This window comes from Hordeum vulgare, chromosome 7H (assembly GCF_904849725.1).
Source record: "Hordeum vulgare subsp. vulgare chromosome 7H, MorexV3_pseudomolecules_assembly, whole genome shotgun sequence".
Classification (NCBI taxonomy): Eukaryota; Viridiplantae; Streptophyta; class Magnoliopsida; order Poales; family Poaceae; genus Hordeum; species Hordeum vulgare.
Genome location: NC_058524.1, coordinates 200,052,124 through 200,196,302, shown reverse-complemented (window position 1 = coordinate 200,196,302; position 144,179 = coordinate 200,052,124).

The following is a 144,179-nucleotide window of genomic DNA, read 5'->3' as shown; positions in this document are numbered from 1 at the left end:
AGTTTTGTTTCTTGGATGACCAAGACACAAGAGATCTCCCAAGAAATTGACATGTACCCGAGGTGGATTTTCTATCAAGCTTGTCTCTGGCATAGTCTGAGTCAGAATAGCCAACAAGATTAAAAGAAGATCCCTTGGGATACCATATGCCAAAGTTTGGTGTATGTATCACGTATATCAATATTATTTTCACAGCCAAAAGATGACACTCTTTAGATGCCCCTTGATATTGGGCACACATGAAAACACTCAACATGATGTGAGGACGAGAGGCACATATATATAGCAATGAACCAATCATTTATCGATAAACCTTTTGATCAACTAGTTTGTCCTCCTTAGTGAGGTCAATGTGTCCACTAGTAGGCATGGGGGTTCTCATACCTTTGCACTCTTGCATGTTGAACTTCTTGATTAAGTCCTTGGTGTACTTGGTTTGAGATATAAACGTACGCTCTCTCGATTGTTTGATTTGCAAATCAAGGAAGAATTTCAGCTCACACATCATAGACATCTGATGCTTCTGTGACATCAACCTTCCAAATTTCTCACTAAAATGTGGGTTAGTAGAACCAAAGATAATATTATCCACATAAATTTGGCACACAAATAGTTCTACATTAACTCTTTTGGTGAATAAGGTTGCGTCAATTTTACCAATCTCAAAACCATTTTCAATGAGAAACTTCGTTAGGCATTTGTACCAAGCTCTAGGGGCTTGGTTAAGACCATATAAATATTTACGAAATTTGTAAACATGATTAGGTTTCTTAGGGTTCACAAAGCCTAGAGGTTGTTTGACATAAACTTCCTCCTCAATATTACCTTTTTGAAAAGCACTTTTGATATACATTTGCTAAAGAGTGATATCATGGTGATTGGAATAAGAGAGAAGAATGTGAATAGCTTCAAGTCTAGCAACGGGGGCATAGGTCTCACCATAGTCCATACCTTCGACTTGCATGTATCCTTGGGCTATGAGACGCGCTTTGTTGCGTATGACTTGACCATCTTCTTCTTGCTTGTTCTGAAACATCCATCTTGTAACGATAATGTTGTGCTCTTCCTTGGGCTTCTAAACAAGTGTCCACACTTCGTTCCTCTGGATGTTGTGTAGCTCTTTGTGCATGGCATTCACCCAATCCGGGTCTTAATGTGCTTCTTCAACCTTCATAGGCTCAATTCTAGATATGAAAGAATAATTCTCACAAAAGTTAGCTAAACGAGATTTAGAGCGAGTGATTCTCCCGGTTTTTATGTCACTGTAGATTTGATTCAGCGGATGATCTATGTCCACTCTTGCTCGAACTCGTGGTAGCTTCTTCTTGTTGGATAGTGGAGCTTCTTCATCATCATCTTCTTGCTTGTTGTTGTTGACGGTGTCATCTCCTTGAGGTGGTGGTGAGCAAGGTTGAGGTGGATCATCACGATGCACTTCTTCCTCTTCTTCATCATGTCATGTACCGCTTGTGGATGCCTACATGTCGTTTGGTGGTTCGCCTTGACGCGAAGTAGGGGCTTCTACCTGAGTTGATGAAGTACTTTCCTTCACCTCCATGGGATGAATCTTGCCAATAGATAAATCTTAGATGGCTTCCCTGTTGGAAATATGCCCTAGAGGAAATAATAAAGTGGTTGTTATTATATTTCCTAGTTCATGATAATTGTCTATTATTTGTTCTATAGTTGTATTAACCGGAACCGGTAGTACATGTGTGAATATATAGACCACAACATGTCCCTAGCGAGCCTCTAGTTGGCTAGCTCGTTGTTTAATAGATGGTCATGGTTTCCATATCATGCACATTGGATGTCATTGATAACGGGATCACATCATTAGTAGAATGATGTGATGGACACGACCCAATCCTAAGCATAGCACTAGATCCTATTGTTCGTCTGCTCAAGCTTTTCTAATGTCAAGTATCGTTTCCTTAGACCATGAGATTGCACAACTCCCAGATACCGTAGGAGTGCTTTTGGTGTATCAAAGGTCACAACGTAACTGGGTGACTATAAAGGTGCACTACAGGTATCTCCGAAAGTACTTGTTGGGTTGGTACGAATCGAGACTCGGATTTGTCACTCCGTGTGACGGAGAGGTATCTCTGGGCCCACTCCGTAATCCATCATCGTAATGAGCTCAATGTGACTAAGGAGTTAGCCACGTGATGATGATTTACGGAATGAGCAAAGAGATTTGCTGGTAACCAGATTGAACAAGGTATAGGGATATCGACGATCGAATCTCGGGCAAGTATCATACCTGTAGACAAAGGGAATTGCATACATGATTGATTGAATCCCCGACATCGTGGTTCATCCGATGAGATCACCGTGGAACATGTGGGAGGCAATATGGATATCCAGACCGCGCTATTGGTTATTGGTCGGAGAGATGTCTCGGTCATCTCAGCATGGTTCCCGAACCCGTAGGGTCTACACACTTCAGGTTCGATGATGCTAGAGTTGTAATGGGAATAGTATGTGGTTACCGAATGATGTTCGGAGTCCCGGACATCACGAGGAGCTCCAGAATGGTCCAGAGATAAAGATTCATATAAACAAAGTGGAGATTTGATTGCCGGAAAAGTTTCGGGGATCGCTGGTATTGTTCCGGGACCACCGGAAGGGTTTCGGGGGTCCACCGGGAAGGGCCACTGATACGTCTCTGTCGTATCTACTTTTTCGAACTCTTTTGCCCTTGTTTTGGACTCTAATTTGCATGATTTGAATGGAACTAACCCGGAATGACGTTGTTTTCAATAGAATTGCCATGGTGTTGTTTTTGTGCAGAAATAAAAGTTCTCGGAATGTCCTGAAAATTTACGGAGATTTTTTCTGGAATAAAAGAAAAATACCTGCGCAAATATCCACGAGAGGGGGCGTGCCAGTGGGCCACAAGCCCAGAGGCCGCGGCCACCCCCCTAGGTCGCGCCGTGATGGCTTCTGGGGCCCACCCCCTAGGTCTCGCCCGGAAAAAATCAGAGAGAAGGTTTCATCGCGTTTTACGATACGGAGGCGCCGCCACATCCTGTTCTTCATCTGGAAGGCAGATCTGGAGTCCGTTTCGGGCTCCGGAGAGGGGAAATCGTCGCCATCGTCATCATCAACCTTCCTCCTTCGACAATTCCATGATGCTCTTCATCGTTCGTGAGTAATCTCATCGTAGGCTTGCTGGACGGTGATGAGTTGGATGAGATCTATCATGTAATCGAGTTAGTTTTTGACTTGGATTGATCCCTAGTATCCACTATGTTCTAGATTGATGTTGCTACTACTTGGCTATGCTTAATGCTTGTCAATAGGGCCCGAGTGCCATGATTTCAGATCTGAACCTATTATGTTGTCGCCGCTATATATGTGTTTTAGATCCTATCTTGCAAGTTGTAGTCACCTACTATGTGTTATGACCCGGCAACCCCGGAGTGACAATAGCCGGAACCACTCCCGGAGATGACCATAGTATGAGGAGTTCATGTATTCACCGCGTGTTAATGCGTTGTTCCGGTTCTTTATTAAAAGGAGAACCTTAATATCCCGTAGTTTCCATTAGGACCCCGCTGCCACGGGAGGGATGGACAATAGATGTCATGCAAGTTCTTTTCCCTAAGCACGTATGACTACATACGGAATACATGCCTACATTAGATTAACGAAGGGGAGCTAGTTACTTATCTCTGCGTGTTATGGCTGTTACATTATGAATCACATCCGTCATACTCATCCATCACCGATCCACTACCTACGAGTCTTTTACTACTGGTCCTTGCTACGTTACTTTGTCCAGGCTTGTCCCTTGCTACAAAAGGGATTGGGCCACTTTGCTGCTATTGTTGCTACTGCTGTTACTTTGCTGCTACTGTTGCTACTGTTCTTACTCTGTTGCTGCTGCTACTGCTGTTCCTTGCTACTTCGCTGTTACTTGTTGCAAGATCTTTTCCGACACTATTGTCGGGGAAGAATAGTTACTCGTCCACGTGCAACTTACTGGCGCCATTGATACAACAGTTAAGAATAGTCTGCCATCAACAGATCGTTTCTGGCACCGTTGCTATCATACTACTGTGCTACTGATACTTTGCTTGCAGACTAATCTTTCAGGTGTGGTTGAATCTGACAACTCAGCTGCTAATACCTGAGAATATTCTTTCGCTTCCCCTTGGCGAACCAACAAATTTGGGTTGAATACTCTACTCTCGAAAACTGTTGCGATCCCCTATACTTGTGGGTTATCAGCCACCAGCCCCGAAGGGCCACGTGGGCCAAAAGTGGATGGGAACCAGACCCTAGATGGGCTGGTGTGCCACCCACCTTGGCCGAAGGCGCATAGGGCCGCAAACCCTAGGGCGTGGTGGCTGCCTTGGGTAGCAAGCCACCCCTAGGGAGCCACCCCTCCTCCTCTTGGCCCATTGCCCCTCCAACTAGGGTGCGCCGCACTACCTAGGGGAAACCCTAGGGTGGCCGGCCAGCCCTCCCCCTCCTCCTATATATACCCAAGGGTTTTTGGGGCTGAGACACACAAGTTCATCTCTCCCTCGGCGCAGCCCTACCTCTCCTCGTCCTCGTCCTCCGTAGCTCTTGGCGAAGCCCGACTGGAGTACCACATAGCTCCACCGTCACCACGCCATCGTGCTGCCAAAGCTCTCCCTCAACTAATCCTTTCACCTTGCTGGATCAAGGTGAAGGAGACGTCACTGGGTTGCACGTGTGTTGAACGCGGAGGCGGCGTTGTTCGGCGCTTAGATCGGAATCTTCCGCGATCTGAATCGCTACGAGTACGACTCCATCAACCGCTTTGGTAGTAACGCTTCCACTTAGCGATCTTCAAAGGTACGAAGATGCTCTACAACCTCTCTCGTTGCTGCTTTCTCATAGACAGACCGCTTGACATGCACTAGTTCCACCGCTTGACATGCACTAGTTGCATAAGGTGGCTAGTGATGCGTCTCCAACGTATCTACAATTTTTGATGGTTTCATGCTATTATCTTGTCAAACTTTGGATGTTTTGCATGCCTTATATATATTTTTTAGGACTAACTTATTAACTCAGTGCCAAGTGCCAGTTCCTGTTTTTTCCATGTTTTTGACCCCTTTCAGAGGAGATGTTGAAACGGAGTCCAAACGGAAGAAAATCCCCGAAATTATTCTTTCTGTAACGGAAGAAGATCGGGAAGCTTGAGGGCCAAGGCAGGGGATCCTTAGGGGCCCCACAAGCCCCCACCCCGCGGCCAGGGGGGTAGGCCGCGACCCACAGGCTTGTGGGCCCCCTCGGCGCCCTCTGCCCTAGGGGTTGCGCCTATATATTCCCTAAAAATCCCAAAAAAATCAGGAGATCATCAAAATTACTTTTCCGCTACCGCAAGCTTCTGTCTCCGCAAGATCCCATCTCGGGCACGATCTGCTGCCCTGCCGGAGGGGGGATTCGGATACGGAGGGCTTCTTCATCAACACCATGACCTCTCCGATGATGCGTGAGTAGTTCACCATAGACCTACGGGTCCATAGCTAGTAACTAGATGGCTTCTTCTCTCTCTTGGATCTTCAATACAAAGTTCTCCATGATCTTCATGTAGATCTATCCGATGTAATCTTCTCTTGCGGTGTGTTTGTCGAGATCCGATGAATTGTGGATTTATGATCAGATTATCTATGAATCTTATTTGAGTTTCTTCTGATTTCTCTTATGCATGATTTCATATCCTTGTAATTCTCTCCGAGTTGCGTGTTTTGTCTGGCCAACTAGATCTATGATTCTTGCAATGGGAGAAGTGCTTGGTTTTGGGTTCATACCATGCGGTGACCTCACCCAGTGACAGAAGGGGTAGCGAGGCACACATCATGTTGTTGCCATCAAGGGTAAGAAGATGGGGTTTTCATCATTGGTTTGAGATTATCCCTCTACATCATGTCATCTTGCTTAAGGCGTTACTCTGTTCGTCATGAACTCAATACACTAGATGCATGCGGGTTAGCGTTCGATGTGTGGAGTAATAGTAGTAGATGCAGAAAGTATCGGTCTACTTGTCTTGGACGTGATGCCTATATGTATGATCATTGCCTTAGATATCGTCATGACTTTGCGCAGTTCTATCAATTGCTCGACAGTAATTTGTTCACCCACCGTGATATTTGCTATTTTGAGAGAAGCCTCTAGTGAACACTATGGCCCCCGGGTCTATGCCACACCATATTTTCAGCCTTACTCTTTTTACTTTGTTGCACTTTTCGCCTTCAGTTCTCAACTTGCAAACAATCTTGAAGGGATTGACAACCCCTTTGAAGCGTTGGGTGCAAGCTCGTTTGTGTTTGCGCAGGTACTCTGGAGTTGACGAGGCCCTCCTTCTGGATTGATACCTTGGTTCTCAAACTGAGGGAAATACTTACTGCTCCTGTGCTGCATCACCCTTTCCTCTTCAAGGGAAAAACCGACGCGAACAAGAGAAGTAACAAGAAGAATTCCTAGCGCCAAGGAAGGACTTTTGTTACCGTAGCAGCTAGCAGGTGTCTGTCTCTCCCACATTAGTTGAATTGGATTCGATGAAAAGGGTCCTTATGAAGGGTAAATAGCATTAGCATATCATCGTCGTGGCTGTGACGTAGGTAAGAAACGTTCTTGCGAGAAACCCATAGCATCCACGTAAAACTTGCAACAACAATTAGAGGTCGTCTAACTTGTTTTTGCAGGGCATGCTATGTGATGTGATATGGCCAAAAGGATGTGATGATATATATGTGATGTATGATATTGATCATGTTCTTGTAATAGGGTTGACGACTTGCATGTCGATGAGTATGACAACCGACAGGAGCCATAGGAGTTGTCTTAATTTATTGTATGAGATGCAATGCCGTGTGATTACTTTACTTTATTGCTAACCGTTAGCGGTAGTAGTAGAAGTAATAGTTGGTGAGACGACTTCATGGAGACACAATGATGGAGATCATGATGATGGATATCATGGTGTCATGCCAGTGACAATGATGATCATGCCGCACCCGAAGATGGAGATCAAAGGCGCAAGATGATAATGGCCATATCATATCACTATATGATTGCATGTGATGTTGATCATGTTTATGTATCTTATTTGCTTAGAACGGCGGTAGTAAATAAGATGATCCCTTCACTCAAGTTTCGAGATAAGTATTCCCATAAGTGTGCACCGTTGCGAAGGATCATTGTCTCGAAGCACCATGGGATGATCGGGTTTGATAGATTCTAACGTTCGCATACAACGGGTGTAAGCCAAATTTACACACGCAAAACACTTAGGTTGACTCGACGAGCCTAGCATGTACATACATGGCCTCGGAATACGAGAGACCGAAAGGTCGAACATGAGTCGTATGGATGATACGATCAACATGGAGATGCTCACCATTGATGACTAGTCCGTCTCACGTGATGATCGGATACGGGCTAGTCGATGTGGATCATGTATCACTTAGATGACTGGAGGGATGTCGATCTAAGTGGGAGTTCATTACATAATTTGATTAGATGAACTTAATTATCATGAACTTAGTCTAAAATGTCTTTACAAATATTGTAGATCCAATGGCCAACGCCAATGCCAACTTCAATTTCGACGCGTTCCTAGAGAAAACCAAGCTGAAAGACGATGGTAGCAACTATGCGGACGGGGCTCGTAATATAAAGCTCATCCTCACTGCTTCCAAGAAGGCATATGTCCTTGATGCACCGCTAGGTGACCCTCCCGTTCCCGCGGCAGCCCTGGAAGGTAGCAATCGTGTAGATGACTACTCTCTAGTTCAGTGCGGCATGCTTTACAGTTTAGAACCAGGGCTTCAAAGGCGTTTTGAGCAACATGGAGCATATGAGATGTTCCAAGAGCTGAAACTGGTTTTCCAAGGTCATGCCCGGGTCGAGAGATATGAGGTCCCCGACAAGTTCTTCAACTTTAAGATGGAGGAAAATAGTTCTATCAGTGAGCACATACTCAGAATGTCTGGGTTACATAACCGCTTGACTCAGCTGGGAGTTGAACTTCTAGATGATGCGGTTATTGACAGAATCCTCCAGTCGTTCCACCTAGCTATAAGGTCTTTGTGATGAACTACAACATGCAAGGGATGGAGAAGACCATTCCCGAGTTGTATTCAATGCTGAAATCAACGGAAGTAGAAATCAAGAAAGAACATCAAGTGTTGATGGTGAATAAGACCACAAGTTTCAAGAAAGGCAAGGGTAAATAGAACTTCAAGAAGGACGGCAAAGCAATTGTCGCGCCCGGTAAACCAGCTGCCACAAGGAAGACAAAGAAAGGACCCAAGCCTGAGACTGAGTGCTATTACTGCGAGGGAACCGGTCACTGGAAGCGGAATTGCCCCAAGTACTCGTCAAAGGTATATATGATATACATGTTATTGATGTGTACCTTACCAGTGCTCATAGTAGCTCCTGGGTATTTGATACCGGTGCCGTTTCTCACATTTGTAACTCAAAACAGGAACTACGGAATAAGCGAAGATCGGCAAAGGACGAGGTGCGATGCGCGTTGGGAATGGTTCCAAGGTCGATGTGATCGCCGTCGGCACACTAACTCTACATCTACCTTCAGTATTAGTTTTAAACCTCTATAATTGTTATTTAGTACCAGCTTTGAGCATGAACATTGTGTCTCGATCTCATTTAATGCGAGATGGCTACTCATTCAAATCTAGGAATAATGGTTGTTCCATGTATATGAGTGATATGTTTGATGGTCATGCCCCGCTGGTCAATGGTTTATTCTTGATGAATCTCGAACGTGATGTTACACATGTTCATAGTGTGTGTACCAAAAGATGTAAGGTTGATAATTATAGTCCCACATACTTGTGGAAATGCCGCCCTGGTCATATCGATGTTAAACACATGAAGAAACTCCATATAGATGGACTTTTGGAGTCTCTTGATTTTGAATCATTTGGCACATGCGAACCGTGCCTCATGGACAAGATGACCAAGACTCCGTTATTTGGAACAATGGAGCGAGCAACCAACTTGTTCGAAATAATACATACCGATGTATGTTGTCCAATGAGCATTGAGGCTCGCGGTGGCTATCATTATGTTCTCACCCTCACTGATGACTTAAGCAGATATGGGTATGTCTACTTAATGAAACACAAGTCTGGAACCTTTGAAAGGTTCAAGGAATTTCATAGTGAGGTGGAGAATCAACGTGACAAGAAAACTAAGTTCTTACGATCTGATCGTGGAGGAGAATATTTGAGTCATGAGTTTGGCACGCACTTAAGAAAATGTGGAATTGTTTCACAAGTCACACCGCCTGGCACACCTCAGCGTAATGGTGTGTCCGAACGTTGTAATCGCACTCTATTGGATATGGTGCGATCCATGCTGTCTCTAATAGATTTACCGCTATCATTTTGGGGATATGCATTGGAAAATGCTACATTCACGTTAAGTAGGGCACCGTCTAAATCTCTTGAGAGACGACACCGTATGAATTATGGTTAAGAAAGAAACCTAAGATGTCATTTCTGAAAGTTTGGGGCTGCGATGCTTATGTGAAGAAACTTCAACCAGAGATGCTCGAACCCAAAGCCGAAAAATGAGTTTTCATAGGATACCCTAAGGAAACTATTGGGTATACCTTCTATCTTAGATCCGAAGGCAAAATCTTTGTTGCCAAGAAGGGATCCTTTCTAGAGAAAGAGTTTCTACCGAAAGAAGTAAGTGGGAGGAAAGTAGAACTTGATGAGGTAATTGTACCCCCTCTCGAACCAGAGAGTAGCGTAGCACAAGAAAATGTTTCTGAGGTGCCTGCACCGGCTAGAGAAGAAGTTAATGATGATGATCATGAAACTTCAGATCAAGTTGCTACTAAACCTCGAAGGTCCACAAGGACACGTTCCGCACCAGAGTGGTACGGCAATCCTGTCATGGAAATCATGTTGTTGGCCAACAATGAACCTTTGAACTATGACGAAGCGATGGCGGGCCCGGATTCCAACAAATGGCTTGAAGCCAAGAAATCCGAGATAGGATCCATGTATGAGAACAAAGTATGGACTTTGGTGGACTTGCCGATGATCGGCGAGCCATAGAGAATAAATGGATCTTTAAGAAGAAGACTAACACGGATGGTAATGTGATCATTGCTACCTCTCGAGCTTGCGTTGTTTTTTCCCTTGAAGAGGAAAGGGTGATGCAACAGAGTAGCAGTAAGTATTTCCCTCAGCTTGAACAACCAAGGTATCAATCCAGTAGGAGTATCAAGACAAGTCAACAATGTACCTACGCAAAAACAAACAAACTTGCACCCAACGCTATAAAGGGGTTGTCAATCCCTTCACGATTAATTGCAAGGTGAGATGTGAAGTTGGAAAGTGCAACAAAGTAAAAGTGTAGAGCTGAAAATATGATGTGAAGTAGACCCGGGGGCCATAGTGTTTACTAGAGGCTTCTCTCGTGAAAGCAAGTATTACGGTGGGTGAACGAATTACTCTCGAGCAATTGATAGAAACGTCCGAGACAAGTAGACCGATACTTTCTCCATCTACTACTATTACTCCACACATCGACCGCTATCCAGCATGCATCTAGTGTATTAAGTTCATAACAAACAGAGTAACGCCTTAAGCAAGATGACATGGTGTAGAGGGATAAATTCATGCAATAGATATAAACCCCATCTTTTTACCCTTGATGGCAACAACACGATGCGTGCCTCGCTACCCCTTCTGTCACTAGGTGAGGACACCGCACGGTATGAACCCAAAACCAAGCACTTCTCGCATTGCAAGAATTATAGATCAAGTTGGCCAAACGAAACCCAAGACTCAGAAAGACTTACAAGGATATCAAATCATGCATATAAGAGATCAGAGGAGACTCAAATAATATTCATAGATAATTTGATCATAAATCCACAATTCATCGGATCTCGACAAACACACCGCAAAAGAAGATTACATCGGATAGATCTCCATGAGGATCATGGAGAACTTTGTATTGAAGATCCAAGAGAGAAAAGAAGCCATCTAGCTACTAGCTATGGACCCGAAGGTCTGTGGTGAACTACTCATGCATCATCGGAGAGGAAATGGTGTTGATGAAGAAGCCCTCCGTGTCCGAATCCCCCTCCGACATGGCACCAGAAGGTGCCCTAGATGGGATCTTGCAGAGACAGAAGCTTGCGGCGGCGGAAATGTATTTCCGTGGCTCTCTCTGACAGTTTCAGATTTTTGGAGAATTTATAGGCGGAAGAAGTAGGGCAAAGAAGCCACAGGGGGCCCACAAGCCTGGTAGGCGTGCGCCTCCAGTCCGCGGCTAGGGGGCTTGTGGCCTCCCCCGGGGTCCTTTGCCTTGGTTCTCAAGTTCCCTGCGTATCTTCTGTCACGGAAAAAATTATTCCGCATGTTTTATTCCGTTTGGACTCCGTTTAATATTCTTCTCTGAGAAGGGTCAAAAACACGGAAAAATAGGAATTGGCACTTGGCACTGAGTTAATAGGTTAGTCCAAAAAAGATATAAAAAAGGATAACTATGCATACAAAACATCCAAAGTTGTCAAGTTAATAGCATGGAACCATAAAAAATTATAGATACGTTGGAGACGTATCAAGCATCCCCAAGCTTAACTCCTGCTCGTCCTCGAGTAGGGAAGTGATAAAGACCGAGTTTTTAATGTGGAATGCTACCTAACATATTTGTCCTTTGTAACTTCTTTCTTGTGACATTAATGTTCAGATCCGTAAGAATCAAAACAATAGTTTACTATTGACATGAAAACAATAATACTTCAAGCAAACTAGCAAGGCAATCATGAACTTTTGAAATAACAAGGCCAAAGAAAGTTATCCCTAGAAAATCATATAGTCTGGCTATGCTCCATCATCCCCACACAATGAATGTAAATCATGCACAACCCCGGTATTGGCCAAGTAATTGTTTTCACACTCTTACTTTCTCAACTTTTTCAACTCTAACGCAATACATGAGCGTGAGCCATGTATATAGCACTATAGGTGGAATAGAGTGTGGTGGAGGTTGTGAGGCAAAAAGGAGGAGATGGTCACATCGACTCGGCGTATCAACGGGCTATGGAGATGCCCATCAATAGATATCAATGTGAATGAGTAGGGATTACCATGCAACGGATGCACTTAGAGCTATAAGTGTGTGAAAGCTCAAAAGGAGAAGTAGTGGGTGTGCACCCAACTTGCTTGCTCACGAAGACCTAGGGAAATTTTTAGGAATCCCATCATTGGAATATACAAGCCAAGTTATATAATGAAAATTCCCACTAGTATGTGGAGTGTCAAAACGAGAGACTCTCTATCATGAATGACATGGTGCTATTGTGAAGCACAAGTGTGGAAAAAGATAGTAGCATTGTCCCTTCTCTCTTTTTCTCTCTCTCTTTTTGTTTGGGATCTTTGGCCTTTTTTTTATTTCCTCACATGGGACAATGCTCTAATAATGATAGTCATCACACTTCTATTTACTCACAACTCGATACTTAGACCAATGATGACTCTATAGAAAATGCCTCCAGCTGTGTACCAGGATGTGCAGCGATCTAGCTTAGCGTATGACGTTGGAACATCTTGCTAGCTATCTTACGATCATGCAATGGCAATATGTAAGTGACAGCACAAGTCATGAGACAGAACGGTGGGAGTTGCACGGCAATATATCTTGGAATGGCTATGAAAATGACATAATAGGTAGGTATGGTGGCTGTTTTGAGAAAGGTATATGGTTGGTTTGTGCACCGGCGAAAGTTGTGTGGCACTAGAGAGGCTAGCAATGGTGGAAGGTGAAAGTGCATCTATACCATGGGCTCACATTAGTCATGAAGAACTCATATACTTATTGCGAAAGTTTTATTAGTAATCGAAACAAAGTGCTAAATGCATAATCCTAGGGGAAGGGTTGGTAGGTGTTAACCATCGCGTGATCCCGACCGCCACAGAAAGGATGACAATCAATAAATCAATTATGCTCCGACTTCCTAACATAGGGGTTCACCATACGTGCATGATATGGGAATCACTAACTTCAACGCAAGTATTTCTAGATTCACAACACCCTACTAACATAACTCTAATATTACCAAAACCATATCTCAAAACTTAATTGTTAGGAATCAAACTTCTCTTACTAATCAATGCACTTGATTATGGAAGTTTTTATTATATTCTCTTTGGATGCTTATCATCTTTAGGACTACTTTCATAAAACAAGCCAATTACCAAGTTACTGAGAGAGAGCACTCTCAAAAATATATAAGTGAAGATCGAGAGTTTCTATTTCTTCAAAATATGACACCGCCGTGCTCTAAAAAGATCTAAGTGAAGCACAAGAGCAAAGTTATCTAGCTCAAAAGATATAAGTGAAGCTCCATGAGTATTCTAGCAAATTCACGATGATTGCATGTATCTCTCAAAAAGGTGTGCAGCAAGGATGATTGTAACACAACAAAAAGAAAAGACTGCTATAATACACGACGCTCCAAGCAAAACAAATATCATGTGGTGAATAAAAATATAGCTCCAAGTAACGTTATCGATGGATTGAAGACGAAAGAGGGGATGCCTTCCCGGGGAATCCCCAAGCTTAGGATTTTTGGTGTCCTTGAATTTGGCTTGGGATGCCTTGGGCACCCCCAAGCTTGAGATCTTTCCACTCTTTATCCCAATGTCCATGAGAACATCACCCAAAACTTGAAAACTTCACAACACAAAACTTAAACAGAAACTCGTGAAATCATTAGCATAAGAAAACAAACTACCAACTCTTTAGGTACTATAGTAAACTTGATTTCTATTTAGATTGATGTTACATTACTATATTCTCACTTTTCCATGGCTAGTACCCCCCTGATACTATCCATAGTTTCATCAAAATAAGCAATCAACACAATAAAAACAGAATCTGTCAAAACCGGACCAGTCTGTAGCAATCTGTATACTTCGTATACTTCTGCTATCTCACAAATTCTGAAAACTTATGAAAATTAGGGACATTGTCATATCAACCAGTAGAAAAAATAATCAACTCAAAATCTCTTTCTGGATAGGAATTAAAAATAATTTCATGACCGCAAAGTTTCTGTCTTTTTCAGCAAGATCAAACAACCATCACCAAAACTAGTCATAAAGGTTTTACTTGGGTAAAACACAAAAGGAAACACAAAAAACACAATCATAACAGAATTATGATGGTGTGGACACAACAAAATAGAAAGCAAAAAAGCAAAGATAAATTCATTGGGTTGCCTCCCAACAAGCGCTATCATTTAACGCCCATAGCTAGGCATTGATAATTCAAAGATGCTCACATAAAAGATAGCAATCAGACACGAAGAGAGCATCATGAAACATGTGACAAACGTATCTAAGTCTAACATACTTCCTATGCATAGGCATTTTATAGGAAAACAGCTTATCAAGACAAGCAATAACTACCAAATGCAAGGAAGAAGAAAGCGACAATATCAATCTCAACATAACGAGAGGTAAATTAGTAACATGAAAGTTTCTACCACAATAGTTTCCTCTCTCATAACAATTACATGTGGGATCATATTCAAATTCAACAATATAGCTATCACATAGGATACTCTTTTCATGATCCACATGCATGCAAAGTTGACGCTCTTCAAAAATAGTGGGATTATCATCAACTAAAGTCATGACTTCTCCAAACCCACTTTCAATATTATTGCAAATATCATATTCATCACGATTTTCAGATTCATGCATCTCAAGCAAAACTTCATAAAGATAATCTAGTGCACAAAACTCACTAGCAATTGGATCAACATAATTGGATCTCTTAAAGAGATTAGCAAGTGGATGAGGATCCATATCAATAGATTTTCAGCCATTGAAGATGCAAGCATATTGAAGGCACATAGCACACAAGCAAAGGAAAGGCAAACGAAAAAGGCAAATATTTTTGTAAATTTTGTTTTTTCAGAAGTGGGGGAGTGGAAAACGAGAGGCAAAAGGCAAAAAATTAAATGCAAGAGATGAGTTTGCGACAGTTACTTGGATATGCTTCACCTAGAATAGTCCCTGGTGCCAGAAATTGACACGTGGAAGGAAGACTATTCTTGACTTGATACTCCCCGGCAACGGCGCCAGAAATTGGCACGTTGACGGGAGACTATTCTAGACTTGATACTCCCCAGCAACGGCGCCAGAAATTCTTCTTGCTACCTCTTGAGCTTGCGTTTGTTTTTTCCCTTGAAGAGGAAAGGGTAATGCAACACAGTAGCAGTAAGTATTTCCCTATGTTTTAGAACCAAGGTATCAATCGAGTAGGAGTATCAAGACAAGTCACCAATGTACCTGCGCAAAAACAAACAAACTTGCACCCAACACTATAAAGGGGTTGTCAACCCCTTCACGATTAATTGCAAGGTGAGATCTGAAGGTGGAAAGTGCAACAAAGTAAACGTGTAGAGCTAAAAATATGATGCGAAGTAGACCCGGGGGCCATAGTGTTCACTAGAGGCTTCTCTCGTGAAAGCAAATATTACGGAGGGTGAACAAATTACTGTCGAGCAATTGATAGAATCGCGCAAAGTCATGATGATATATAAGGCAACGATCATACATATAGGCATCATGTACGAGACAAGTAGACCGATACTTTTTGCATCTACTACTATTACTCCACAGATCGACCGCTAACCAGCATGCATCTAGTTTATTAAGTTCATAACAAACGGAGTAACACCTTAAGCAAGATGACACGATGTAGAGGGATAAATTCATGCAATAGATATAAACCTCATCTTTTTACCCTTGATGGCAACAACATGATGCATGCCTTGCTACCCCTTCTGTCACTGGGTGAGGACACCGCAAGGTATGAACCCAAAACCAAGAACTTCTCCCATTGCAAGAATTATAGATCAAGTTGGCCAAACGAAACCCACAACTCGAAGAGAATTACAAGGATACGAAATCATGCATCTAAGAGATCACAGAAGACTCAAATAATATTCATAGATAATCTGATCAGAAATCCACAATTAATCGGATCTCGACAAGCACACTGCAAAAGAAGATTACATCGGATAGATCTCCATGAGGATCATGGATAACTTTGTATTGAAGATCCAAGAGAGAGAAGCAGATCTCCATGAGGATCATGGAGAACTTTGTATTGAAGATCCAAGAGAGAGAAGCAGCCATCTAGCCACTAGCTATGGACCCGAAGGTCAGTGGTGAACTACTCACGCATCATCGGAGAGGCAATGGTGTTGATGAAGAAGCCCTCCGTGTCTGAATCCCCCCTCCGGCAGGGCACCAGAACGTGCCCCAAATGGGATCTTGCGGAGACAGAAGCTTGCGGCGACGGAAAAGTATTTTCGTGTCTCTCTGTGGCAGTTTCAGATTTTTGGAGAATTTATACGCGGAAGAAGTAGGGCAAAGGATCCACAGGGGGCCCACTAGCCTCGTAGGCGCCCCCAGGCCGCGGCTAGGGGGCTTGTGGCTTCCCCCGGGGTCCTTTGCCTTGGTACTCAAGTTCCTTGCGTATCTTTTTTTACGGAAAAAATCATTCCACTGGTTTTATTCCGTTTGGATTCCTAATATTATTCTCTGAAAAGGGTCAAAAACATGGAAAAACAGGAATTGGCACTGAGTTAATAGGTTAGTCCCAAAAAAGATATAAAAAAGCATAATCATGCATACAAAACATCCAAAGTTGACAAGATAATAGCATATAACTATAAAAAATTATAGATACGTTGGAGACGTATCAACCATCTATAAGGCTCGACTTGTTGCTAAGGGTTATTGACAAGTTCAAGGAATTGACTACGATGACACTTTCTCACCCGTAGCAATGCTGAAGTTGGTCCAGATCACGTTAGTAGTTGCCGCATTTTATGATTATGAAATCTGGCAAGTGGACGTCAAAACATCGTTCCTGAATGACTTTCTTAAGGAAGAATTGTATATGATACAACAGTGTAGCGACCCGACTCAAGATGAGTCAAGCCTCTGTGTTTCTGTGCCATCCCTGGATCAGTATGCTGGCACACAGAGTACATCAATGTATATATCAAAGTGCAATCACATGTAAAATAGCGTAAAAAATGATATATACCTTAAATATCTCAGCGGAAGCAGTCAAGGGAGTGGAGTCCCAATAAACACCAACGGCAAGTTGAGTGTAGACCGTAACCCTGAATCGTACTCTTACTCGTCGAAGAAAAATATCTGCAACATAAGACGTTGCAGCCGTGGAGGTCAGCATATTGAATATGCTGGCAAGTCATCAAAGAGAGGGGTAAAATAATAAACAACTATCTCTACATGCATATTTGGCAGGTGGGGCTATAAGTTTTGCATAAAGCCAGTTTTATCCTACAACAAGAGAGGGGCTAAAAGCAAAATATTACTATGCTGTTGGTTGTTAATGAGATGGTTCCGCCAACCAGTTCTCATACCCAAGTTATCAATATTACCCTCATCAAGTATTTATAATGGTGTTGAGAATTTCAGATAACTTCAGTTCCTTTGGCTCAAGTTGTCCATGACCGTGGACACGGCTAATCGATTAGGTTTGAGTACTCTGCAGAGTTTTGCACACGTTCCCCACAAGATTTGATCGCCTCCGAGTATGTCCTCGCACTTCAGGGTGTTTGAAGACCGGATGATCAAAACATGGTCTTTCAACGGGTCCCTCTGAATCACTGTCGGTGCCCATCCATTCCTACCGTTCTTCTACATCTGCTAGCACCGCCTGTCCAGAGTCGCCGCGTTGTCCAACCAAGCCAGAGCCCATAATGACTTGTGGCTGTGCAGGTAAGCCTTGGGTCTTGAAAATATCCGTCCGTCTCTTTGAGCCTGGGTGAAGCTTTCCGCAGGATGTCATGGCCTCTCCAGCATACCGGGTCATCCACTGGGTTCTCCAGGGAGCCGATCAACCGTCCTTCACCCAGAGTTGCATTGCGTCCGAGGTCTTGAAAAACTTGTCTTAACCGGTCTTTGATTATTAAATCAACCTCGCATCACTCATGGTATGCACTCAACCGAAATCCCATCTACTCAAGCATAGCAATATGAAATTTGTCGTCCCGGGGCCAAGTATCGGGGATGTTGTGTTCCTACCACATAATACTACAACTTACGCTAAAGTTTCCAAGTACCTAGGCAGCATGCAAATTGGGCAAAGAAGGTGATCTACCATGCATCGAAAACTTAGGTAAAATAACATGATCAAAGATGACTTGCCTGGTGATGTTGACGAAGAAGAATTTCTCGAGAAAATAACTTGATAGACTACTCGTCACTCTCCGATGAAATCTATATAACAAACATATCATTCACATAAGCACTCATGCTAGCAATCATTCTAGCAATCAAAACAAAAGAGAGAGTGAATAAGAATCCGAAAGAAACTTCAAATAAGACTAGGGAGTCTTCTACTACATCAAACACTAAATGATTTTTGTCCAACAGAAAATAATAACAAGGAACTAAGATATAAGTTTAACTAAGATAAAATAAATTATTTTTTTCACAAAACTATTTAAAAGTATTTCCAAACGGGATTTGAAACCGTGGAGAAACCAATTGCAAGTTATCAGGGAACTAGAATTGATTTCATGATAACAAATAAAAATCAAAATCAAAACTTGTTGCAAACCTACTGTTATCTAACAGAAAACCAAATATAAACTTTCTCAAATATAAAAGAAACTAATTTAAAAACAAATATAGAAAAAGAAATAGCTATAATCCTAAAAGAACTAAAACAGAATCTGTTTTGGTAAAAACCCCAAGTAAAAATATGTAAAAAAAACTGAAACTGAAACTACTGAAAGATATGATCAATAGGAAGCAGCAGCAAAAAGAATCAAATTAAAAGCTATTTTTAAACTCCCGGAATAAGCAAAACAAGCTTTAATTCAAATCTGATCTAACTCAATTTTTATAAATCCAAATATAGACAAATTATATATCTACAGAAACTGCATAAAATTTGTGATCCAACGCAAAAAGAATCACCTAATTCGGAGTTATAGACTAATAAATATGAATTTTCTAACATTGCAATTTTCTGAAAAAACTGCAATACGGGATTTCGTGAATCTCACCATGGGTGACAGAGAGGAAGAACTCCGGCGAGGTAGCTACTCCGGCGAGGTGGGGAGGTCGCCGGCGGGGTGGGGAATCGGCGGAGGAGTAGCACGGCAGGGGGTGGGGCGCTGGAGAGGCTCGGCAGGGGTGATGGGAAGCGCCACGAGACCTACTGTACTCCGTTCTTGAGCGGAAGATGAGGATGGTGGCACCGTGGCTACGAGCAGGGAGAAGGCGAGGTGATGGGGAAAATGGAACGAGGAGAGGAGGGGCGTTCTTATAGGGGTGGTGGGAGGCGCCGGGAAGGAAAGGGCTTCGCGACTCCCGGAGGTGGGGATTCTCTTCTCCATGGAAGGAAACTTCCTGTGACGTGAGGGAGAGAGGAGGAAGAAGATGATCCTCTGTTGGGCCAAATTTGGAAAGCTCTTAATGAGCTAGCTCCTATTTCCTAATAAAAGTGATCTCCTTCCTATTTTCAAAACTAGGAAACTAAAACGTTAAAAAGGAAATCAAATCTATTCGGAATAAAGTGTTTTTATATACTAAAATTATCAGAAAAATAAAATATAGATGACGGGCATTTTTCCATGGCAAAAATAAAAACTTCAGAAAAAATTATTTTCACAAAGTTGCCAAAAGGTTTATTTTCTTTTGCAAATAATTTTCAAATGATCCTCTAAGTTTGAGGGTGCAAATAACATTCAAAATGCCCGGGTATTTGAGGGTCATGTTCCTCCACTCTTTAGAATGTATTTCCCGGCATTTCTTGCACGAAGAAAACGGATGGAAATGCAAGAGAATTCAAATGCAAATATCTCCGTTCAAATTATTTATAGTTGAAGAAGTCATGTCATCTTCTCTCTTTGCTTTTAAAAGCTTGAATTTGAATTCACCGGAGAAGGGGAAAGTCATTTTATTCCCTCTCATTCAAAAGTTTCAAAAAGTTTCAAATTTCACACAAGTTTCAGTCACTCAGCAAACAAACAAACAATCAATCTAATAATTATATTAACATTCCAAAATTTATAATTTTGGGATGTTACAAACAGGAAGGTTTTGTCGATCCTAATAATGCTGACAAGGTATGAAAGATCGAGTGCTCCATCTATGGGCTGGTGCAAGCATCTCGGAGTTGGAACATTCGCTTTGATGAGGTGATCAAAGCATTTGGGTTTGTACAGACTTATGGAGAAGCCTTTATTTACAAGAAAGTGAGTCAGAAGTCTGTAGCATTTCTCATATTATATGTGGATGACATATTGTTGATGGGAAATGATATATAACTTTTGGAAAGCATAAAGGCCTATTTGAATAAGAATTTTTCAATGAAGGACCTTGGAGAAGTTGCATACATATTCGGAATCAAGATCTATAGAGATAGATCGAGACGCCTCATAGGTCTTTCATAAAGCACATACCTTGACAAGATATTGAAGAAGTTCAATATGGATAAGGCCAAGAAGGGGTTCTTGCCTGTATTACAAGGTGTCAGGTTGAGCACGGCTCAATGCCCGACCACGATAGAAGATGGAGAAAAGATGAGTATCGTCCCCTATGCTTTAGCCATAGGCTCTATTATGTATGCCATGCTATGTACCAGACCTGATGTGAACCTTGCCATAAGTTTGGTAGGGAGTTACCAAAGTGATCCAGGAGTGGATCACCCGACAGCGGTCAAGAATATGCTTAAGTACTTGAAAACAACTAAAGATATGTTTCTCATTTATGGAGGTGCCGAAGAGCTCGTCATAAAGGGTTACATAGATGCTAGCTTCTACACAGATCCGGATGACTCTAAGTCTCAAACCAGATACGTGTATAGATTGAATGGTGGGTGTCGTGGTTTTGTCACGACACATGTCCTCGTGATAGGACTTGGTGATGGAGCCATCACACCTTGGTGGCGACTCAAAGGGGTTGAGCGGAAGCGAGACTCGGGTTTACCCAGGTTCGGCCGCTACGATGGAGGTAAAATCCTACGTCCTCCTTTGTGTATATTTGATGGTGGAATCGATTACAAGGGTGCGTAACTCGCCTGACCTAGCTCTCCATGGATTGTAACTTCATCTTTCTACCCTAGAGACTCGCCTTTATATATAGGTCGAGGCCCTAGGTTTACAGAAGTACAAGTCCATAATGAATCCTGACCCGATATATCTCAAACCCGCCGTGTCTCTCAAGTAAGGAAACTTCCCAGCGAGTCTTCCTATTCTTGGGTCTTGAGTCGCCCTCAGGGCTCATGGGCTGAACCAGCCCTAAGGACGTAGATCACCTCACACCTTTTGTGTTCTTGGGTCTTGAGTCGACTTGAACCTGACCCGGCACAATAGGGCGGGTCACACAACGAGTAGTATCCCCAACATTAGGCCCCATATTGTCTTGAATTTATTCACGCCAATAAATCTTTACTCCTGACCATGGCGACTCATACGGGATTTCTGACTTGTCCTTTTTGCTCAAAAAGTGACAAGCCGCCAATCTACCTGCTTCGTCCAAATCCCACATTACTCATAGGTGACATCATCTACCCCGTCATTTCAGGGATCTCGTGACGTTATCCCAACGGATATTTTTTGATTTTATCCCGTCACCTCGAAAATCCAGGCGCCATCATTGCCGATGTTTAATGTGCCTCCTCGATTCCTGCGACTTCCGTTCCAGCTCCGTTCTGGGGTCTTTAAATAGCCATAGGGAGGGGGCCCTTTCTTTTGCCTACAGTGTCGATTCTCTTCTTCTTCCTCGAGCTGGTGTTGCGAGTGCTCTGACGCCACACTGCTCCCGCTTCGGATCTACTACCCCTGGATCGTTAGGGCTTGGCGATCGGTGCGGATCTTAAACAAGACCGCCTCCGCCAACGTCCGCATTCACCACGTAAATCTCCTCTCCTTCTTTAGATCTAGTTTACCCATCATTTTAGTTCCTAGGCCGGAGCTGTAGTTCTTCAATCCTATATAGCCTGCGCCATTAACTCTCATAGGTGCCATTTTGAATCCGTAGCTTAGTAAAAAGTCATAGTAGATTCGTTTGGTAATGACAGTAGATATGTTTCTATTTTCCATGGCTTCATAAGATCCCCTCATGGACTCTGCGGTGCTTCTGCATCCTTAGTGTTCTTAAGACCTGCCGAGTATATTGTTGTATTTATTTTATTTAGGGTACCCGTAGATCCATATTCCTAGCACCATGTGGGAAACATGTTTGCCTCATACCCAAGAAATTTACTAAGGAAAACTTGAAAAGCAATTCGTCCTTAGGCTACGACGAGTCATAGCTTTTGTCTAGACGCCTCTTAGGCCGTGGCGAGTCAAGATTTCCGTTTAGACGCTTCCCAGACGGCAACGAGTCATAGTTTTTTGTTTAAATGCCTTCCAGTTTGCGGCGAGTCACCATTTCCGTTTAGATGCTTCCCCAACCACTTGTTGGCAACTTAATAATTCCACAGGTCCTTACGACCCGCCAATCGCCTTTATGCATATCTATTCCTCTCTGCCTCTGCGGCCATGGGTCATATTTCCAAGTGTAATTGGTTACCATCTGAGGTCAGCGATAAAGTCCTTGAATATTTCGTCAAAGTAGGAACCCTAGCTCCAAATGAAACAATTGGTTCGTGATCCGCCTTAGGAGAACAACGTCCACAACCCGCCTACGGGGAGGTGGTGGCTTTTTCTGACCAAACTGAGCGGGGCTTCACACCGCCTAGCTCAAAATTCTTTAGAGATGCACTGCATTTCTTTAATCTCCATCCCCAATACTTAGGCCCGAACTCAATCACCAACCTCTGTCAATTCCAAGTATTCTGTGAAGCTTACTTGAAGATAGAGCCTATCGTCCTTCTGCTCAGGAAGTTCTTCTACTTGAACCGCCAAACATAATTCACCAACGACCCCTGCCTAGAACTCAGTCGGGTAAACATTCAGAGACGACGCGAATGCGGGTTCCCAGATGCCGCTTTACCTAGTCACCCCAAGGGCTAGGGAAAGACTTGGTTTTACTACCGCAACATTGCTCCAGCCACCGAGAACCCTCTACCCGGTTTTAGGCAGGAACGTCTACCCATGGGGTTTGAGCTTCCTGAGAAACTGACTGATAAAGAAGAAGCTTCACTTGCCCCTATTTTCATAAAACTCAGGGCTTTGACCGTTAACAGCCTTACTGGAATTGATCTGATCCGCTGTTGGGTGGAATGGCGGATCATGCATCTGAGCCGCCGAGGCGGCTTAATGTGCGAATATGATGGCAGCTTAACCCATCCACAATGCTTCTATAATGTCTTGCTTGCGGAGGAGGATATTGTTAATATCGTGAAGAAACAATGTGGTGAGCCAATTGAGAATTGCGCCAAGATTGGCTTAAAACCATTCTGTGTCTCCAACCTTGCTCTAGAGGTAAAATAACTTGACTCGCGTGTCTTGTTCTCTTTATAATTTTGAGCTTGTTTTCTGACCCGGCCTCCAATCAAGTTGACAGAAGACGTCGCCTTTCTAGAAGCGAATATCTAAAGCCGTCGCCAAGAAGACGACAACGAAAGCCTCCCCAAAGAAGAAGAAAGCCAAGGGAAAAGCTGCCACCAAAAAATCCTGTGTTGTGGGCGAGTCTCGCTCCGCAGAGGAGCACTCAATGGTCAATGCTTTTTGTCTTTTTATTCTACCTCAATCCATACTTAAGCACTTGTTATTTTCTATTTACAGGATGATGACATGAAGAGCCAAGATGAAGACATCGAGGTAATTTCCATTTCTTCTGACTCAAATTCTTCCCCTCCCAGACCGGCAAGGCGAGTCTGTAGGAAAGTTCCCTTGCCTCACCCCGGATGCTCATATGGATCCCAATTTCCTTTTGAAGAAGGCGAGTTTTACACCAAAATGTCAAACTTGAAGCCATTCTGGTGATCTTTTGTCTGGGTTGCCTGAGAAAACGACCGGTCGCAAATGACAGAACGAGGCATGTGTTGCACTAGATGTCCTTTCTGATGCAGCCGATTCTCTATGATTTACACAATCTTTGGAATCCTTATGCCCAACAGGTTTTGCCTCCTTCATCTGGCGACTGAGATGCTTCGACTCTTCCCCCCTTTAATCCGCCTTCTGGGGTAAGTTCCTTCGCCAACATTTTCTTTGGGCACCAATGTTTCCATTTAAACATAATTACCGTCTTTGGTAGGGCTCAAGCGAAGAAGAGGAAAACCGGCGAGTCATCATCCACTCCCAAGGCGGCTGAGATATTTGGAATGAGTGCTTCCATCCCAGAAGCTCAAGATGAGTCGGCTGAGACTCACGCCAAAGCTTTTGACGACTTTCTTGATATCCGGGATGAGCTTCCAAGCCCTCAGAAGGAAACAGCTGAAAACCCCAATCCGCCAAGCCCTCAAAAGGCGGCTGCGAACGTGATGCCTGATCCAGATCCAGTCTTCGTTGTTGGAACAGGTTATACCAAACCTGCATCCACAATATTGACCAAGCATGCGCCCAAGGATGCCCCAATCCTTGTAGAGAAAGGCATGGCCAAATTAATGCTTCCCAACTTTGAGAAGATGGAGTTTGATGAATTATATTCTGGCTTTGTGAGTCACCTGGAGACGAGTCATGAAATGGAGAAAAGCTTGGTTAATATGATGAGAAGAAAACATGAGGTATGATACCTGTTATCCTCCTTTACATGTACTCCCATTAGCCTTCCAAAGGGCGAGTCATCTGTGACGAGTCGAGCTTAGTATAAAGCTTCAACGTGTAACCCCTAAGGGCCGGGTCATCTTCTTGAAGATGAGTCGGGTCTTTAGTTTGTATTTTCAAGAAAGCTTCAACCTATAGCCCCCAAGGGCCAGGTCATCTTTTTAAAGACGAGCTGGGTCTTTAGCATATATTTGAAAAAAGCTTCAACCTATAGCAACCACGGGCCGGGTAATCTTTTTAAAGATGAGCCGGGTCTTCAGCATATATTTAAAGAAAGCTTCAACCTATAGCCCCCAAGGTCCGGGTCATCTTTTTAAAGATGAGTCGAGTCTTTAGCATATATTTGTAGAAAGCTTAAACCTGTAGCCCCCAAGGGCCGAGTCATCTTTTGAAAGATGAGTCGGGTCTTGCTTTAAGGTATTACCTCGGAAAAATTGAACCATACATTAGCCCTCAAGCGTCAGGGATATTGCTCGCAATGTGCATGAAACTTGTTATAACCTTGTGGTGTTCGCAAGAATCATTGAATCAGGCCGACTCAACCGTGTCCGGCCTAAGGAAAAGTCTAGCGGAGCAGCAAGATGCTCGAGCTAAGTTTGAAGAGAAACTCCACCTTGCATTGGTTGATATTGAGAAGATGAAGGCGGATCACAAGGAGCTCGAAGACAAGGCCAAAACTGTGCAAGTCACCTTGTTAAAAAGAGCTGAGGAAGCCGAGGAGTAGATGAAGGTCGCCGTGCAGGAACTGTCCGGGTTAAAACTTCATACCTCAAAAATGGCCAATGTTGTGTTCGGTAAGTGTCCGACACGATCCTTACTTCCAAAGTCGTGTTGTAAGACATTCCGGTGACTTATGATCGTGTATCCTTGCTACAGGTCCTCGAGCCACCAATCTTCATGATGATTGCATATTGAAACTGAAAGCAATATATACCTTGATAGAGCAATTGTACACTGGCGGCGTGATGACTATGAAGGCCGTTATGGGCGACAAAGAGCCCATAAAGTCAATCAAATATATGATGGGATGCTTGTCCATGATGCCACCCCAGATTGAAGAACTAAAAAGATCAGCCGCCCAAAAAGGAGTACTGACCACCCAGAGCTGGTGCTTGGCTTATGGTTCAGAGCTGAAGCTGGAGGAAATAACTGGGGGATTTCCAGAGTACAAAGATGACGGGTGAGAATTTACTAAAGAGGATTACCACCGCTGTGTGAAGGAATCTCGCTTTGCGGTGACTCAACCGTCAGCCAGACAGGACTTAAACAAGTATCAGGCGGCTTATGATGAGCACAACAAGCATGTTACTTCTCCCTCGTATAAAATCACAGTTCTGATTCCGCAGTGCCATAAGCATCCTTTTCACTCTGATGCTAACCCGTCCACCATCTTGACTGACGAGGCTGAGTTCCATGCCTTAACCAATTGCTGGAAAATGGGCGACTTACAGATCCAAGACGGCGAAAGCTCGACGCAGGATAATCTAGAGGCAGCTTGAACCATGTGTCACTTGAAGATTGCCCATGGAGATCAGTTCAGAAAATCCAATGCATGGTTATGTGACATTTGATGGCCTTCTGAGCCATGTAACAGGTTAGAGATGAAAACAATACTATGCTGCACCTGTACCTTTATTGACTCTGAAGTCTCACCCTTTTGTTAATATGAGTCACCTTACTAGGCATCTTTGCCATGTCTTTTGACGAATAATTACTCCTCCTGTTGTCAGAGAAGAAATAATGAGCCCGCTCAATGAGACGCGGCAGCTTAAGATGAGTTTTTCGGAAACTCTAACTATGCCACAAAGATACTTTGTAGTCATAAAGGTTGCCGGCTCAATGAGTCATGGCAGGGAAGGATGAGCTTGCAAGGCTCTAGTGCTACCCAAGAGAGTCTTTTGCCACAGCCTTAGTTGTTTAGACCGGCTGATCAGGCGCGAGTCAAGATTCAGTGAAGCAAGTTAAATGAACCAATGGTTTGTCTATTTTCCATATGCCGGCTCCCGCACGCACCCTTCATGTTTTAACCAAGGCAATTTCAGGGTCCAGAATTGGATTGACTCGCCAAGAGTACATGGGACCATAGGGTGAGTCACCAAATACACAGTCCAGTATAACCATTGTAATGCGTTAACTTTTCGCTAGCCAAGAGGGTATTCAGGCTGAACTCAGTGAGTACAAGCCGCCAAATGACGTATGATTAGGGAAAAGTCGGACGTATGATCGCAGAAGCGTTTACACTCTTACTGCAAAACGACTTGGGAACTAGTAGCCCCCAAGTAAGTCGGCTTGATTCTCAAAACCAAATAAGGCGCCCATGTTTGAACTGTGCAACGTGGCAACTTTGGTCCTCTTTGGTTTACCAGTATCTAGTTTTGAAATAAGTGCAGCATGGTGAGTTATGCTCTTTGATACTGATATCGTCCATGCTTGGACGACTTGTGAAACAATAAAGACTCATGCTCTCAAGAAGCTGAAACGGGAGAGACCCCGAAGTTCATGGGCGCCGGCTTTATTTCCATATATATAAAGAGAGTACAATGACTAAACTATGTACAATGATAAGGAGCCAGTGGCTCTAAGTGTAATAAGGCCGCAAGTGGACAATGTTGCAAGGCCGGGTTATTTCAACCTCTGTTGTTGGCCTATCTGGACGAAGATGCACCACGTAGTAAGAACCATTATGAAGACTTTTGATGACGACAAACGACCCTTCCCATGGGGGGTGGATAACTCATGCATACCAGTATGATCTTAAATCAAATGGAGCACTAAGTTGTCCTCTTGAAAAACCCGGCTTCTGACTCGGTGGCTATGATAGCGTCGCAAGTCTTGTTGCTAAATCGCCGACCGTGCTTCTGCTAAGTCACACTCCTCCTCCAGAGCATCCAACGAATCTTGATGCGCTACCTCATTGTCCTCCTCCACATAAGCGGCGACTCGCGGTGAGTCGTGTCTGATGTCACTTGGTAAAACCGCCTCAGCTCCGTAGACCAAGAAAATGGGCGTGTAACCAGTGGATCTGTTGGGGGTAGTCTGTATGATCCACAACCCGGAAAAGAGCTCTTTGACCCAATAACCCGGGGTGCGCTCCACAGGAACCATGAGTCGGGGCTTGATCCCATGCAAGATTTCTTGATTTGCCCATTCTGTCTGTCATTGGATTGGGGATGCCCAACCGTAGAGACATCAAACCAGATGTGCTCTTTTACACAAAATTCTTGCATGGCGCCTTTGGATAAATTAGTATCATTATCAGTGATGATACTATGAGGATACCCGAAGAAAAAAAATCAACATATTGAGGAACTTGACGGCCGTATCTGCATCGCAACTGCTAACCGGATCTACTTCAACCCACTTGGTAAATTTGTCAACCGCCACTAGTAGGGGAGTCTTCTAGTTGGAAGACATTTTGAAGGGACCAACCATGTCGAGCCCCCAGACCACAAAAGGCCATGTAATTGGGATAATCCACAATTCTTGAGCCGGCACATGCATGTGACGCACAAATTTTTGACACCCGTCACATCTGTGCACTATGTCCTCAGCATCTACGTGAGCCGTTAACCAGTAGAATCCATGCCTAAAATCCTTGGACACCAAAGAGCGTGACCCGACGTGATGGCCGCAATCGCCAGCGTGGATCTCATGAAGGATCACACATCCTTCTTCGGACGAGACGCATCTTTGAAAAATTCCAGAAGTACTTCGTTTGTTCAACTCGCCCTTATATATAACCATGGACTTGCATCGCCGGATAATTTGGCGGGCTAGTAACTCATCAACAGGTAACTCACCTCGTGCCAAATACGCCATGTAAGGGATCGCCCAATCCGGAGTGGCATGAAGAGCCGCCACTAGTTGAGACACCGGGTCTGGGACCGCTATATCCTCTTTAGAAGGCAATTTCACTGATGGTTTATGCAAAACATCCAAAAAGACATTGGGAGGAACCGGCTTATGATACGATCCTAGTCGTGAAAGAGCATCAACTGCTTCGTTGAGCCGGCGATCGATACGATCAACTTGATAACCATGAAAGTGACACGCCATGTGTGATACAACACCTCTATAGGCCACCATCAGAGGATCCCTGGAGTCCCACGTTCCGGAAACTTGATGTGCCACCAGATCCGAGTCGCGTAGGCATCTAACTCGGCTGAGGTTCATATCTTTGCTGAGCCTAAGCCCATGGAGCAAAGCTTTGTACTATGCTGCATTTTTAGTGCACGGAAACATGAGCCGGAGGACGTAGAAAAACTTGTCACCCTGCGGCGAATTGAGTACCACGCCAGCCCCCGAGCCTTCCAGCTGCCTAGACCCGTCAAAGTTGATCGTCCAATACATGTGATCCGGTCTGTCTTCTGGGGTTTGCAGCTTGGTCCAATCGTTGATGAAATCTACTAAGGCCTGAGACTTGATGTCCATGTGGGGCGTATATTTCACGTGGTGGGGACCAAGCTCAATAGCCCACTTAGTAATTCGCCCGGTCGCTTCACGGTTTTGTATGATGTCGCCAAGTGGCACGGGACTAACCACCATGATCGGGTGCTCCTGGAAGTAGTGCTTCAGCTTCCGACTCGCCATGAAGATCCTGAAAACTAGCTTCTACCAGTGTGGATAACGTTGTTTGGAGAGGGTTAAGACATCGCTAACAATGTATACTGGCCTTTGGACTGGATATTCCTTTCCTTCTTCTTTGTGTTCGACCACCACTGTCACCCTTACTGCTTTAGAGTTAGTAGCAATGCACAGGAGCATAGGCTCTTTGTCAACGGGAGCGGCTAAAATGGGCAGCTCAGCCAATTGCTTCTTCAAGGCCTCAAAGGCTTTGTTAGCCGCGTCCGTCCACACAAAAGGGTCTATTTTCTTGAGCAGACAATAAAGGGGGATGACCTTATCCCCAAGGCGACTTATGAAACGGCTTTGAACCGCGATACGACCCGCCATATGCTGGACCTGGTTGATATTGGCCCGCTTGTCAAGTGAGGTAATCGCCTTGATTTTGTCCGGTTTAGCCTCAGTGCCTCGCTCTGACACCAAGAAGCCCAATAACTTCCCCGCAGGGACGCCGAAGACACACTTGGTCGGGTTAAGCTTCATCTGATACACATGCAAATTGTCAAACGTTTCCTTGAGATCCTCCAGGAGTGACTCTTTCTTCTGGGATTTCACCACTATGTCATCAACATAGGCATGAACCTTGCGCCCAATCTGGTTGTGTAGGCAATTCTGGATACAGTGCTGATAAGTCGCTCCCTCACTCTTGAGCCCAAAGGGCATGGAGACATAGCAAAAAGCACCGAAGGGAGTTATGAAGGACGTCTTCTCCTGATCCTCTAAAGCCATCTTGATTTGATGATAACCTGAGTATGCATCGAAAAAACACAGCCACTCGCAACCCACCGTAGAGTCAATGATTTGATTGATACGAGGGAGGGCAAAAGGGTCTTTCGGGCAGGCTTTGTTCAGGTCAGTGTAGTCAATGCACATGTGAAAAGTGCCATCCTTCTTGAGGACCAAAACCGGATTGGCCAACCACTCTGGGTGAAAAACCTTGCTACCTCTTGAGCTTGCGTTGCTTTTTCCCTTGAAGAGGAAAGGATGATGCAGCACAGTAGCAGTAAATATTTCCCTCAGTTTGACAACCAGGGTATCAATCCAGTAGGAGTATCAAGATGAGGCACCAATGTACCTGCGCAAAAACAAACAAACTTGCACCCAACGCTATAAAGGGGTTGTCAATCCCTTCACGATTATTTGCAAGGTGAGATCTGAAGGTGGAAAGTGCAACAAAGTAAAAGTGTAGATCTGAAAAATATGATGTGAAGTAGACCCAGGGACCATAGTGTTCACTAGAGGCTTCTCTCACGATAGGAAATATTACGGTGGGTGAATGAATTACTGTCGAGCAATTGATAGAATCACGCAAAATCATGATGATATCTAAGGCAATGATCATATATATAGGCATCACGTCCGAGACAAGTAGACCGATACTGTCTGCATCTACTACTATTACTCCACACATCAACCGCTATCCACCATGCATCTACTGTATTAGGTTCATAACAAACAGAGTGACACCTTAACCAAGATGACATGATGTAGAGGGATAAATTCATGCAATAGATATAAACCCCATCTTTTTACCATTGATAGCAACGACACGATGCGTGCCTCGCTACCCCTTCTGTCACTAGGTGAGGACACCGCACGGTATGGACCAAATACCAAGAACTTCTCCCATTGCAAGAATTATAGATCAAGTTGGCCAAACGAAACCCACAACTCAAAGTGAATTACAAGAATACGAAATCATGCATATAAGATATCAGAGGAAACTCAAATAATATTCATAGATAATCTGCTCATAAATCCACAATTCATCGGATCGCGACAAACACACCGCAAAAGAAGAGTACATCGGATAGATCTCCATGAAGGTCATGTAGAACTTTGTATTGAAGATCCAAGAGAGAGAAGAAGCCATCTAGCTACTAGCTATGGACCCGAAGGTTTGTGGTGAACTACTCACGCATCATCGGAGAGGCAATGGTGTTGATGAAGAAGCCCTCCGTGTTCGAATCCCCCCTCCAGCAGGGCACCAGAACGGTCCCTAGATGGGATCTTGCGGAGACAGAAGCTTGCTGCGGCGGAAAAGTATTTTCGTGGCTCCCTCTGGTTGTTTTGGATTTTTAGAGAATTTATAGGCGGAAGAAGTAGGGCAAAGGAGCCACGGGGGGCCCACAAGCCTGCTAGGCGCCCCCAGGCCGCGGCTAGGGGGCTTGTGACCTCCCCCGGGGTCCTTTGCCTTGGTTCTCAAGTCCTGTGCGTATCTTCTGTTATGGAAAAAATCATTCCGCGGGTTTTATTCCGTTTGGACTCCATTTAATATTCTTCTCTGAAAAAGTTCAAAAACACGGAAAAAACAGAAATTGGCACTTGTCACTGAGTTAATAGGTTAGTCCCAAAAAAGATATAAAATAGCATATTCATGCATACAAAACATCCAAAGTTGAGAAGATAATATCATGGAACCATCAAAAATTATAGATATGTTGGAGACGTATCAAGCATCCCCAAGCTTAACTCCTGCTCGTCCTCGAGTAGGGAAGTGAAAAAGACTGAATTTTTGATGTGGAATGCTACCTAACATATTTGTCCTTTGTAACTTATTTATTGTGGAATGAATGTTCAGATCCGTAAGATTCAAAACAATAGTCTACTATTGACATGAAAAAAAATACTTCAAGCATACTAGCAAAGTGATCATGAACTTTTGAAATAACAAGGGCAAAGAAAGTTATCCCTGCAAAATCATATAGTCTGGCTATGCTCCATCATCCCCACACAACGAATGTAAATCATGCACAACCCAGGTATTGGCCAATCAATGTGAATGAGTAGGGAATACCATGAAACGGATGCACTTAGAGCTATAAGTGTGTGAAAGCTCAAAAGGAGAACTAGTGGGTGTGCACCCAACTTGTTTGCTCACGAAGACCTAGGGTAATTTTGAGGAAGCCCATCATTGGAATATACGAGCCAAGATATATAATGAAAATTCCCACCAGTATATGGAAGTATCAAAACAAGAGACTCTCTATCATGAAGAACATGGTGCTATTTTGAAGCACAAGTGTGGAAAAAGATAGTAGCATTGTCCCTTCTCTCCTTTTCTCTCTCTCTTTTTTGTGTGGGCTCTTTGGCCTCTTTTTTTCATTTTTTTGGTGGGCATCTTTGGCCTCTTTTTTTTATTTCCTCACATGGGACAGTGCTCTAATAATGATGATCATCACACTTTTATTTATTCACAACTCAATGCTTAGAACAATGATGACTCTATAGGAAATGCCTCTGGCAGTGTACCGGGATGTGCAACGATCTAGCTTAGCGTATGATGTTGAAATATCTCGCTAGCTATCTTACGATCATGCAATGGCAATATGAAAGTGACGTCACAGACGGAATGGTGGGAGTTGCATGGCAATATATCTCGGAATGGCTATGAAAATGCCATAATAGGTAGGTGTGGTGGCTGTTTTGAGGAAGGTGTATGTGGGTTTGTGCACCGGCGAAAGTTGCGCGGCACTAGAGAGGCTAGCAATGGTGGAAGGTGAAAGTGCATCTATACCATGGCCTCACATTAGTCATGAAGAACTCATATACTTATTGCGAAAGTTTTATTAGTAATTGAAAGAAAGTGCTAAACGCATACTCCTAGGGGAAGGGTTGGTAGGTGTTAACCATCGTGCGATCCCGACCGCCACACCAAGGATGACAATCAATAAATCAATTTTGCTCGGACTTCCTAACATAGCGGTTCACCATACATGCATGCTATGGGAATCACTAACTTCAACGCAAGTATTTCTAGATTCACAAGTCCCTACTAACATAACTCTAATATTACCAAATCCATATCTCAAAAATTAATTGTTAGGAATCAAACTTCTCTTACTAATCAATGTACTTGAATATGGAAGTTTTTATTATATCCTCTTTGGATGCATATCATCTTTAGGACTACTTTATAGCACAAGCCAATTACCAAGTTACTGAGAGAGAGCACTCTCAATAAGATATAAGTGAAGATCGAGAGTTTTTATTTCTCTAAGTGAAGCACTACAGCAAAGTTATCTAGCTCAAAAGATATAAGTGAAGCACATGCGAGCTAAATTGCCTAACTCAAAAGATATAAGTGAAGCTCAATGAGTATTCTAACAATTTCACGATGAGTGCATGTCTCTCTCAAAAAGGTGTGCAACAACGATGATTGTGACAAAAAAAATACTCCTATAGTACACAACACTCCAAGCAAAACACATATCATGTGGTGAATAAAAATATAGCTCCAAGTAATGTTACCGGTGGATTGAAGACGAAAGAGGGGATGCCTTCCCGGGGCATTCCCAAGCTTAGGCTTTTTGGTGTACTTGAATTTGTCTTGGGATGTCTTGGGCATCCCCAAGCTTAAGCTCTTTCCACTCTTTATCCCATTGTCCATGAGAACATCAGCCAAAACATGAAAACTTCACAACACAAAACTTAAACAAAAACTCGTGATATCATTAGCATAAGAAAACAAACCACCACTCTTTAGGTACTGTAGTAAACTTGATTTCTATTTAGATTGATGTTATATTACTGTATTCTCACTTTTCCATGGCTAGTACCCCCCGATACTATCCATAGTTTCATCAAAATAAGCAATCAACACAACAAAAACATAATCTGTCAAAAACAGACCAGTCTGTAGTAATCTGTATACTTCGTATACCTATGGTATCCCAAAAATTCTGAACACTTATGACAATTAGGGAAATCTTCATACCAATCAGCAGCAAAAAGAATCAACTCAAAATCTCTTTCTGCATAGGAATTAAAAATAATTTTGTGAGCACAATGTTTCTGTCTTTTTCAGCATGATCAAACAACCATCACCAAAACAGGATCATAAAGGTTCTACTTGGCAGAAACACTAAAATAAACATAAAAACACAATCATAAAAGAATTATTATGGTGTGGACACAAAAAAACAGAAAGCAAAAAGCAAAAATAAATTTATTCGTTGGGTTGCCTCCCAACAAGCGCTATCGTTTAACGCCCTTAGCTAGGCATTGATAATTCAATGATGCTCACATAAAAGATAGCAATCGTACACGAAGAGAGCATCATGAAAGATGTGACAAACATATCTAAGTCTAACATACTTCCTATGCTTAGGCATTTTATAGGAAAACAAATTGTCAAGACAACCCATAGTTACCATATGCAAGGAAGAAGAAAGAGACAATAGCAATGTCAACATAACGAGAGGTGATTTAGTGATATGAAAATTTAAACAACCATACTTTCCTCTCTCATAATAATTACATGTGGGATCATATTCAAAATCAACAATATAACTATCACATAGGATATTCTTTTCATGATCCACATGCATGCATAGTTGACGCTCCTCAAAAATAGTGGGATTATCATCAACTAAAGTCATGACTTCTCCAAACCCACTTTCAATCTTATTGCAAACATTATTATCAATATCATATTCATCATGAGGCTTAAACAAATTTTCAAGATCGTAAGAAAAATCATCACCCCAATCATGATCATTGCAACAAGTAGTGGACATAGCAAAACTAGCATCCCCAAGCTTAGGGTTTTGCATATTTTTAGCATGATTGTCATTAATAGGATTTATAGTGAAATCATTGCAATCATGCTTTTCATTAAAGGAGCCCTCGTGAATCACTTCATAAATTTCTTCATCACAATTTTCAGATTCATGCATCTCTAGCAAAACTTCATAAAGATAATCTAGTGCACAAAACTCACTAGCAACTGGTTCAACATAATTGGGTCTCTTAAAGAGATTAGAAAGTGGATGAGGATCCATATCAATAGATTTTTAGCAAGCGAAGATGCAAGCAAATAGAAGGCACATGGCAACAGAAGCAAACATAGCAACAAAAAGGCGAACGGAAGAAGAGCAAATATTTTTGTAATTTTTGTTTTTTTCATAAGTGGGGGAGAGGAAAATGAGAGGCAATAGGCAAATAATGTAAATGCAAGGGATGAGTTTGCGATAGTTACTTGGATATGCTTCACTTTGAATACTCCCCAGCAACAGCGCCAGAAATTGGCACGTTGACGGGAGACTATTCTTGACTTGATACTCCCCGGCAACGGCGCCATAAATTCTTCTTGCTACTTCTTAAGCTTGCGTTGGTTTTTCCCTTGAAGAGGAAAGGGTGATGCAGCACAGTAGTAGTAAGTATTTCCCTCAGTTTGAAAACCAAGGTATCAATCCAGTATGAGTATCAAGATGAGGCACCAATGTACGTGCGCAAAAACAAACAAACTTGCACCCAACGCTATAAAGGGGTTGTCAATCCCTTCACGATTATTTGAAAGGTCATATCTAAAGGTGGAAAGTGCAACAAAGTAAAAGTGTAGATCTGAAAATATGATGTGAAGTAGACCCAGGGGCCATAGTGTTCACTAGAGGCTTCTCTCATGATAGCAAATATTACGGTGGGTGAACGAATTACTGTTGAGCAATTGATAGAATCGCGCAAATTCATGATGATATCTAAGGCAATGATCATACATATAGGCATCACGTCCGAGACAAGTAGACCGATACTGTCTGCATCTACTACTATTACTCCACACATCGACCGCTGTCCAGCATGCATCTAGTTTATTGAGTTCATAAGAAACAGAGTAACACCTTAAACAAGATGAAATGATGTAGAGGGATAAATTCATGTAATAGATATAAACCCCATCTTTTTACCCTTGATGGCAACAACACGGTATGAACCCAAAACAAAGTACTTCTCCCATTGGAAGAATTATAGATCAAGTTGGCGAAATGAAACCCACAACTCGAAGAGAATTACAGGGATACGAAATCATGCATATAAGAGATCAGAGCAAACTCAAATAATATTCATAGATAATCTGATCATAAATCCAGAATTCATCGGATCTCGACAAACACACCGCAAAACAAGATTACATCAGATAGATCTCCATGAAGATCATGGAGAACTTTGTATTGAAGATCCAAGAAAGAGAAGAAGCCACCTAGCTACTAGCTATGGACCCGAAGGTCTGAGGTGAACTACTCACGCATCATCGAAGAGGCAATGGTGTTGATGAAGAAGCCTTCCGTGACCGAATCCCCCCTCTGGCAGGGCACTAGAACGGTCCCCAGATGGGATCTTGCGGAGACAGAAGCTTGCGGCGGCAGAAAAGTATTTTTGTAGCTCCCTCTGGTGGTTTTGGATTTTTAGAGAATTTATAGGCGGAAGAAGTAGGGCAAAGGAGCCACGGGGGGCCACAAGCCTGCTAGGCGCCCCGAGGCCGCGGCTAGGTGTGTATCTTCTGTTATGGAAGAAAATCATTCCGCAAGTTTTATTCCTTTTGGACTCCATTTAATATTCTTCTCTGAAAAAGGTCAAAAACACGGAAAAAACAGAATCTGGCACTTGGCACTGAGTTAATAGGTTAGTCCCAAAAAGATATAATAGCATATTCATGCATACAAAACATCCAAAGTTGACAAGATAATAGCATGGAACCATAAAAAATTATAGATACGTTGGAGACGTATCAAACCTCCACAATGAAACCAGCAGCCAAGAGCCGAGCTACCTCTCTTCCGATTGCTTTGTGCGTTTCCTCGTTAAAATGGCGAAGATATTGCCGAACTGGCTTCATCTTGGGATCTATATTAAGATGGTGCTCAGCAAATTTTCTCGGTACACCCGGCATGTCAGAAGGTTTCCATGCAAAGATGTCCCGATTCTCATGGATGAATTCGATGAGTGCGCTTTCCTATTTGGGATCCAGACCCGTCCCAATGGTGAATTGCTTGGAAGAGTCACCGGGCGTGAAATCCACCAACATAGTGTCATATGTCGGCTTAAACTTAAGGGGCGGCTCTGAATCGTTTGTGGGCTTCTTGAGTGGGGTCATGTCCGCTCGGTCAACATTGGCTTGATGAAACTTGAGTTCCTCAGCTGCGCAGGCCGACTCAGCATAAGCGGCATCTCCTTCTTCACACTCTTGAGCTATCCTCCGATCCCCACTAATCATGATGGTTCCTTTAGGGCCTGGCATCTTGAGCTTGAGGTAGACATAACATCTTGAGCTTTAGGGCAGGCCGACTTAGCATAAGCGGCTTTATCTTGAGCTATCTTCCGATCCCCACTAATCGTGATGGTTCCTTTAGGGCAATGACACGGGCGTAAGGGCTCTTGATCTTGACCACCTCAAACATGAGAGACTCGCTCCTGTAATTAGACTCGGTGCCAAAAGCCACATTGAGTTTAACCCGCCCAACAGGATATACCGACTTACCCGGGACGATGCCATTGAAGATCGTAGAGGAAGGCATCAAGTTGCTTTCAGAGAAATTCATTCTTCGAAAGGTGTTGTAGTATAAGATTTTGATGTTGATGCCTCCATCCATGAGGACTTTGGATAGGGTATAGCCCCCTACCTGTGGCTCCACAACCAATGCTAAGTCGCCAGGGTTGTCAACCCGGGGCAGGTGATCCTCCCTGCTCCAGATAATAGGTTGCTCAGACCAATTAAGATACATGGGGAGCGCCCGCTCAGTGACGCTGAGGGTTTCGTGTTTGACCTTCTTATCCCTTTTGCAAGTGCAGGTGGTAAACACATGATATTGCCCATTGTTCAACTGCTTGGGGTTGTTCTGGAAACTGCTGTTGTCATTCTGCTACGGAGAGCCGCCGTCGTGAAGCTACTGCTGAAAACCGCCATGTGTATTATATTGCTGGCTATTCTGGACCAGATACTACCCAGCGTTGGAATGTGACCCGCCGTGAGGTCCAAGGTTGGCGAAACTACCAAACGGACTCCTGTGTGAGCCGCCCAACCCGAATTGGTTCGGGTATCCACCACTACCTCCTCCTTGGTTTCCTTTGAGTGCCTCGGTACAGAACTCCTGCATCACATAGCAGTCTTCCTAAGAATGAGTGGATGGACCTTCCGCCGTGGTATGTTGTGGGCAGGGGACCTTGAGCATCTCGTGATAGTTGCGTGGCTTTTCCCCACTAAAACCCCTTTTCTTCGGATGCTAGTTCCCAGTCCCAGTGTTAGTATTGGCGACGAATTCAGTGGCGCCTTCATGTTGCCTTTTCTTCTGTTGCCCCCCGGGGTTGTAGTTATTTCTCCCCTTGGACTACGAATGGCCTTTGGATGATTCCCCTCTCCTAGCACTGCTGATTTTATCGTCCTCCTCCTTGGGATATTTGATGTCGTCACACTCGGCGTACCTAGTGAGGGTGTCCATCAGTCTCCCATATCCTGCACTTTACGCTTGAGTCGCCCAAGCTTCAACACCAAGGGATGGTAGAGACAAATTTTCTCCAAGATCAGCATGGCCCGAGCCGCCGAAATACCATCCGATGAATGGATTACCTCTGCAACCCGCCGCGTCCAATGATGGGCCGATTCGTCTGGGTGATGTATCAGTGCTGTAAGTCGACAATAGTCATAGGGCGCTTGCAGGTTCCTCTGAAGTTCTTGACAAAACGCTCCTTCAACTCGGCCCAGGTGTTGATGTAGTTGGGCGGTAGGTTCTTCAGCCAAGTGCGTGTCGTCCCTTCAAGCATCATTGTAAAGTACTTGGCACACACCGCCTCGTTAACATCAAGCATATCCATCCCAAGCTCATAACTTTCAGTCCACGCCCTTGGCTCGAGGTCCGACGTGTAATTGGGAACCTTGCGTGGACCTTTAAAATCTTTGGGCATACGCTCATTGCGGAGGGCGGGTGACAAACAGGGGATCCCTATGTTCCTGCCTCCTGACTCGGCCGGGGCGGGGGAAGGCGGCACATAAGCCAGATAGCCTTGGCCTGCTGGGGCCGCCATCTCCGTCAGGCGGGTGGCTCATGCTGCATCGACGAGGTCCTGGTCCCGGGTGTCTGGCAGCCCGGGTGGGTTTATTTGCGGAGGCCGACAACGTTCACTACTAGACACTACAGGTGGGTCGTCATGGCGGCTCCTGGTATGACTTGCCTGAGGCGTGGAGTGCATCCGCTCACGACTATACGAATACTGCGCTTGTTGGACCACCGCCGTTTTCAACATCTCCATGGCGTTCCTTGCCTCCACCTCAACCAGAGAGTTTCCGTGGATGGGAAGAGACTCTAGGTTGCGGGTTGCGGCCAATACTTTGTCAGCGGGGTTAGAAAAGTGACCCCGCGGCGTCTGCAAGAGTGGCGGCTGGGCCAGCACGGGCAGAGGCGCCTATGGGTTGGGCGGCTGAGCTGGGTCGACATGCTGAGTAACTTGCCATGGCTAGTTAGGTTCCATCCCAGGTGTATGTGGGCTGTCGAAGAGTCGAGTTGGATTCAGATCGACTAGCAGATGATTGTGATGCCTCGTGTGGTGAATCGCATCGGAAGCGCGCTGTTGTCGTTCAAGCCTCCATCCCTGAACACTTAGTCGCTCCGTCTCCGCGGCGATCTGGGCCTGTTGGGTCGTCATCCTGGTAGCCTTGCCTTCAATCTCGCGTTGGATCTTGGCTATCTCCCGCCTCAGCTTTGCAAACTCGGCGTTGACCTCTTCTTGGTTCTCAGCCGTCACAGTAACTGCCGTGAGTTTAGCCATCTCTGCTACCAAATCCGCCATGGCTTGAGCCGGAGTCTTTCCTGATCCGCTGGCTCCATTGTTGTCGGCTGCGGTCGGCTGAGCCGCCGCCGCTCCGGCCATGTAGATGGCGACCTGACGATGGGGTCCTTCGACATCCTCGGAGATTGTCGCCTCCAGCAATCCCCCAAGCCGCCCTTTGTGGAGAGGGTAGATCGAATCTGTGTCGCTGATGGATGACTCATCATCCGAGTTGACAGGGGTGTTCTCCTGGATCACCGGCTCATCCGGCACGTCGATCCCCTGTGTAAAACAAACAAAGGCGAGGTTTGTCCCGACCTGACGTTTAGCAGGATGGGCGTACCGGGCCGGCTCGACGATGTCGGTGAAGGTGTCCGACTCAGGTACGGGAGCCCCAAACTTGCCAATGAAGACATGGATCTTGCCGAAGGAGACCCTATGTTAGAGCATATATCTCCATATGTGGTTTTGGTAATTGATGACAATTCCTATGGACTAATGGTTGCCTTAAGTTACATTTATAGGATTTGTCCATAGGCACTTCTTGAAGTCCATCTGTTGGGTTCAAGGAGTTTATATGATGACCAAGATGGTATTCAAGGTATTATCCAAAGAATGGTCATAGAGACACATGGTTGATCAAGATCTTAGACAAAGAGTAAATCAAGATGATCAACACACAAAGCGTACAAGATGTACTGAGAGGGATCAAGTGATCCCATGGTATGGTAAGCATTGTCCATTACGTATTTGTGTACTAACCCATGGTCTTCGTGAGAGTTCTTTGTGGGGGTTAGGTGTGTTTCCATGGGCTTGCGTCAAAGGGAAGATCTCATACAACCCATGAGCAAATCAAGATGATCAACACACAAAGCGTACAAGATGTACCGAGAGGGATCAAGTGATCCCATGGTATGGTAAGCATTGTCCATTACGTATTTGTGTACTAACCCATGGTCTTCGTGAGAGTTCTATGTGGGGGTTAGGTCTGTTTCCATGGGCTTGCGTCTAGAGGAAGATCTCATACAACCCATGAAGGATGCCGTCAAGTGGTGATCGTCATCAAGACACAAGGTTGATCAAGATCTCAGACAAAGCGTAAATAAAGATGATCAACACACAAAGCGTACAAGATGTACCGAGAGGGATCAAGTGATCCCATGGTATGGTAAGCATTGTCCATTACGTGTTTGTGTACTAACTCATGGGCTTTGTGAGAGTTCTATGTGGGGGTTAGGTGTGATTCCATGGGCTTGCGTCTAGAGGAAGATCTCATACAACCCATGAAGGATGACATCAAGTGGTGATCGTCATCAAGATGGCGGTGTGCAAGTTCAAGTGGATCAACACGAAGATATCTTGCTTGAAGCTTGCTGTTCATTGTGGTGGCAATGGACTTGTGAAGATATGCTGAAGAGTGGCTCACCCATAGTCAGTATGGGGGAGCAATCAACTAGTCTTCGTCAAGCCAACGCAATCAAGAAAGGTGGTCCATCTTGAGGAAGCCAAGATCATCATCATCTAGCTCAAGAGGACGAGGTGCAAGGTATATGTTTGCCCTTGATAGGTTTTCTGTTTAGGATAGATTGATGTACTATCAAGGGGGGCTCTCAAGTGAGTAGCTTGATCGTATCATTCGTTGAGAGCTCAAACCATTTGCATCCTTGAATCATACTTCTTGGTTCTTGTTTGGTGTTTCTCTTTGTGAGTTTCAGAGCTTATGGTCATCTTCGTGACAAGCTCGAGTTCATCGAAAACGGAGTCCATATGCATCTGCTATGATGTTTTCGATGTTGGAGTTTTTGCCGGTTCTTCATTCATAGAGGACTCACATCTCTATATCTTTGGCATATTCATAACCGCATGGTCTTAAGATTTCATGGTCTCTGTTTGGATAGCCCTTGTCGTCCTGAATCCAACAAGCTTGGGTTTGCTCGATTCGGAGCTCGTATGCAAAAGTTATGGCTGTTTCAATGGCGAGCGGTAGTACCGCTAGAGTTGGCGGTAGTACCGCTGGCTGGCGGTAGTACCGCCCTTGGTCAGCGGTAGTACCGCTCCAGGAGCTTAGTACTGCCTGCCTAGCGTTTGTTCGTGGACGGACCTTTTTGCGAAGACTTTCTTGGCGGTGGTAGTGCCGTTGCACTACCAGGGGCCCAGCGGTAGTACCGCTGGAGTGCCAGCGGTAGTACCGCTAGCTGGCGGTAGTACCTCTGGAGTGCCAGCGGTAGTACTGCTGCAGCCAGCGGTAGTACCGGTGGAGCTCGGGCAGAAAGTGGGGGTAACGGTCTGATTCCTTCCCCCACTATATAAAGGGGGTCTTCTTCCCCCTTGGCCTTATCCATCCGTTGAGCTCTTGTTCTACCTCCATTGTTGACATTCTTAGAGCTTGATTACTCTCTATCCCTCCAATGATTCTTGCTTGTTCTTGAGGGAAAAGAGAGAGGAGATCTAGATCCACATCTCCACCAATCACTTTCTCCTCTATGTGAGGGGAACCCCTTGGATCTTGATCTTGGAGTTCTTTGTGAGCTCCTTGTTCTTCCTCTCATATTTCTCCATAGCTTTTGTTGTTGTGGAGGGATTTGAGTGTGAGGGACTTGACCACTTCGTGTGTTCTTGCCATTGCATTAGTTGCATCGGTTTGAGTTCTCCACGGTGATACGTGGAAGTGAGAAGTTGAGAAGCTTACTACCTTTGGTACTTAGTACCCTTGATATTGTTCTTCGTGGATGCTTTGGCGTCCTAGAAGCTTGGTGGTGTCTCGGAGCTCAATCATTGTGGTGTGAAGCTCCGGGAAGCGTCGGGGTCTCCAATTAGGTTGTGGAGATTGCCCCGAGCAATTTGTACGGGTACCGGTAACCGCCCCCAAGGGTTGCCACGTGTACGGGTTCGGTGACCGCCCCCAAGGGTTGCCATTTGTACGGGTTCGGTGACCGCCCTCAAGGGTCCCTTAGTGGAATCACGGCATCTTGCATTGTGCGAGGGCGTGAGGAGATTACGGTGGCCTTAGTGGCATGTTGGGGAGCATTGTGCCTCCACACCGCTCTAACGGAGATTAGCATCCGCAAGGGTGTGAACTTCGGGATACATCATCGTCTCCCCGTGCCTCGGTTATCTCTTACCCGAACCCTTTACTTATGCACTTTACTTTGTGATAGACATATTGTTTATTGTAATATATCTTGCTATCACTTAGTTGTTTGTCTTGCTTAGCATAAGTTGTTGGTGCACATAGGTGAGCCTAGTTGTTTGTAGGTTTTGTGATTGACATATTAAACGTTAGTTTTATTCCGCATTTGTTCAAGCCTAAACCTTAACTATTTTAAAGCTCCTATTCACCCCGCCCCTCTAGGCGACATCCACGTCCTTTTCACCCTATATCCAGACTCGATCGAATCAGCGTCAGGCCACCATTAAGAGTTGTCGATGTAATACTTTACGCGGCGACTCTTAGTCATGAGGCCGACCGCGTAGCTCCCAAACCCTGGAAGGGATCCCTTGGAGAACTCAACTCCACCATGCGCTAGCCCCACGGTGGGCGCCAACTGTTGCAGTTTTGTCACGGCAGATGTCCTCGTGAAAGGACTTAGTGATGGAGCCATCGCACCTTGGTGGCGACTCAAACGGGTTGAGCGGAAGTGAGACTCATGTTTTAATTTAGAACTCAAATGTCCGTGACTCGAATATCTCCAAATGGTGTTTGCGTGCAAGAAGTGGGAGATGGGTTGAGATCATAAATTATTTTTTTAATTTAGAACTCAATCTACTAATCCACATACTTAGTCTCCTTCGGAATCTTATTTTGACTCATCCCGAGACAACTAGTCAGGCACAAGTCAAAATGATCCTCTCCTTTTCGACTTTGAGCACTCGTGCAATGGATGGGCGTAAGCAAGATATGTTGGCACTTAGGATAGAAAATAGAATAATGATGGGGAAGGAACACAAAAAGGTGTAGAAGGCTCACATCAATGAGGACAACCATAGGCGCGAGAAAGCCAAATGATAGATATGATGTGAGGAGTAGGGTTTGCCATCTAACAGATGCACATATGAGCTAAGGTAAGCTCTCCAATGGAACTAGTGGGGGTGCATCCAACTTGTTTGCTCATGAATACCTAGAGCTCATTTGAGGAGGCTCATCATTGGAATATGCAAACCAAGTTCTATAGTGTAAGGGTCCCTCATAGTTATGCATGAATGATAATCTCTATGCAGTACAAATATAGCAATGGAGTACAAGTGTGGATCTTTCAAAAGGAATAGTAGTGTTGCCCCCTTCTCTCTTTTTATTTCTTTTTCTCTCTTTTTCTGGCCTCTTTGGCTCTTTCTATTTATCTCTCATTTGTCCTCTTTGGGTTCTTTTATTTTGTCGTCTTTGGGATCTTTTGTTTTGTCCTCTTTGGGATCTTTCCCTCACTTAAGGGCAACACTCTATGTTTTACATGAATAAAAAGAATATCATCACACTTTATAAGAAGTACTCAACATAAAGACAAGAGAAAACTATCCTCGATCAAGCAAAAGCATGTATGACATGAAGATCAACTCATGAGATGGTGGATGTTGCATGGCAATGTATCTTAGAAAGGCTATGGAAATGCCTTAATAGGTAGGTATGGTGGTTGTTTTGAGGAAAGATATAATGAGGCTTATGTATGATAGAGTGTATCGTCTCAGGGGTTTGGATGCATCGGCAGAGTTTGCACCAACTCTCAATGTAAGAAAGGGCAATGAACGGTACCGAAGAGGCTAACAAAATATGGATGGTGGAAGTGCCAAAAATTGAATACTCACATTAGTGCGAAGAACTCATACACTTATTATCGGTAACTCTCTATCTAGTTAGGAAATTAACAAAGAGACAAGTACCCCGAGGAGGAGTGTTTGGGGGTTTGGTTATCCTTGCGCATCCTCGACTCATGGTAACGTGAGGGTACTCTATATATTCAAACCCCTCCAGAGGTTGGCGATCAATTTATTAGCTAGAGTTGTCAACTAGTTTTTAGTTTTTGAAGAACACACGGATTTCCCAAAATGCGACATCTATCACTAATAGGCTCAAGCTCTTGGCACCAATAGTCCGAACATTACTCAAATAAATACCTCAAAACTATTGCAAGTTATTACTATACTTAAATAGAAACCTCAGTTACCTACTCACGCAAGACACACGACTCAGTGCAACAAGACAACTCTTTAAACAAGATAAGTATGCTAACTCAAGAGAGTTCCAAAAGAAACCTAAATAAAATCTCTTAAAAAGACACAACATGAAAACTAAGATCTAGGCATGACAATAGCTATGGAAAGATAAAGAACACACAAAAAAGATAAGCATGAAAACCTATGTTGTGTTCTAGAGTGGAATGGAGCGTGTTTCTATCCCAAACAAGGTAGGATAGGTTCCTACTTGTTATGAACATCAAGCAAAACGAAAACAAACTAAAAAGTAAAGAGCGGGATGCTCCAAGCATAGCACATAACATATGAAGTGATAAAAATATAGCATGGAGATGGACGAACTAATGATTGTTGATAGAGAAGGGGATGCACGGGGGCATCCCCAAGCTTACATGCTTGAGTCTCCTTAAATATTTCTTGGGGTGCATGGGGGCATCCCTAAGCTTGAGCGATTGACACTCATGTATCTTCTTTCATCATCTCCCATCGCATACTTGAAAACTACCTTCATACAAAACTCATCATAAGCTGATTAGAGTGGTTAGTACCCTTAATAAAATAATTTATTACCTAGTGGAAATAAAAATGAATAGCTACTATTTCTCATGATTGCCAAAAGTTTTTTCCAAATAAAATGTAAGCTTAGGATTTGCAAACAATGAAAACGCAAAACATCGCAGAATCTGTGAAAAACAGAACATCAGGTAGTAAATAATTTATTCGGGGCACTTGTGCAACTCAAGTCAAAAAACTCAAAACAGATGCCAGAAAGGCAATTACATAGAGAATGCTTTCAAAACATTTTAGATCAAGAAGATGATGTGGTGATTTTTGGATAATTTTTCCGTCAAGCAGACAAAATTTGTTTCTGGACAGCATGTCACAATTTTTGAACTTTCTTGCAATCAGAAGCTATAACTAGGCACAAAGCTTGAAAATAAAGATACAATGATGTTGCTAAAGTAGTAACAAACATCAAGACCACTAAAACAGAAAGTAAAAACAAATTGGGTTGCCTCCCACCAACCGCTTTCTTTTATGCCTTTGAGCTAGCATAATGCAAGAAGATCAAGTGTTATCAACTCCAAAAGAATAACTTGCCCGAGTACCGGACTCATAAGGTAACTTAATATTATTTCTAGGGAAGTGTTCCATTCCCATTTTAAGGGGAAATTGGAATTTAATGATCCCCTCTTTCATGTCAATGATAGCACCTATGGTGCAGAGAAAAGTACATCCCAAAATAATTGGACATGAGGGATCATACTCAATGTCCATAATAAGAAAATCAACGGGCACATAATTATCATTGAAAATAATAAGCACATCATCAATTCTCCCTAAAGGTTTATTTATGGAAGAATCAACAAGACGAACACCAAAAGAACATAGATCATAAGGTTTCCAATCAAGCATATCATACATTGTTTTAGGCATAACGGAAGCACTAGCTCCAACATCACATAAAGCAAAGCAAGAGATATTATTCAATTTGATTTTGACCATAGGATCCCAACCATATTCTAGTTTTCTAGGAATAGAAGTCTCTAGCTTGATCTTCTCCTCCCTATCTTTGATAAGAGCATTGGTAATATGCTCGGTGAAGGAAATATTGAGTGTACTAGTGTCGGAAAGACAACAATTTTCAAAATAAAGATTACTACCATTAATTAAAGTGCTAGTGATGTCATCTAAGCTCATTCTTTTGGTAGTCTCTAAATTCAAAGGACCTTCTTGTCCTATAGTTGAGGTATTAGCATCACCATTAATAGTTCCATTGGAACTAGGAGGGCGATGGGTGCAAAAAGTTTTGAGATCCTCAACAACTTGTATAGTAGCAATGGTAGTGTGTAGGAAGGCTCTTAATTCTCCCTTCCTCTTCCTTTTCTCTAGCCCATCTATCCTTAAGTTTGGATAGCATTCTTATGTTCTCATTAATTTGGACTTGGATAACATTCATGGATGTAGTGTTCCTTTCCTCAAGTGGGGAAGTTCTAATTTTAAGCATCTCTACATCATGAGCAATGTTGTCCACCTTCAAAGAGAGACTATCTAATTTTTCTAATTTCTCTTCTACACTCTTGTTGAAGGCCTTTTGAGAAGTGATAAAGTCTTTAAGCATGCTCTCTAAGTCAGAAGTGGAGTTTTTGGTGCTAGGATAATTGTTGTTGTTCCCATAGTTGTTAGATGGAAACGGTCTAGGATTGCTACCAAAATTACTCCTATAGGCATTATTATTGAAGTTGTTCCTAGAGATAAAACTAACATCAACTTGCTCACTTTCTTGAGAAACCAAAGAATTTAAAGGAACATCATGAGGATCAATAGGAGCTTGCTAGGTAAGTAGAGTCATGATCATGTCAACCTTATCATTAAGGGAGGAGATCTCCTCAACAGAGTTTACCTTCCTACCTATTGGAGCTCTCTCTGTGTGCCATTGAGAATAATTTGTCATCATCTCATCCAATAGCTTTGTGGAAACACCAAGTGTAGTTGACATAAAGGTTCCTCCTGCGGCTGAGTCTAACACATTCCGTGAGGTAAAGTTCAATCCTGCATAGAAAGTTTGGAGAACCATCTAGGTAGTCAAACCATGTGTAGGGCAATTCTTAACAACAGATTTCATATGTTCCCAAGCTTGAGCAACCTGTTCATTATCCAATTGTCTAAAATTCATAATGTTACTCCTCAATTGGATAATCTTAGCACGCGGGTAATACTTCCCAATGAAAGCATCTTTGCACTTATCCCAAGAATTTATGCTATTCCTAGGCAAATATTGAAGCCGCACTTTAGCTCCTCCTCTCAAGGAGAAAGGAAAAAGCTTAAGTTTAACAATATCACCATCTACTTCTTTATATTTTTGCATATCACAGAGTTCAACAAAATTGCTCAAGTGCAAAGCAACATCATCTCCAGCACCGTAGAATTGATCTTTCATAACTAGGTTCAGTAAAGCAGGTTTAATCTCATAGGAGGTAGCACGAGTGGCGGGAGCAGCAATAGGAGTGCAGATAAAGTCATTGTTGTTGTGACTACTGAAGTCACACAACTTGGTGTTCTCAGCGGAACTCACAGCAGCAGCAAGAAGCAAGAACAAATTAACTATTTTTTGTGGTTTTTGGTATAAGACTCTAAAGCAAAAACTAGAAAGCAAACTAACAAGACTAAAAAGCAAAGGAAAAATATAGTGTGCAACTCCCCTATCTTGAAGACTAAAGTCCCGGGCAACGGCGCCAGAAAACTTTGCTTGATGATGAGATGATGTATATACTTCTCACACCTCGCTGGTTACCCCAAGTGGAAGGTTGAGATGTAGTCATCAGCAAGTTTTCCCTTACATAGAGACTGTAAGGTTTATCGAACCAGGAGGACCCCTAGGCTCGACAAGTAGGTGTCTCCCACCCTGGCGCTAGCAATAGACGTGGACCTGCACACACAACAAATAACTTTGCTCCCAACGAGTACAAAGAGGTTGTTAATCTCTCCGGCCTTGTAGTTTGCAAAGGATGAAAACATAAGCGGGAAAAGCAATAGTGATTGCAACGGAAAAGTAAATAAAGCAATAAATGATGGAGGTGTAAGCAATGATGGTGATATGGACCGGAGTCACATGATGTTCACTTGTAATGTCTCTCTCCCAAAACACGATAAACAACTATGCTTGGGTAAACAAATTACAGTTGGGCAATTGATAGAATTATGAACGCACCCCAATGTTAATTATGTTACTTGATAGTTAGAGGTTCAATAGTAATGGGCAATACGCCAATACAACTAGACCATTTATTCATCAGCATCTACTTACTCATCATCCACCTTGAGATATCTATCCAGAACATCTCGCCGGTATTAAGTTGCGAGCCCCACCCAAAGTGTAAACTCAAAGCAACGGACAACTGCATTAACAAACTATGCGTAAGGTAATCAATCCTGGCAACCATGGTCACAAGCACATTTTTTTTCTCCATGGTGGCAACAACACATCCCCTAGTCTCATGTTTGCGTCACTCAAGCTAGATATGAAGGGGCATGAACCCACAATCATGCATAACGCTCCCTCTTGGAGTTACAATCTACTACTCGGCCAAAGCAATAAATAGCAACGGTGAACATGCATGAATCACTAAGGAACATAATATAAAAGGATAATCAAATATATAACTCATAACAATCTGAACATAATCTCATAATCCATCGGAGCCCAACAAACCTAGCATAGCAATAGCAAGAGAATTACATACATGTCTTGATCATGTAGGGCAGCTCACAACGACTAACCATTGAAGCACAAGATTGGAGAGAAGACATCACATAGCTACTGCTCATGGACCCATGGTCCAAGCAGGACTACTCACGGCAGGTCCAAGAAGCGTCCATGGCGGTGGAGAAGCTCCCGGAGGTCAATCCTCGCTCCGGCAGTGTCACATCCCTGGAACCCCAACCAAGGTTTAGTATTGTGCTCATATCTTCATTGCATTGCATCCAAGAAATTGCAACAATATCAAAGCAAGTGGTGAAGCAAAACTCAAAAAACCCTAGCCACTTCTCAATCCAAAGAAATTCCAGACTTGTTAAAATCAATGAACCCAAAATGGCCTCAAGAAAAGTTCAACTTTTCTAATAAATCAAGAAAACAAATAATCAGGGAAGAAAACTATTTTTCAAACATATTTGGCATTTTATTTAAATGCAAAAAGCAAGTGAATTCAAGTTTAAATTTGAATTCAAATATTTTCAATTTTCAAAAATGTTGAAAACCTCAGGAATGGTTGGAAATATTCAAACTACTATTTCAGTGGGTTCAAAATGATTTTTGAACCAATATTTGAGCCAAAACAAATAGGAATTCAAATCAGTGGATAAAACAGAAAGCAAAACAGAAAAAAAATGCAAAACACTTACCTGTCGCTTACCTCGCCCAGGCCCAGCTCCTTTTGTCATCTTCGTCCTCGCTAGTGGGCGGCACGAGGTGGCCGCCGCGACGCCCAGCGCCTCCACGCAGCTCCCTGCCTGCCTGGACATCTCGATGCTCTGGCAAGGCGAGGATAACCTCCCCGAGCACGACACTATCCATCCCCGCTACCCATTCCTCCCCTCTCCTCTCGGGTCCTTCCTCTCCTCCTGCCACCATTGACAGGAGCTCGAGATCGAGCTGCCTGAGCCTCTCGCCACATGTTCTTCCCCCCGAGTGCTCCATTCGCTCCGCCTCGACAAGCTGGTCGTCCCTGCCAAAGAAGAAGATCCCCCGAGCCCTGCAACGCCCTCGGCACCGTCGTCTTCAAGCTTCGGCTGCCGGCAAGCTTCGTCGAATTCGTCGCCCACAGCGCCTCCCCGAGCCGTCTAAGCCTTCCACTGCCCTCACCGTGAGCTTGTGCTCGTTTCCCCTCTTCTTCCCCTCGGTTTCGTGTACCCTAGCCACTAGACCGACGAGCCCGAGCTCCAGCCGTCGCCTCAGCTCGTCGCCGGTGACTTCCTGTCCTCCCCAATTCTCCCTGAGGCCAGTACTAGATGAGGCCGAGCCTGGGGATCCTCCCAGTGCTCTCGGCCCTCGATCCCGAGCACCACAGCCATCTTCGGCGACTCTCCGGCAAAGATCCGCCGCGGATCTGGTCGCCGCCGGTCAGTCTCCGACAGGGGATGACCTGGCCTCGCTAATCCATGTTTAAAACGCTAAGCAGTAACTGACAGTGGGCCCCAGTCGCAAGTCAAACGCAATCAGGGGCTGGTCAACGCGGGCTTAATCCTGTGAGGCTGACCAGTGGGTCCCGTGTGTCGGGTCTTGACCTTACCAGGTCGGCCGACGGCTCACGCCATGCTGACGTGGGCCTGACGCAATAAGTAGTTTTCTGATTAAAAGAAATTCGAGAAAATGTCCAAAACTTCTAAAAGTCATAGAAATTAATCTGTAACTCCATTGACAATAATTTATATATGAAAAAGTATCATAAAAATCCAAGGAATCTGAATATTTCATTTTCAAACATGTTTGAAAATGTTACTGGACCAAACATGTAAAATAATGAATAGGTTAAATTTAATAAATGCTTTGGAGTTGGAATTTGAAAATCATTTGAATTCCACTTCAAATGCTATGATCAAACATTGTTCAAACACAACCAACAACTTAACATATCATTCCCATGCATGTTAAAAACAAGTTGATCTGAGGATCATGTCGAATCAATTAAAATGGTATTCAAGAATACCTCGTTTGAAGTCATATTTGAATCTGATTCAAATCCACTTCAACGTAATAATGGTAGCTACATTAGCATACCACCATGCATCTTCATGCCATGCTCATGCATCATTTTGTTGCATATGATTGTTATTGATTGATGTCATTTCTATCGGTAGGCTCCGCTCCACCGGATTCCACCGAATATCCGACTGACGGATATTGTCCCTCCACTGAGCAACAAGGCAAGCAACCATTTTGATCATCCCGATAAATCCCATGTTCTCGCTCCTGCACTTACTTATTGCATTAGGATCAAATGCTTCAAATGCTTTTGCCACGTTAGTTGAACCCACTTCCTTTGCATGACCTATCTTTGTCACAGTAAATAGCTGAACCCTGCAACCTAGCATACCTGGTAGATGCTTGAGCCATGATGTGCCTTATCCTGCTATGCGTGCTATGCTTAGAGTTGTGTATGGTCTGTCATCTGGGTGATGAACAGAATTGTGAGAATGTGTTCAGTAAGTAAAGGTTGTGTGTGGAACCTGATTTGGTAAAGGTACCGGTGAAAGGCTATGTAGGAGTACATGGCGGGTTGTTTCATTGGAACCGTCCTTAGGAACTGAATTCCGTGTATGTAATCCAAGACGAGATACTACCACATGCTGGGCCCTGAAATATGACCCCGCTCGACTTATTAATCGCCTAGTACTCGGTCCAGGAGTTGCAAGTAGTTTCTGGTGTTTATAGTCATGCTGGAGGCCGTGCATAGCGCTGACCTGAGAGGTGGTCTGTGATGCGGTAGGCAGTGGCACGGTGTACCAAGTGACAGCCGGATGGTGGGCTTGGGAACCCTGCGCACATCTTTTGGGGCCGTGGCGGAAACCTCGGCCAGACTTCCGTGCGGGTTACCCTCAGATAGGCGATAGACCTGGACTAAGTAATAGCATGGTTAATGGTCGTGGCCGACTCCCTCGTTGGGCTTCCGCTTGAAGGTTGCCGAGGTGCATGACGTGCACATGGCGATAAGTGGCGAGAGCGTGTGTGAAGAAGTACACCCCTGCAGGGTTATGATCTATTCGAATAGCCACGTCCGCGGATATGGACTACTTGGAGACATATGTTGTTCATAGATAACTTTAATGGCTACACATAAAATTGTCAACATAAGCGTGAGTGTCGTGGACGGCATTCCCGTATGGAGACGGAATGATTCCACGATGGAGTATTGTTGTGGTGTTAGTGGACTCGTGTGCGAGAAATCAATGTTGTCAAAATTATTTAAAAATGCAAGTTGTCTAGCCATGAGTCAAATGCTGGCTTTCCGCATGAAACCCCACAATTCCTTATTGATACATTGCATGAGTAGATAGTTATCCTAAAGTCTTGCTGAGTACCCCTATACTCACATTAACTCAATAATTTGTTGCAGAGGTTGTTAATGACCCTAGTTGAGGGTTCTACCTAGACATCAACGACGACGAGTAGCTGGTATCCCAGCTACGATGTGGCCCTAGGGTGGGTCTGTAGTATAGTCAGGCCATGTGCCTTCTAGTTCCATCTATCTGTACTCAGACAGTTTAGTTACTTCCGCTGGCTTGTAACTTGAATGACTGTTATGATGGGTCATGGGACCCCTACTGTGTAATATTATGTGTGAGGCTCTTCCGAGCCTTTTAAATAAAGCTTGTATGTTTATGGTTATGTTGTGATGCCATCGATGTATCTATACATATCGGTATGCCATGCGTACGTGTGTTGTACTTGATATGTATGGGGTTCGATTACCTAGCCGTAGGCTTTAGTAGCATTCCTTACAGGGAAATGCCCCTTTGTGATCCAACGAGCCATGGTAGTTCGCTACTGCTCCAGACACATTCGTTGATCGGCATGTGTCCTTCTTAGCTGCTGTGTCTGTCCCCTTTGGGGAAATGTCACGCGATGTAATGGAGTCCTTGTAGCTTGCTACCACTCGTCTACATTCGCTGGTGACCGACACCTACTTTGTTGGGTCATGTATGCATGTCCCTGTGCGAAACAGCCGCTTTGGTTTATGACTAGACATGTCAATCTGGGTTCTGTGTCACTGGATTCCTAGCGACACAATTACATACGCGAGTCAGAAGGCGCAAACGGTCCCGGCTAAGGTAAGGCTGCAGTTGTGGGGATAACCGTGCGTGAGACTACAAAGAGATGCGATGTGTTATAGGCTGGATTCCAATGACTTAGGATCGGGGTCCCGACAGCGTTGGTATCAGAGCCTGACTGAGTGTAGGACTACTAAGCCAAACTGGTCGAAGTTGAGTCTAGAACTGCTTTAGTTATATATAGGGGAATTGTTTGTGGAAGGGAACGTAAGACTCTTGTTCTCTTCTCAAGTTATTCTATTCTGGTCATCCTCGTCTTTTCTGCGGGGATTAAGGACTAGGTTACTCATCTTCTTTTAGGCTGGTGTTTCTGATCGGTAGATTATAGGACTACGGGTCGAGAGTTATTTTGGGTTCCTTTTATCCCTAGCAAAAGGAAGTAAGTTTGATGATCAGAGAATTGAATTTGATAGTTGAGTGGTTATGCTATTCTATTTATGGGTTGTCTCAAAATTGTTTTTGAGCATTTACAGCCGTTATGCTGCCCAATTTTGCATTCAGAGCTCTAATGCTTTTGCATTACTCTCTATTTTCAGATGCCTGGCCGTCCTTCTCGTCAGGTGGTTCGTCTGACTAGGTGCATTGATGTGTCGGGTCATACGGCCATGCTAGTCAGGGTGATGTCGGTGTGCGGTTACCGCAGGTACCCAGAGTACATAGTGGAGGAACAGTACCGACACTTCAACCAGAGCGAGTATATCTGCACTGTTAGGGTATTTCCAGATTACCCTGGAGCTGAGGAGCCAATCCATTGGTCTTATGGATTGGAAGTCACTGTTGACATGGCAATACAAGATGCTGCCTATTCAATGCTGACCATCATGAGGGCTAGACATGCACTGCTACAGAATTCAGAGTTCTGCTATGTTCCTACCTCTCAGCCAGGTGAAGAAGGATACCTCAGCGGGGTCTACTTTGATTCCTCTATGGAGGATCCGCTACTGCAGTCCATTGCTGAGATGCTAGAGAATATAGACATGGATGCTCGTGCTCTCCGCACGGAGCTTTATGCTACACGTGCCCGTCTGTGGACGGCTTTGACGCAGCTGGCACTTGTAGTCCAGACAGGGTATGGAGATATGGAGATGATGAACCCTGTTAGAACCCATCTTCCGGCCCATGTTGACTGGCCTGCCATAGGAGGAGTCACCCCTCTTCGGGGACCCCTACTACCACCATTCAGGGGACCAAGGCCACATCCGTGTCCTTACGGATCCCAGGGATCTCAGGCTAGAGTATTTACTGATCCGCAGGTTGAGCTTCCAGGCCATGGAGGCAATCTTTATGAGATGTTCTATGCGGACGCCTGAACCGTGAGTGGAAGGATAGTATGGTAGTAGCTGTACTTTCACAGTTTTGTGTGACTTGTGAAGTATGCTTGTGTCGTGAAATGAATTCCGGAGGCATAGATAAATAATGTATAGTAAGCTTGCAAGCCTCTGATGAGTAGTTTCATATTTTTAGTAGTTTGTTCTTCGGTTAAGGTTGTACTGAACTATGTAAGGGTGTGTATGGACCATGGTGTATATATAGCAGTTGCTTGTTACTATGCTGTCCGGATATTCATTTCCGCGTTCCATGTGTTCAGTGCATTCTTAATCCATAGCTAGTATTGATGATGATATTGGTCTAAGCAGTGAGTTTATTTGTCAGGATGGTGTTCACCAGGTTGAACCGTGCCCCTGCTCATGAGCAAGGCGAGGGTAGTCAAGCGTCGCAGGAAGAACTGCCTCACCTGCCCTCTCTGGCGGAAGTTATGCTTGAGGCAGAGAGAAACAAAAGGGAGACCAACCAATTGTTAGAACGTATTGAGCAAAATACGGCTCGTCAGCCTAGGAATGCTGCAGTGTCCCGCAATGAATTTGTGAAGCTGAATCCTCCAAAGTTCCATCACTCCGTCGATCCCCTCGACGCTGATGATTGGCTGTGCAGTATTTCACGTAAGATTCTCTCTGCGAATGTTTCTGAGGCCGACAAGGTGACCTTTGCGGCGTATTTCCTGGAAGGACCCGCCAATCTATGGTGGGAGAACTTTGAAGCTATGCGTCCGGCTGAACCAGCAGCCACATGGGCAGACTTTAGTGCAGCCTTCCGTCTGCACCATATTCCAGAGGGCCTGATGGACAGAAAGAGAGAGGAGTTCTGTGCATTCACCCAGGGAAAGTTGACCGTGGATGCCTATAGCCGCGAGTTCGGTAACCTCGCCCGCTATGCAACAGAGGAGGTGTCTACTGATGCCAAGAAGCAAGCAAGATTTCGTAAGGGTCTCAGCCGTGAGCTTCGTCGTGATTTGCACCTCCACGAACGTACAAGCTTCCAAGCCCTGGTCAACAAGGCGATCAGTGCCAAGACTGGTCATACCGACTATGAAGCCACAAAGAAGCACTCCCGTGACTTTGGTTCGTCATCTGGTTCCGCGTTTCCAAAACGCAGGTTGTGGGTTCCAAACAGTTCTCTGCCGCCAAGATACACTCCGAGGCCATCCTATGTGGCGCCTCAGACGAATCAGACCAACCCTCCAGCAAAAACCTATGGTGGTCCAGCTAGCAATGTTGCACCACGTGCCAACCAAGTGATCTGTTACAAGTGTGGGGAACTAGGGCACTATTCCCATGAGTGTCCTCAGAATGTGGGTGCCAAGCAACCCGAAAAGTCCGTCGGGCAAGGCAAGTCGGGCAAAGCATACTATGTGAAGCCAACTCCTGCACGCGGCCGTGTGAACTATGTTTCAGCAGAAGAAGCTGCAGAGGATCCCGACGTCATACTGGGTATGCTTCTTCTTAATCATCACCCAGCGTCTGTTCTTTTTGACACTGGGTCTTCTCATTCCTTCATTTCAGAAAGTTATGCACAGTTGCATAACATGTCTTTCTATGATATGCCAATTCCATTGGTTGTCCAAACCTCTGGTAGTAAGTGGCAAACCTCTAGGATAACCTATGACAATGAAATTCTAGTAGACAGGCTAGTTTTTCTAGCATCATTGATAGCCCTGAAATCTTCGGATATTAATATCATCTTGGGTATGGACTGGATGTCAGCCCACTATGCCAAGATTGATACTCATACCAGAAATGTTCAGCTTACCCATCCCTCGGGTGAGATAGTCAATGTCTCTACTCTATTTTCCAAATGCCAACTCTATTCCCTCAATGCCAACCCTCTTCCGGAACTTGAAGACATTCCGGTAGTCCATGACTTCCCGGATGTTTTTCCAGAGGAACTGCAAGGAATTCCACCTGACAGAGATGTAGAGTTTGTGATAGATCTTGTTCAGGGAACCGTTCCAATAGCTAGAAGACCATATAAGATGGAACCCTTGGAGCTAGCCGAACTTAAGAAGCAACTAGATGAGGCCTTGAATAAAGGTTTCATTCGTCCTAGCTCTTCTCCCTGGGCTTGCCCCGTCCTCTTCGTCAAGAAGAAGGATGGAACGGATCGGGTGGTTGTAGATTATCGACCAGTGAATCTGGTCACCATAAAGAACAAGTATCCGCTCCCCAGGATCAACGACTTGTATGATTAGCTCGCTGGATCCTCAATCTTCTCCAAAATGGATTTGAGGTTGGGATACCATCAAATCAAGATCAAGAACGGGGACATTCCAAAAACGGCTTTTGTTACTCATTATGGCCAATACGAGTACACCGTCATGTCCTTTGGTTTAACCAATGCCCCGGCCACCTTCTCTCGCTTGATGAATTCAATCTTCATGGAGTATTTGGATAAATTCGTCGTGGTATACCTCGATGATATTTTCATCTACTCGAAGAACGAACAAGAACATGCCGAGCATCTAAGGCTGGTATTGATGAAACTTCGAGAGCATCGCCTTTATGCCAAGTTTTCAAAATGTGAATTTTGGTTACCAGAAGTGACCTATCTAGGTCACGTAATCTCTGGTAAGGGTATTGTTGTCAATCCCGAGAGAGTTCAAGCTGTCCTTGATTGGACTCAACCTGAATCGGTTAAGCAAGTTAGGAGTTTTCCTTGTCTAGCGAGCTATTGTCGCCGCTTTGTCGAGAATTTCTCCAAGGTTGCAAAGCCTCTAACTGAACTCCTCAAGAAAGATAAAAAGTTCGAGTGGACACCATAGTGTGAGCATAGTTTCCACGAACTAAAAAGACGCCTGACTTCCGCACCTGTGTTTCTACCACTAGATTTTTCTAAGGACTTTGTTATCTATTGCGACCCCTTGCGACAAGGATTAGGTTGCATTCTCATGCAAGATCGTCATGTGATTGCATACGCATCTCGACAGTTGCGTCCACATGAGGATAATTATCCCACACATGATCTTGAGCTTGCAGTTGTAGTCCATGGACTTAAAACCTGGCGACATTACCTTCTTGGTAATCGTTGCGAAATATTCACCGATCACGAAAGTCTGAAATATATCTTCACCCAGCCGGATTTGAATCTCAGGCAAAGATGGTTGGTTGAGTTGATCACGGATTACGACTTAGGGATAACTTACACCCCGGGGAAGGCCAATGTTATGGCCGATGCACTAAGTCGTAAATCTTATTGTAATAACTTGATGCTACAACGAGGTCAACCACATCTCTATGAGGAATTTCGGAAGTTGAATCTCCATATTGTTCCTCAAGGATTTCTTTCTACCCTGGTGGCGAAGCCTACCCTTAAGGATCAAATTATAGCTGGCCAGAAGCGTGATAAGGGTATATCACGGATCAAGGAGAATATTATTAGTGGAAGCGCTAATGAATTCTCCATGAATGATCAAGGTGTTGTGTTCTTCTAGAATCGTCTAGTGGTTCCTCAGAATCCACATCTAAGGCAGTTAATCCTTAAGGAGGCTCATGATTCTCCTCTCACCATTCATCCCGGTAGTACTAAGATGTATCAGGACCTACGCCAGAGGTTTTGGTGGACTAGGATGAAGAGAGAAATTGCTGAGTTCGTTGCTAACTGCGACATTTGTCGTCGAGTTAAGGCAGAACATCAAAGGCCTCCTGGCACCCTTCAAGCTTTAGCTATTCCTGAATGGAAATGGGATAAAGTCAGTATGGATTTCATTACCGGATTTCCCAAGACCAAGAAAGGAAATAATGCTATCTTTATGGTCATTGACCGCCTCTCCAATGTAGCTCATTTTATTCCAGTTCGTGAGAGTATAACAGCTAGCCAGCTAGCAGAGTTATATATCTCTCGAATAGTGTCTCTTCATGGTGTTCCTCTTGAGATTAACTTAGACCGTGGAAGTATCTTTACTTCTCGCTTCTGGGAAAGTTTTCAGAATGCTATGGGGACTCACTTATCTTTTAGCACTACTTTCCATCCTCAGTCAAGTGGTCGAGTAGAAAGAGTGAATAAAGTCCTAGAAGATATGCTCCGAGCTTGTGTTATATCGTTCGGTATGAATTGGGAGAAGTGCCTTCCATTCGCCGAATTTGCTTATAACAATAGTTATCAATCAAGCTTGGGCAAAGTCCTTTTTGAAGTTCTCTATGGACGAAGAGGTCGAACACCTCTTAATTGGTCAGAAACCAGAGAGAGGCAACTCTTTGGCCCGGATATGATCCAGGATGTAGAAGAGGAGGTTCGCATTATTCGTGAAAAGTTGAAAACAGCCCAGTCTCGTCAAAAGAGCCAATATGATCGTCATCATAAGGTTCTGACCTTTGAACTTGACGAGAAGGCTTACCTTCGGGTTACATCTTTGAAGGGTACCCATCGATTCGGTATCAAGGGCAAGTTGGCTCCTCGTTACATTGGTCCTTTTCACATTCTTGCCAAATGAGCAGAAGTTTCTTACTAGTTGGAACTTCCTCCGCATCTTTCCAAGGTTCATGATGCCTTCCACGTCTCACAACTCAGGCGTTGCTTTTCGGATCCTATCCGTGAAGTGGACAACGAAACACTTGATCTCCAAGATAACCTTTCATACCGAGAATACCCTGTGCGTATTCTTGATCAAGCTGAGCGTACCACTCGACGTCGAAACCTCAAGTTTCTTAAATTTCAATGGTCAAATCATTCTGAAAAGGAGGCAACATGGGAAAGAGAGGATCGTCTCCGACTTGAGTATCCCGCGTTATTCCCGACGACTTCTAAATCTCGGGACGAGATTCTTTTGAGTGGGGGTGAGTTGTCACATCCCTGGAACCACAACCAAGGTTTAGTATTGTGCTCGGATCTTCATTGCATTGCATCCAAGAAATTGCAACAAGATCAAAGCAAGTGGTGAAGCAAAACTCAAAAAACCCTAGCCACTTCTCAATCCAAAGAAATTCCAAACTTGTTAAAATCAATCAACCCAAAATGGCCTCAAGAAAAGTACAACTTTTCTGATAAATCATGAAAACAAATAATCAGGGAAGAAAACTATTTTTAAAACAGATTTGGCATATTATTTAAATACAAAAAGCAACTGAATTCAAGTTTAAATTTGAATTCAAATATTTTCAATTTTCAAAAATGTTGAAAACCTAAGGAATGGTTGGAAATATTCCAACTAATATTTCAGTGGGTTCAAAATGATTTTCGAACCAATATTTGAGCCAAAACAAATAGGAATTCAAATCAGTGGATAAAATAGAAAGCAAAACAGAAAAAATGCAAAACACTTACCTGTCGCTTACCTCGCCCAGGCCCAGCTCCTCCTATCGTCTTCCTCCTCGCCAGTGGGGAGCAGGAGGTGGCCGCCGTGACGCCCGGTGCCTCCACGCAGGTCCCTGCCTGCCTGGACGTCTCGGTGCGCTGGCAAGGCAAGGATAATCTCCCTGAGCACGACCCTATCCATCCCCGCTACCCATTCCTCCCTCTCCTCTCGGTTCCTTCCTCTCCTCCTGCTGCCATTGACAGGAGCTCGAGCTCGAGCTGCCCGAGCCTCTGGCCACATGTTCTTCCCCCCGAGTGCTCCAATCGCTCCGCCTCGACAAGCTGGCCATCCCTACCAAAGAACAAGATCCCCCGAGCCCTGCAACGCCCTCGGCACTGTCGTCTTCAAGCTTCGGCCGCCGGCGAGCTTCGTCGGATTCGTCGCCCACAGCGCCTCCCGTAGCCGTCTAAGCCTTCCACTGCCCTCACCGTGAGCTTGTACTCGTTTCCCCTCTTCTTTCCCTCGGTTTCGTGCATCCTAGCCACTAGACCGACGAGCTCGAGCTCCGGCCGTTCCTCACCTCGTCGCCGGTGACCCCCGGTCCTCCCCAGTCCTCCCTGAGGCTAGTAATGGATGAGGCCGAGCCTGGGGATCCTCCCAGTGCTCTCGGCCCTCGATCTCAAGCACCACAGCCATCTCCGGCGACTCTTCGCCAAAGATCCTCCGTGGATCTGGTCGCCGTCGGTCAGTCTCCGACAGGCGATGACCTGGTCTCGCTAATCCACGTTTAAAACGCTAAGTAGTCACTGACAATGGGCCCGAGTCACAAGTCAAAGGCAATTAGGGGCTGGTCAGCGCGGGGTTAACCCTGTGAGGCTGACTAGTGGGTCCCCCCTGTCGGGTTCGACCTGACCAGGTCGGCCGACGGCTGACACCATGCTGACGTGGGCGTGACGCAATAAGTAGTTTTGTGATTAAAAGAAATTCCAGAAAATGCCCAAAACTTCTAAAAATCATAGAAATTAATCTGTAACTCCATTGAAAATAATTTATATATGAAAAAGAATCAGAAAAATCCAAGGAATCTGAATACGTCATTTTCGAACATGTTTGAAGATGTTACTTGACCAAACATGTAAAATAATGAATAGGTTAAATTTAATAAATGCTTTGGAGTTGGAATTTGAAAATCATTTGAATTCCACTTCAAATGCTATGATCAAACATTGTTCAAACACAACCAGCAACTTAACATATCATTCCCATGCATGTTAAAAACAAGCTGATCTGAGCATCAGGTCGAATCAATTAAAATGGTATTCAAGAATACCTCGTTTGAAGTGATATTTGAATCTGATTCAAATCCATTTCAACCTAATAATGGTAGCTACATTAGCATACCACCATGCATCTTCATGCCATGATCATGCATCATTTTGTTGCATACGATTGTTATTGATTAATGTCATTTCTATCGGTAGGCTCCGCTCCTCCGGACTCCACCGAATATCCGACTAACGGATATTGTCCCTCCACTGAGCAACAAGGCAAGCAACCATTTTGATCATCCCGATAAATCCCATGTTCTCGCTCCTGCACTTACTTATTGCATTAGGATCAAATGCTTCAAATGCTTTTGCCACGTTAGTTGAACCCACTTCCTTTGCATGACCTATCTTTGTCACAGTAAATAGCTGAACCCTGCAACCTATCATACCTGGTAGATGCTTGAGCCATGATGTGCCTTATCCTGCTATGCGTGCTATGCTTAGAGTTGTGTATGTTCTGTCATCTGGGTGATGAACAGAATTGTGAGTATGTGTTCAGTAAGTAAAGGTTGTGTGTGGAACCTGATTTGGTAAAGGTACAGGTGAAAGGCTATGTAGGAGTACATGGCGGGTTGTTTCATTGGAACCGTCCTTAGGAACTGAGTTCCGTGCATGTAATCCAAGATGAGATACTACCACATGCTGGGCCCTGAAATATGACCCCGCTCGACTTATTAATCGCCTAGTACTCGGTCCAGGAGTTGCAAGTAGTTTCTGGTGTTTATAGTCATGCTGAAGGCCGTGCATAGCGCTGACCTGAGAGGTGGTCTGTGATGCGGTAGGCAGTGGCACGGTGTACCAAGTGACACCTAGATGGTGGGCTTGGGAACCCTACGCACATCTATTGGGGCTGTGGCGGAAACCTCGGCCGGACTTCCGTGCGGGTTACCCTCAGATAGGCGTTAGACCTGGACTAAGTAATAGCGTGGTTAACGGTTGTGGCCGACTCCCTCGCTGGGCTTCCGCTTGAAGGTTGCCGAGGTGCATGACGTGCACATGGCGATAAGTGGCGAGAGCGTGTGTGAAGAAGTACCCCCCTGCAGGGTTATGATCTATTCGAATAGCCGCGTCCGCGGATATGGACTACTTGGAGACATATGTTGTTCATAGATAACTTTAACGGCTACTCATAAAATTGTCAAGATAAGCGTGAGTGTCATGGACGGCATTCCCGTATGGAGACGGAATGATTCCACAATGGAGTATTGTTGTGGTGTTAGTGGACTCGTGTGCGAGAAATCAATGTTGTCAAAATTATTTAAAAATGCAAGTTGTCTAGCCACGTGTCAAATGCTGGCTTTCCGCATGAAACCCCACAATTCCTTATTGATACATTGCATGAGTAGATAGTTATCCTAAAGTCTTGCTGAGTACCCCTGTACTCACGTTAACTCAATAATTTGTTGCAGAGGTTGTTAATGACCCTAATTGAGGGTTCTACCTAGACATCAACGACGACAAGTAGCTGGTATCCCAGCTACGATGTGGCCCTAGGGTGGGTCTGTAGTATAGTCAGGCCATGTGCCTTCTAGTTCCATATATGTGTATTCAGACAGTTTAATTACTTCCGCTGGCTTGTAACTTGAATGACTGTTATGATGGGTCGTGGGACCCCTACTATGTAATATTATGTGTGAGGCTCTTCCGAGCCTTTTAAATAAAGCTTGTATGTTTATGGTTATGTTGTGATGCCATCGATGTATCTATACATATCCGTATGCCATGCGTACGTGTGTTGTACTTGATATGTATGGGGTTCGATTACCTAGCCGTAGGCTTTAGTAGCATTCCATACAGGGAAATGCCCCTTTGTGATCCAACGAGCCATGGTAGTTCGCTACTGCTCCAGACACATTCATTGACCGGCATGTGTCCTTCTTAGCTGATGTGTCTGTCCCCTTTGGGGAAATGTCACGCGATGTAATGGAGTCCTTGTAGCTTGCTACCACTCGTCTACATTCGCTGGTGACCGACACCTCCTTTGTTGGGTCATGTATGCATGTCCCTGTGCGGAACTGCCGCTTTGGTTTATGACTAGACATGTCGATCCGGGTTCTCTGTCACTGGATTGCTAGCGACACAATTGCATACGTGAGTCAAAAGGCGCAAACGGTCCCGGCTAAGGTAAGGCTGCAGCCGTGGGTATAACCGTGCGTGAGACCGCAAAGAGATGCGACGTGTTACATGCTGGATTCCTATGACTTAGGATCGGGGTCCCGACAGGCAGGGTGCCGGAAAGAGGTCTCCTAACGCTCCCGATCTTGGAAGCGTTGCGATGGCGGAAAGATGGAGGAATTCGCGATTCTGGATCGTGTTTAGGGTTTTCCTTGTCAAGGGGTAAATATAGGAGAAAGGAGGGCACGGGAGGTTGTGGGCCCGACCCAGGCGGCCTCTTGGTGCGTTCAGCGGGTAGGTCGTGTCCACAGGACGCCTGGGCGGCCCCTGCCCCCCTCTGGCCCCTTTCGTGCTTCGTGAAGCTTCTGGTGCGCTGATTTTTATATATGTTTCTAGGGATTTTCGGGCTTTGGAAAATTGGGTAAAAGCCCTTGCAAAATAGACATCAGTAGACAGAAACTGGCACTGGGTGCAATATCTTAGTAGGTTAGTGAAATATGTGTAAAATGATATAAAAGTGTAGCAAAACATATGACAATGTCACCCAAAAGACCATGGAACAACAAGAAATTATAGATACATTTGGGACGTATCACTCATGTGGCCTCCGGTCTCCTCCTCAAGCTTCCAGGTCTTGTTTTGGTCCAAAAAAATCATAAAAAGGTTTCGGGGAAATTGGACTTCGTTTGGTAGTGTGAACATGAATACCCAAAAAACATGTTGAAAACAACAAGTTGCACTGGGCAGTGAGTTAATAGCTTAGTGCTTAGAAATAATATTAATTGGTAGATAAACACTGAAAAATTATCCTAGAACAATAATATTATATCATCGAACAATAAAAAATTATAGATACGTTAGAGACGTATTAAGGGGTCCGAACCGAGATGGTCTAGTCCATTGGTCGTGCTGAAGACCCATCAAGACGGAAGGAAACGTGAGGCCTTAACCGATGGCATGAGCATATCGGACTCACCGAAGACCTGACATGTAGTCCAAGCATGGCTATAAATACGACATGTAACCTCTAGATGGTAACCGACCATATGTAACCCGAGATACCCTCGATGCCTATATAAGCTAGAGGGTTTTACATTCATCTTCTGTAACATTTGAAATTTTGGACTGTTATATTAATTAATTGAATGATTTTTTGTTTGATAGATTTATTCAATTTGAGTGAAATTTGAAACGTTTGAATTAGAGGGACTAACAAGACTTTCCCGCAACTTTCACTTTGTATTTGCCCTTATATTAAATCCATTTCAAATACAAAACCTTAGAGAGAATATGAAATGACTTCTTCCATTTTGAAAAGGGATTTGAAAAGATTTGAATTACAATTCAGAAACATTTCAATTTCAGAAACTTTATGCAACTCAAGGAGTTTCAAGAGAGGAGATAAGATGACTTCTTCAATTCAAAAGAAAGAGAGTTGGAAGTTTCAAAGCAATTATTTTTGGAAGCCCTTTCAAAGTTTTATGAAACCTAAGGTATCCATTTGAAGTTATTTGTATTTTAAAATTTCAAAACCTTTGTAAGTTATTCATAATGACACAAGTAACAAGACACTTCAAAATTACAGATGGGAATTGAAATATATTTGGCAACGAAAAACAGGAAAGTGTTAGAAAAGATTTGAATTTCAAATTCAAAGCCATTCTTGAAGTGAATTTCAAAATTATTTTCTCCAAAAATAAAATATATGTAAAATAGGGAAAATGATTCCCTTCAATATAAAGATATATAAAAATAAATTCGAAATAATTGTGGTATTTTAATAATATTTTTATCGATTTTATTGCAATAGTAGCACTGTTTCACTTTTGAGATTTTTTGTGGACATAGTTTGATATTAAAAAAATGTTCTTGTTGTAGAGTTTCTTTTTCTAAAAAATTTGATACATAATATGTCCATATTAAAGTTTGTTTTAATTTCTTAATTATCTTTTTGTTTCTCTGTTTAAATAAATAAAAAGGTATTTTTCTTTAATTGAAAACGGCCTGAGCCCACTATAGCTAGCCGATAAAGCTAGCGAGGCCCATCCCTAATGAACATACACCGAATCCCTTTCCATTCGGCCACCCACGCTTTCCTTCTTTTCTCTCTCTCTTACCACTTGGTCCCACCGACGATGCATCTCCACCTTCCTCTCTTCCCTGATTCCTTCCTTCGCCGGAGATGCGCCGCCGTTCCGAATCCCCCTCGCTGATTCATGTCGTTCTGACGTTTCCCCTTCCCCAAGCCTCCTCCTCTATAAAGCCCCGGGATTCCATGGTTGATCTCGCCCCTAAAATCCACCCAAGACCCCCTTCCCTCGCCACCGTTTCTCGCCGGAGCACTCACCTACCGCCCCACCATTACCATCCTATCGCACGATGATAATCCACAAGTATGGGATCGCAATAGTTTTCGAGGGTAGAGTATTCAACCCAAATTTATAGATTTGACACAAGGGGAGCCAAAGAATATTTACATGTATTAGCATGTGAGTTGTCAATTCAACCACACTTGGAGATTTAGTATCTGCAACACAGTGATCAGTAGCACAGTAATAGGATAGTTTGATAGAAGTGGTAACAGTAGCAGCAGTAAGAATAACAATAGGAGTAGTAACGGTTATATTGATAGCAGTTTTGTTGCAGCTATAAGAGCAGTAGCAACAGTAGTAACTTAGCAAGCACAATATGTGGAAAACTCATAGGCATTGGATCGGTGATATTGCCAGATAATATTCATCATATAACAGTCACAACATAGGGTGACACGGTACTAGCTCCCATTCATCGATGTAATGCAGGCATGTATTCCGTAAATAGTCATACGTGCTTACGGAAAAGAACTAGCATGCCATCTTTTGTCCTACCCTCCCGTGGCAGTGGAGTCCATAAGGAAATTAAGGGATATTAAGGCCTCCTTTTAATAGAGAATCGGAATAAAGCATTAACACATAGTTAATACATGAAGTCCTCATACTACAGTAATCATCGGAAAGAATCCCAATTATTATCACTTTGGGGTATGTTGATCCTAACACGTAGTACATGCATATAACTTGCAAGATTGGATCAAGAACATAGATATAATGTCGGAAAGACATACGGTTTAGACCTGAAATCATTGCACTCGGGCCCTAGTGACAAGCATTAAGCATAGCAAAGGCATAGCAACATCTATCTCCGAACATAGTGGATACTAGGGATCAAGCCCTAACAAAACTAACTCGATTACATGATGAATCTCATCCAGCTCTTCACCGACCAGCAAGCCTACAAAGGGGTTACTCACTCTCGGTGGAGAGCATCATGGAATTGGCGATGGAGGAGGGCTGGTGATGATGAAGACCAAATATTCCCCTCTCCAGAGCCCCAAACGGACTCCACATTAAGCCCCAAACAGGAGGTGGCGGCGACAATGTATTGTGAAACGTGATGAAACTTGCTCCCTAATTTTTTCTCGAAAATAGGATTTTATAGCACTGGATTTAGGGTCAACGGAGCCACGTGGGCCCCACTAGACACCATGCCGCGCCAGGGGGCCCTGGCGCGCCTGATGTCTAGTGGGCGCTTGTGGCCTCCCGTCCACTTGGTCTTGGTTCTAGTATTTTTCATATATTCCAAAAAAATCTCCAATTTTTTGTTCCATTACGAGAACTTTTATTTCTACACAAAAACAACACCATGGTAGTTCTGCTGAAAATAGAGTTAGTCACTGTTAGTTTCGTTAAAATCATGCAAATTAGAGTCCAAAACAAGAGCAAAAACGTTGGGAAAAGTACATACGAAGGAGACGTATCACTCCCCCAAGCTTAACCCATTGCTTTTCTCGTGCAATTTAGTTGACAAACTGAAAGTGATAAAGAAAAACTGTTATGAACTCTTTTGTTCTTGTTTACATATACATGCTTAAAGAGCACCCAGGTTTTCAGCATAAATCATGACTAATCATATCAACAATAACCCTTAAACTATATTAGCTGATATCAATGGCATAAGCAAATAGCAAGCAATAATAAAATAACAGAAAGGCCATCACTTTGTAAAAACAATCATGATATAATATGACAATTATGGAATCTCCCTAGCCTATTCTGAGACTGCAAAACATAAATGCACAACACCTCCAAAGTTCAAGCAACGACTAGACATTATAATTCATGGTAAAAGAGATCCAGTCATGCTTCAAACAACAACTAACTAGACATAAAGCATGAGGATGACATCAGTCCTCTCAAGTCAGGTGCTTATTTGAGAAGGTGCTGACTCAAAGTAAAAATAAAATGACATGAAAGTAAATAGAAAGTCCCTTCATAGAGGGTAGCACAGATTTGGAGTGGTGAGAGAGCTCATAGTGAAAATAAAAGATGAATTATTTTGGGAGGTGCAACATTCCTATCAACATTACAACCAGGAGTTATTGATATCTTCCATGCTAAAGAAATTAGCGGCGGTTCCGAGGCGGTAAAAGTAAAGGTTTACTCCCCCTCCACCAACAAACACACTCCACGGCTAGCTGAATCCACAGGTGTCGTCCATACCAACAACAATCCAGGGGGAGTTTTGTTTAATAATTTGCAATTTATAATTCGGGAATGGGAGTCATTTTTACCAGCCCCTCTCATGCAAGGACAAGTGAATAAACACTCATCATGAGAATAACTCCTTAGCATGGAATATACTGACCACCCTCTGTTGCTCAATGAGCGGTCCAGGTACACAAAACATGAGTTCATTTGAAATATTAGAGATGGCACAAGAAGATTTACTTCGAACGACAGGGTAATACCGCATATAGGTAGGTATAGTGGACTTATGTGGAATGACTTTGTTTCAAGGGTTTTGATGCACAAGCACTATTCTCGCTTAGTATAGGCGACGGCTAGCAAATAGGTTGGGAAGCGACCAACTAGAGAGCAAAGATGGCATCAACATGCTTTATGAATAATCATCGTTGCATACTAGCATGAGTTGGATATAAACACCATGAACATAAATATCGTGGAGGCTATGTTGGTTTTGATTCAACTACATGCGTGAACATGTACCAAGTCAAGCCCCTCGAACCTTCAGAGGAGGATACCATATCATACTATATTACAACCATTTTAATGCATGTTGACGTCCAAGATAACTCATTATCCACTCCTAGCTACTTAAGCATGGCATGAACAACTACAATCTCTATTTTTCATTGCAAACATGTTTGGTCATATTACGCTCAATCATAGATACTTCTCTAAACATATTAAAAAACAAAAACAAGTTGAGTTCATACTCGCTGTTCTCTGCCACGGTCACTTCATCAGATATCGTCATTATTGCCTTTCAGTTGCACGACCGAAAGATAAGAAAATAACAATAGTGCAAGACTCCCATGGACTAAGCTGGAATCTGCAACATTTTGTTCAAGAGGAGAAGACAATGGAACGTGGGCTCTTCATTAGATCAATAGCAATGCATATGAGAGCCACTCAATATTTTCATCGTGGTCTTCCCCTTGGGTTTAACTCAAAGAAGGGAAAATAAATTCAGAGAAACACACAAAAATATTTTTGGAGTTTTTAGTTTTTTAAGAAGAAAGCAAATTAAAGAAGGAAAAACTAAAGTGAGAAAAACTATTTACACGGGAAATCTCCCAACAAGTAAGAGAAGAAAAGAGAAAACTTTTTGGGTTTTCTCCAAGTTTTTCAAACACACAAGAAGAAAACAAGAAAACTAAATCTAACAAGGATAGCATCATGCAAGAGTGTGAACATCGACAACTAGAATGTGTAAGAATGAACATAAAGTCGATGGACACACGTACTCCCCCAAGCTTAGGCTTTTGGCCTAGTTTGTGAGTGTGCTAACTCATGGAAACCCTTGGTGCAGCCTCCGCGGCCTGATGGGCAACCGCCACTTCCGCGTTGTACTCATGCACCTACCTCTCATAGACATAATATCTTCCTTTTCCCTGATAATCAAAGAGGGAAGGTGCAGGCAAAATATCAGACATAATAGATTTCTTATTAAATATTAGTTTGTTGTTATAATCAGGAGCGGTGGCCTTTATGAACTTGTGGCGCTTCATGGCCTCAAAGTCTAAACACTGAGTAGCAAGAATAGGGTCACTAGATCGTGGTGCCACGCCACATTTCTTAGCTAAATGGGAGGCATAAATTCGGCCATAAAATTGCCACTGTCAGACTTGTGTTGCAATCTGCGTGCTACAATTGTTGCAAGATTATAGCATTTAATTCCACTTAACGCAGTATGTAGGAGACTCAAGTATGGGGAACATAAGGTACTATAATCTTGCTTGTCGACTACACATTTTCCATTAAAGAGTGCTAGGTACCGAATTGAAGGAAAATGTATACTATTTATTCTACCTTGAGTTACTCCCCTATCTTTGCCGAAGCAAAGACTAGTTAAAAATGCCTCATATTCAAATTTTGGTGGTTCGTCTAACGAACCCCAATGTGGAATGTCACATGCATGAGAGAAATCATCTAAATACATGGTGAAGGCATTTTCGTAGAGGTTAAAGGAGACTCTGAATTCTCGAGGATAAAGTTTAAATCCCGTAGTGGAAGTTCTAGTAAGACGACAATGTTGTGTGCATTTATCTCTGATGGAGGGTGCGAGCTGAACATTATGAACGTATCGCTCAAATTCTTCCTTAATGCCTGCACCCAACATGAAGTCATCACTTGGACAAAGGCACGATTTGGCATGGGCTTCTCCCACCGAACTTTCAGTTGGCACAACATAAGACTGTCGTATCGGAGTCTCACTCGATGATGCCTCCGAGGACTTCCTCCTGGAAGAACTCCTCTTGTACCAACTCATTATTATTACATATAAATTTCTAAATATTTTGGGTCAAAACTAAAGTTAACAAAACTTCACAAGAATGATAGCAACTACTCATAGGGATGCCTAGAGCCTAAAACAAGCATTCAAACTACTTGGAAATTCAAGAATTTGATATGCAAGCTCATCTACAACAGCACCTAGAGTAGCTAATTACTTCTAAAATAAACCAGTAAAGCAAAAACTAATTGGAGGAGTGAGGGAGTTACATACCATGGACCAATCCCCCAAAATAGTTTCAGAAACTGAGTTTCGAGCAAAGAGATCGAAACCCCTGGGTTTGAGAGCAAGAACACGAGAGAGATAGAGCTATAGGAATTTTTTTTCTGGAGGTGAGTGACGAAGTGAGTTGAAGGAATAAGTGAGGGGACCCCCGAGGGGCCCACTAGACACCTCGCTGTGCGAGGGGGGCCTGGCGTGCCCAGGTGTCCAGTGACCACCTGGGGCACCCGTGTAGTGTTTTTAGAGCCAGATATTCTCAAATAGTCAGAAAATATGATGTAAAAATTTCAGGTGATTTCAAAAACTTTTATTTTTGGGCTCTTTTTTAATGCGTGGAAAATCAGAAAACAGAATAATCAAGACATTTATTGCTTTAAAATAAAAATAAAAGTAAAAGTAAAATGGATAAATAGAGTTGTGCCTATTGAATTCATCGACCCCATGCCTCTTGAAAATGAGTCATTTACAAGGTTGGTCAAGTCTTATTAATAACCACTTCAAATTAGCATGATCCCAAAGAATTTTCATAAAACACTAAGTTAACTCAATGGGATGTGCATATACCTGAAAATAAGTATATCATATTTATTTTTGGCAGTAGGTAAAGGTAGTTGAATACTTTCATTGATGGTAGTCAAAGAATTTTCAATAGCATTAATACCATTCACTTGAAATTGTTTCCTCGGAAAATGCACAATATGTTCTTTACCATTCACATGAAAAGTGACCTTGCTTTCGTTGTAATTAATAAAAACCCCTGCAGTATTCAAGAAAGGTCTACCAAGGATTATCGACATGTTGTCATCCTCGGGCATATCAAGTATAACAAAGTGTGTCAAGATAGTAACATTTGCAACAACAACGGGTACATCCTCACAAATACCAATAGGTATTGTTGTTGATTTCTCATCCTTTTGCAATGAAATTTCAGTAGGTGTGAGTTTATTGAAGTCAATTGTTTTTATAAAGAGAAAGGCATAACACTAACACCAGCTCCCAAATCACACAAAGCAGTTTTCACATAGTTACTTTTGATGGAACATGGTATTATTGGTATTCCTAGATCTCCTAGCTTTTTAGGTACTCCATCCTTAAAAGTATAATTAACAAGCATGGTAGAGATTTCAGCTTCAGGTATTTTTCTTTTATTAGTGACGATGTCTTTCATGTACTTAGCATAAGGGGCCATCTTGAAAAGATCAGTTAAACGAGTACGTGAAAAGAATGGCCTAAGCATTCCACTAAAGCATTTAAATTCCTCATCATCTTTTTTCTTAGTTGGTTTAAGTGGATAAGGCATGGGGTTTTGAACCCATGGCTCTCTTTATCTGCCATGCTTTCTAGCAACAAAATCTCTTTGATCATAATGTTTATTATTAGGTTGTGGGTTATCAAGATCAATAGCAGCTTCTATCTCGACATCATTATCTACTTGTTTAGCATTGTCAGGTTGAGCATCTACATGATCATCATCATTATGATTTTCACTAGGTGAATGCTCACTACCAGATTGAGTTTTAGCATCAGAGATAGAGATATCATTAGCATTAGTAGATGGTTTCTCTAATTCAGGTTCACTAGAAGTATGCAAGGTCCTATCATTTTTCGTTTTCTATTTCTTCCTAGGAGGACTATGTGCATCAATATTTATCCTTTGTGAATCTTGTTCAGTTCTTTTAGGATGACCTTCTGGAGATTGTGGATCTTGAGTCATTGTTCCTCCTCTAGTCATTACTCTAACAACATGCTCATTCATATTATTAGTCATTTCATGAAGTAGCTCACTTTGGGATTTAGCAACTTGTTCTAGCTGGGTTTGAACCATAGAAGTATGTTTACCTACACCTCTTACATCATTGGTGATTCTAAATAACAAGTCACTTAAGCAAGTAATCATATCAGAGTTTTGTTTCAATTGTTTCATGACATAGGAGTTGAAATGATCTTGCTTTATACTATAATTATCAAACTCATATAAGCATTGACTAGGATGTTTATTGTAAGTGATGGCACCTTCATCAAACTTTAAAAGATAATTTACCTCCACCATATGTGGTGGTGCTTTCAGACCATGGATTTCTTCGATAGGTGGTAAATTCTTGACATCTTCAGCTTTAATGCCCTTATCCTTCATACATTTCTTTGTCTCTTGCATAGTTTCAAGACTAAGGAATAAGATACCTCTCTTCTCTGGAGTAGATTTAGGCGGTGGTTCAGGAAGTGTCCATTCATCATAATTCTTCAATATATTAGTCAATAATTCCTCAGCTTGTTCTATGGTTCATTCCCTCAAAACACAACCAACAAAACTATCTAGGTGCTCCCTAGAAGCATCGGTTAGTCAATTATAAAATATATCAAGTATTTGATTTTTATTAAGAGAAGGATCAAGCAAAGCATTAAGTAATTGGAGAAGCCTCCCCAAGCTTGTGGGAAACTCTTTTCTTTAATTTGAACAAAGTTAAATATTTCATGTAAGGCAGCGTGTTTCTTATGAGCAGGAAAATATTTTTCAGAGAAGTAATAAATCATATCCTGGAGACTACGCACACAACTAGGAGAAAGATTATGTACCAAATCTTAGCATCACCCTTTAATGAGAATGGAAATGATTTGAGGATATAGTTGAAGCGAATTTTCTCATCATTAGTGAATAGGGTGGCTATATCATTTAGCTTAGTGAGATGTGCCACAAAATTTTCATTGTCATAACCCTGAAAAGGATTAGATTCAACCAAAGTACTTATCTCTAGGTCAACAGAGAATTCATAATCCTTATCGGTAACAAAGATAGGTGAAGTAGCAAACATAGGATCATATTTCATTCTAGCATTCAAGGAATCTTCTTTCAACTTGCATAGTAGTTTCTTAAGATCTTCTCTATCCTTACAAGCAAGAAAGTCTCCAGCAATTTCTTCATCCATAACATAACCTTCAGGTATTTCAGGTATTTCAGTTCTAGGATAGTCGTGTCTAAAAGGTATTTCAATATTTTTAGTAGTGAAGATTTCATCACTTTCAAAAGTATCATAAGTTTCAACATGCTCAATTTCTTTAGCTCTAGCAAGTTGTTCATCAATAAATTCACCTATTGGCACAATATCACCAAGCAAGGTACTAGCATCATTATAAGCATCATTCATAGTAGAGGTAGCATCATCAATTACTTGCCATTATCAGGATTAATAGCATGTGGTGGGGGTGTTACAAGTCTATTCGAAACAGATGGTGAATCAAGTGCATAGCTAGATGGCAGTTCCTTATCTCCCCTCGTCTTAGAGGGAACGATCTTGGTTATTGGATCTTTCAGATTCTTCATAGTGAACAATAAATAGATATCCCAAGTAACTCAGCAAATATAGCTATGCTCCCAGGCAACGGCGGCAAAAAATGGTATGGGGTCGCGATAGATTTCGAGGGTAGAGTATTCAAGCCAAATTTATAGATTCGACACAAGGGGAGCTAATGAATATTTGCAGGCATTAGCAGCTGAGTTCTCAATTCAACCACACTTGGAGATTTAGTATCTACATCATAGTGATCTTGTTGCATAGTAATATGATAGTTTAATAGCAGTGGTAACAGTAGCATCAGTAATGCTAACAGTAGCATCAGTAACGGTAACAGTGATACCAATAAATTAGCAGTAGCAACAATAGTAACTTAGCAAGCACAATATGTGGAAAACTCGTAGGCACTGGATCGATGATATAGCCGGACAGTATTCATCATATAACAGTCATAACATAGGGCGACACAGAACTAGCTCCCATTCATCGGTTGTAGCGACCCGACACAAAACGAGTCAAGCATGTGTGTATCTGTGCCATCCCTGGATCAGTGTGCTGGCACACACAGTACATCAATGTATATATCAAAGTGCAATCACATGTAAATAACATTAAATTGATATATACCTCAAAAATCTCAACGGAAACAGTCAAAGGGAGTGGAGTCCCAATACACCAACGGCAGGTTGAGTGCATACCGTAACCCTGAATCATACTCTTACTCGTCGAAGAAAGTATCTGCAACATAAGATGTTGCAGCCGTGTAGGTCAGCATATTGAGTATGCCAACAAGTCACAAAACAGAGAGGTGAAAATATCATCTATACTATATGCATATATGGCAGGTGGGGCTGTAGTTTAAGTTTTGCGTAAAGCAAAATTTTCATACAACAAGAGAGAGGTAAAAGAAAAATTTACTACCTTGTTGGTTGTTAATGAGAAAGGTTCCACCAACCATTTCTCATACCCAAGTTATCAATACTACCCACATCAATAAGTTAATGGTGTTGAGAATTCTAGATAATTTCAGTTCCTTCGGCTCAAGTTGTCCATGACCGTGGACACGGCTAATCGATTAGGTTTGAGTACTCTGCAGAGTCTTGCACATGTTCCCCACAAGATTTGATCGCCTCCATTGGAGTCTTCGCACTTCAGGGTGTTTGCGAACCAAATTAACAAAACAAGGTCTTCCAAAGGGTTCCTCTAAGCCACTGTTGGTGCCCATCGAATCCCACCATTCTTCTACATCTCGTAGCACCGCCCGTCCAGAGTCACCACGATGTCCAACCAAGCCAGAGCCCATAATGACTTGTGGCTGTGTAGGTAATCCTCGGGTCTTGTATTATCCATCCATCTCTTCGTGTCTGGGTGAAGCTTTTCACAAGATGTCAAGGCACTTCCTCATCCATCCCGGGTCATCCACTGGTTTTCCCCACGGAGCCCATCAAAACCGTCCTTCGCCCAGAGGTATATTGCATCATGAGGTCTTGAAAGTCTTGAAGTATTCAAGTCTTGATTATTAAGTTCTCACAACACTCATGATATACACTCAACCAAATCCGTCAACAAGAAGCATAGCCAAATACGTCCCGGCCAAAGTAACAAGGGGCTTATGGGTGCCTATCACAAGATACTACTCAAGAATCAAAATTTCCAAGTACCTACTTTGCATGCAATGGGTGGAGAAGGTTGAGACTAATGCAATAAAACCATAGGTAAAAATATGGTCAATGTGAACTTGTCTGGTAAGGTTGATGAAGATGATTACCGCTCACAGAAAATAAATTCATAGAACTATACGTCACTCTCCGATGAAATCTATATAATCAAACATAGTATTCATATAAGCAATCACACTAGCAATCATTCTAACAATCAATATCACGAGAACAAATAAAATTTATCCAATAAATCAAATCAACGAGAATCCAAAAGAAACTTCAAAGAAAACTTTGGAGCCTTCTACTATAACAATCACTAAGTAGTTTTTGTTCTAATGAAACTTAACAGCAAATAAAACACTAAAATAGTAAAAATAACAGAAAATAAAATATAAAATATCTAAGATAACAGAAGTAAAATTTACAAAACAATATTATTTTGAAAGTATTTTCAAATAGGAAATCAAACCAGCAATGAAATCAATTCGCAAATTAGTATAGAACTAGAATTGATTCCGTGCAAACAAATAAGAATAAATAAAATAATATTTTGTTGTTGTTGAAAAGTTACTGGTAAATATCAGAAATTAATACAAAACCTATTTTTAAACTCCAGATAATCACAAAACAAGGTTTAACTAAAATTTGTTTAAATTCAAAATTTAAATATTCATACATGGACAAATTTTATATCTACAGAAACTACATAAAATTTTTAATCCAACGCAAAAAGAATCACCTAATTTGGAGTAATAGACTAATAGATATGAATTTTCTAAGTTTGCACTTTTTTCTGAAAAATAACTGATACGGGATTTCTGAAGCTCGCCGGAGATAGCCGCCGGAGTTGGAGAAGATGACAGGGAGGTGGCTCCGGTGGCCAGCCGGTGCGGCGGAGGGGTCTAGGCCGAGGAGGGGGAGCTCCATCGAAGCTTGGTAGCGTCGCCAGGGGCTTGGGGCGACGAGAGGGAGCAGCAGAAGCTCCTGGTGCTTCGGTGGGGGCGAGCTCCGACGAGGTGGCGGGGCGATGTTCCGACGCGGGGAGTGCAGGGCTTGGGAGGAAACGGAGAGAGGGCAGGCTCCTATATTTATAGGCGGCCTTGGGAGGGTCGAAGAAGGAAGGAGCGAGGAGATCGGGTCGATTTGATTTACTCCTAGACATGGAAGGTTTTGTACGTGAGGAGAGGAAGGAGATCGTTTCGAGGAAGAATAAAAAGATTTGGGCGAAATTTGCTAACGGGCCCAAGTCACTTTCCTAATAAAAATGATATATTTCCTATTATACAAAAACAGGTAAGGAAACTAAATAAAAAAATCTATAATACTTTTATATAGACATATTATATATCAAAATTTGGAGAAAACGATTTCCCACGAAAAAGGCCAAACAAAAATCTCACAAAAATCAGAAAATTCAAACAGTGTTGCTGGTTTAAGAAAAATGCAAAGAAAACATTTTGAAAATACTAAAATGGATTCAAATTAATTTCTCTCCATTTTATGTTGAAGGGAATCATTTTACCCTATTTTCCATGTATTTTATTTTTGGAGAAAAATAAATTTGAAAACCACTTCGAAAATTGTTTTTGAAACATTATATAAAACATTTTCAAAATAGTCTTGTGAGTTTCATAAGTTCAAATATAATTTCAAATGGCCCCTGGTTTGGAGTGTCATATTTCTCCTCTCGAGATTTTGAATTTTGGGTAAGGGGATTTGAATTCATTTAAACTTTCAAGTAGGACCAAATATGAAATAGATTGCGAAAGGAATTATTTTCACGGACCACCCTTTTTTATAAGTCCTTTATTTTGAAGAAGTCATGTTATCTTCTCCCAGTGCTTTGTATTGGATAAAATTGGAATTCAAAAGAAAATGGGAAAGTCATTTTATTCCCTCAGATTCAAAAGTTTTAAAAAGTTTGAAATTTCCCTCAAGTTTTAGTCACTCAAACAAACAATCAATCATTCTAGTAATTATTATAACATACCAAAATTTAGGATGTTACAAACTTACCACACTTAAAATGAATCTCGTCCTCGAGTTTTGGAGAGGCTAGAAAGAAAAGGTTAGGCTTTGGGGGTCTTCTAAAAAATCTAATTTCTTGCAAGGTGGGGTGCTACCACACTTAGAATGAGAGTTACTGGTCCCTCAAAAGTTTACAATCCTGTGGGGTCTTGGCATCAGACTCCTCACATTCTTCATACTAACACCTTTGGTGATGCTCTTGCATTATATTCATAATATTCCCCTCAAAATTGGATGTCTTTCGTGGATATAAGCTTCTTCCGTCACTGGGTCTTCTTATCTGACAAGTCTCGTGATCATTCTAAATAACATATCAATGATTCTCATGGTGGTCTACCATGTGTGGTTATCCTGCAGTGAGAAGGGTCTTGGCTTCATCCTCACCGTAAAATTTCCTACGCGTGACAAAAATTGCCATGTACATGGGCTTTCATCATACCATTCTAAGCCTAAACAAAAGCTTCAAAGAGCGTCGTCTCTCGCTATGGGTAAGTCTCTCAGATTTACCATTCCGAATAGCAAGAGAATGATAAGAGTAAGTCGTCATGGTGATCAATCCATTCCGCACCCAAATCATTACTCTGTATAAGGTTTAGCAAATCTCGTATTCTAACACTCCGGCATCCTCACAAGCGTTGTAGAATTTCTCTTGTACAAGAACGAAGTTTGTACGAATCCTTTGGTTCTACAAGCTGAACAAAACATCTATTGTGTTCTTCACCAATCTCGGGTTTTCGTATGCTCCTATGAAAACGTTTGCTGAACCATCATAGCTTATACCTTCATGCTCTTAGGATAACCTTCATGAAAATCTTGATATGCATCCTTGGTACCGGTTGTATTCCTTGAACTCATTTTCCTTTCCATTGGTCTGTGTACCAATAAAAGTGTTTGTTCCTCATATTAAATCTCTCCTCAAATTTCCAATTCCATGGTATATTATTCAACTGTTGTCACCCCCATAGTTTGATATGATCCAGCATTTCCTTCGATGGTATTCAGTGGGTTTGACTCCTTGGTATGCATGGTACATTCTTACTCATTGGATCTTGTGGGTTTACCGATTACTACCTCATTTAAAACGAAATATACTCACGCCTCCGTAGACCACATTTTCTCATTTCCTCGAAAATGAACAGAGATCTTTGTACTTGGAGAAACAACTCATACAATTTCAACATAGGAAATCATGACACAATAAATTCCATTGATTCATGAAGTTATTACAATCTATGAGTCTTCTATTACAAAATTCAACTCCATAATCTCATGAACAGGAGTGCTTCATGTTACACTTATTGCCATGGTAAAAACTTAACAACTCCATTTTAGCTTTCTTCCCCTTTGGACATTTAGTAGCATAATGTCCTGCTTCCTTCCAATGAAAACAAATGACTTTCAACCTATCTCGAGGCTTCTTGGTGTTTGTTTTTGCTCCTCGGGTTTCCTGCTTCCTTCCTGGGCACATATTGGCATAGTGACCTAAGGTTTTGCATTTAAAACATGGGATATGACTCAAGTCCTTATCTGTAGAGATTTGGCTCGTCCGAGTGTACTTTCTCTTCTTTCTAGACTTCTTCGTTCTTGCCAGTTCTTCTATTTCATGAGGATTAAACTCTACTTTTTCTGTCGGGAAGTTCTCCACACACTCTTGGCTTTCCTTCATGCAATCTTGTGAAAGGTGTCCTTCTTCTCCACATGAGTAGCAGGCATTGGAGAAAAATCTGGTTAGGCCTTGTCCATCAGGGTCTTCAATATTTTCCTTCATCACATGTTCTTCTAAAATCTTCTTCTTGAGGGTTTCCTTCATTGCTTCTTTCTGCTGCTTGACAACTTGTTGCACCTTGGGGTAAATGTATCACTGGCCTCGTGTGACAGTCCGAGACCGATGTTCCAGAAGATTCCCCTTCTATTCCGTTTTCGTCGTGTGTCTTATTTTAATTGTCGCATCATCATCGCATCATGCGCATCATCAACATTGCATCGGCATCCCGTTGCCGCCAGTTTTCAAAACTTGCATCCATTGTTAGTTGTCGGTTCTCGTCGTTGTCCGTTCTGAGCCCGACCACACACGCACGCGCTCGCGGCGTCGTCAAATCCTTGTTTTTAAAAGTGTGTATAAAATATTGTTTGATTGAGACGAAACTTGGCGTGCAGTCGTAATTAGTTATAGCTAGGCTGCGTGTCGAATTTCATCGCAAACGGAGTCCGTCTGGTACCCGAACGGTCGACCGTAGCGGCACCGTATTCGGTCTATCGTCGGACGTCTTTCGGTGTTCTAAATCTCGTTTTCGGGCCGCCCGTTTTCCCTCTCGTCTTCGGATAACCACTCTGCACGGCCACTTAACCATCCCCGCGTTCGAGATTGTCCGATTCCGACCGCGCGGTTGGATTCGGGACGAAATTTCGCTAAACCTAGCCCCCCCTTTGTCTATAAATAGTCCCTCCTCCTAATTTTTGACAGCCTTCTTCTTCCACCTCGGGATCCGCGCCCCTAACCCTAACCCCACTCTCTCTCTCTCTCCTCCCTCCCTCAACGCAGCCGTTGGGCCCACGAGCCCAGATCCGGCCCGCCCGGGCCCGGATCACCCCGCAGCCGCCGCCACAGGCTCGAGCGTCTCCCTGCCGAGCTGCCCGCGCCCTTGCGACCTCGCCTGTGCGCCACCTCCTCCCGTCTCCAACGCGCCGTCCCCGGTCGCAACCTCGTCAGAACCTCACCGCGCCTCCCCGTCGGAGTTCACCGGCCGCTGCCGGAGCTACCTCGCCCCTCGGCCAGAGTTTCCCCGTTGCGCCGCCTTCTCCTCGAGGTGCATCAGGATCCCATGCCACTGCGCCCCTCACCGCTCGCCGAAGCTCCTCCGTGGCCCCTGCGCCCGCGCCGGCCGACGGAGTTGCACCGCCTCTGCTTCCCCCGTGATCCCGATCTGGATCGGGGAAGCAGGTTGGCGACGAGAGCCTCGCTCCGTAGGTGGGCCAGCTAGCTGCGAGGCCTAGCTCCTGCCACCAGTGTCGCGTGGGCGTTGACCGCGGCCTCGTGCCGCCCCGGCCGAGGCCCAGCTAGCCCTCCTCTGCGCCAAGCTGCCCCCAAGCCCCTCCAGGTCCTCTCCAAAGCTCTTGGGCCGAGCCCATGGTGATCCACCCCGAGTCCTAGTTATATTTTTCACCCGGTGTGCATCTTTGTTATATTGCGCCATGCCTAGTTCATGCCCGTTAGAGTATTTAGGATTGTTTCTGGTTTATTATCTCAAGAAATATATATATATTTAAAACGCCCATAATTTTTTATCCGTGTGTCGGATCGAAACGTGTAGTATAAGTAAATTGTGTAGTTTTGCGCGTAGATTATGTTTTTGTAACTTGCATGCTTGTTGGAAGTAGTTTGAACCGCCAAATGCATAGTTTTACATGCTGTCTCAATAGGATAGTTGCCCGTATTTATTTTTCGTGCATGTCCGGATTGGTCAAACTCCGTAGATAAAATGTTCATGTTTTAGGAACCCTTTTGCCATGTATTTTAGAGTATTCCTTGGCATTTTTGCATGTAGGGTTTAGCCGCTAGTTTATTTTCCGCGTTTAGGACTTATCCCCGCATATACGTGTGGCGTTGTTTTACGTTGCAACCCCTCATGTTATATATGTTTTCGGGGTAGAAAAATTGATAGGATTTAACTGTGTACTTAGTTTTAGCTTTTGAGCAAGTTAGTTCGCGTGATATTTTGCCATGATGCCCTTTTGTTTATTTAGTGGGATTTAATCCGTGCATGGCATGATTAAGTTGTCAACTAGAGAGTTGCTCTTGGATGTTTAGTCTAGCCCCTGGTATTTTTGGTTGCAATAGAAATCCATGTTTAGGTGTGGTTTGCTTGTTCCCAACTTGCTAGGAAATAGTGTTGTTTTAGAGATGCCGAAATATTTCAAAGTCTGAGATCTGTTATATTTTGTTGTTGTCTTTGCATGAGTTTATCTGGTGTTCTGTAGCTCTTTTGAGGTTGATGCAATGGAGTTAGTTGTATACTTTGGGATTCTCTAGCATGCTGTGAATTTCCATGCCATTTGGAGTCCTGTAGCTTATGGTTTTTCTGCTGTCAATATGCCTTCAGATCGAAAACTGCACTTTCATGAAGTGTTATTTTCTGTAAGTCTAAAACTGTGTGTGAGAAGCCATTTTGTAACTTCTTTTCCTAGTGATCCATGCTTCCATGCTAGGTGTTGTTAGTTGTATGTTGTAGTTCTTGTTTCCCTCTATCGTCTCATGCCTTGGTTGAGCATATTGGAGTTGTGTAGCTCGTAGTTGTGGGGTGTAGAAAATGCTATGTGGCTGATTTTGGCAGTTTGTAGTGATTTCTTGCTTAGCTCGTAGTTGTTGAACCGTTGCTCCATTTTGATCATGTCCTATATGAAACTTGCTTAGAATCTCGTGTAGTTTCATATTATCTTGCTGGTTGTGTGTTTTGAAATGCTTGTGACTGTCATTGCACACGTTTTGCATTCATGCCATCATATCTTGTAGTGTCCGTATCTTTTGAATCGTAGCTCCGTTGGAGATGTTTTCTATGTGTAAATTGCTTGTAACGACGCATAGATTCACGTGAACCTATTTGTTTTGCTGTTTAAACAACTAATTAAACGTGTTAGTTCATATCTGGACAGAATTACAAATTAACATGTGAGGTCGTCTCGGAGATGCTATATGTCATTTCCGACCTCATTCAAAATGCCTAGATAAGTAGTTTAATTGCGCTTCACCTCGTGCCATGTGTAACCACATTTAATATTGCCGTGTACCTACTCGGGATAGAACTAAATAACTCGTCTGTGGAGTTTCGTCAATATGCAACTCGTGCATATTGAACTTCACTTAATGTGTAGTATTGTTGGTTGTGAATTGACATGCCATGTTGTGCATATATTGAGCTGCTCATGCATCGTATGTGATGTGCATCATGTGGTGAATATCGTGTGTTGATCCTTGTTTCCGGTTTACTTCGTCCCCATAGAGTTCCGCAAGCATGTCGGAAAGTGAGGATCCGTTCGACTACATCGGTTCGTCTGCTTCACAGAGTCGTTCTTCCTCTCAGCGGGATCTCAGGCAAGATGACCATTTCCCCAGATACCATTACTATCATTGCCATGCTAGGTTTTATCACTTCTATTGCTTATGTCTCGTTGCCTACCACCTGTTAAATATCAGCCTCTCAACAATGCCATGAAAACCTTCAATCTATTCACAACCTAGCAAACCACTGTTTGGCTATGTTACCGCTTGCTTACCACATGTTAGCGTTGCTAGTTCCAGGTGCAGTTGCTTCCATGTGAAAACATGGGTTCCTTGTTATATCACCCTATTTAATGCTATTTAATTTAATGCACCTATATACTTGGTAAAAGGTGGAAGGCTCGGCCTTTCTAGCCTGGTGTTTTGTTCCACCTTTGCCCCCTTAGTTTCGGCTATCGGTGTTATGTTCCATAATTGAGCGCTCCTCACACGATCGTGGTTGTTATGGGAACCCCCTTGATAATTCGTTTTAGATTAAGGCTGGTCTGGCAAGGCCCAACTTTGGTACTACATTTGCCTAATAACTAAATAAATGCATAGGGACCCATCGGCACCCGCGGAATAATTTAATCAACCCCCGGGCCAGTGCTCCTCATGAGTGTTGGTCCAAAAAGGGCAGACTGCGGGGCCACCACGGGGCAACTCGAGGTTTGGTACCCCTAGGCTTTCCCATCCGGTCGTGTCCTGAGAACGAGATACGCTGCTCCTATCGAGTTCGTCGACACATCGGGCGGCCTTGCTGGATTAGTTTTACCTTTGACGAAATATCTTGTGCATCGGTATTCTGGTGATGCTTTCGGTAATCTCAGAGTTGAGGTTTAACACTAAGGAGACCGACGAGATCGCGAGCTTCGTGGTCAAGGATTTCTAGGCGGCTTGTTGTAATTTGTGATGGACTAGTTGGAGCACCCCTGCAGGATTAAATCTTTTCGGAAAGCCGTGCCTGCGGTTATGTGGCAACGTGGAACTTTGTTTAACACTCGTTCTAGATAACTTGAAGTTAACTTAATTAATAATATGTCAACTGAGTGTGTAACCGTAACTGTCTCTTTCGTGAGTTCCTTCTCCGATCGAGGACACGGTGGGGTTATGTATGACGTAAGTAGGTGTTCAGGATCATTCATTTGATCATTAGTAGTTCACGTCCGTTATGCGTAGATCATCCCCCTCTTAATTCTTGTACTCGTAAGTTAGCCACCTCATATAATGCTTAGCCGCTGCTGCAACCTCACCACTTAACCATATCTCACCCATTAAGCTTTGCTAGTCTTGATACCTTTGGAAATGAGATTGTTGAGTCCCCTGTGGCTCACAGATTACTACAACACCAGTTGCAGGTACAGGTAAAGGTTACTTGACGCGAGTGCGTTGATTGTTCATTTGGAGTTGCTTCTTCTTCTTCTTCTTCTTCTTCTTCTTGATCGATCTAGGATGGGTTCCAGGCCGGCAGCCTGGGATAGCAAGGATGGACGTCGTTCTTCTTTTCTCGTTTGTTTTCATCCGTAGTCGGACCCTGCTCTTCTTCATGATGGTTATGTATTGTACTGCTGTGACTCTGATGTAGCTTGTGGCAAGTTTAAGCCAATTCTTTATATATCTCATCTTTTCAGTACATGTACTTGTAACGATATCCATTCTTGCGAAAGGACGAGATGCGCTTCTATCCCTGACGAGGCCCTCGTGCCAAATTGAGGATAGGATCGCATCTTGGGCATGACAGCTGGGTAGTGGGTGATTCCTTCACACAAGAAACAAGTCACCTAACTAGTTGGGCATTCCTCTTATGAGTGATTTTCTTCACAATGAGGGCATCCATCCTTGTATTCTTCCTGAGTGTGTCCTATTTCTCCATAGATCTTGCATGCACAAGGCTTGTTCATTGGGTTAGCATAGCACTTCTGAATGAGATGGGATCTTAACAGAGTCTTCTTGAATTCGTCCCAGGTTTCTGCTCCACTAAATCCTTGTATGGCATGAAGCATTTTCCACCAGATAGCAGCACCTTGGGTAAAGTCCTGAAGAGCGTGTGCAACTTCATACTTCCTTGAAATCAAATTGCTCCCGAAGTGGTTCTCCATGTTCTGAATCCATATTTCAACTTCTAGCTGGGTCATTGGTCCTGAGATTACAAGTCCAGCTTCATACGCCATCTATTGGGTCCAATGTTTTTGGGATGAGATGGGTAAGAGAGAGAGGGAAAGAGGGAGATACACACAATACAAACAATATTTTGGAGAATAGATTTTATTTGTGGCTGTCGAAAAACACATAAATGACGGCCCACAAATCGTTGTATCTAACCTGGGTATATAACAGGGATTTGGACTTATAATTGCCGTATAAATATTGGAACACTTGAGGGTCTACGAATTCTTCAGGTCTTGAGAGTCTTCAATTAGCGCAGCTTCAATTCTTCAAATGCATGGTGAAATCCTTTTTACTTTGAAGTGGGACTCAGTTGATCCTTCATGTGGTCAAAGGGGATAGGGTATTATCTAACTATTTGAGGTGAGAGAAAACATTTGATGAAATCAGAAGAGATGATAAGTAAAGCATGTTCTTGGAAATAAAATTTTAGAGAGATCCTTTCCTAAGGGATTTCTAGTTTCTAGGGTCACGTCCTACAGTCAACATGTGCACTGATACCATATCTGTAGCGAGCCGACCCAAAACGAGTCAAGCCTCTGTGTATCTGTGCCATCCCTCGATCAGTATGCTGGCACACACAGTACATCAATGTATATATCAAACTGCAATCACATGTAAATAAAGTTAAATTGATATAAACCTCAAAAATCGCAGCGGAAATAGTCAAAGGGAGTGGAGTCCCAATAAACACAAACGGCAGGTTGAGTGCAGACCGTAACCCTGAACCATACTCTTACTCGTCGAAGAAAATATCTGCAACATAAGACGTTGGAGCCGTGTAGGTCAGCATATTGAATATGCCGGCAAGACACAAAAGAGAGAGGTGAAAATATCATCTATACTATATGCATATATGGCAGGTGGGGCTGTAGTTTAAGTTTTGCGTAAAGCAAATTTTTCCTACAACAAGAGAGAGGTAAAAGAAAAATTTACTAACTTGTTGGTTGTTAATGAGAAAGGTTCCACAAACCATTTCTCATACCCAAGTTATCAATATTACCCACATCAATAAGTTAATGGTGTTGAGAATTCCAGATAATTTCAGTTCCTTTGGCTCAAGTTGTCCATGACCGTGGACACGGCTAATCGATTAGGTTTGAGTACTCTGCAGAGTTTCGCACACGTTCCCCGCAAGATTTGATCGCCTCCGTTGGAGTCCTCGCACTTCAGGGTGTTTGAGAACTGGATGATCAAAACATGGTCTTCCATAGGGTTCCTCTAAGCCACTATCGGTGCCCGTCGAATCCTACCGTTCTTCTACATCTCGTAGCACCGCCCGTCCAAAGTCACCACGATGTCCAACCAAGCCAGATCCCATAATGACTTGTGGTTGTGCAGGTAAGCCTCGGGTCTTGAATTATCCATCCATCTCTTCATGCCTGGGTGAAGCTTTCCGCAAGATGTCATGGCACTTCCCCATGCATCCCGGGTCGTCCACTGGTTTTCCCCAGGGAGCCCATCAAAACCGTCCTTCACCCAGAGGTATATTGCATCATGAGGTCTTGAAAGTCTTGAAGTATTCAGTTCTTGATTATGAAGTTCTCACAACACTCATGATAAATACTCAACCAAACCCGTCAATTAGAAGCATAGCCAAATACGTCTCGGCCAAAGTAACAAGGGGCTTATGGGTGCCTATCACAAGATACTACTCAAGAATCAAAATTTCCAAGTACCTACTTTGTATGCAATGGGTGTACAAGGTTGAGACTAATGCAATAAAACCATAGGTAAAAATATGATCAATGTGAACTTGTCTGGTAAGGTTGATGAAGATGATTATCGCTCACAGAAAATAACTTAATAGAACCATACATCACTCTCCGATGAAATCTATATAATCAAACATAGTATTCATATAAGCTATCATACTAACAATCACTCTAACAATCAATATCACGACAACAAATAAAAATTATCCAATAAATCAAATCAAACGAGAATCCAAAAGAAACTTCAAAGAAAACTTTGGAGCCTTCTACTATAACAATCACTAAGTAGTTTTTGTTCTAATGAAACTTAACAGCAAATAAAACACTAAAATAGTTAAAATAACAGAAAAGAAAATATAAAATAACTAAGATAACAGAAGTAAAATTTACACAACAATATTATGTTGAAAGTATTTTCGAATAGGAAATCAAACTGGCAATGAAATCAATTCGCAAGTTAGAATAGAACTAGAATTGATTCCATGCAAACAAATAAGAATAAATAAAATAAAATTTTGTTGTTGTTGAAAAGTTACTGGTAAATATGAGAAAACAAAATATAACTTGTCCCAATTACAAAAAAAACAAATTAAGAACAATTATACAAAAGAAATAGCAAGAAAATTGAAAGGAGCTAAAATAGAATCTGTTTTGCTTAAAACCCTAATTTAAATTATTCTAGAAATTCTGAAATTTTACCTACTGATAGACTAATAGAAACTACATAAAATTTGTGATCCAATTCAAAAAGAATCACCTAATTTGGACTTATAGACTAATAGATATGAATTTTCTAAGTTTGCTCTTTTTTCTGAAAAAAAACTGATACGGGATTTCTAAAGCTCACCGGAGATAGTCGCCGGAGTTGGAGAAGACGACAGGGAGGTGGTTCCGGTGGCCGGCCGGGGTGGCGGAGGGGTACAGGCGGAGGAGGGGGAGCTCCGTTGAAGCTTGGTGGCATCGGCAGGGGCTTGGGGCGACGAGAGGGAGCAGCAGAAGCTCCTGGAGCTTCGGTGGGGGCGAGCTCCGGCGAGGGTGGCGGGGCAACGTTCCGACGAGGGGAGTGCGGGGCTTGGGGGGAAAATGGAGAGAGGGGAGGCTCCTATATTTATAGGCGGCCTCGGGAGGGTCGGAGAAGGAAGGAGCGAGGAGATCGGGTCGATTTGATTTACTCCTCGCTATGGATGGTTCTATACGTGAGGAGAGGAAGGAGATCGTTTCGAGGAAGAAGAAAGAGATTTGGGCCAGATTGGCTAACGGACCCAAGTCACTTTCCTAATAAAAACGATTTATTTCGTATTATACAATACCCGGTAAGGAAACTAAATAAAAGAAAATCTATAGTACTTTTATATAGACATATTATATATAAATATTTCTCGAAAAAGATTTCCCACGAGATGAACATATTTTCAAGGCCAAACAAAAATCTCACAAAATGAGAAAATTCAAACAGTGTTGCTGGTTTAAGAAAAATGCAAAAAAAAACATTTTGAAAATACTAAAATGGATTCAAATTAATTTCTGTGTATTTTTATATTGAAGGGAATCATTTTACCCTATTTTCCATGTATTTTATTTTTGGACAAAAATAAATTTGAAAACCACTTCGAAAATTGCTTTTGAAACATAATATAAAACATTTTCAAAATAGTCTTTGAGTTTCATAAGTTTAAATATAATTTCAAATGGCCCCTAGTTTGGAGTGTCATATTGCTCCTCTCAAGATTTTGAATTTTGGGTAAGGGGATTTGAATTCATTTACACTTTCAAGTAGGACCAAATATGAAATAGATTGCGAAAGGAATTATTTTCACGGACCGCCCTTTCTTCCAAGTCCTTTATTTTGAAGAAGTCATGTTATCTTCTCAGAGTGATTTGTATTGAATGAAATTGGAATTCAAAAGAAAATGGGAAAGTCATTTTATTCCCTCTCATTCAAAAATTTCAAAAAGTTTCAAATTTCACTCAAGTTTCAATCACTCAAACAAACAATCAATCATTCTAGTAATTATTATAACATACCAAAACTTGGGATGTTACATTGGTATAATGTAGTCATGTATTCCGTAAATAGTCATACATGCTTATGGAAAAGAACTTGCATGACATCTTTTATCATACCCTCCCATGGCAACGCGGTCAATAAAGAAACTAAGGGATATTAAGGCTTCCTTTTAAAGATAACAGGAGCAAAGCATTAACACATAGTGAATACATGAACTCCTCATACTACGTTAATCACCCGAAAGAATCCCAATTATTGTCACTTTGGGGTATGCGGATCCTAACACGTAGTGTCGGTGAATACTCACAACATATGCCATAGGTAGGCTAAAGTCAGTGAAAACCGAAGTGGCAATGGAGGGCGCTGGGGGCGAGGTTGGTACAAGCATGGAACGCACGATGTACCTAGGTTCAGGGCTCTCCGTAGAGATAATACCCCTAGTCCTGCCGGAGTGTATGATGTATATGGATGGATTACAAGGTTGCTCCTGGAGCTGTGTTGAGGAGGAGGAAGAGGGGAGCAGCCGGCTCGTCTCTGCCTCTCTCTATGTGGTTGGTGAGTGTGTGTGCAATCTGTTGTCCGACCGACCGACCCCCCTGCATGGAGGGGAGCCGGGGGGTTTTATAGACGAACCCGCCGGCCTACAATATGGATAAAGGGTACAAGAGTGGGACCCGGCTGGCAGCCTCGCCGGCCGGCCAGGGAGGCCACGAGGGTCTTGTCTTGTCGCTTGTGTGGCCCGCCTGCTGCGAGGTCCCGTCTGGCTGTGGGACCTGCCGGCTAGCCAATGGAGCTCTCGGCTAAGGTTGATGCAGGGCACGCGCGGTACGTCCGGCGTCGTCCAGCGAGATTCGTCATGGGCAGACAGTACGGCCGCCTCCACTATTCCCACGCCGAGTGTAGTAATGGAGTGGGAGTTTGACGGTTCGACACTATGTTGGGTGATGGATCAGAGCCGGGGTAGGTCAGCGGCGTGGCCGCTGACGCTCGTACCTGCGGGGCACTCCGATCGAGTACCTTTGCTGACGCGTAGCCACCTTTAATCGTAGGGTCTCGTCATGACCTACGACCTGATGTGACTTGAGGTCCCCGGCCGGCTAGCCCGCTTGGCTAGACAGCTTGGGCACGACCGCCTCGTTCCTAGCCGGCTGGCTTGGCCAAGGCGGTTAGGAAGAGGTAGCTGTCTCGTCTCTAGCCGGCAGGGGTTGCCTGGCCGGCCAGAGAGTTGGTCGTCTTGTCCTCCAGCCGGTAGGCGCAGCCTAGCAGGCCAGAGGACTTGGGCCTTGGGGAATTATACTTGGTCATTCCTTTTGGGCAAGAGATGAAGGAGCAGGCTCGATGAGCCTACCCCGGGGTTATGCCCCCGACAGTAGTCCACGAAGCTGGAGAGGCCCGTCGTCTGCAGACAGGTGGCCTCACCGGCTTGATTTTTTGTCTTTGTATTCCTGCCGCCATCCGCGGTAGGGAACACCGGCTCTGAAGCCAGTTGGCTTCGAAGCGACGCCTCGGCTTCGTTGTAGGCTATGCAGAATGCTCCATACGTCAGCCCCGGCCTGACGTAATGATGGTTATTACTGGTGACGGGACCGGGCCTGGGCCCTGGGTCCCGCCAGGACGCCCCCTCGGCCTCAGTGCGGAAGATCCTCCGCAGATTTACTCTGCGACGGTTGGGTTTCGGGAAGCGTTACCCCCCGTAATACACGGGGTTAGTGGGGTTTTGCACGGACCGGATCCCCTCCCAACGATGCTTTGTGGGTTTTAAATGGGATGTGGGGGTTCCGAGGAGGCCACTCGCCCCCCTTCTCGCCCCGCATCGACGCCCTCTTCCTCCCTGAGCCCAGAGAGAAAGAGCCCGTCCTCTTCGTCTTCTTCGTCTCCGTCGCCGTCAAGCCACCAGCCTTCCCGAGCATTCGCCGCCCGCAGTCATGGCTGGTGGCTCCTTCTCGAAGAAGACCTCCTCGCAGGGCGCCTGGCTTGGTAGTGTGATCTGCGAAGGCCACATCGAGGCGCTCCGCCATTGCCAGATATTGCCGTTGGCCTCCTAGGTGCTGGTGCAGATCCCTGGCGACGAGACCTCCCCAACACCGGCAGAGTGAGAGATCGTCGTTTTCGACGAGCTCCTCTACAGGGGCTTTGGGCTCCCGGCGAGCCCCTTCTTCTCTAAATGGCTCCGCTTCTTCAGCCTGCATCCACACCACCTGGCGTCGAACGCAATCTTGCAGTTGTATGCCTTCGTGGTCTTGTGCGAGGGCTTCCTGGGGATCAAGCCCCGCCTCGATCTCTGGTGAAGCTTGTTTTTCTTCAAGCAGCAGTCCATTGCGATGGACAAGGCCAAGCTGGAGAAGCACGCCGGGCCATGCCCGATGACGCCATGCGGAGCCGCACTAGTGCATCATCGCTCGAAGTCCGGCTTCCCCCAGCTGCTGCTGCAGGAGTCCATCAAGCAGTTGCAGAAGGGCTTCTTCTACGTGAAGAATGCCGACCCTGCCCGCGACTCCCTCAACATGCCCCCATTCAACATTAACCCTCCGACGAAGTTAAACTGGGGGGCGAAGTTCCCGAAGCCGATTCCCGAGGTGGCGCGGATCGGCGCCCACCTCGACATTTTGGAGAAAGGCGGCCTCCTTGGCCGCGACTTGCTCACCACCATGGTTACTCGCAGGATTCTGCCCCTGCAGAGGCGGCCCCATCTCGTCTGCCAGATGAGCGGCCGGCACGACCCCTGCTGGACATCCACCAAGGGATTCACCCCCAGCGCGGTGGCGCGGGAGGTGAACCACATTTCCACCGCCCGCATGGACGATAGTGGGAACTGGTTGTGGGGGATGACCCCTTACTACAGGTCCCGTCCGCCTCCGGTGGTAAGCACTCTTTGTTGTTCTGTTTTTGCTGTTTGTCTAACGACCGGCCGTCTCGCGAGCCGGCCGTCAATTCCTTCGTGCAGATGTTCGAGAAGCTGCAGGCAACACTCAACCCGCCTGCCCCTGACGTGGCAACGTCTGACGCCTCGGAGATCGTGGACGTGGGCATGATCGAGTCCCGCTTTGCTTCCTCCAAAGGCTCGGAGAATGCGCTGGAGCCGGAAGGGACGGAGCCGTCTGGCGAGCATCTGCGGCCCTCCATCATAGATTGGACGGATGATGACGAGACTCCTTCCTCCCTATCTGATGGAGCCTTTGAGGAAGACTCCGACGGGGTGGAGGAGGTCACCGGCCCGCCTCTGACGCACGGACGGTGTTTAAGGGCCGAGGCGGCCGGACCTGACGAGGCGGCCAGGAAGAAGGGCAAGGGTGCCACAGCTTCCAGGCCAGCCCCGAAGCGCCCGGCGATGGGTCCTCCAGCCGGATCACGAGTAAGGGGCGCTAAGAAGCGCCGTGGTGGCGGTAGGAGGCAGGTGCCCATCATTGCGAGGTAAGGTTTCCCCTCCCCTCTTTTTATTTTGTCTTGTGTGAAGCTTCGTTTCTCAAAACGTCGCTCAACAGGGAAGCGGAGACATGGAGGAAGACACTGCCACCGCAGCCGAACGAGCCGGCTGGACAGCGGCTGATGCTGCCCAGAAGGAGCTCGAGGTGCAGTCCACCCGCCGGTGGGATGCGGCAGGGGGGGAAGACGGCCGAGGGCCAGTCTCGCCCCAGCTGGGCCGAGAAGCCGGTGGAGAAGCGTACGAAGGCTAGACATGACCCCTCCACGCGTGCTTGCGTGAAGGAGCCAGCTAGCGAGGCGGCGCCGAGGCGCGCCCCAAGGACCAAGGAGGCCCATCCCTTGGAGCCGGAAGCCTCTGCGCCGGTGGATCTTGAGGTGATCCCTGATTCACCTAGGGCCGAAGCGGCGCCCAACGCGCCGGAACTGATCATGGACGCGCCAGAAATGGCCCCAAATGCGCTAGGGGTGAACATGGATGTGCCGGACGCAGCCCATCCACCTCCTGCCGAGGAGGCGGCGCTGGCTGGGACGTCGGCGGAGCCGGCCGCCATGCCAACACCTGGAGACAACACCATCGTCGTCTCCCACCGAGGTCCGGCTGCTCCAGGAGCCGGTGCCAGAGTCAGGAGCCGGCCCATGAAGACTTGGCGAGTGGCAAACCTGGCGCGCTCGAAGTTGCCCGTAGGCACCGTGCTCCACGGCGTCCCGGAGCTGGTGTCGATGTTTCCGAGCAGTCGTTCAAGGTGGACCAGGTGCCCCGCGTGGTGGGCGGCGATCTGGAGCGCTTGGACCAGCGCACTAGGGTAAGTGCCTCATCTCGGGCTTCGAGTTTTTTCTTTTCTTCTTCTTGAATCAGTGGGGGCATGCCAGCGCACCCACCGGGTGTAGCATCTGAGAGTCGGGCCGGCAAGCATCGGCCGGGCCGAATCTCTTTTGAGCTTCTTTTCTTCTTTGCGTCTTTAGTGGGGGCGCGCTAGCGCACCCACTGGGTGTAGCCCCCGAGAATCGGGTTGGTTATGATTTAACGAGGCCGAATATTACTCCTGCTTTGTCCTTGCTTTGTAGGATCTTTATGATGCCCAGGTGCAAGCCTACAACACGCTGTGGGCTCAAAACCAGATGACTGATGGCCAGGTTGCTGAGCTTCAAGCCCGGCGGGGTGAGGTTGTCGTGGAGCGGGACAACCTGCGTGACGCAGACTGTCGGCTCCAGGAGCAGCTGGCTCTTCTCCAGACGGAGAAGAAGGAGCTCGAGGCGGCCAGCCGGGCCGAGATGGAGCAGCTATGTGCCTCTCTGCAGGAGAAGGATGCCTCCCATACTACCGACGTGGAACGTCGTGAGACGCTTCATCTCGGGGATATGAAGCTCAAGGACGCTGCCTTGAAGGAGAAGAAGGACGCCCTGGTCTAGAAGCAGACACAGCTGGCCAAGGCCCTGGACGCAGCGGCGGCCCTCCAGGACAAAGTCGCCCGCCTCACTCAAGTGAGCAAGGTGCGGGAGCTCGAGACCGTGGAGAGCGCCCATGAGACTGATGGCGACTTCAACCGTGAGTCTTCATTTGTTTTGTCTTGAACTTTGTTCGCCGTCTCCTCTTCTTATTCTTTTTTGCTCCCCTCTCCTATCTCAGGCCTCTTCCCCGAGACACAGGGTGCGGCCGACACGGCCGTCGAGGTGAGCCACGAGGAGCGTCGTGCGTCCAGGCAGGAGGTAGACGCTACCTCCGGCTGGAGCGTGGAGGAGATCGGGGTGGGCCTTAGGGCCCGCGTGCGCGTCCTGGGCAAGTCCATGGCTTGGCTCCAGATCGCAGGCTCGTCGATGGTGGCGGCCCTGTGGCCGGAAGGCGTGGAGCCGGCGTTGATGAGTCGGCTCTCCCGTTGGCTTGCGGCTGGCGAGGACCGTCTTGACGCATGGCGTGCTTCGGCTGCGCGTGCTGGAGCCTACATGGCCCTGTGCTTGGCCAAGTCCTGGTACCAAAACCTGGACATAGGCAAGCTCGTCGCTCAGCGCGACGGCCGTAGGTGGAGCTGCAGGCCGTGGAGGAGGCGTTGCGTGTGAGGGCTAGCGACATCGCCTCGTACGCCGCCTGGGATGAGCTCAACTTGGAGCGGTGCGAAGGCGGCAATGTGATCCCTCAAGATCTGCATGGCCTTCAGCCCTATAACGCCGATGGCAGCTCCGATGAGGCGACCCATGAGGTGGAGAGTGCTGCTGCCTCCAACGGCGTGGCGTACGCCAACTCCAAGGACGACGGAGCTGGTAGCCCTCGCGGAGGAGACGGCGCCACCGCCTCGGGAGCAGCTGGCGATGGTGAAGCCACCACTTCAGGAGCAGCAGCCGGGGCGACCGACGAGGCCGCAGCCCCTTAGCCGGTCCAGTTTTTTCTTTTTGTTGTCCCAAATTGTCTTGTCAGTCCAATAGTTCCACCCACTGGGGGTTTAATGAACTTCGGTCGTGGGCCAATGCATTTTGAATGTAAGGATTCATCATTATATTCGTATTGCCATGCGTGTTGTTTTATATCTTTATCTTTTGATTCCTGTTTGACTTCTTTTTCTCCAATTCCTGTACCCCCCAAGTTTCCACCTCGCTAGCCCGTCAGCCGGGAGCCGGTCTATGACTGGGTCGAGGTTTCTGACTTTGAGAATATAAGACTTAGATTTTTCTAAGCCATCAAGACTTAAATATTCAGACATAAACCAGCAGAGGCCGGCTAGAATGAGATCGTAAAATAGATCAAGCCAACCCGAGCCGGCAACCTTTTTGTAGTCAAACTTTGCATGCATCTGGCCTTACCTAGCGTCGCCTCGCTAGTCGGACAGCCGGGAGCCGGTCCGTAGCTATTACGAGGTGACCAGGGATCGGTTCGGCGTACACTATGTGTTTTTCTACAACATAAGGAAGGTGTCCGGGCGGCTAGCGAGCCCCCGAGCTTATTAGAGCCAACAAGGGGCTTCGCAGAGTGAGCACTCTAGATATGAACTTAAAAAGAAGCATAAGGCATGCTCTTTTCATTGCATTCATTAGAAATCCCTAAAGAGGGAGAAAGATACATATGTGCATGCTCTTTCCATGTTTGATATTTTCCTTGTAGCAATAGAACGGGCTAAGCAACACCGCGTTCCATGGACGTTCCGTCTCCGGGACGGAGTCGTCCCTCTTGCGCTTCCTTGGCTTCTAGGCATCGATCAAGTAGTATGTGTTGTTGTGCAATACCCTACTGATGATGAAGGGTCCCTCCCATGGGGATGAGAGCTTGTGCTGGCCGGCGGTGCGCTAGATTCTTCTGAGCACCAAGTCTCCCTCTCTGAAAGAGAGAGGCTTGATCTTCTTGTTGTGGTAGTATCTCAGCTTCTATTGATAGATGGTCATCCGGCTCAAGGTCAAGTCCCTTGCTTCCTCGAGGAGATCCACACCGTCTTCTCTTGCCTCCTCCGCCTCCGTTTCCGTGTACAAGGTGACCCGAGGCGAGTCGAACTCCATATCCGTAGGGATAATGGCCTCGGACCCGTATACAAGGAAGAATGGAGTGAAGCCGGTTGAACGGTTTGGCATGGTGCGGAGGCTCCATAGTACAGCCGACAATTCTTCGATACAGCAGCTGGCTGACTTGACAAGTGGTGCCACCAGTCTTGGCTTGATGCCGGCCAAGATCAGGCCGTTGGCCCTCTCCTCCTGGCCATTGGACTGGGCATGTGCCACTGACGCCAAGTCGAGCCGGATGCCTACCTTGGAGCAGTAGAGTGCCAGAGCGCCCTTGGGAAAGTTAGTGCCGTTGTCGATGATAATCCTGTGGGGGACGCCATATCTAACAGAGATGTCCGTGATGAACTTGACAGCCGTGGGGCCATCAAGCTACTTGATGGGTCTAGCCTCGATCCACTTGGTGAATTTGTCGACGGCTACCAAGAGGTGACTCATGCCACCACGAGCCGTCTTGAAAGGCCCCACCATGTACAGCCCCCAGATGGCGAAAGGCCATGATAAGGGGATGGTTTTGAGGGCCGAAGGCGGCATGTGGCTCTGTGTGCCGAAGAATTGGCAGTCCTCGCATTTGTTGACCAGATCCACGGCCTCCTCGAGGGTCGTGGGCCAGTAGAATCCATGGCGGAATGCCTTGGCCACCAGGGTTCTAGGGGCGGCATGATCCACGGCCTCCCCTGGTGAATGTCTCTGAGGATCTCCTGTCCTTTTTCTGATTCGACGCAGCACTGAAACACGCCCGTCACGCTACGTCGAACTAGCTCGCGATTGATGATGGCATAGGCTGCAGATCTCCGCTGGATCTGCTTCGCCTCCACCTCGTCTTGAGGAAGCTCGCCGCGAAGGAGGAAGGCCAGGATGGGTTGAGCCCATGACGGAGCCGACACAAGGGTTAGCTCCGTCTCGACCTGACTCTCAGGGGCTTTTGCAACCCCCGCGCTTGATGAAGTAGTAGTCGTGGGCTCGAGACAAGGTGTCTCTGATGCCGTCGTGGCGGCTGGCTTGTCTTGTGGCTTGAGGGACCCGCCGGCTGCAAGGTCCCGTCTGGATGTGGGACCCACCGGCTAGCCAATGGAGCTCTCTTGTAAGGTTGACACAGGGCACGCGCGGTATGTCCGGCGTCATCCAGCGAGAGTTTGATCGTCCAACACTGTTCCCACACCGAGTGTAGTAATGGAGTGGGAGTTTGACCGTCCAACACTATGTTAGGAGATGGATCAGAGTCGGGGTAGGTCAGCGGCGTGGCCGCCGATGCTCGTACCTGCCAGGCATTCCGATCCAGTACCTTTGCTGACGCGTAGCCACCTTTAATCGTAGGGTCTTGTCTTGACCTACGACCTTATGTGACTTGAGGTCCCGGCCGGCTAGCCCGCTTGGCTAGCCGGCTTGGGCATGGCCGCCTCGTTCCTAGCCGGTTGGCTTGGCCAAGGCAGTCAGGAAGAGGTAGCCATCTCGCCTCTAGCCGGCAGGGGTTGCGTGGCCAGCCAGAGAGTTGCCCGTCTCGTCCTCTAGCCGGTAGGCGCAGCCTAGCCAGCCAGAGGACTTGGGCCTTGGGGGAATTATACTTGGTCATTCCTTTTGGGCTGGAGATGAAGGAGCAGGCTCGATGAGCCTACCCCGGGGTTACCCCCCCGACAAATAGTAGGTGCACATAACTTGCAAGATCGGATTAGGAACATAGATATAATGGTGAAAACACATATGTTTCAGATCTGAAATCAGGGCCCTCGGGCCCTAGTGACAAGCATTAAGCATAGCAAAGTCATCGCAAGATCTATCTCCGAACATAATGGGATCAATCCCTAAGAAAACTAACTCGATTACATGATGAATCTCATCCAGTTCTTCGCTGACCAGCAAGCCTACAAAAGGGATTACTCGCTCACGGTGGAGAGCATCACGGAATTGGAGATGGAGGAGGGTTGGTGATGATGAAGACCAAAGATCCCCCTCTTCGGAGTCCCAAACGGATTCCAGATTAGGCATCCCGATGAAGAACACGAGGTGGTGGTCGGCTCCGTATCGTGAAACGCGATGAAACTTCCTCTATGATTTTTTCTGTGAAAATAGGATTTTATAGCACTGGAATTAGGGTCAACGGAGTCACGTGGGTCCCACTAGAGACGAGGCCGCGCTAGGAGGGCCTGACATGCCGTGGTGTCTAGTGGGCTCCTCTGGCCTCCCCTCGGGTGGTTCCAGTATTTTTCATATATTCTAGAAAGTTACGTTCCATTCCATGAAATTTTATTTCTACATAAAAACAACACCATGGTAGTTCTGTTGAAAACATCATCAGTTCGGGTTAGTTTCATTCAAATCATGGAAATTAGAGTCCAAAACAAGAGCAAAAGCATTAGGAAAAGTAAATACAATGGAGATGTAACACACCACCCCGAAGCCACCCACTAGCTCACTGCCCTTGTCTACACCTCCCCGTGCTCTTGCTTGAGCCCCACCCCCATCGGAGCACCAACCCCGATGACCACCCGAGCACCGCTGCCACTCGCAAGCTTCGTCTACTCTCTCCCGATGACCTCAACCTCAACCACCCACGGATGCGACATGAAGAGATGTGTCACCTGAGCACCTCGTCGTCGCTGGAGACCCCCTGGAGTCATGTACACATCCCCACCCGAGCCACGTCATCATCGTCACCATCTCCCAAGATCTTCTCCCTAGTATAAGTCGTCGGCGAAACTCCCTCCGTCCGATCTGTTTTAAACGACATAGATTAGAAGCGGCGTACAACTTCGGTTTATTTGTAATGAACCAGACGGTTTTTTGTCTAAATTTAGCCGAATCATTTTTTTGCGGCCATTTGCCCGTTTAGCTCGAACGCGCATACCCCCGGCCAACCAGAGCGCGCCACATAGACCCCTATCCGTTCAGTAGGATTTTTTTCTGTTTTAATTTCTATAAAATAATTGATTCGATTTTCAGAATTGCTTTATCTTTTCATTTTTTATTTGTTTAAGAGTGATTATTTTATGCATAATATTAATAAAATTATGTAATTTTTGTAGAAAGTTTGGTTATGTTTGAATAGTTTAAATTTGAATTCTAACAAATTTGCTTCAAACCTTGTTTTGTGGATAACTTGAGTTTAACAATAGGTTTTGAGTTGATTCTTTTTGCTACTCGTCACTTATAAATTTATTTCTTACTAGGTTTAATTTGAGAAAAATTTCAAGTATTTTAAATTAGGGTTTTACACCAAGAACAATACTGTTTAGTTATGTTTTTAGACTTTATTTTTTTGTTTTACATAGTTTTAATTTAATTCCCTTTGGCACGTGTGGCAAATTGTTTTAAGTTTTTGTTAGTAAACAATAGCACCTCAACAAAATTATTTTATTTTAGTTTGTGTTATTCTAAGCTTGATTTGCATGGATCAATTCTAGTTCAATAAATAACTTGAAATTGATTTGAATGCTAACTAAATTCTTTTGGAAAAAATACTTTCTATTAACTATTTTGTAAAAAATGTTAACTTCAATTTTGATTTGAAACTCTTTGTATTGCAGTTGAATTTTTTTTGGTTTAATTCAAATTTAACCTTTTAGGTCATAAGTATAGTTTAATAAAATCTTTTCAATTCCTTCTTTTTGCTATTGAAATTGTTTGAAACAATACTTTCTACTAACTTAATTGTTTTATATTTTCTTTTCTCTTAAATTATTATTCTTAGTGTTTTGTTTGCTAATTATGTTTTATTAGGACGAAAAATTATATTGTTTAGGGTGTTACTTACATACTTTCTTTATTTTGTTCTTCAAAAGTAATTCATTTTGCTAGTAAACTATTTACTAAAATAATTTTCTTGAGATATTTTGCTTTTGATGTTTTGTTGTCGTTGATAATTGTCTATTCATAGGGAAAACTATTCTTGATAGCTTAGAGAGAGTTTAATAGTTTAACTTTTGTTTTAAGTATTTCCTTCACATCAACACTACTTTGTTTTAGTTTTTTTGCTTTTTTATTGTTAGAATTGATTGCTAGTATGATTTCTTATATAAGTGCAACTTTTGATCATATCGATTTCATCGGAGAGTGATAAGTAGTTCTATCAAGTTATTTCTAAGAGCGATATTTATCTACATCAATTTACTAGGAAAGGTCAGTTTGTCACACGACTAGCTTTAGCTTGCTTTGTCATTGCATTTCATGCGTGCATTTTTAAACTCAGTTGAATTTGAATTGAGGAGTGATCAAGCCTCAGAAATATATTTTTGTCAAATAACCTAGATAAAAAATGTTTCAAACCATTCCAAGAAATTGTTTGTGGTATTCCAAGTTATTTCTAAGAAAATGCAAACCAATATTTTTGGAATCACAGAAACATTTTACTTTCCGCATTTGAGCTAATTCAACAATTATTGCATTGGAGTTATATTTATATATAAATATATAATACATGTCCAATAATTCTAAAAATTGTGGTGTGGCATTGGTTAAGACCATTTAGCTCATAAGATTATTTTCAGGATTTAAGAAAATGGTATGATATTTATTTCGACACCAAAAAATTATAGAAATTAGAAAATAGAAATAAATTAGAAGAGAGAGCGAGAGAGTTACATGGCGCAGCTCGCACTCTATCCCACCAAGGGCATGGAGGTCTTCTTCGTCGTGTGCTAGAAGGATGAGGCATGTGCTCGATGGGCGCGCTCTCCCCTCGCACCACCTCCTGCTTGCCCTGATCCACGTCAACGATGGGGATAAGATCCCAGCTGCCATTTGGATCAGCCTGACCTCTCACATTAACACCCCCCCGCTCTCTGCATGAACCCTGCCATGCCCGAAGCAGCCATGGCCATGCCGCTGTAGAAACCGCAGCCACCGGCCACCCCTCACCCCTCTGCCTTGTCCAACGGGACCACCTCGACGTCGTGGAGCTTCAAGCCGAAGCAAACAACTCCGGGAAGCTGCAATCGTCGCCATCGCCTTCGTCTTCAAGCTTGGACACCGAAGACCGCCGCTGTCGATTCACCATCTCCCGACTGCCCCCAAGCTCGCCTTCCACTTCAAAAGCTTCACTGTGAGCCTCTAGTCCTTCTCCCCTCTCGCCCTTGTCGATTCTTCCCTCTAGCCACCGATAGCCATACTCGTGAGCTCGCTGACGCTTGCCTTCTCGCCGTCGTGACCGGGGCACCCAAAGCTCGTGTACGAGGACATGGGCGAGCTCCTGGCGTCGCCAGGGAGCTAACCTGCAGCCTAGACTTTCCCCTAGCACGCTGCAGCACCATGCCCCTAGACGGCCGAGCTTCGGTCGCTGTTTTTGTGGACTCCCCCTTTGCTATAGACCACCCCAACTTCTCCCGCTAGCCCCACCCGACGCGCGCAGCTCCCAGCTCTCCAACGCCCCCAAACGCACCCAAAACCGACACATGTAGAGGATTTTTGATGATGCCCGAGCCGCGCCACCGTCGATTTGGTCATCACCGGCACGCAGCCGTGTTCGAACACCGGCGTGTCACCGACATGTGGACCCTGCTAGCCAAGGATTAGTTTAGAGGCTAATGACATAGCTAATTAAATCCCCCAGTCAGTGATAGGGGGCCCATGCCTGTTAATAATTAGTCAGGTTTTAATTAACCCTGTTTTATACTCGAGTGTCACTGAGTGACGGGCCCTATGTGTCAGTTTTGACCTCGCCACATCAGGGTTGACCGAACCCACCAGCCAGCGTCTAGAGATGCCCGTGTGTCATTCACATGTGGGTCTAGCTAGTCAAGTTTGACCTGGACGACCATGTTGACTACTGACGCAAGCATGACCCCCCGATGATACAATTAATCCTTCTTGGAATTGAAATAAAAACTAAATGATTTATTATAATCAGAAAATGTTATAAACTTTGAAAATCATAGAAATTCAACCATACCTCGTATGAAAATAAATTATATATGAAAAATAATGAAAAAATCCAATGTATCTGTGTATGGCATTTTCATGCATTTTAGAACAACCTATGTCCTCTATTTAGGAAGTTCATTTAAATGACATTTAAATAACCATATATGGAGTTTAAATTTGAACCTTAGGTTCAAACCAACTTCATTTAATCTTGTTGCTAGATGCATTAGCTCACACAACATCATATTGCCATGCCATGCTCATGCATCATAATGTTACATTTCCGTGAATTAAATGTTGTTCCTTTTGTTGTTGTCGGTGTTTGCTCTCCCTCGGTAGACGTTATTCCCACGTTGTGATCATTGTCATCGATGAAGAATCATTGTTACCTTCAGAAGTGCGAGGGAAGCAACCCCCTGGAGCATACTGATATAAACCCACTCTCTCGTTGCTGCTCTGTTTTCCTACATTAGTGCAACAACGATATAAGTGTTACATGTTCTCGGTAGTTTAACCCATTCCTTTGCATTGTATGTCTTTGTCATAGTAAATAGTTGAAACCACTTAGCATGAGTAGAAATTTCTTGAGCCTTGTTGTGCTTACCCATCCATACTTACTTACTATGTCTGCTATGCTTAGAGTCATGTCGGTTCTGATCCATCTTCATGATGAATCAGAATGGTTGTGTTCATGTCCTACTGAGTGAGAGTAAAGTGTGTGAATCCAATTTGGTAATGTTAGCGATGAGAGCTCATGTAGGAGTACATGGTGGGTTGTCTCATTGGGACCGTCCTTAAGAACTGAGTTTTGTGTATGTTATCCAAGACAAGATACTACCACACATTGGGTTCCGGTAACTTCGACCCCTCTCGTCTAATTAATCGCCTAGATCTCTGTCCAGGAGTTGTATGACTTTAGTAGCCTTCTTTACGGGAAAATGCCTCTTTGTGCTTCCTCCGTGCCTTGGTAGATTACTACTGCCCTAGACACATTGATTTACCGGCATGTATCCTTCTTTACTACTGTGTCTGTCCCCATGGGAAATGGCACGCGCTGTAATGGAGTCCATGTAGCTTGCAACGACTCGTCTACACACGCTCATGACCGACACCTGCATTGCTGTTTACATATGTCTGTCCCTGTATGGTTGTCCCACTTGGTTCTATAACTAGTCATGTCAACCCAGGTTCTCTGACATATTATTTCTAGCGACACATTCATATACGTGACCCAAAAGATGCAAACGGTCCCGACCAAGGTAAGGTGGCAGCCATGTAGTTTACCGTCTATGAGGCCCCAAAGTGATGTGATGTTTTAAATGCTGGATTCATATGACTTAGGATCGGGGTCCCGACATCATTGGTATCAGAGTTTGACTGCCTGTAGGATAATCAAGCCAAACTGATTGATGTTGAGTCTAGAACTGCTTTAGTCATATAAGGGAATTGATAGTGGAAGGGAACGTCAGATTCTTTTTACTGCTTTCCTTTTGTCATTCTAATTCTGAGTCACCCTCATCTTTATTCTACGGGGTTTAAGAATTAAGCTTCTCATCTTTCTATCAGGATGACGAGTTACTATGCCGGAGACTCATAGGAAAGTTGTTATCTTCAAGGACCAGTGTCTCCATAAGAATTCAGTTGTTATGTTGTTAGCTTCATGTGGTTGCACCATATTTCATCCCCGTACAACCGTTATGTTGTCCGAGTTATCCAAGGGTTATAAAATCTGATGCAATTGCAAACTCCTTTCTTCTCTTCCATATGTCTTTTGGGCGAGACAAATCACACTAATTATTGTGTTGAGGTACTATATTACCTCAACGTATTTGTTGAAGTGTTAGGAAACCATGTTGTCCCAGAGAACCACCCAGTAATCTTGCTATCTGTTGTGTTCCGAGTGTGATAACTCCTTTGGTGGAATCACAAATTCGCAGATGCACCAGGGGATCTGTTCGGAGGGACGGCTTCAAGCATGTATTTCTTGACCTAGCATTCGAACCAAAGAAGAAGAAGCCATGCAGTAGGCCTATCCCGGATACCAACACTTCAAGGGCAGATCATGAGGTGGCAGAAGTCCCACCTCATCACTAATCAAGACACTTCATGTGATTGGCCTTGATCTTGGAATCGACGAAGGCAAGCTTTCAGTGGAGTAGCTTATGGCTGGCCCTGCAACAAAGTCGGATGCGGTTGCTGATGATTAATCTCGCTACTCTCCAATGAGTTTGGCACGCCCATAAGTTTGCCTTCATATATTTGCCTATTTTCTGCGTTCTAGACTTACAATATATTATGATGTCTTGTACGCTTGTGTCAGTGTTGTATCGAGACATGTTATATTTTGACGTGTTTGTGTGTCGCCTGTTACTATGTAATGGGCTGATTGCTGTTACTTATCCTCGTTATTAATGAGTAGTCCTAATCATAGAAATTGGAATGTGCTATGTTGGAATGTCTGAGGTCTGAATTCTCCAGCTAGGCAGAGAGTTGTACGTCCAAAATTGGAGGCGAGCCAATGTGTGGTGGCCTGTTTCCAGGAAACTAAACGTGGATCTTATACACTCAGAGAGATTCGGTCTTTCTGCCCAAAACAGTATGATAATTTTTCTTTTGCCCCTTCACATGGCGCTTCGGGGGGGGGGGTCTTTTGGTGGTCTGGAATTCTGCAATTCTCCATGGTGATTTAGTGGAGGTACAATCATTCAGAATGGTAGTCAAGTTCACCTCCAAAGTGAGTGCAGATGCTTGGACATTAGTTAATTTTTATGGACCATGTCAGGGGGAATTAAGAGGTATTTTTGTTGAGTGGTTGTATAATCTGCACATTGGTTTCGAGGAGAATTGGTTTTTGTTGGGAGACTACAATTTCACTAGATCCCATGAAAATAGAAATCTGCCAGGAGGGGATATGAATGATATGCTCATCTTTAATGAAATCATTGGGCATTTGGGTCTAGTTGAGCTGCCCATTAAAGGAAGATCTTACACTTGGTCTAATATGAAATATATTCCCTTGTTAGAGCAACTAGATTGGTTTTTTTACTTCCAACGATTGGGTCACATGCTACCCCCTCACTGAAGTTTTGCCTTTGGCCAGAACTTCCTCTGATCATGTCCCTTGTGTGGTGTCATCACCACCTTAGTTCCCAAAACTAATATCTTCAGATTTGAAAATTATTGGACTAAGGTGGAGGGTTTCTTGGACTGTGTTGCCAAATCCTGGAATAAGCCTTCTCATAAGGCACAACCTGCAACTATTCTCACACATAAGCTTAAAACCCTCAGACATGATCTCAAGCATTGGAAGTTGGGTATTTATAAGATGAAAATTGCCATAAACAAATGTAATAAGGTGATTGAATGGATTGATAGTTTGGAGGAGCTTCGATCCCTCTTCAGACAGGAATTTAATTTCAAAAAGATTTTCAAGGCACACCTAGAGCATTTGTTACATCTGAAGTTTTTATACTGGAAAAAGAGGTGTAATATCATATCCATCAAGGTGGGGGAAGAGAATACTAAGTTCTTCCATGCCATGGCCTTTGAGAGACATAGAAGGAATTCTATTGCAAACCTAACCCTGGCTGATGGCACAGTGATCTCACAGCATAGTCAAATGGAGGGGATTATTTGGTCTTCTTATAAAGGTCGAATCGGCATTGCTAAAGGAATTGTTATGGGTTTTGATTTGCCTAATCTTATTAAGCTGGTTCAGGGGTTAAATGTGCTGACTGTACCTTTACCCAGGGGGAAATGGACGAGGTGGTCAATGCATGCCTATTGACAAAGCACCAGGTCGAGATGGTTTCAATGGATTGTTTCTTAAGAAATGTTGGCATGTCGTTAGCAACGAATTCTATGACATTGCTCACCATCTTTTTGAAGGGAAAGCAAATCTGGAAAGTCTGAATGATTCATGCATCACCCTAGTTCCTAAGAAAGCCTCACCAGAGCATGTTGGGGACTATAGGCCCATACCTTTGAGAGGCTTGGGTATTAAATTCCTCACCAAGATGGCTGCTAATAGATTACAAACTGTAATTCTTGATTGTGTTCATAAAAATCAGTATGGATTTATCAAGACTAGAACCATTCAGGATTGCATTGCTTGGACTCTGGAGTACTTAGATCAATGCCATCAGTCCAAAAGACCCATTCTCATACTTAAACTGGATTTTGAAAAGGCTTTTGACTCTATTGAACATGAGGTCATCTTGGAACTGCTAAAGTATAAAGGGTTCAACAACAAATGGAGAGGATGGATTCATCAATTTCTCACCTGTGGGTCCTCTTCCATTCTTCTTAATGGAGTCCATGGAAAGCACTTTCATTGCAAGCTCGTGTAAGACAAGGAGATTCCATCTCCCCTTTGCTCTTCATTCTAGCAGCAGATTTGCTCTAGTCTGTAGTTAATGACATGCTAGCTATGGGACAAATTCAGTTGCCAATTCCATGCCATGTTAAGAATTTCCTATTGTCCAATATGCTGATGATACTTTGATTGTTTTCCCTACTAAGGAAGGACAGTTGAGGGACCTGAAAGAGATGCTTCAGGTTTTCACTAGATCAACACATCTACACATCAACTTTGAGAAGGCATCAATGGTGTCAATCAATGTTTCCACAGAAGAAACTGAGAGGCTAGCTCAGGTCTTTGCTTGTAAAGTTGGTACTATGCCTTTCACATATCTTGGTCCGCCGGTTGGCACCTCATAGCCCAAGATGGAGCATCTGATGCCACTTGTTTCATGTATGGAAAGGAGGATGTCTTCTAGTTCCTCATTTTTGGATCAAGGAGGATGACTGCAATATCTGAATTCTTCTTTATCCTCTTTGCCAATCTTTTTCTTGTTCAGTCTATCTGCCCTCCAAGCATTCTCAAATAGTTGGAAAGGATTAAGAGGCAATTTTTTTGGAGAAGGAATAGAAATGAACATTCACCATCCCTTGTTTCTATATACACACCATGGTTCATACACACCCTTACATAGTTCAGTACAACCTTAACCGAAGAGCAAACTACTGAAATTATGAAACTACCCATCAGAGGCTTACAAGCTTCCTATACATTATTTATCTAGGCCTCCGGAATTCATTTGACATCACAAGCATAGTTCACAAGTCACACAGGACTGTGAACATACGGCTACTACCATACTATCCTTCCACTCACAGCTCAGGCATCCACAAAGAACATCTCATAGAGATTACCTCCTTGGCTTGGAAGCTCAACCTGCGGATCAGGAAACACTCTGGCCTGAGATCCCTGGGATCCATAAGGACACGGATGTGGCCTTGGTCCCCTGACTGGTGGTAGTAGGGGTCCCCGAAGAGGGGTGACTCCTCCTATAGCTGGCCAGTCAACGTGGGCCGGAAGATGGTTCCTAACAGGGTTCAGCATCTCCATATCTTCGTACCCTGTCTGGGACTACCGGTGCCAGCTGCGTCAAAGCCGTCCACGGACTGGCACGGGTAGCATAAAGCTCCATGCGGAGAGCACAAGCATCCCTGTCTCTGTTCTCTAGCATCTCAGCAGTGGACTGTAGTAGCGGATCCTCCATAGAAGAATCAAAATAGACTCCGCTGAGGTATCCCTCTTCACTAGGCTGAGAGGCAGGAACATAGCAGAATTCTGAATTCTGCAGTAGTGCATGTCTCGCCCTCATAATGGTGAGCATTGGATAGGCAGCATCTTGTACTGCCATGTCAACAGTGACTCCCAACCCATAGGACCAATGGATTGGCTCCTCAGCTCCAGGGTAGTCTGGAAATACCCTAACAGTGCATATATACTGGCTCTGGTTGAAGTCTCGGTACTGTTCCTCCACCGTGTAGTCGGGGTACCAGCGGTAACCGCACACCGACATCACCCTGACCAGCATGGCCGTATGACCCGGATAAATCAATGCACCTGGTCAAACGTACCACCTAACGAGAAGGACGGCCAGGCATCTGAGAATAGAGAGTAATGCAAAAGCATTAGAGCTCTGAATGCAAAATTGGGCAGCATAACGGCTGTAAATGCTCAAAAACAAATTTTGAGACAACCCAAAAATGGAATAGCGTAACCACTCAACTATCAAGTTCAACTCTCTGATCATCAAACTTACTTCCTTTTTCCTAGGGATAAAAGTAACCCAATATAACTCTCGACCTGTAGTCCTATAATCTACCGATCAAAAACACGAGCCCAGAAGAAGATGAGTAACCTAGTCCTTAATTCCCGCAGCAAAGACGAGGATGACCAGAATAGAATAACTTGAGAAGAGAACAAGAGTCTTACGTTCCCTTCCACAAACAATTCCCTTATATATAACTAAAGCAATTCTAGACTCAACTTCGACCAGTTTGGCTTAGTAGTCCTACAGTCAGTCAGGCTGTGATACCAACGCTGTCGGGACCCCGATCCTAAGCCATAGGAATCCAGCCTGTAACACATTGCATCCCTTTGCGGTCTCACGCACGGTTAACCCCACGGCTGCAGCCTTACCTTAGCCGGGACCGTTTGCGCCTTTTGACTCACGTATGCATTTGTGTCGCTAGCATTCCAATGACAAAGAACCCGGATCGACATGTCTAGTCATAAACCAAAGCGGCAGTTCCGCACAGGGACATGCATACATGTCCCAGCAAAGCAGGTGTCGGTCACCAGCGAATGTAGACGAGTCTTAGCAAGCTACAAGGACTCCATTACATCGCGTGACATTTCCCCAAAGGGGACAGACACAGCAGCTAAGAAGGACACACGCCGGTCAACCAATGTGTCCGGAGCAGTAGCGAGCTACCATGGCTCGTTGGATCACAAAGGGGCATTTCCTTGTAAGGAGTGCTACTAAAGTTTACGGCTAGGTAATCGAACCCCATACATATCAAGTACGACACACGTACGCATGGCATACCGATATGTATAGATACATTGATGGCATCACAACATAACCATAAACATACAAGCTTTATTTAAGAGGCTCGGAAGAGCCACACACATAATATTACACAGTAAGGGTCTCACGACCCATCATAGCAGTCATTCAGTTACAAGTCAGCGGAAGTGTTTAAAACTGTCTGAGTACAGACAGGTGAATCTAGAAGGCACATGGCCTGACTATACTACAGACCCAACCTAGGGCCAGATCGTAGCTGGGACACCAGCTATTCGTCGTCGTCGATGTCTAGGAAGAACCCTCCGTTAGGGTCATTAACAATCTCTGCAACAATTATTTAAGCAAACATGAGTACGGAGGTACTCAACAAGACTTTAGGATAACTATCTACTCATTCAATGTATCAATAAGGAATTGTGGGGTTCCATGCGGAAAGCCAGCATTTGACTCGTGGCTAGACAACTAGCATTTGAAAACAATTTCTCACAACTTGAGTTCTCGCAAACGAGTCCACTAACACCACAACAATACTCCATCGTGGAATCATTCCGTCTCCATACGGAAATGCTGTCCACGACACTCATGCTTATCTTGACAATTTATTGAGTAGCCATTGAAGTTATCTATGAACAACATATGTCTCCAAGTAGTCCATATCCGCGGACGCGTCTATTCGAATAGATCATAACCCTGCAGGGGTGTACTTCGTCACACACGCTCTCGCCACTTATCGCCATGTGCACGTCATGCACCTCGGCAACCTTCAAGCGGAAGCCTAGTGAGGGAGTCGGCCACGACCGTTAACCACACTAGTACCTAGTCCAGGTCTATCACCTATCTGAGGGTAACCCGCACGGAAGTCCGGCCGAGGTTTCCGCCACGGCCTCAAACAATGTGCGCAGGGTTCCCAAGCCCACCATCCGGGTGCCACTTGGTACACTGTGCCACTGCCTACCGCATCACATCCCACCTCTCAGGTTAGCACTATGCACGGCCTCCAGCATGACTATAAACACCAGAAACTATTTGCAACTCCTGGACCGAGTACTAAGCGATTAATAAGCCGAACGGGGTCATATTTCAGGGCCCAGCATGCGGTAGTATCTCATCTTGGATTACATACACGGAACTCAGTTCCTAAGGACGGTTCCAATGAAACAACCCGCCATGTACTCCTACATAGCCTTTCACCAGTACCTTTACCAAATCAGGTTCAACTCACAACCTTTACTTACTGAACACATTATCATAATTCTGTTCATCTCCCAGATGACAGACCATAAACAACTCTAAGCATAGCATGCATAGCAGGATAAGGCACATCATGGCTCAAGCAACTACCAGGTATGCTAGGTTGCAAGGTTCAGCTATTTACTGTGACAAGGACATGTCATGCAAAGGAAGTGGGTTCAACTAACGTGGCAAAAGCATTTGAAGCATTTGATCCTAATGCAATAAGTAAGTGCAGGAGCGAGAACATGGGATTTATCGGGATGATCAAAATGGTTGCTTGCCTTGTTGCTCAAAGGAGGGACAATATCCGTCAATCGGATATTCGGTGGAATCCGGAGGAGCGGAGCCTACCGAAAAGAGTGACAACAATCAATAACAAGCATATGCAACAAGATGATGCATGAGCATGGCATGAGGATGCAAAGTAGTATACTATAATGGCTAAAATTTATTAGGTTTGAAGTTGATTTGAATCAAATTCAAATATCACTTCAAACGAGGTATTCTCGGATACCATTTTAATTGATTCGACCTGATGCTCAGATCAACTTTCTTTTAACATGCATGGAATGACATGTTAGGTTGCTGGTTTGTGATTTGGACAGTGTTTGATCATATCATTTGAAGTGGAATTTAAATAATTTCCAAATTCCATCCCCAAAGTATTTATAAGAGTTAGCTTATTCATTAATCTATATGTTTGGGTTCAGTAACATTTTCAAACATGTTTGAAAATGACATATTCAGATTCCTTGAATTTTTCTGATACTTTTTCATATATAAATTATTTTCAATGGACTTACAGATTATTTTCTATGATTTTTAGAAGTTTTAAACATTTCTGGAATTATTTTTATATTAGAAATTCCTTTATTGCGTCACAGTGACGTCTCTGGTCAACAGAGGCTGGGCCAGGTCAATCCTGACCAGTGGGGTCCACTGGTCAGTGACCACGGGCTAATCCCCGAGTTGACCAGCCCCTGAGGTGGGTTTGACCCACCCTGGGCCCACTGTCAGTGGTTAGGGGGGTGTTTAGTGGGTAATGAGGTTGACCACGTCGGCCCCCACCGGAATATGGCCGGCGGCGACCACGGGCGCGGTGGAGGACTCGCCAGAGTTGAGCTAAACAACGCTACAAGCATCGGTTTTGGGCATGGTTTAGTTCTACGGCTAGCTAGCGAAGCACCACATCTAAAGGGGAAGGAGCTGGACCCAGTGGTCACCGGAATCCACGCCGACGACGAGGTCAGCAGCGGCTGCGGCTCGGGCATCATCGGGAGTGGCGTTGCGAGACACTAGCGAGCTGGGAGAGGGGCTCTACGGCATCTACAGAGCTCCAGGAGCTCATTTCTAAGCTCGGTCTCGCGAACGGGGTACCACAACGACCGCAACGACATGGCCGGCGACGAGGTCCTTCGGGCTCCGGCGGCTAACGGGGTTAGAGGAGGGGAATGGCCTCGGGAAGAGGGGGAATGGGAAGAGGAGCTCACGGCGGTTCTTTTGAGGCGGACGAGAGGGTCGGGAAGAGGGGGAGGGGAACGAGAGGCAGAGGGGAGGAGATAAGGCAGGGGGAGGAGGAGAAGACGGCTCGGGGCATCGTGCTGGCGCTCCTGGGGGCCTCCAGCGGCGAGCAGGCAGGCAGGAGGTGGCCGGGGCTGGCCGCCGTGCTCATCTTCCCCTGTGCCTACTAGCAGGAGGAGGAAGATGACCCGGGAGCCCTTGGTGGGCTAGGCCGGCGACAGATAGAAGGTAAGCTTATCTTTTCTCTTTTCCTTCTATTTTGTTCTGTTTAATTTACTGACATTGTTTCCCATTTATTTTGGCTTCAAAATCAAACTATAAATATTTTGAAAAATGCTGGGGTGTGAGTTGGAATATTTCCAATCACCCATAAAGTTTTCAGCATTTTTGAAAGCTATAAATCGTTGAATTCAAATTTAAAACTTGAAACCAGTAGTCTTCTGCATTTATTTAAAATGCCAAAAGTATAAAGGAAATGGTTTCCTTCATTGCTTATTTGTTTTCAAGAATTATCAGAAAAGTTGAACTTTTCTTGAGGCCATTTTGGGTTCATTGATTTGAATAAGTTTATAATACCTTTGAATTTGAGAAGTGGCTAGGGTTTTTTGAGTTTTCCTTCACCACTTACTTTGATTTTGTTGCCATTTTCTTGGATGCAATGCAAAGAAGATATGAGCACAATGCTAAACCTTGGTTAGGGTTCCAGGGATGTGACAGTATGGTATCTATTTCAAACCAAAACAAATTGCATAAATTAGAAAACATAAATAAATTAGAAGGGAGACACAAAGAGAGTTACCCAGCCTAGCTGGCGGCCCAACCCACTAGGGGCGAGGAGGTCTTCGTCCTCCTCTGTCAGAAGGACATGACGTGTGCCCAACGCGCGCGCTCTCCCCTTGCGCCACTTCCCGCTTGCCCCGAGCCACGTCGACGATGGGGATAAGGTCCCAATTGCCGTCTCGATCAGCCTAACCCCTCCCATTAGCACCCCCTTGCTCTCTTCTCGATCCCTGCTATGCCGGAAGTGGCCATGACCATGCCGCCACAGAAACCACAGCCACCGGCCACCCCTCGCCCCTCTGCCTTGTCCAACGGGACCGCCTCGATATTGTGGAGTTTCAAGCCGAAGCAAACAATCGCGGAAAGCCGCGGTCGTCGTCATCGTATTCTACTTCAAGCTCAGGCACCAAAGACCGCCCCCATTGATTCGCTGTCTCCGGATGCTCCCCGAGATCGCCTTCCGCGTCAAAATCTTCACCGTGACCCTCTGGTTGTTCTCCCATGTTCCCCTTGTTGATTATGTCCTCTAGCCGCCAATAGCCACACTCGTGAGCTCGTCGGTGCTGGTCTTCTCACTGTTGTGACCAGGGCACCCAAAGCTCATGTCCAATGACATGGGCGACCTCTTGGTATCTCCAGGGAGCTAACCCGCAACCCATACATTCCCTGGCATGCTACGACACCGCGCCCGTAGATAGCCGTGCTCCGGTCGTCGTTTTTGTCTGCGCCGCCGTTGCTACGGACCACCCCAGATTCTCTCGCTAACCCCACCGGACGCACACAGCTCCCAGCTCTCCGACGCCCCCAACCGCACGTGAAACCGACACTTTAGAGAATATCCGATGATGCTCGAGCCGTGCCACTGTCGCTTTAGTCACCGCCGGCGCATCGCCGTGTTTGAACACCAGCGTGTACCGACGTGTGGACCCTGCTAGCCAGGGATTAGCTTAGATGCTAATGATATAGCTAATTAAATACCTCACGCACTAATAGTGGGCCCATGCTTGTTAATAATTAGTTAGGTTTGAATTAACCTTGTTTAATACTCAATGTCACTGACTCACGGGCCCCACGTGTCAGTTTTGACCTGGCCACGTCAGGGTTGAGTCGCCCCACTAGTCAGCCTCTCGAGATGCCCGTGTGTAATTAACATGTGGGTCTAGACAGTGAGGTTTGACCTGGACGGCCATGTTGACTACTCACACGAGCATGACCCTCCTATAAACGCAGTTAATCCTTTATGGAATTAAAATAAATAATAAATGATTTATTATAATAAAAATATATTGTAAAATTAAGAAAATCATAGGAATTCAATCGTAACTTGTATGAAGATAATTTATATATGGAAAATGATCAGAAAAATCCAATGAATCTCTTAATGGCCTTTTCATGCATGTTAGAACAGCATATGTCCTTTGTTCAGGAAAATTCATTTAAATAACAATATATGGAGTTTAAATTTGAACCTTTGTTCAAACCAACTTCATTTAATTTTGTAGCTAGATGCATTAGCTCAAACAACATCATATTGCCATGTAATGCTCCTGCATCATAATGTTGCATTTCCGTTAATTAAATGTTGTTCCTTTTGTTGTTTTCGGTGTCTGTTCTCCCTCGGTAGACGTTATTCCCATGTTGTGATCGTTGTCATTGATGAAGACTCATTTTTATCTTCATAAGTGTGAGACAAGCAACCCCCTAGAGCATACTGATATAAACCCACTCTCTCGCTCCTGCTCTCTTTTACTGCATTAGTACAACAACGATTCAACTGTTACATGTTCTCGGTAGTTGAACCCATTCCTTTGCATGGCTTGTCTTTGTCACAGTAAATAGTTGAAACCACTTAGCATGAGTAGCAATTGCTTCAGCCTTGCTGTGCTTACTTATCCATGCTTGCTTGCTATACTTAGAGTCGTGTCGGTTCTGATCCATTTGGACGATGAATCAGAATGATTGTGTTCATGTCCTAGTGAGTGAGAGTAAAGTGTGTGAATCCGATTTGTTAAAGGTAGCAATGAGAGGCCATGTAGGATTACATGGCGGCTTGGCTCACTGGTACCGTCTTTAAGAACTGAGTTATGTGTATGTTATGGAAGACAAGATACTACCACACATTGGGTTCCATTAACTTCGACCCAACTTGGCTTATTAATCGCCTAGATCTCCGTCCAGGAGTTGCAACTAGTTTCTCGTGTTTGTAGGAAAAGTGTTGGCGGTGTGTTTAGCTCTGCCCGATGGGGTAGGCTTCAGTGTGGTAGATACACAATGGCACGATGTTCCAAGCGGCACCCGGATGGTGGGCTTGTGGAACCCTGCGCACATCGTTTGAGGCCGTAGAGGAAACTTTGGCCGGACTTCCTCGCGGGTTAGTCTCAAATAGGCGATAAACCTTGACTAGGGTCTTCCGTGGTTAATAGTCATGGCTGACACCCACTCCAGTGCTTCCGGTTGAAGGTTGTCGAGATGCATGACGTGCATATGGTGATAAGTGGTGAGAGCGTGTGCGAAGATGTATACCCCTGGAGGGTGAATTCATATGTTCGAATAGACGCGGCCTCGGATATGGACTACTTGGAAACATTATGTGGTGCATAGACAATTTAAATTTATACTCTAAAATGCACAAGACAAGTGTGAGTGCTATGGATGGCCTTCTCGTAGGGAGACGAGGGTGGATCCATAGTGGTGTATTGATTTGGTGAATATGTGGACTCATGTGTGCTATCCAACCTCAAAGATACCACTTGTAGTCATAGTACAAGTTAGCCAAGAGTCAAAGCTGGCTTGCTGCAATTAAACCCCAAAACGCCCTTGTGGATACTCATGCATATGTTGATAGTTCCGATGTAAGTCTTGCTCAGTACCTTTGTACTCACGGTTGCTTAATTTATGTTTTTGCACAGGAGACGCCAATCTCGCTATTGGTTTTCTATGCGAAGTTCGATGTTGGCTGAATTATCTTGGGAATCCCAAAGAGAGGTGTGGCTCCTTTGGTAAGGTCATCGTAGATTTTCAGGCTCCTCCAACCACTTTTAGTAGATGTCTGTACTCACACATTTTTCCTTCCGCTTGATGCTTGTTTGACTTGAGTGTTGGGTCATGTGACCCCTGTTTGTAATATCACACTATGTTGACTCTTATGAGTCTTTAATAAATGCTTGAGTCGTAGAGTTATGTTGTGAGGCCATGTTGTATCTACACATATCGTGCATATTGTGTGTATGTTTTGAAATGCATTGTATGTGTGGGATTCCACACCTACTTGTATGCCCTTAGTAGTCTTCTTTACAGGGAAATGCCTCTTTGTGCTTCCACTGAGCCTTGGTAGCTTCCTACTGCTCCGGACAAATTGATTGACCTACATATATCCTTCTTTTCTTATGTCTTTGTCCCCACGGGGAAATGTCACGCGGTGTAATGGAGTCCATGTAGCTTGCTACGACTCGTCTACACACGCTGATTACCGACACCTGCATTGCTGGGTTAGATATGCATGTCCCTGTACGGTTGTGCCACTTGGGTCTATAACTAGTCATGTCGACCTGGGTTCTCTAACATATCATTGCTAGCGACACATTCATATACGTGAGCCAAAAGACGCAAATTGTCCCGACCAAGGTAAGGTGGCAGCCGTTGAGTTTACCGTGAGTGAGGCTGCAAAGTGATGTGATGTGTTACATGCTAGATTCGTATGGCTTAGGATCAGGGTCCCGACACACTTTGACCATATTTGCATGCCTATGTTTTATTGGATTTAGTGACACAATTTTATCATTTACTCCAGTAGTGTTATTGAATCTTGTAGTTGAGTAGAGTCCATGAAGTAGAAAAGGACCCATTCCCCTACTATCAAGCCCCGAGTCATTATTGATTTTGGTGCTACACTATAGTAGATGGGGTTGGTATGAGTGTTCGGGAGTGGTGTGAGAATGATGGTTCTACATCAATGACGACAACTTCATGATGGCATATTGAAGGCATGCATCTCCACGACCTCAAGACTCTGAGACTTGAGACAAGATTTTCAATACACAGTACTGGGTGAAGGATGGTTTTGATGGGCACCCTGGAGAAGCCAGTGGATGACCCGGGATGCATGGAGAAGCGCCATGACATCTTGCGAAAAGCTTCACCCAGACTCAAAGAGACGGAAGAATACTTCATGCCCAGAAGCTTACATGTGTAGCCACAAGTCAATATGGGTTGTGGCTTGGTTGACCTTAGTTGTGATTTTGGCTGGGACGATGCTAGCAGATGCAGACGAACGGTGGGTTTGGATGGGCAGCGGACAATGGTTGGAGGAACTCTTTGAAAGACCATGTTTTGTTTGTCCTGTTCTGAAACACCCGACAATGTGAGGACTTACAAGGACAGAACGATTGTTGTGGGTAAAGTGCACAACACTCTGCAGAGTTAGAAGCTAATCAATTAGTCGTGTACCTGGTTACAGACAATTTGAGTATCTGGACTTGGATATATATGTGAACTCTCAACATCGGATTGATAACTAATTAGGGGCAACTGATGATACTTGTGGGCTATGAGACATCGGTTGGCGGAACCATGTCATATTAGAGAACTCTATAGTCAAAACTCTTGACATTCCTTTGTTGTAGGAAAAAGAAAATACAACCAGCTTTTATGCAAAAACTCAGACACAGATCCACAAAGCCTTATTGCATATAGAATAGTCTTATCATTTGTTTTCTCTTATTGTGATCTTTCCGGTACATTCAATGTACTGACCTACACGGCTGCAACGGACCATGTTGCACGAATATTTCTACGATGAGTAAGAATACAAAATAGGGTTACAGTCAACACTCAACTTGCCATTGGCATTGATGGGACTCCACGCCCTTAATGTTTTCCTCTAAGACTCATGAGGTATATATTAATTTTACGTTATTTACATGTGATTGCACTTTGATATATACATGGATGTATTGTGTGTGCCAGCATATTGATCCAGGGATGGCACAAATACACAGAGGTATGAGTCGTTTTGAGTGGGGTCGCTACAATCATCATGCCTAGGGACTAGACCGCAACTTATTATCTCGATGTAGATCAACTCTGTACTTCGATACACCCTTAATATAAGCAATATTGGGACATATGGTTTACCTCCTTAAGGAGGGCCAAACCTGGGTAAAAGCTTTGTGTCCTCGACATCTTGTTACCCATTGATCCGATATAACAGCTCGGTCCCCCTACCTGAGGTGTGCTAGTTTTGACACCTACATTGGAGCTTTCATTGAGAGCTAGGTGTTGGATTGTTAGGGATTGATGGCTCGCCTACAGTTTGACAACAACATTAGCCCTGGTGACACCTTCATTCCCGGTTAACTATTTGTCGTTGACAGTGTAGTACTTCATGCTGATCCGACCAGCTGCCTTGGTCGTGTAGAGACCTTCGTCCCGCACCATGTCATCATGTTCGGAAGCCTAGAGTACATCACTAACACCCGAGGTGATCTAGTTCTATCAGAATATCGGGATCAATTCGAGGATCCCTCTGGCACAGGAACTCCGGAGCAAGCATCCAATCTGATCCTCAAACCCGACCTTCTGACAGGGCCAATCCCGGAGATAGAACTAGTGTTCATCATGACTAATATGGCCCACACTGCCTGAGATGATAGCTTGGAACCGATATTGTCTTCGGACCTGGCAGTGGGCTCTGATGTCTACAACACAACTTTATTATTGTAGACTCTATTGGTCCTCCGAGTGCAAAGTTTTGTAGGACAGTGGAAATTTTCCCTCAATTGGATGACCTAAGGTTTATTAATTCGAGGGAGGTGTAGGATGAAGATGGGCTCTCTAAAACAACCCTACAATCAAATATAATAAATATCTTGTGTCCCCAACACACCCAATACAATGGTAAATTGTATAGGTGCACTAGTTCAGCGAAGATATGGTGATAAAAGTTTAGTATCGATAGTAGATATAGGTTTTTGTAATCTAAAAATATAAAAACAATAAGGTAACAAGTAGCCAGCGATAAAAATGTTGTATAAATGCTTCGAAACAAGTCCTAGGTTTCATACTTTCACCAGTGCAATCTCTCAGCAATGCTAACATAATAATCATATGATCATCCCTCAACATGCAACTAAGAATCACTCCATAGTTCATAAGTAGCGGAGAACATAAGATGAAATTGTTGCAGGTAGTGGAACCACCTCAAAAGGCATGTTCTATAGGACAGTGGTTTGACCCGCTATGTTGTATGGAGTTGAGTGTTGGCCGACTAAAAGGCGACATGTGCAACAGCTAGGTGTCGTGGAGATGCACATGTTGAGATGGATGTGTAGCCACACAAGCAAGGATCAAATTCAGAAAGATGATATAAAAGATAGAGTTGGGGTATCGCCAATTGAAGATAAGCTTGTCCAACATCGGCTGAGATGGTCTGGGCATATTCAGTGCAGGCCTCCAAAAGCCCCAGTGCATAGCGGACGGCTAAAGCATGCTGATAATGTCAAGAGAGGTCGTGTTAGACCAAACTTGACATGGGAAGAGTGCGTAAAGAGAGATCTAAAGGATTGGAGCATCACCAAAAAACTAGCCATGGACATGGGTGCGTGGAAGCTTTCTATCAATATGCCAGAACCATGAGTTGGTCGCGAGATCTTATGGGTTTCGCCTCTAGACTATCCCAACTTGTTTGGGACTAAAGGCTTTGTTGTTGTTGTTGTTGTTGTAGTGGAACAACCTCAAATTTATCCTTTCCAATCAATCAATTAAGCTATTCCTATAGGGCTCACAAACAACCCTAGAGTTCATACTAAGATAACACTATATGATACCCATCAATCAACCCTAATGTCACCTAGATACTCCACTGTCACCACAACTATCTGTGGGTTAATTATTATACATGCATCAAACAATTTCAGGTTCATCAAATTCAATCCAACACAATGAACTTCAAAGAGTACCCAGATATGTCTCCGACATATCTATATTTTTTTATTGTTCCATGCTATAATATTATCATTCTAGGATACCTTTTGGACATTTATTTAGCAATTCACATCATTTTTGAGCACTAACCTATTAACCTAGTACCGAGTGCCATTTTTTGTTTTCTGCATGTTTTTGGGTTTTCAGGTTTACAGTACGATAAGTCCAATCTCCATAATACTTTTTGATGATTTTTCTAGACCAAACGAAGACGTGTAAGCTTCAGGAGGAGACCGGGGCTACACGAGGGAGACACCACACATCAGGGCGCGCCCACGGGGGGTGGCCGCTCCTTGTTGTGTGCTGGCTCCCCCTAGCATCTCCCGATGTCCCTCTGTGGCCTATAAATTCTAATATATCCAAAAACCCTAAGGAGACTCCCGAAACAATTTGTTCACTCCCACAAATATCTGGTCCACCATGTTCCATCTGGACCCTGTTCCGGTGTCCTGCCGGAGGTGGGGGGCGATCACGGAGAGTCTCTACACCAACCTTGCTGCTTCCATGGTGATGTGTGAGTAGTTCACCTCAGACCTACAAGTTCATACTTAGTACCTAGATTTCTCTCTCCCCCTCCCTCTCTTGATCTTCAATACAAAGTTCACGCATCTTCGAGTGATCTATTTGGTGTAATCACTTTGTGCGGTGCGTTTGTTGGGATCCGATGAATTGTGGGTTTATGTTAAGATTATTCATGATAAAAGATTTGAGTCTTTTCTGAATTATAGGATTCCTATTTGCATGATTATTATAGCTTCATAAATATCTCTGATCTATTGATTCAGTTTGGCCAACTAGATTGATCTATCTCCAGGTGAGAGGGGTGCGTTGTAGTGGGTTCAATCTAGCGGTGCTCTATATCCCAGTGACAAAAAGGTACAAGACATGTCTTTGCATTGTTGCCACAAAGGATAAAGCAATGGGGTTAATTCATATTAATTGAGTTCTCTTTGTCTACATCATTTCATTGTTCCGCAAGCATTACTCTTTTTTACTTGGATACTCGATAGCGGTCGATGAGTGGGGTAATAGTAATAGGTGCAGACAGGAGTCGGCCTATTTGCATATGGATGTGATGCCTATATACACATGATCGTTCCCGTGAATAATTATTGCATAACTATGCACTTCTCTATCAATTCCCCAACAGTAATTAGTTTACCCACCGTATCCCTACTACATGAGAGATGCCACTGGGGAAAACTATGGGCCCCGGGTCTATCCACTTATATATTTACAAACGCAACAATTTCCTTCCTGCCTTTATTTACTATTTATTTATTTTGCAGTTTACAATTATCAACTATCATCTACACACTTCATTTGCTTAAAAATAACGAGTCCAAGGGGATTGACAACCCTCTTGCCCGCGTTGGGTGCAAATGTTTGTTTCTTTGTGTGGAGTCGATGAAGACCGGGGTTGCATTCTACTCCTACTGGTTTGATAACCTTGGTCCTCACCAAGGGAAATATTGTCTATATTGTGCTGCATCACCCGTTCCTCTTCATGGAAAACCTAATGGAAATCACAAGTATCATGAAGGATTTATGGCGCCGTTGCTGGGTAGTATTACCAACCTACTATCAAGTACCTTCGCACAAATTATCATTAACTTGTTCTTATTTTTTATTCGTTGTTAAATTTTGCTTGTCATAATAATCAAAAATACAAAAATATTACCTTTACTAGTTTGCTAGTTTACTTCTTTTGCTAGTTTACTGGTTTCGTGTGCTTGAAGTTGCTATCTTGTCTGAATTTGAGAAAGTCGTTATTGAGAGTGCTAGTGATGTGACTTAGAAGAGGGAAGAACAAAATTTACTTGTTCTACTCATGATCCTCCTAAAGTTCAAGTTCCTCATAGTGATACTCACACATTTCTAAAAACCGAAATTTATCATATGTGTAGTGGGAATAGTATTGGAAAACATGTTATTCAAGAATTTTTTTTAGTACTTGATTGCTTCAGCTCTTATTAAAGGACCCATACTTGATGAAACAAATTGTTATGAGGTATCGTCGCCATGCTTATATTGAAACTAGAGAGGAATTTTGTGCACCTTCATCATATGCTTCAAAATATTTTTTTGGGACTTCCTAGCATAAATAATCCCAAGACTAAAAAATGCTATTGATATGCTCATGTATGAATTTGATTACAAAGTGTGAGAATCTACATACATTTTTGCCTTCTATGGATTAAAATCTGAACATCCTCCAATAGAAGTGATCCATAATAGAGATGCTATGCGTAAGTTGGAACGTAATGACCATCAAGGGTTTAGTGAGAATATGAGGAGGAACCCCCCCCCAAAGAATTAATGCAAGCATTATTTCTTAAAACTTGTGACAAATTTGAATGTATTGATAAAGGAATTAATGAAGGTTTTAGTAAGAATTGGCATGATGATGCCATTTGGGCGCCTATTAATGATGTAATTCATGTCCTATATGATGATCCCTATGATGATGATGCTAGTAATGATCTCACAAATATTTAAAACCTCTTTGAACCTTTGGGCTCACCAACTAAATTTGACAAAGGTGATTTATTTAGTAAGATTTTGGGAGAGCTAGGCCTAAAGGACATGAAGGGGTGCAACACTTGAATCATATGCATTATCCCTAGCTAGGGACATAAAACAATAGCGTTAGTTGGGAGGCAACCCAATAGTTATATTAAAGTTTTTGTTTTTTTACTTTCTATTTGTGTGTGATAACATGATTATTGCCTTAGTAAGGATTGAGTTTTTATGTATAAATTAGAGTTTGTGCCAAATGAAGCCTTTGGGATGACTTGAATGATAAGTAAAATTTATACGATGCAAAAAGAGAAACTTTAGCGTCAAGTGTAGAATTTCTCTGATTTTACTAGAAGTAGTAGAGTGCCCCTCGCTAATGCGAGGGCATCACTTTTGTGTGATCAAACTAGCGTTCGTGTTATGGTTGTAATAATTCTCTTTGAGTGAATGTCTTTAATGTGGTAAAAGTAGGATTCATGTTATAGACATGACCATTCTATAACCATCCCATATTTTGAATACATATCAAAATCAATAACATAATTTTTTTATTTTTCTGGTAAATACACCATATTAGTTAGTGGTTTTATGTGCCATTTGTGCATGATACGACTCTAGTGGAACGAATTGGACTTTTAATAGTGTGATATCCACTATTTTATGTGTGACACATATTATGTGAGTTACTTATAACTCAATTTATATAATATATATATTAAACAACATTAGATGTAAAAAACTGGATATTTATGCATTGATGTCTATTATTAATTTAAACAATTTTTATAGTCATGAAGATCTATGGAGTTTAATTCGTTAATACTCCCCTCATTCCTTAAATGTATTTTTCTTTCTTCAACGTGCTAACCAAGACATTTGATAAAGGATGCTTTGGGATAGTGTAACAGCCCAAGTGTACCCTTTGCCTAATTTGTAATATTTCCATGTGTGAACCCTTCCTACTTTGCCATATATGGTTGGATGTTAATAAGTCTTGCCTCATGACTTCATTTGCATCACGACATCATATCATTTCATCATCTTGTTTTGTGTTGCATCTTATTTGTGGGTGTTGAATGTGCTATGTGAGTTGTTGTGGTGAAGTGTGTGCAAGTGGGAGTGACTCCTAGCTCAACTTGAAAAAACCCTTGTTTTAAAATTCTAGGAAAAACCACTCTTATTCCTCTTTTAGTATTGTGTGGTTTAAAAGTTGGTCTTTTAATAATTTAAAATGTTGTTCCTATCCAAAATATTCTGTTATGTATGTTAAATATATCTCCTTGACATGTTTGTTTATTTTTCTTTTCCATTATTTACAAAACAGATTGTTCTAATAGTAAATGGGTGTAATTTTGTTGCTATTAAAAATGCCAAGTCATTTTTATAAATTAGAGCAGGATTCTATGAGTCCAAAAAATAATTTATTTGTGGCCAAAAAATTTCTATTTTACTCTCCATGTTTTTTTTGCATTATGAGTTTTTAAATAAAGCAAAGCAGTTTTCCTATGAGAGAGAGAGAGGCCAGCTCCTTGGCCTCTCTTGGCCCAGCAACACCAGCTAGCCTAGCGCGCAGCAAGCCGAGCGCCTCCCACGGCCCATGTCGCTTAGACGCCTACCTGATCCATATTTGTTGTCGTCTCTGTCAGAGAGAGAGAGAGAGCGAGAGTGGGTGACGCCATGAAGCCGCTAACGGACGTCGAGGCCAGCTGGGTATTTAGTCGTAGCCTCCCCTAGGGTTTTCCCTCTCCCTATGTTCCTCCCTCGCGCCGCCGCCATCTTATTTCTACCTTCTTCTTCCCCTATAGAGAGTGGCAGTAGAAGTAGGAGAGAGAGCAGAACTCCATTGCCGCCGTATCGCCATCCCCCTCGTCTCTGGCAGGTCCTCTCTGGCGTGCAAGCATGCCGGGGAGCGCCTCGCATGCATCCCCAAGCCATTCCCGATGTTAGGAGCCATGGGGCTTCTTCTCCTCGTCGGCCCATTCATCTTTGCGAGCATGGACCGAGTGGACCTCTACAACTGGCCCGCCAACCCTCTCCGCCTCACTACATATCGCACGATGTGAACCCCGCTGTAAGATGCATCTCCTTCCCCTTGCCCTCTATCGATTGGCGTCGCTGTCGCTATCGCAAGATCATCGCAGCGGCCAGGTTCTGTTTTGCATTAGAGATAATGGAGTTGGACCATGCCGTAGCCCCGCTTAGCGTCGTAGATGCAGCCTAGAGCGCTTGCACGAGTATGCCCGTGTCGCTTTGCCCCATGCCAGCCTCCGCAACTGCTCCGCAACCGTGCCGTAGCGCATTGCTGGTCACCGCCGCCACCCGTCTCGAGCAACGTCTTGGCCTTGAGGGCCTCGCCTCCGTCCTCCTCGTCGCAAGATAAGTAGGGGAATGGAACCCCCGCAGCAGCCCCATTCCCCGCGAGCATTCTTTGCCTCCGTAGGTCGCCGAGGCACTCGCTGATGCCGTCCCCTTCTTCGGTCGCCGGTGCAGGACAAGTGCTTGGGGCTTGTTCAAAAGGGGCGAGCCCCCTATTGGTTCAGACCCCCCTAGCATAGTGGTAGCTGTGTCGCGCACTCACCGTGTAGACTATGGTTAGAATCCCCAATAGCCGATTAAAACCCCCATTTTCTGTTCAATCTAGTGTTAGGACACAGTGGACCCAGGGGCCCACATGTCATTCTCTTAGGGGGCCCTAGTGACTGCTAGTGGGACCCTGTGTCTGCTTGGTTTTTTTGGTTGTTTTTTACTATTTTATAAACACACCAGAATTGGAATATGTCCAAATCTGGACCTGCCAGATTTGGCAGTGGCCCAAAAGGGCAGGTTTTAACTTATGAGACGAATTGGAGTTGTAGGTGGATTTTCTTTTCAGTTTTGTGGGCAATTTCTCCATAGGACTATAGGGGTATGATATATGTTTATGGGGTAGAAAAACCCAATGAATCCAATGGTAGTATTATTTGTGTCGTTTGAGCAAGTTTGAAAAGTGCTATTTTGTGATGATGTGGCATTTTGGGATTTTTGTAGTATTTAATTCATGCATGCTTTGTTGAATGTGTCAACATGAAAGTGCTAGTGTTTATTGGGTACTAGGCCCTGTTATTTCCGTTTGCCATGATAATCTTGTAGATGAGTGGATACCTTTCTGTTAAGTAGCTAAGAAAATATTGCAGATTCACATGCTAAATATTTCTGTGTTGGAGTATGTTATTTTCTTCCCATGTTGTGATGATGATTCCCATGGATATGTTTGTCCTTTGTGTTTGGTCAAATGCCATGATTTGTTGTGCTTGATATCCTCTACAATTTGGTGCCGCAACTTTCAAAATTGCTATGCTCATGTAATTTGCTTGATATCCTCTACAATAGGGTCTTGCATCATAGTTTTATTCACTTTCAAAATTGCTATGCTCATGTAATTTCCTTGATATCCTCTACAATAGGGTCTTGCATCATAGTTTTATTCACTTTCAAAATTGCTATGCTCATGTAATTTGCTGCTATTCTAAATCTGTGATTTTGACTAAGTCTGGGAATCTGTAGTTATTTTCATGCCATGTTAAATTGATATATTGTCCTCTATCACCTTGTTATATTTCATGCCATGAAGTTTGATGTGGCATAGTATGTTGTTGCTGTCAACATGCTACCAGATTATAAACTGCTAGTGCAAACTGTGATTTTCACAAAGTCCTAATCTGTAATATTTTTGCCATGTTTAGAATTTGGTTGCCATTAATTATTGCACCTAGTAACTTTGATGATGGTTAGTTGTTGTTGTACTGTTTGATAGCTTCAATTTCATGGCTTGGTTGAATCATTGGATGGTTGTTGCGACTAAATTTCTGTTCATCAATGTGGTATGTTGCTGTTAATGGACAGATTCTATGCTATTTTGTTTTGGGCTTTGTGTGAGTTGTGCTTGTTGGAATTGCATGATTTTTAGGTCTATTCCACCTAGAATTTTATACCCAGTCCAGTGGCATCCTTGGAATGCCAAGATAATGCCCATAGCCTTTGGTATTTTGCTGTTTTTTCTCTGTTGCTTTCGATATCTCGTTTTGTGGTTTTCGAGAGTTTCGTAACTCGTTACGTGACATTCTTTATATGTTTTTGCACCATTTTCTCGTGATCCATCCATTTACGTCATGTCCATGCATGTATAAATAAGTTAACTTGAGGTTCTACCCAGAATGTTAAATAACTTAAATAATGCATGAAAGATGACTAGTATAGCAATACCATGCTTTCTTTCATGCCAAACACATGCATCATATTTTTTTGTAGCATTGCTACTTGCTGGTGTTTATTAGATGCTTATTTCTTATGGTAGAAACATAGCATGGGAAATTTGATTATCATCTTATTTAATGCTATTTAATTAATATACCTATATATTTGGTAAAAGGCGGAAGGATTGGCCTTTCGCTCGGTGATTTGTTCTGTCTTTGCCTCCCTAGTTTCGGTTACCCGTGTTTTATTCAATAATTGAACGCTCCTAACACGTTTCGAGTTGTGGTGGGGACCCCCTTGATAAATCATTTATCCTTAAGGCTTGTCTGGCAAGACCCAACTTTGGTACTATATTTCTAATAACTTAATAATTAAAATGTATAGACAATTGCTACCCTGAGGAAATTTAATCAACCCCCAGGCTAGTGCTCCTCATGAGTGTTGGTCCAACCCAGAGCAGGTTATTAATGCTCCTCGGGGCAACTCGGTGTTTTGGCGTGGTAACCATCTCTCATCCATCGTGTCCTGAGACTCAGATACGCGCATCTTATCGGGGTTTTCGACACGTGGGGTGGTATTGCTGGACTTGTTCTTACCTTAGCGATATAGCTTGTGCATCGGGATTCCCGTGATTGGTTGGGTTATCTCAGAGTTGATGTTTTCCACTAAGGAATCTGACGAGATCACGAGTTTCGTGATCGAGTCTTTCAGAAAGTTGGAGCACCCCTACAGGGTTAAATCTTTCAGAAAGTCGTGCCCGAGGCTATGTGGGAAACAAGGAAACTTTGTTTAACATACGATTCTAGATAACTTGAAGGAACTTAATTAAAACCTGCCAACTGTGTGCGTAACCGTGACTGTTTCTTTCAGAGCTCCTTCTTTGGTCGAGAACACGGTAAGGTTATGACTGACGTAAGTAGGTGTTCAAGATCACTTCGTGATTATTCTTAGTTCACGACTGCCATGTGTAGACCACTCAATTACTTCATGTTCTCATAAGATAGCCACCATAAATTCTTAGAGCTGCTGCAAACTCAAACACATACCCCATCCTCACCTAATAACTTAGTTTGACTTGCTATCATGCATGGTCATGAGATTGCTGAGTCCTTGTGGCTCACAGATTACTACAACCACCCCATGGGTACACGTGCAGCAGATCCAGATGCTTTTGATGCCACTCAGCTACAGTGGGAGTTCGACGAGGGCAGTGGGTGGATGTATGTGACGTACCCCATCGACTAGAGGTCCCTGGTTGTATCCTGCGCCTAGCGACGCGGGAACATTGCTTTTGTTGTTTATCTTGTCTGTAGTCAGACCCTATCTTATGAATGATTGAATAAATGTTGAGTGGATTTGTAACTTAAATTTGTGGCGAGTGTAAACCAACTCATATACTCATCCCTTCTTGTATGTATTGCATTGTTTTCCGTTCCTGCGAAACGCTTAGGTGTGCCCGGTTCCCCTTTTGAGGCCTCAACCCCAAAAAAGGAAAGATTCGCATCTTGGACGTTACAAGTTGATAATCAGAGCCTTACGCCCATAGGAGCCTTTGGTTGATCGAACTTGGCCGAGTTGAGTCTAGTGAAAAACTGTTTTGAGTCTTAGTTATATCAGAGAGTATGTTTCTTTTACTCCTCTTCCCTGCTCTGTTGAGGTTCTCGACTTAGGAATTTTAATTCTACTCCTTTTCTCGCTCAAAAATATTTAGGATCACGCAAATATTTTGAAATCTATATGATACCAATGTGACGGAGTTCTGTCTTGGTGCCTCCTGTGTCACTTGATTTCTTCCGGGGAGTTGAGCTCTAGGGGATTCTTGTGCACATCGTTATCATTCATATTTCTTATTATGTAAGAATGGAGGATGTTTGAAATTGCTTCAATACTAGTAGTGGCGATATGAGGCCGACATCCCCAGTAGTGGTGCAGAGTGTTCAAATGTACTGCCATACTAAGTATCGTTGTGTTTTCAAGGGTCTGAGATAGATGAATTTGCGGATCTTCTCGGTTGTGTTTTGAAAAGTTGTGGGAAAGGTGTAGCTGATTACACTGAGTACGTTCCCGGACCCGCAACCGGATTGCACAATCAAGAATGTTTTCGGAAGTTCTGAGGTGGGAATTCCATTAGTAACATTGGAAATTCTTTCATGGGATGTAAGTTGTGAATATACATTTGTTCCGAGATATTTTAGCTCACACTTGACAATTGCAATTGGCTTTTGAATCATATTTTGTTGACAATAATATTGTGGAAGCATTCTTACTAATTCTAGTTCGAGTGCAATTGCTAAGAATTCATGTTGAGATATTTTTATCCATTGATTAAGCTTCATCTTTAAACTTTCATCTCTCGTCTAATGTTGTTGTTCGTCTCTAGGATGGCTCCACCAACTCGCCAGAATCCGGGTCGTGAGGGTGAGAAGTCAAACCATGCACCACCCCTCCGCCTCCTCCTCATGAGGCATGGAAAGCTCTGATGATTGTGTCCAATGCAAACACTCATACGGTGCTACAGCTATTGCAAGAAAGGACCCAAGGTGAGCAGGGTAATTTCAACAATGGTCAGAAGTTTGCTTCTTTGAATCAATTCCTAGCAAATCAACCGAAGTCCTTCACCTCATGGAACCAGCCGTTTGATGCAGATGACTCACTATGTTACATCAACAAACACTTTGAGTGCAATAATGTCAGAGTTGAGGACTTTGTCAGATTTTGTACTTCCCAGCTCAAGGGGCAGGCAGCAGAATGGTGGCAGCAACTAAAGGGTTCCAGAGGTGACAGAGTGATCAGTTGGGGTGACTTCTGCCATGATTTCGGGGCTCATCACATTCCAGCTAGCTTTTTGGAGGGCACGCGTGAGAAGTTCACACGCTTGAAGCAAGGGAATTCAAGAGTGTATGATTACAACATTGAGTTCCAGAATCTTGCATGCTATGCCAAGCAGGATGTTCTAGATCACAAGAGCAAGATTTGTCAATTCCGTGGTGGTCTCAAAGAAGATTTGCAGCTATCCCTTTCCCTGCACGATCCTACTGAGTACGACTAGTTCTAGAAGTTGGCTCTTACGGTTGAGGCAGCTTTGCTCAAGGTTGAGAACTCAAGGAAACGTTTTAGGGACTCCAGTTCTTCTTCATTGTCTGCTCAGATGGTTCTGAAGCAACATAAATATTGGGTTTCACCTCCTCCTTGTGAGTCTCAGCAGTTCAAACAGTCTAGTGGTCGTGGTTCTTCCCGCTCACCCAACCGAGCTTTCCAGCAGAAGTGAGGAGTTCCTCAAGCTCAATTCCGTCCGTTGTCGGCGGTTACTTGTCACAAGTGTGGTCAGAACGGTCATTACTCAAACAAGTGTACCAGCTAGTGGCGTCTTCCTCGTCCTCCTCTAATCAGGCCTCCAGGCAATGCAATGGTGAAGCGTGTTCCCAGGTCAGCAAGAGTGAATTTGGTGAATGAAGTTGAAGTAGAGGAATCATAAGATGTGATCATGGGTAATCTCTTGGTTAATTCTATTCCTGCAAGAGTTTTATTTGATTCTTGTGCATCACATTGTTTCATGTCAAAACCTTTTGTTGCTAAGCATGACATACCCACACATCATTTGGATAATCCTTTTCGTGTGGTATCTCTGGGTATGCGAATGAGTTCTCATATGGGGGTTCCTGATGTCTCTATCAAGATGGGAAGTTATTCCTTTCTAGCTTCTCCAATTGTTTTGGTAGTTTATATATTGATCTTATCCTTGGCATGGATTTTATAGCTATGAACAAGGCGTTCATTGATTCTGAAGCCAAAGAAGTTAAGTTGACACATCCTTGAGAGGACATGATCATTTTCGCTGCTCGCGATGACATGGTCCATCTCTTTTCTCTCAATGAGAAGGGTGAAATGTCAGCCATTTCTCAAGTTACTTTTGTGTGTGAGTATGAAGATGTCATTCCAAAAGAATTGCGAGGAATGCCTCCTCACCGGCTAGCAGAGTTTATGATTGAATTCGAGCTTGGAACTAAACCGGTTTGCAAGCGTCCTTATAATCTTGGTCCCAAAGAGCTGAAAGATTTGAAGAAACAGCTTGATGAGCAAGAACGTCTGGTTCTGATCAGACCAAGTTCTTCTCCTTGGGGCTGTGGTGTTCTGTTTGTCAAGAAGAAGGATGGTACAGACCGACTTTGTGTCGATTACCGCCCATTGAATAAAATGACAATCAAGAACAAGTATCCACTTCCCAACATCAACGAATTGTTTGAGAAATTGAAAGGGGCCAAGATTTTCTCGAAGCTCGATCTTCGGATGGGCTATCATCAAATTCGCATTCGCGAAGAAGATATTCCAAAGACTGCTTTTAGGACAAGCTTTGGCTCTTATGAGTACACAATGATGTCTTTTGGTCTCGCCAATGCTTCCCCGACCATATCTCGGGTGAGGAATTGTGTCTTCTCTCCCTTCAAGAATGAGTTTGTCTTGATTTATCTTGATGACATCCTCGTCTTTTCTAAAACTGAGGAAGAGTATGAAGAACATCTCCGGCTTGTGCTTGATAAGCTTAGAGAGCATAAGTTCTATGCTAAGTTTTCAAAATGTGAATTCTAGCTGAAGGAAGTGGTGTACCTTGGGCAGATCATCTATGCTGAGGGCATCAAGGTGGACCCTGAAAAGGTCAAAGCCATTATTCAGTGGGAACCTCCTCAAAATGTGAAGCAGCTTTGCAGCTTTCTCGGGCTTGCAAGCTATTGCAGAAGGTTCGTTGAGAACTTCTCCAAGATTGCTAAGCCTCTATCCAATCTTCTTCAGAAGAGCATGAAATATGCCTAGACTCCAAAGTATGAATTGGCATTCAATACACTCAAGGGGAAGCTCACATCAACTCTAGTTTTGACTCCTCCTGATGATTCCAAGCCATTCCAAGTGTTGTGTGATGCCTCTATGCAAGGTCTTGGTGCAGTTCTGATGTAAGAGAAAAAAGTGGTAGCTTATACCTCGAGGCAGTTGGAGCCAAGTGACAAAAACTACCCCACTCATTATCTCAAGTTGGCGGCAGTGGTCCATGCTTTGTTTACTTGGAGACACCTCTTGTTGGGAAGACAGGTTGAAGGCTACACCAATCACAATAGTTTGAAATACATCTTCACTCAACCAAATCTCAATCTTTTTCAAACTCATTGGGTGGAGATGATCCAAGATCATAATCCAAGCACTGACTATACTCCAGGCAAAGAAAATGTGACTGAAGATGTCTTGAGTGGAAAGGCTTACTACAATAGTCTCATCCTCAAGCCATTTCAGCCCGATCTTTGTGACTCTTTCAGGAAGCTCAACCTTCAAGTAGTTACTCAGGGATTTCTTGCTAATCTTCAGAATTCTCCTACCTTGGAAGACCAAGTACGCCAAGATCAACTTCTTGATGCTATGATGAAGAAACTAAAGATAGGATTGACAAAGAGCATTCCAGAGTATAAGTGCTTCCGTGTTGACGACAAAGATACTTTGTTCTACGAGAATCACCTTGTGGTTCCGAAAGGAGAGCTCAGGAAAGTTATCATGGATGAAGCCCAATATTCGCTCCTCTCGATACATCCAGGAAGCTCTAAGATGTATCACGATCTGAAGCAAACCTTCTGGCAGACTCGCATGAAACTTGAAATTGCACGGTTCGTGAACGAGAGTGATGTGTGTCGCAGAGTGAAGGTAGAGCATCAATGTCCAGCAAGTCTCCTTCATCCTTTGCCTATACCTGAGTGGAAATTCGATCATGCGGAGATGGATTTCGTCACTAGATTTCCTAAGTCCAAGAGGGGCAACGATGCCATCTTTGTCGTCATCGACAAGTTGATGAAACTTGATCATTTCCTTCCGGTCAAAGAATCTATCTTGGCAGCTCAGCTGGCAGAGCTGTACACGCCAATGATTGTTTCTTTGCACGGTGTTCCAATTCTCATTTCTTCATATCGTGGGAGCACCTTCACTTCCAAGTTGACGGATTCCTTTCATATTGCGATGGGCACCAAGGTCCGTTTCAGTACAGCCTTCCATCCTCAGACAGGTGATCAAGTGGAGAGTGTAAATCAAATTCTTGAAGATATGCTCAGAGCTTGTGTGAGTTATTTTGTCATGAAGTGGGAAGACTACCTCCCATTTGCCGAGTTCTCATACAATAACAGTTTTCAAGCAAGTTCAGGCAAGGCCCCATTCGAGATCTATATGGCAGGAATTGTTGTACCCCGCTCAATTGGTCTGAGACTGGTGAGCGTCAGATTCTTGGGAATGACATGATCGTTGAAGCAGAAGAAATGTGCCATGTCATTCGGGATAACCTCAGACGTGCTAAATCCCGTCAGAAGAACTACTATGATAGCCAGCATCGTGACATGACTTTTCAGATCGATGTTTTGTCTATCTCAAATTGTCTCCTGTAAAGGGCACTCAGCGCTTTGGCATAAAAGGAAAGCTTGCTCCTCGCTTTGTTGGTCCTTTCAAGATTGTTTGCAAGAGAGGCGATCTTGCTTATCAGTTAGAGCTTCCTTCCAATTTCTCCAATGTGGATTATGTGTTTCACATCTCTCAGCTTTGGAAATGTTTCAAGACTCCCGAGCGCACACTTGACGTCTTAGACATTGATCTCCACCCATACATTTCCTATTATGAGCATCTAGTTGCTATTCTTGAAGAGACTGAGCGCAAGACCCGCGACAAGTCTATCAAGTTACTCAAAGTTCAATGGTCACATCATTCTGACAAAGAAGCCACTTGGGAACGTGACGACCTTCTCCGTTCCGAATATCCAGAGTTCTTTCAGTCCTAGATCTCGGGTCAGGACCTCTTGTAGTGTGGGAGAGTTGTAACAGCCCAAGTGTAACCTTTGCTTAATTTTTAATATTTCCATGTGTGAACCCTTCCTACTTTTCTATATATGGTTGGATGTTAATAAGTCTTGCCTCATGACTTCATTTGCATCATGGCAGCTTATCATTTCATCATGTTGTTTTGTGTTGCATCTTGTTTTTGGGTGTTGAATGTGATATGTGAGTAGTTGTGGTGAGGTGTGTGCAAGTGGGAGTGACCCCTAGCTCAACTTGGAAAAACCCTTGTTTTAAAATTGTAGGAAAACCCCCTCTTTTTCCTCTTTTAACAATGTGTGGTTTAAAAGTTACTCTTTTAATCAATTAAAAATGTTGTTCCTCTCCAAAATATTCTGTTATGTATGTTGAATATATCTCCTTGCCATGTTTGTTTATTTTTCTTTTCCATTATTTATAAAACAGATTGTTACAGTAATAAATGGGTGTAATTTTGTTGCTGTTAAAAAAACACAATCATTTTTATATATTAGAGCATGATTTTGTGAGTCCAAATATATTTTATTTGTGGCCAAAACATTTCTATTTTTCTCTCTATGCTTTTTTTTTGCATTATGAGTTTTTATATAAAGCAAAGCAGTTTTCCTGTGAGAGAGAGAGAGAGGCCAGCTCCTGGGCCTCTCCTTGCCCAGGAGCAGCAGCTAGCCCAGCGCCTCCCACAACCCATCTCGCCTAGACGCCTGCCTGCTCCATCTTCGTCGTCATCTCTGTCAGACGGAGAGCGAGAGCAGGCGACGCCGTGAAGCTGCTCATGGACATCAAGGTTGGCTAGCTATTTAGCCATAACCTCCCCTAGGGTTTTGTTGCATTAGAGATAATGGAGTAGTGACATACCATTGCCCCGCTTGGCGCCATAGATGCAGCCTAGAGCGCTTGCCTAGTATGCCTGCATCGCTTCGCCCCATGCCAGCCACCGCACTTGCTCCACCATCGTGCCGTAGCGCATCGCTGGTCATTGCCGCCTGTCCCGAGCAGCGGTTTAGCCTTGAGGGCCTCGCCTCTGTCCTCCTCGTCATAAGATGAGTAGGGGAATGGAACCCTTGCAGAAGCCGCATCACCCACTGACGTTCTTTGCCTCCGTAGGTCGCCGTGGCACTCGCGAGCGTCATCCCGTGCTTCGATCGCCGGTGCATGCCAAGTCCATGGGGCCTGTTCAAAAGAGACGAGCCCCCTACTAGTTCAAAAACCCCTCCTAGCGCACTGGCAGCCGCGCCGCACACTCATCGATTAAAACCCCCTTTTTTATTCAGTCCAGTGTGAGGACTGACAGTGGGCCCACAGGTCCACATGTCATTCTCTTAGGGGTCCCTGGTGATTGCCAGTGGGACCCCGTGTCTGTTTGGTTTTTCTGGTTGTTTTCTTACTTTTAATAAAGATACCAGAATTGGAATATGTCCAAATCTGGACCTGCCAGATTTGGCAATGGCCCAAAACGGCAGGTTTTAACTTATGAGATGAATTGGACTTTTAGGTGGATTTTATTTTCAGTTTTGTGGGCAATTTCTCCAAAGGACTATAGGGGTATGATATATGTTTTTGGGGTAGACCAATCCAGTGAATCAAACGATGGTATTATTTCTATCATTTGAGCAAGTTGGCAAAAATGCTATTTTGTGATGATGTTGCATGTTGTGATTTTTGTAGTATTTAATTTAGGGGTACAATATATGTTTTTGGGGTAGACAAATCCAGTGAATCCAACGGCGGTATTATTTCTGTCATTTGAGCAAGTTGGCAAAAATGCTATTTTGTGATGATGTAGCATTTTGTGATTTTTTTGTAGTATTTAATTTATGCGTGCTTTGGTGAATGTGTTAACATGAAAGTGCTAGTATTTTGTGGGTACTAGGCCCTGGCAGGTCCAGAATTGGAATATGCATAAATCTAGACCTATCAGATTTGGTAGTGGCCCAAAAGGGCAGGTTTTAACTTATGAGATGAATTGGACTTGTAGGTGGATTTTCTTTTCAGTTTTGTGGGCAATTTCTCCAAAGGACTATAGGGGTATGATATATGTTTTTGGGGTAGACAAATCCAGTCGATCCCACGGTGGTATTATTTCTGTCATTTGAGAAAGTTGGCAAAAATGCTATTTTGTGATGATGTAGCATTTTGTGATTTTTGTAGTATTTAATTTATGCATGCTTTGGTGAATGTGTTAACATGAAAGTGCTAGTGTTTTGTGGGTACTAGGCCCTGGCAGGTCCAGAATTTGAATATGTCCAAATCTGGACCTGCCAGATTTGGCAGTGGCCCAAAAGGGCAGGTTTTAACTTATGAGATGAATTGGACTTGTGGGTGGATTTTCTTTTCAGTTTTGTGGGCAGTTACTCCAAAGGACTATAGGGGTATGATATATGTTTTTGGGGTAGACAAATCTGGTGAATACAACGGTGGTATTATTTATGTCATTTGCGAAAGTTGGCAAAAATGCTATTTTGTGATGATCTAGCATTTTGTGATTTTTGTAGTATTTAATTTATGCCTGCTTTGGTGAATGTGTTAACATGAAAGTGCTAGTGTTTTGTGGTTACTAGACCGCGGCATTTCTGTGTTCCATGATAATGTTGTAGATGAGTGGATACCTTGTTGTTAAGTAGCTAAGAAAATATTGCAGATTCACATGCTAAATATTTCTAGGTGTTGGAGTTTGTTATTTTCTTCCCATGTTATGATGATGGTTCCCATGGATATGTTGCTCCTTTGTGTTTGGCCAAATGCTAAGATTTGTTGTGCTTGATAACCTCTACAATTTGGTGCCACAACTTTGCTAATAGGGTATTGCATCATAGTTTTATTCACTATCAAAGTTGCTAGGCTGATGTAAATTGCCGCTAGTCCAAATCTGTGATTTTGACTAAGTCTAAGAATCTGTAGTTATGTTCATGCCATGTTAGATTGATGCTACCAAGTATTGAGTGGAGATTTAGCCCAAGAAATGTGCTAGTGATTTGTAGTATATGTTGTCCTCTATCACCCTGTTAAAATTCATGCCATGAAGTTTGTTGTGGCATACTATTTTGTGTGATGTCAACATGCTACCAGATTATAAACTGCGAGTGCAAACTGTGATTTTCACCAAGTCCTAATGTGTAATATTTTTGCCATGTTTATAGCTTGGTTGCCATTAATTATTGCACCTAGTAACTTTGATGATGGTTAGGTGTTTTTTTACTGTTTGATAGCTACAATTTCATGTCTTGGTTGAAATAATTGGATGACTGTAGCTACTAAATTTGTGTTGATCAAAGTGGTATGTTGGTGTTAACGGACAGATTGCTTGCTATTTTGTTTTGGGCTTTGTGTGAGTTGTGCTTATTGGAATTGCATGATTTTTAGGTCTATTCCACCTAGAATTTAATTCCCATTCGAGTGGCATCCTTGGAACGCCAAGTCAATGCGCATGGCCTCTCGTATATTGCTGTTTTGTCTCCGTTGTATTATGTATCTTGTTTTGTGGTTTACGAGAGTTCTGGAACTCGGTTATTGCTGTTTTTTCTCCGTTGCATTCACTTGGAATGCCAAGTGAATGCCCATGGCCTCTCGTATATTGTTGTTTTGTCTCTGTTGCATTATGTATCTTGTTTGGTGGTTTATGAGAGTTCTGGAACTCGGTTCACGTCGTACTTTATATGTTTTTGCACTGTTTTCTCGTGATGCATACATTTATTCCATGTTCATGAATGTATAAATAAGTTAACTTGAGGTTATGTCCAGAATGTTAAATAACTTAAATAATGGATGAAAGATGACTAGTATAGAAATGCCATGATTTCTTTCATGCCACACACATGCATCATATTGTTTGTAGTATTGTTACTTGCTGGTGTTTATTATTTGCTTTTTTATTTTGGGTAGTAATGGGTGATGAGAACGAGTGCGAGGATTCCGCTGAGTTCGTTCATGAAGAGCAAGAGCAGTTCCAGTCAGAAGATCCAACATGCAAGATGATTGTGACCTTGATACCGTTTCTAGTTTTGTTATGTCTAGTTGCTTTGTTTCCATCGTTAATTATCGCTGCCTACCACCTGATAATTAAGCCTACAAACATTGCCATGAAACCTCTAACCCTTCACCTCCTAGCAAACATTGATTGTCTAAGTTAGTGCTTGCTCAACCATCTTATAGCATTGCTAGTTGCGGGTGCAAGCTGGTCCATGTGATAGCATGGGCAATTTAACTATCACCTTATTTAATGATGTTTAATTAATGCACCTATATACTTGGCAAAAGGCAGAAGGCTTATATTTTTGCTCGGTGATTTGTTCCGTATTCGCATCCCTAGTTTTGGCTACCGGTATTTTATTCCATAATTAAGCGCTCCTAACATGTTCGAGGTTGTTATGGGGACCCCCTTGATAAATCGTTTAGTCTTAAGGCTTGTTTGGCAAGACGCAACTTTGGTACTATATTTGCTAATAACATAATAAGTAAAATGGATTCAGAACTGTTACCCCGAGGAAATTTAATCAACCCCTGGGCCAATGCTCCTCATGAGTGTTGGTCCAACCCAAAGGAGCTTATTAACGCTCCCCGGGGCAACTCGGTGTTTTCGCGTGGTAACCATTGCTCATCCGTCGTGTCCTGAGACTGAGATACGCGGCTCTTATCAGGGTCGTCGACATGTCGGGTGGTCTTGCTGGACTTGTTCTTACCTTAACGATATATCTTGTGTATCGGGATTCCGGTGATGCTTTGGGTTATCTCAGAGTTGAGGTTTTCCACTAAGGAATCCGACGAGATCACGAGTTTCGTGATCGAGGATTCTATGCAACTGGTGGTAATTTGTGATGGATTAGTTGGAGCATCTCTGCAGCGGTAAATATTTCGGAAAGTCATGCCCGCGTGTGGGGACCCCGAGGTTCGAGTCGTGATCACCGAATGAACGTGCTCAGTGATCCCGGAGATCAATGCTCACCGAACACACAGAAACTGAATAACAAGAGTCTTACACCCTTACATACCGTCTGATACAAATAATGACCATTATGGTCAAGTATTACATAGATAGGGCCATGAAGGTCAACACACCAAACTCAACTAATAGCGGAAATCTTGGTTGAAATCATGAACCCATGCCATTAGCCTTAAGCTACAGACATTCTGACTGGAAAGCGTCCTAGATCGCATGTTTGTCCCCGACGAACGCTTCTCCAAACTCCAGGTCTTCCATGCCTGGCCAATTAAATAACCAGTGGCAAGCCGATGAGTATTTTGAATTTACTCGCAAGCAACCCATGATGTGGAACAAAGAAATAATGAAGCATGATATGTCACTAGCATACAATCTTTGCGGACAGCAAGGTTTTCGCTCAATGCATTAACATGATCAAACGCTTGTACGGATATGCATCATAAGGTAGGTGGTAACCACGTGAACAGGTTACAGATATCAATATTATCAGAGGGCTGAACATCCCATGTTCACCGTCCATGCAAAGTTGTTTGACTTGACTCAGGTGACTCTTTCTCACTCCATCATATTTTTCACACACACACACACTTGGTTTATGCGAAAACGACTGGACGTAGTTTAAGTAGCACCACCCAACTGTCCTTGACCATGGACACGACTATTCGAATAGTTTTACACTTTGTAGAGGCGTTGTACCCACAAGACTCGAGGAACTTTCGTCTCATCCGCCCGAGGTAAGAACCCGAACAATGCCTTTCCCCTGATGACACTAAACAAAGAGTCCACTCGATTGGTACCCGTCCCACATGATGTACGTCTTACGAGCCTCGCTCTAGATCGTATCATCCATGCAGGGACCAACGGTGTGCCCGACACATCTAAAAATAGCATAGCCGTCCTACCTGGCATGACCTCGACACGAGAGTGACCATGCCACTCCCGCCACTAGTAATGCAGACTCTCTCCTAGCATCCACCAAGATAATCAACAAAGCCCCATCCCATAAGAGGTATCGTGGTCGCATATGTAAGATTGGGATGGTCGACAAATCTTAAATCTAATCCCGTTTTCGAAACCACGCACATAAAGCATTTTCCGATACACCACTTCTTTCTCAAGTGGTCACCATCTCAACACCGTCATCCTCGGGCATTAGTGGCACCCGACGGGGTTTTGATCAATCCTGCTAAGATTGGGATCAATTGAATAAACTTGGCAATGTAGAGTTTTTCAAACTTGGTTCTGGATAGAAGGGTTTTTTGAATTACTAGGTGGACCAAACCAACTTGGATGGAGATGAAACTTGGTAGGATCACCAGACACAACATGTGGAACATGCTGGATTTTTCTAGAATTTATTGAGAATATTTCCTATGGAACATGCTTGAAATAGGCAGAAAGGGTTTTGAGGGGAATTTCCCAATATTTTGGACATGACCATGTGTTGAAACTCATATATATGGAAAATATATGTCCTCTTAGTTTCCCCAAATTTTCTCAAATATTTTTATGGTAAAAGAATATTTTTACCTTAGGAAATACCATTCCTGGCCTCAGAAAAGGGTGTTTAAATAAAATAGGAAAATAACCTTTAAAATAATTATTTTATATTTTTGGAAAGTCAGTTATATAATAGAATCAGAGTAAAACATTTGGGGAAACATCCCCCAAAATTTAGGACTTGTAGTGCAAATCCCTATTCAGGAGTTTTGAAGCTTTTAAAAATAAATAAATTCCTTTGATGAAAATAATATTTTATTATAATATTTCGAGGTCTTATACACATGGCATGATAATTGGGCAAGGGATTGGAGCAAAGGAAAGAAGGGTTTAGAAGAAGATAGCTTTGGTGAGGTAAAACACACTCATGCAGAGGCGCAAGTTGCAATCAAGTCATCCATCACAAGCACTCAAAAAGTTTTAATTGGTTCCAAATTTTGGAAAACATAAAGTGAGAAGGTGGTACAAACTCAGGATGTGACAGACCTACCCCCTTACAAGAATCTCATCCCCGAGATTCCTAGGCTAAGTGTTAAAAATATAAGGGAACTCCGATCTGAGGTAGTCCTCACGCTCCCGTGTTACTTCTACTCCGGTTTGGTTGCTCCATTAGACCTTGAAGTGCTTGATGGTGCGGCTTTGGGTGCAGCGTTCGGCTTCATCCAGGATGCGGACTTGTCTCTCGCTATGAGTGAGGTCTGGCTGAAGGTCGATGGTGTGATGATCGATGTCCTTTAGAGATCCAGGCGGTTAGGGACTTGAACACACTTCTGGATTTGTGACACGTGGAAAACATTGTGCACACCAAAAATCTCGGATGGTAGCTCTAGCTGGTAAGCAACTTCTCATTGCCTTGCGGTGATCTTGAAGGGGCCAATGTATCTTGGTGCGAGCTTCCCCTTGACGCGAAAGCGCTTCGTTCCCTTGAGAGGTGTGACTCGAAGGTATACGTAGTCCCCGGTGTTGAGTTCCACTTCGCGACGGTGAGAGTTGGCATTGCACTTCTATCATGAATTGATGGTTTGCCGACTTTCCTTGACAAGTCGGACTTTCTCTTCGGCTTCACGAAGAATATCTGGTCCAAAGATCAAGCCTTCTACAGTCTCGGACCAATTGAGGGGAGTGCAACACTTACGCATGTACAACACCTCAAATGGTTCCATTTGAAGGATGGACAGATCACTATTGTTGTACGATAACTCGGCGAAGGGAAAACAATCTTACCATTTGGCTCCATACTCTAAAACACAAGCGCGGAGCATATCTTCGAGTATCTGATTTACTTGTTCTGGTTGCCCTCCCTTCTAAGGGTGCAAGGCAGTGCTTAAGGAGAGCCTGGTCCCCATGGGTTCCTAAAACTTCTTCCAAAACCTTGAGGTGAACTGCGTGCCTCGGTAAGATACGATCACTTTTGGAACTCCATGGAGACTCACAATGCGGTTTATATAGAGGTTGCCTAGCTGGCTACCATCATACGTGGTACTGACGGGAATGAAGTGGGCCACCTTGGTCAGGTGGTCGACGATGACCCAAATGGAGTCATGTCCCTTGCTTGATTTGGGCAAGCGAGTGACGAAGTCCATACCGACGGGTTAAATCTTTCCGAGAGTCGTGCCCCGGTTTTGTGGAAACTTGGATACTTTGTTTAACACCCGGTCATAGAAAACTTCAAGTAAACTCAACTAAAATATACCAATTGTGTGCATGTGCGTGACTGTCTCTTCACGTGAGTTCTCAATCCGAGAGGACATGGTGGGATTATGCTTGACTCATAAGTAGGTGTTCAAGATCACTTCTTGATCATTAATAGTTCATATTTGTTATGTGTAGAACACCCACCCCTCTCTTATTCTTTTACTCGTAAGTTAGCCACTCAAATAAATGCTTAGTGCTTGCGCAACCTCGCCACTTAACTATGCCCCACCCATTAATCTTTGCTAGTCTTGATACCTTTAGAAATGAGATTGCTGAGTCCCTCTGGCTCATAGATTACTACAACAATAGTTGCAGGTACATGTAAAGCGATACTTTGACGTGAGTGTGATGATTGTTCTATTTGGAGTTTCTTCTTCTTATTATTATTATTCATCGATCATAGGATGGGTTCTAGGCTGGCAGCCTGGGATAGCAAGGATGGGTGTCATTTTTATCTTTTGATTTCGTCTGTAGTCGTACCCTGCTCTTCTACATGGTGATTGAATGTAATGTTTTATTGAGATGCTAATGATGTAGCTTGTGGCGATTGTAAGCCAATTCCATATACTCGTCTCTTCTTTACATGTACTTGTAATAATATTCATTCCTGCGAAACAAAGAGATGTGCTTCTATCCATGTTGTGGCCCTCGTGCCAAAATAAGGATAGGATCGCATCTTGGGTGCTACAACATAGACATTTACTATGGCGAAGATTTCCTCCATCTTGTTGATGCACCAGGTAATATTTCTATCTCTATAGCTAATAAAATAAGAGCATTACATAAGGTTGACACATAGGTCATTAAAGTGACAACCATATGGCTCGAGCCATCATGTCGACTCATGAAACATGACTCATGTCAATTAATTTTGCAGGATGTATCACATGTGATCCTGCAAAACCAAGTTAGATGCCAATAAGCTTATGCAAAATCTTATTTTATGTGTCTTCTAAGGTTTTGTCTTAAATAACAGGTACCAACGTTTAACATCAAGTATGATTATTCAAGTTGCTAGATTAACTTTGCATGATGTATGAAGCACGAGATCATAAAATCTCGAACGCCATACTGAACTTCATCATACACATGACCCCCTGTGTAGATCATATCTGCATTACCCTTTAGTTTGCGAAATTTCATCTTTCTCTAAGTATGGTGGAATTCAATGAATTGTTAGCACTTCTTTGATCACCCAAAATTGCTGATTGCGATAACTTTGAAACTCCACCATGCCGTTACCAAGATCATAAATATAAAATTCCATGGGAGCAACAAGAACATCGCGTAAGAGATTTGATCTGCTACCAACATAAATAATTTCAGCAAAAAGATCTCATCGACTACAAAATTGTATTATGCAATACCCATACATTTCTATGTATTCTAGATCGTAACCTGCATCTACGCATAGCAAGGATCATGATGCCACTGTAGGTGCACGCGCCAGGAAAAAAATTGTGGTACTGCGAGCACACCTAGCATCACTATGGAGATGCATACAAGGTTTTTGATCTCTCATTACTGACTCATAGCACATCGGAAGTAGAGTCGATGAAGATTGAAGATGAACATCCCCGCGGCTAGGATTTACAACCTCCCAACCATGAGGATGTTCTCTCTCATCGGCTCCATGGACATCCCTTCGGGAGGCAGTCGGACAGTCCCTTAGACTGTGTCACGGACAACCCTTTGGGAGGCACTCACATAATCTCTGATGGTCACTCGGACAGAATTTCGGGGGACACTCTCGAACTAAGATCGACACTACGATCTCTCTACGGGGTTAGACAAATATGATTCCAGGTATCCGACAGGGCTTTGCCGTCCAGAAGTAGTTCATGTCAGAACCTAGACAACCTTTCAGCTCTACGAAACTATTTCGGTACCAGAGAGAGGTAGAGTCAGATCATGCATGACATTTGTATGAGAGTTGGAGTGTGTGTGGAGAGCTCCTCTCCATCTCTATTTGTAGGAAAACCAAGTGGTAGGGTTGGAACAAAAAATTACCAAAACACCCACACTTTACGTCACACATAAAAGCGCAAAAAGGCCATAAAAGGATGGCAGGTGGAGCTCCATGGAGGAGCACCACCCTTGCACGTCCAACACCTTGCGGGGACCCCCAAAAAGGTGTTCCCACCCTTCCATGTCATCCCTATATATTTTGGGAAGAATCCCTTTAGATATTTTCCCAAAAAGCAACCAATCCGTGCTTTTGACTATTCATTGAAAAGTTTTCCAGTGTCCCAAAAATACGAAACTTTTTATGTAGGCCTAGAACATTTCCAATGCCCACTCAAATAAATATGGAAGCATTCCGAAACTTTTCTGAATCAATGATTTTCTTCAGGGAAAAGCAACCAAGACATTTACGGCTCCTCGAATACATTTCTGTTTTTTCTCCGAAAATATTCCAGAAGTCCCCAAAACAATGCTAGCACTTCCAAAAAGTTTCAGGCATATGCTGAAAACCTTTTTGGCTTAATGGTTTACTCCAAACAAACTTTTTGGTTTTACTGAAACTTTTCCGATGTTCTCTCGAGAAACTTCCCGTTTACTCCGAAACTCTTTCGATCACTTTATCTCACACTCCATGCCTAGTATTCAATAGATAGATGACCCTTAAGTGTGTGACCCTATAGGTTCGGTGAAGTATAGACATGATGCGGAACACTTTCCGATCAATTATCAATAGCGTAACTATGGACACCCATATTGATCCATATGCCCACACAAATGGAGGAGATACTTGTCGGCATCCCCATGGATCAACGACTTGTCCAGTATGCCAATTACCTTGTTACTAGTTTTGTTCTCTTTTATCGTTTTCATGTTTCAGCGTACCTATGATCAAATCACATTGTGTGTGGCCAGACGATGATGGATACCGTAATACCGTGAGGGCCCTAAGAATATCTCTCAATCATCGGAGGAGCAAATCCCAATTTTGAGCTACCAACTTACTTGTCATACTTCTCCATGAACCTGTAAGCAGCTTTAATAACCCCCTTGTTACAGATACGTTTAACAAACCCGAAAGTTCACGAAGCAAGTATGTAGGAACTTGATACTTTCATGGTCTAAGAAATTATACAAACGTTCACTTTCTCTGTGTTATAAACCATTTACTTGTCACGAATGTATCTAATAACATAACATCAATGTGGGTTGATTCGATTCAATACAAATGTTCTTCTAAGATTGGGCCCTCAAAATTGTCGGCATAGTCGTGCCAATGACCAGGAAAACAAGATCATCAAGCAATAATTGAGCTCCTCTTAGAGGCACAACTAGGAATATATTTTACTGTTTATTATACCATACGTGCACATGAGTTTCCCTCGGAGCCTCATGGTTATTGTAGACTCCATACACACTAAATATTCCTACGGTGTTAGGGAGTTGCATCATCTCATAGTCTAAGGAACAGATACTTGCCATGAAGAAAGTTGAAGCAATAAACTAAATGATACGATTGTATGCTAAGCTTATGGTTTGGTCTTGTCCATCACATCATTGTCCTAATGATGTGATACTCTAATCAAATGAAAATCTAATGCCTATGGTTAGGAAACCTTAATCATCTTTGATCACCGAGCTAGTCTAGTAGAGGCTCACTAAGGAAATAGTGTTTTTTATATATCCACACATATATTTAAGTTTCCGGTCAATATAATTCTAGCATGGATAATAAAAGTTTATCATGAGCAGGAAAATATGGTAATAACCAATTTATTATTTCCTCAAGGGCATATTTCCAACAAAAGGTTTGTTCTTAATTCCTAGTTACTACATATTCTATTATTCTCTACTAGACACAAAAGATTGAAAGTTGTGATGGATGTGAACGGGCCTAAACATGCTCCTTGATACTTGTGATCT